Here is a 104522-nt window from a genome sequence, read left to right as displayed (position 1 = left end):
GGATCAGTGAACCCTGCAGGACACCAACTTCCTGTGCTGCTGGTGAGTTTCCCCTGATGCCCTCTGGGTGGCAGCAGAGCGTCATCTTCCCTGAGACCCTCCGGGGAGCAGGGCGGGCTCCTCCCCACCATCCCCACTGCTGTGGATTTTCTCACCGCAGGCACGGCTGACAGTGGGGTTAGCCACTTCCACATCGGGGTTCCACCTGTGAGCTGTAGGGTGTTCAGTGACGTCCCTGGTTTTACCTGCTAGGTGCCTTCCCTCCCCCAGTTGTGATAACGAAAAGAGTCTTCAGACACAGCCAGATGTGACCGGAGCACCTTCCTGAGACCCACTGGTCCACGTGAAGCACGAAACCCTCCCTCACCAGCACACCCAGTGGCCTCCCCTTCCCCTCGCTGGACGCGACTGGTTTGCAGGAAATCCGTGTCAGCAGTGCTCAGAAGGTATCAGCCACTTTTTGGTTCTATTGGAGGTGACCGTTGCTTAGCAGACACCCAAGAATGTAGGTTTATTCTTTATAGCTTTATTCCCCATTGTCAAAATGGAATCAACCAAGATAATCTGGGAGGCCCAGGTGTAAAATGACAATGTGGGTGCTTTGTTCAAAAATTAAGAATTTCAAGATGACTATGAGTCACTATACTGAGCTGGGGCCCTGGATGAAATGCTCAGGCCACAGACCCAAGCAGCTGGCCTCCATTGCAGCTGATTGGACTAGGAGCGAGCATTTGAAAGACAGCCCATCTTTAAGCTGCCTAATGACCTGTAGGCCGCCCGTTGACCAAGGTAATATATGAAGTAGGATATCCTTGTTCACAACAGCCAAAAGGTCCAGACAACCCACGTGTCTATCAACAGATGAATGGGTAAACAAAATGTAGTCTATCCACACAATGAAATATTATTCGGCCATGAAAAAAGAATGCAGGCTGGGTGCAGTGGCTCATGCCTGTAATCCCAGCACTTAGGGAGGCTGAGTTGGAGGCTCACTTGAACCCAGGAGTTTGAGACCAGCCTGTGCAACATGGTGAAACCCCATCACTACTAAAAATGCTAAAAATTAACCAGGTGTGGTGGTACATGCCTGTAGTCCCAGCCCCTTAGGAGGCTGAACCGAGATTGTACCACTGTGGTCTCCAGCTTGGGTGACAGAGTGAAACCCTGTCTCATTAAAAAAAAAAAACCAAACACAAAAAAAACGGGTGCAGTGGCTCATTCCTGTACTTCTAGCACTTCGGGAGGCCGAGGCAGGCAGGTCACCTGAGGTCAGGGGTTCAAGACCAGCCTGGCCAACATGGTGAAACCCCGTCTCTACTAAAAATACAAAAATTAGCCCAGAGTGGTAGCATGTGCCTGTAATCCCAGGTACTCAGGAGGCTGAGGCAGAATCACTTGAACTCGGGCGGCGGAGGTTACAGTGAGCCGAGATCGCACCACTGCACTCCAGCCTGGGCAACAGAGTAAGACTCCATCTCAATTTAGAAAAAAGAAAAAAAGGAATATAGTAGAGATACGTGCTACAACATGGATCAACCTCACAAGCATTGTGCTCTGTAAAGAAGCCAGACACAAAAGGCCACTCGTATGATTCCATTGATACGAAATGACCAGAAGAGGCAAATCCACAGAGACACAAGATGAGAGTTTGCCCAGGGTTGGGAGGGGAGGGGGGAATGAGTGACTCTTCCTGATAAGGGGTTTCCTTTTGGAGTGATAGAGGTACAACTATGTGAATATACTAAAGCATCATTTCATTGTACACCTGAAAATGGGTGAGTTACATGGTTTGTAAAGTATTTTTTAAAAAGCAAAAAAGGATGAACCAGTCTAGTTGCCTCCATCCAAGATCTGATTCAGAACTCCTGAGGAAATAAGGCAGTTAAAAGGCAGGAAATTGGGCTGGAAATTTATTAGACGGTGAAAGTGAAAAAGATGTGTGCAGAGTGGAGAGTGCTCAGGGCTGTACTTTTATGCCGGGGGTATTATCAGCACAGTATTCAGGGCTTGCGAAGTTTTCATTAACCTGAAAATATAGCAGAAACCTGGCCGGGCGTGGTGGCTCACGCCCATAATCTCAGCAATTTGGGAGGCCAAGGCAAGTGGATCACCTGAGGTCAGGAGTTCAAGATCAGCCTGGCCAATGTGGTGAAACCCCATCTATATCAAAAACAAAAAATCAAGCTGGGTGTGGTGGCAGACGCCTGTAATCCCAGCTGCTTGGGAGACTGAGGCACGAGTGTCACTTGAACCCGGGAGACAGAGGATGCAGTGAGCCAAGATCATCCCACTGCACTCCAGCCTGGGCAACAGAATGAGACTGTCTCAACTGGGGAGAGAGCAAACTTCAGGTTCCTGGGCCCCATGGCCAATTCTCGTATAGCGGAACCCAGGTGAAGCCTGGGAATATGCATTTTAAAAAGCTTTCCTAAGACATTCTGATGCAAGTGCTCTTCGGATCACACTCTCAAAGCCAGAACTGCAGAAAGGAAGCTCTGAGTGTACCACACGTATTGGTCAGAGAGAATAAGGGCTGGAGGGTGAGGACCCTGTTTGATGGAGACAGAAAAGAGAAGGAAATTCTGGAGGAGAGGAGCTGAGACAATCCTAAGACCGTAAATCAGGGGTTGGCAATTTTTTTCTGTAAAAGGCCAAATGGGCCAGGTATGGTGGTTCATGCCTATAATCTCAGCACTTTGGGTGGCCAAGGTGGGAGGATCACTTGAGCCCAGGAGTTCAAGACCAGCCTGGGAAATGTAGTGAGACTCTGTCTCTACAAAAAATAAACTTGAAAAAAATTAGCCAGGCGTGGTAGCATACACCTATGGTCCCAGCTACTCAGGAGGGTGAGGGGTGAAAATCACTTGACCCCAGGAGGTCAAGACTACAGTGAACCATGATCGCATCATTGCACTCCAGCCAGGGCAATAGAGTGAGATCCTGTCTCAAAACAAACAAACAGTAAATATTTTAGACTTGGGGGCCATTTAGTCTCTGTTGTAACTGCTCAACTCTGCTGATATAAGGTAAAAGCAAGCATAGAAAATACAAAGAAAATTTTGTCACTTGCAACATGGATGAACCTGGAGGATGTTACATTAATGAGCCAGACATAGTAAGATACAGATGGTCCCTGACTTGTGATGGATTTGACCTTACTTACAATGGTATGAAAGTGACATTCAGTAACAACTATACTTCGAGTACCCACAGAACCATTCTGTCTTTCAGTATGCAATCAATCACACGAAATAGTCAACACTTTATTGTAAAATGGACTGTTGGATGAGTTTACCCAACTGGAGGATAATGTAAGCATTAGGAGCAGGTGCAAGGTAGGCTAGGCTATGTTATGATCTTCTGTGGGTTAAATATATTGAATGCGTTTTCCCAGACTGGGCAACATAGTGAGATCCCATCTCTAAAAACAATTTTTTTTTTTTTAACTAGCCAGATGTGGTGGTACACACCTGTAGTCCCAGCTACTCAGGAAGCTGAGGCAGGAGGATGGTTTGAGCCCAGGAGATCGAGGTTGCAGTGAGTCATGATTGCACCACTGCACTCCAGTCAGGGCGACAAAGTGAGACACTGTCTCAAAATTTTTTAGGCCAGGTGTGGTGGCTCAAGTCTAATCCCAGCACTTTGGGAGGCCGAGCTGGGTGGATCACTTGAGGTCAGGAGTTTGAGACCAGCCTGGTCAACATGGTGAAACTCTCTATCAAAACTACAAAAATTAGCCAGGTGTGGCAGGTACCTGAAATCCCAGCTACTCAGGAGGCTGAGGCAGGAGAATTGCTTGAACTCAGGAGGCGGAGGTTGCAGTAAGCTGAGATCACACCACTGCACTCCAGCCCAGGTGACAAGAGCAAGTCTCCATCTTAATTTTTTTTCAATCTGTATTTTCAACGTATAGTGGGTTTATCAGGACGTAGCTCCATCGTAAGTTGAAGAGTACCTGTATTGTATGATCTCAGTTATGTGGAATCTAAAGTCAAACTCACAGAAGCAGAGTGCAGAATGATGGTTACCAGAGGCTGAAAGTGATGGGGAGGTGGAGCCTGGGGAGGTGTTGGTCAGAGGATATAAATTTTGATGTTATAGGAGGAATAAGTTCAGGAGACCTGTTATTGTATAACATGGTGACTACAGTTAACAGCAAAATATCATGTACTTGAAACCTGCTAAGTGAGTAGATGTTAAGTGGTTGTTTTTGTTGTTCTGTTGAGACAGGGTCTGCCCTGTGTTGCCCAGGCTGGTCTTGAACTCCTGGGCTCAAGGGATCCTACTGCCTCAGCCTCCCAAAGTGCAGGGATTACAGGCATGAGCCACCGCGCCCAGCCCTGATGTTAAATGTTCTTACCACAAAAAATAAGCATGCAAGGTAATATACAAGTTAATCAGCTCAATGTAGCCATTCCATAATGTATACATATTTCTTTTTTTTATTATTTTTTTTACGAAGTCTCTGTCACCCAGGTTGGAGTGCAGTGGCAGGATCTTGGTTCACTGCAACCTCTGCCTCCCAGGTTCAAGTGATTCTCCTGCCTCAGCCTCCTAAGTAGCTGGGATTTCAGGTGCCCACCACCACACCCAGCTAATTTTTGTATTTTTAGTTGAGATGGGGTTTCATCATGTTGGCCAGGCTGGTCTTGAACTCCTGACCTCAGGTGATCCACCTGCCTCAGCCTCCCAAAGTGCTAGGATTACAGGCGTGAGCCACCGCACCTGGCTGTAAACATATTTCAAAACAGCAGATTGCACACCATAAATATACATAATTTTGTCCATTTAAAAAATTTTTAATTAAACATTTTGAAAACACAAAAGCAAATGGGCGTGGCTGTGTTTTCATGAAATTTTATTCGCAGAAAGAGGCAGCTGGCACAGTTTGGCCTTTGGGGCATTTTGCTGACCTCTGCTGGATATGAGGATCTTGCAGACCGGCTTGTCTGTGTTCCCTGTTTGTCCTGGACTGACTGTCCTGCTGTTACCTGCGTTTTCTGTAAGGGTTATGAGCTGGGCGCCAGGGATCAGTGGTGCAATCCTGGAAGGGGGGGCCTCCTGGCAGCTTGAACGGTTGAAGGTACACAGGACTGCTCAGGTTAAGGCCCTAGCCCATCCCCTGGCCGAACCCACCACATTGGACCTGCTTGTCTGTGTGGTAGGTTTTATGTGTCAGTGTGCCTGAGCCATGGGGTTCCCAGATTAAGCATTGTCTCTGGGTGTATCTGGGAGGGTATTTCCGGTTGAGTTTAGGGTTTGAATTTGTGGACTTCGTAATGCAGATTGCCCTCCCTTCTGTGAGTGGACTCATCCGAGAGTCTGACACCTGTCTTCTGCCTGTTGGAGTGGGGATACCTGTCTTCTCCTGCCTGTTGGAGTGGGGACACCTATCTCCTGCCTGTTGGAGTGGGGACACCTGTCTTCTCCTGCCCTGGAACTAGGATTTGGCACCCCCGGCTCCCCTGGTTCTCAGGCCTTTGGACTCGGACTGGAACCACCCCACAGGCGTTCCTGGTTCTCCAGCTTGCAGACGGCAGATCGTGAGATGACTCAGCCTCCACAATCGTGGGAGCCAAATCTCGTAATAAACCCCCGTCTCTGTTCTGAGAACTGCGTCATCAGTCGTGTGCAAATATCGAGTGTATTTACACACAACTAGATAATACAGCCTACCATACACCTAGCCTATATGGAGAGCGGTGGCATAATCACAGCTCACTGCAGCCTGGAACTACGGGGCTCAAGCCATGCTCCCACCTCAGCCTCCCAAGCAGCTGGGACTACAGGCGTGTGCCACCATGCCCAGCTAATTAAAAAATAATTATTTTCTAGGCCGGGTGTGGTGGCTCATGCCTGTAATCCCAGCACTTAGGAGGCCGAGGCAGGTGGATCACCTGAGGTCCACAAGTTCGAGACCAGCCTGGCCAACATGGAGAAAACCCTGTCTCTACTATAAATACAAAAAGTAGCTGGGCGTGGTGGCACATGCCTGTAGTCCCAGCTACTTCGAAAGCTGAGGGAGGAGAATTGCTTGAACCCGGGAGGCGGAGGTTGCAGTGAGCCGAGATCACACCACTGCATTCCAGCCTGGGTGACAGAGCAAGACTCTGTCTCAAGAAATAATTCTTATTTTCTGTAGAGATGGGCTCTCACTGTGTTGCACAGGTTGGAGCCTATTTGCTCTTAGAGCCTATTGCTTTTAGGCTACAAACTTCAACAATGTGTTACTGTGCTGAATACTGTAGCAACGGTAACACAACCATAAGTATTTGTGTATTTAAACATAGAAAAGTTACAACAAAATACAGAAGAAAATATTTTAAGGTGGTACACCTATATAGGATACTTACCGTGAATGAAGTTTGCAGAACTGGAAGCTGCTCTGGGTGAGTCAGTGTGTGAGTGGTGGATGACGTGAAGGCTAGGATGTTAGTCTACACTGCTGTGGACTTGATAAACACTGCACGCTTAGACTACAATAATCTATAAAATATTTTTCTTTCTTCAAGAATAAATTAACCTTAGCTTACTGTAACATTTTTACTTTATCAACTTTCATGTATTTATTTTTTGAGACAAAGTCTCACTCTGTTGCCCAGGCTGGAGTGCAATGGTGTGATCTCGGCTCACTGAAACCTCCGCCTCCTGGGTTCAAGCCAGATTCTCCTGCCTCAGCAGGTATAGGTGGGACCCCATGCACCTGCCACCATGCCCAGCTAATCTTTGTATTTTTAGCAGAGATGGGGTTTCAACACGTTGGGCAGGCTGGTATGTGCTAGACTTTTATACAACTGGCAGCATAGTTAACCTGTTTACAGCATCACCACAAACATGTGAGTTGTGCATTGTACTATGATGTTATCAGGCCTATGACAGCACCAGGTCAAAGACAATTTTCAGCAGCATAATCTTATGCGACCATCGTGGTCCGTGCAGCTCACTGTTTGGAATGTCATGTAGCATGTGACTACACGCACACATACAGAATATTGGTTCTGCTTCTCTGAAGAACCCTGATGCATTTTTTACACTGGCAGATTGTCTGTCATCTAAGCTATAGCAGCAACCAAACATCATGAATACTTTTTGGGTTCCTAACTGTAGTTGGGAGTCACAAGTGACTTACTGTGGTTAAGCCCCTGAATAAGTTGTTCAGGCTTTGCCGATGATGAAGAAGACCCAGAGCCATCTACCAGTTACCTCTATTTGACAGTCACTTGGCTCAGTTCTTTGGCTTGGGGTGTGTGTTTCAGACAGGCTTGCTCTGTTGCCCAGGCTGGAGTGCAGTGGCACGATCTCGGCTCACTGCAACCTCCACCTCCCAGGTTCAAGCGATTCTCCTGCCTCAGCCTCCCGAGTACCTGTAATTACAGGTGCACACCACCACGCCTGGCTAACTTTTGTGTTTTTAGTAAAGACAGGGTTTTGCTGTGTTGGCCAGGCTGGTCTTGAACTCCTGACCTCAGGTGACCTGCCCACCTTGACCTCCCAAAGTGCTGGGATTACAGGCATGAGCCACCGCGCCCGGCCTTTGCTCAGTTCTTTGCGTAAGGTATCTCCTTCAATCTTCAAAGTAAATATGTGAGATAAACATCATTTACCCTCTTTAAAGGACGAAAAGCTGGAGCTCAGAAAAGCTAGTCTGTTGAACAGGATGGTAAGACTAGTACGTTGCTGACTAGGACCCTAAAGTTTTTCCGCTACCGCCACCATATACTCTTCATGAGTCATCCTTTCCCAAATAACTTAAACACACACGTAAAGAAAAGGTGCTTGCTATACAAGCAAGTCCAGCTTCAAGATAAGCCCCAGGCTCCACTCACCATCCAGAATGCTGGGCCTAAGCTCCTCCTGCGTGGATTACTGAAGCAATCACCGCCCTGGATGCAAAACGAGGCCCGTCTCAAATCAGCTCGTGGTGACTGAGGCAAAGGTGGGAATGGGGAATGACTGTCTAATGGGTACAAGGTCTCCTTTTCAGATGACAAAAATGTTTTGGAACTAGACAAGAGTGATGGTTCTATGACATTGTGAATGTACCAAATGCTACTCAATTGTGCACTTTAAAATGGGTTGATTTTGTTACGTGACTTTTACCAGATGAACAAAAGCACTGTCTATATAACACAGACCATGCCTTTACGTGGTATGTTATATAATACACTCGACCACCCTTTATCCAGGACCACGACTTTTCATTATTTCACGGACACTGCAGTTGTCAAGAATCCAGGCGGTGGCAGCAGAGAGCTGACAGAGACCAGCACTTCCCTACCAGCCCTAAGGAAGGTCCAGAATAAGAAGATTGACCCTGCCCGGTTACAGTGAGCATTTCTGTGTTGCACCAGTCACAGTGGCGAATGCAGCTAAAGAGAGGTGGGTAGATAGAGCCACAGAACCAGATGTGGTCCAGGCAGTGCTTCAGCCCACCAGGAATGACAATGCATCTGTAGCTCCCAGAGGGCTGACACCCTAGATCCAACTGTAAGCAATCATCTTTACCCCCCTCATCCAGAGGAAGGAGGCCAGCGGGATGCAGAGCCTCAGTGGCTTCAGCCCAGGCTCAGGGCTGAAGTGGAGAAGCATCCAGGCCAGTCCTGGCATTGGTGGAACCACCTGTGCTGGGGCTTGCCCCTGGGTAAAAGGAACAGGACCTGTCACTGAGACCACAGGACACAGAACACAGATTCAGGTGAGATGCACGGTTGAGGCTCACTTGGTTTCTGAGAACCAGCATGTTGGATAACATCCAGAATCATTATAATCCTTTACCCAATTTTCCCATTTTCCCTCCCAGACACATAATAGGACTGTACTTCCCAGCTCCCTGAAAGCCGGGCATGGCCATGTGCCTTGCTGTGGGGGATGAACTGTGAGCGGAAGAAGCGTGTGTCCCTTCTGACTGGGGACTTCAAGAGCAGCACACGATTTGCCAAGTCCCTCTGCCTGACCATGGCAAACGGCGAGTCCCAGAGAGTTGACAACGTGGAGCAGAGCTCCCCACAACCCACGGCAGGCACGGAACACAAACAAGACAAAAGGTTGAGTGCTGTGAGCCCCTGACATGTGGGGGCTGTTTGCTTGCAGCATAACCTGTCCTATCCTGACACGTACTTGGGGATGGGGGACGCAAACTCAGATGCCAGGCAGGTGATGTGAGAGACCGCGTGGGAGAGTGGGTGAGGGCTTGTTCAAACACAGGTGACGGGCTGGGTGTAGCAGCTCATGCCTGTGATCCCAGCCCTTTGGGAGGCTGAGGCGGGACAGACCACCTGAGGTTAGGAGTTCGAGACCAGCCTGGCCAACATGGTGAAACCCCCATCTAAAATACAAAACCCCATCTAAAATACTAAAAATACAAAAATTAGGCCAGACGCAGTGACTCACACCTATAATCCTAGCACTTTGGGAGGCCAAGGTGGGTGGATCACCTGAGCTCAGGAGTTCCAAGACCAGCCTGGCCAACATGGTGAAACCCCATCTCTATTAAAAATACAAAAAGTTACCTGGGCACGGTGGTGGGTGCCTATAATCCCAGCAACTCGGAAGGCTGAGGCAGGAGAATCGCTTGAACCCGGGAGGTGGAGGTTGCAGTGACCCGAGGTCGCACCACTGCACTGCAGCCTGGGCAAAAGAAACTCCATCTCAAAAATAAAAATTAAAATTAAATAACGCAAATACCGAGCTGTTTACCAATCCAGCTGTTCTGTACCTCACTTCCGATTTCTGTACATCTTTCCCTTTATGTCTACAAATCTTCCACCACATGGTTGCACTGGAGTCTCTGAATCAGCTGTGATTCTGGAGGCTGCGTGATTCGTGAATCATTCATTGCTCCATTAAACTTCTTTAAATTTAATTCAGCTATAGTTTTTCTTTTATCAGAGAGGAGACATGTGAGAAACCTTCTCTTTGCCTAATTTTCCTTCCCAGGAAGACATAGGGAGAAGGCCGCCATCCACACGCTGGGAAGCAGCCCTCACCAGACCTGCCAGCACCCTGATCTTGGACTTCCAGCCTCCAGAACTGTGAGAAATGAGTGTCTGTGGTTTAAGACACCCACACTACGTATTCTCTTAGAGCAGCCTGAACGGACTAAGCAGGGGTGTCCAAGGGAGAGAATACAGTCATGGGTTCTCAGTTTCTGTTTGTGGTTGGACTAGTAAAGACCCTTCCTCATCCCTCTTTTTCACTTATCACTAGAGACAGAAACTAAAATCCATGGCTTCAGGCTGCTAAAAGCCTTAAACAAACAGAACAACAACAAAATAAGGTGGGTTGGACAAGCTTGGTCTGTAGCAATATGTTTTATTTGGTTCTCGTGGAGGTATTCCACTGTTTTTCTTTCAACATGCTGTTGCTGGCTTGAATCATGGAGGTATTAAGGAATAAAGTCTAATAATTAGGATGTTACATGTTAATAAAACCATCTTACCAGCTTCTCTATTGAAAAAAAAAATCAGGCCAGGTGCAGTGGCTCACGCCTATAATCCCAGCACTTTGGGAGACTGAGGGGGGCAGATCACTTGAGGCCAAGAGTTTGAGACCAGCCTGGCCAACATGGCAAAACCCCATCTCCAAGAAAAATACAAAAAATTAGCCGGGGGTGGTGGCGCACGCATGTGGTCCCAGCTACTCAGGAGGCTGAGGCACAAGAATGACTTGAACCCGGGAGGCAGACGTTGCAGTGAGCCGAGATCACGCCACTGCACTGCAGCCTGGGTGACAGAGCGATACTCTGCCTCAAGAAATAAATAATGAAAGCTCTGGCATCATTAGGTCTGACTTATGTGACCACAATCAGAGTAAGCTGGAAACAGAGCTCCTTTCTCCTGGGCTACAGTGCTCTGATTTCCCCACTCTGCCATCTCACACTGGCTCCTCTTACCAGCCTGCTGCTCTCTCTAGCCCCGTGGGATGCACTTGTAAACCCAAATTAACCCCATGCAGAGAGCTGGATGCTTGCGGCACCACTCCCTCTTTTGGCTTTAGTTCAAACACTCGTTCCAGGCTCCTTGTTTTACAAATGAGGAAATGGGGTTTAGCAAAGAGAAATGAGTTTTCAAACCAGAGGCCGGCGGTTAGGCTGTGCAGCCACCTCTCCTCTCCTCCCTGTGTCAGCAGGGATATTCCAGAGCCTGGTTTGAAACTGCTGAGCTCGAAGGGCTTGGATCCAACAATGCTGATCATGACCACAGTGTGTCGCCTGGTCACTAGGGAACGGCTGGGCTAGGGGGGCTTGGGTCTAACAGTGCTGATGACCACGGCGATGTGGAATGGTCACTAGGGAACGGTTGGACTCAGGGGGCTTGGGTCTAACAGCGCTGATGACCGCGGCGATGTGGAATGGTCACTAGGGAATGGCTGGGCTCGAGGGGCTTGGGTCTAACAGCGCTGATGACCATGGTAGTGTGGAATAGTCACTAGGGAACGGCCGAGCTCGGGGGGCTTGGGTCTAACAGTGATGATGACCACAGCGGTGTGGAATGGTCACTAGGGAATGGCTGGGCTCGAGGGGCTTGGGTCTGACAGCGCTGATGACCATGGTGGTGTGGAATAGTCACTAGGGAACGGCCGAGCTCGGGGGGCTTGGGTCTAACAGTGATGATGACCACAGCGGTGTGGAATGGTCACTAGGGAACGGTTGGACTCAGAAGGCTTGGGTCTAACAGTGATGATGACCACAGCGGTGTGGAATGGTCACTAGGGAACGGTTGGACTCAGAAGGCTTGGGTCTAACAGTGATGATGACCACAGCGGTGTGGAATGGTCACTAGGGAACGGTTGGACTCAGAAGGCTTGGGTCTAACAGTGATGATGACCACAGCGGTGTGGAATGGTCACTAGGGAATGGCTGGCCTCGAGGGGCTTGGGTCTAACAATGCTGATGACCACAGCGGTGTGGAATGGTCACTAGGGAGAGAGGCTGGGCTCAAGGGGCTTGGGTCTAACAATGCTGGTGACCACATTGGCGTAGAATGGTTGGTTACTAGGGAACGGCCGAGCTCAGGGGGCTTGGGTCTAACAATGCTGGTGACCACAGCGGTGTAGAATGGTTGGTTACTAGGGAGCGGCTGAGCTTGGGTGGGGGGCTTGGGTCTATCAATGCTGATCATGACCACGGCTGTGACATGGTCACTAGGGGGCGCCACGTCCCGCTTTCCTACCCTAACCGCCTCCTTCCAGCTCAACTTACCTCCAGCTGCGGTGCTTTGCATTTGTGGCTGTGGTTGCATTTGAACAAGTGCTCCTTGCGCCCCGCCCCACAAGGCCTCTCCCCTGCTGGGGGCCCCGCCTGCATCACGCTTCCTGAACTGCCCTTGGAAGTTCCCCTCTTCCCTCGTGGCTCAGCTTCTCCCGCCCAGTCGCCAACCACTTACTCGCCCGTGTTTATGGGGCACGGACTTCCTGCCAGTGGCTCTGCAAGGAAAGGGGACACGGTGGGGACCTCGACGGGCACAATCTCTGCCCTCACGGGGAGTGGGAGTGGCTGGGAGGGGACACACACAGATGAGGACTCAAGGGACAAAGAGACTCTTGGGGGTGAGACATGGAGGAAGTCCTGGGCATGGGCAGGTGTGACAGGCAGCTGTGTGGGGGCGGGTCCCAGGGGAGGGAGATCCAGACAGACGTGGGCGAGAGGAAGGGGACCCTCCACCCAGCTCACTTCCTGGTCTGAAGGCCGCAGTCTGCATCCCTAAGGGCAGGGACTTGCGTGTCCGCCCTGCTGCATCCCCAGTGCCTGGGGCCCAGTGGGAGGGCGGCTCTGCCAGGTAGCGGACGGTGTCAAAGGAGCTCGGCCTGGGGTCCGACTGTCCTGAGTTTGAATCTGGTTTCTCACTTAGCGTGTGATCTAAAGCGAGTGGCTTCACTTCTCTGAGCCGGCTTGCTTCTCTGTGACTAGCGAGATCCAGCCATGTCTAAACAGTGTGGGTAAAGCCAGGCGGCTGAAACCAGCTTTGCTGTGTCTCGTTTTAAGTACTGGATAAGTCCCTTCCCTCTGAGTCTGCTTCTCCCTCTGTAGAGTGGAGAGTTACACAAGGTTGTTTTGTTTTCAGACAGAGTCTCACTCTTTTGCCCAGGCTGGAGTATGATGGCGTGATCTCGACTCACTGCAACATGTGCCTCCTGGGTTCAAGTGATTCTCCTGCCTCAGCCTCTAGAGTAGCTGGGATTACAGGTGCCTGCCCCCATGCCCAGCCCTCAGCCTCTAGAGTAGCTGGGATTACAGGTGCCTGCCCCCATGCCCAGCTAATTTTCATATTTGTAGTAGAGACAGGGTTTCGCCATGTTGGCCAGGCTGGTCTCAAACTCCTGACCTCAGGTGATCTGCCCACCTTGGCCTCCCAAAGTGCTGGGATTACAGGCATAAGCCACCATGCCTGGTCTAAAGAGGTATTAATGAAGCACCCAGCACACACTAGCGCACGTTAAATCACCACCTTGCTCCCAGGGGCTCGGCTATCAGCCATATCCAAGCCCTCACTGCGGAAAGTAAGTAGGAGACAGTCACTTCATAAATTCTTGGGGACGTGGTAAGTGACCTCTGGGGAGGGTGATACAGCCGGATCTGTTGGGATCCAAATGCACATTCCCCTTCCGCCCGCAGTTCCTGCCAGGACAAGCAGCACAGGGTGTGGGTCGGATGGGATTCTTCCTGCTGCATTGCTACAGTAGCAGAAGACTAGAAACAGACTGCACCTCAGTCAGGAATTAAACACTGTATCTGCACAAAGGAATGCTTTGAAAGTGTTTTTTAAAATAAGAAATGTAGATAGGCAGCCAGGCGCAGTGACTCAGGCCTGTGATCCCAGCACTTTGGGAGGCCAAGGCGAGTGGATCACAAGGTCAGGAGATGGAGACCATGCTGGCTAACACGGTGAAATCCCATCTCTACTAAAAATACAAAAAATTAGCTGGGTGAGGTGGCGGGCGCCTGTAGTCCCAGCTACTCGGGAGGCTGAGGCAGGAGAATGGCATGAACCTGGGTGGTGGAGGTTGCAGTAAGCCAAGATTGCGCCACCGCACTCCAGCCTGGGTGACAGAGCGAGACTCCGTCTCAAAAAAAAAAAAAAAAAAAAAAAAGTAGATATGTAGATAGGCCTCTCTCTCTGGAACAATCATAGGTAGATACATAAATAGGTATAGTTGATAGATACATAGACGATAGCTAAAGATAGATGATAGATAACAGATATAGTACACAAATAGATTATTGATAATAGGCGAAGATAGGAAGTAGATGATAAATTGTTACATATCTATGTAAGTAGATAATAGATGATACATGATATAGGTAGATAAGATTATAGATGATTGATAAACACATGGATAGATGGTACAAATATAATAGATGACTAATACATAAATGATAGCTACATATAGATGACAGATATAGATAACTGATGCATAGATAGAATGACAATAGAAGATAATGGATTGGTATATAAATGATAAATGTAGATAGATAATATAGTTGATAGATACATACATGATACATAAAACATGACGATAGAGATTGATACATATGCAAGGGGCAGAATAATATGCAATGAATGGCTTTCATCTGATAAATTTATTTTATTTATTGAGACAGTTTTGCTCTTGATGCCCAGGCTGGAGTGCAATGGTGTGATCTCAGCTCACCGCGACCTCTGCCTCCCAGGTTCAAGCAATTCTCCTGCCTCAGCCTCCTGAGAAGATGGGATTTACAGGCATGTACCATCGTACTCGGCTAATTTTATGTTTTTATTAGGGATGGGGTTTCTCCATGTTGGTCAGGCTGGTCTCGAACTCCCAGCCTCAGGTGATCTGCCCGCCTTGGCCTCCCAAAGTGCTGGGATTACAGGCGTGAGCTACCGTGCCCAGCTTGATGAATTGATTTTTAAAACCCACTTGTAGATTCACTGAGTATTTCACGGGATAATGCAGGGAGAGGAATGAGAAATCTGGGAGTTGAGATTTGGTAAGTAATCTCTTCCTCCAAGTATCCATTACTTTTTTACAAGGTTCTCTTTTTTACAAGGTTTTACTTTGTTCTCAGGTTCTTATTTGTGACCAGACATCAATCGCTGATCCAAATACCCCTGGCAGAGTCCCCACCAGCCTGAATGAGGCTGTCCATCCACAGTCTACTTACTGTCATGGCTAGTGGCCACCCCACTTCACAAGCATCCCATAAGGTACAGACAGACGGATATGAATGTTGGCATTAGATTCTATTAAGCTCTGCTACTTAGCTGTGAGAGCCTGGAGAAACATTTAACCTCCCCAAAACCTCTGTTCCCTTATATGTAAAATGGGAACAATACCCTCTTCGAAGTGGTCGGGAGGCTTTAAAAGGGAATGCGGATGGATTAAACTGGGCTCCATCATTCGAGACCCAGCTGGGGGGCGGGGGAGGGGGAAATGGGGGGATTCTCTGTCCATGGTGCTGAAAGACCGGCACCAGAAGATAGGGAATTTCTGGATAGACTTGTCCATCAAGGCAGGAGAGGAGGCAAAATCAGTGGTGCCAGAGGCAACTCCGTCCCCACCCACAGCCTCTTTGAGCGGTAGATATGAGAAGGATGGGTGGATATATACCAGACACACACATATATACCCACATGCACACATACATATGCACAAAGATACAGACACACCATCCACACGGAGACATACAGACAAGCACTCATACATGCAGAGAGAGACACACACAATTCACATGCATGCAATTCTCTAAGGATGGCCTGGAGAACACCAGCCCCAAGATGCTCTATAAATGGAAAGTTTTCTGACAGAACAAGTTCAGAAAATGCTGCATGTTATCACCTACCCCTGCCCTGGACCCCAGCCCCACCCAGTTATACAGAATCATAGTGAAAAGCTCTGGGTCGGGTGGGTGTGGGGGACTAGTTTTATAATTCATCCAGTCAACTGAATCGTGGCTCAGCACCTTCCACCTACCAAGTACTGTTATGTGTATGAGAAAACTTCAATCCGGCGGGGCGCAGTGGCTCCCAGCACTTTGGGAGGCCGAGGTGGGTGGACTACCTGAGGGCCAGGAGTTCAAGATAAGCCTGACCAACATGGTGAAACCCCATCTCTACTAAAAATACAAAAATGAGCCAGGTGTGGTGGTGGGCGCCTGTAATCCCAGCTACTTGGGAGGCTGAGACAGAATTGCTTGAACCCAGGAGGTAGACGTTGCAGTGAGTCAAGATCATACCACTGCACTCCAGCCTGGGTGACAAGAGTGAAACTCCGTCTCAAAAAAAAAAAAAAAAGAACTTGAATCCAGTCTTTTCTCAGGTTGTTTGAACACAAGATCCTGTTTTCTCCAAACATCTTGTCAATATTCCCTGGAACACTCTCCAGGCTACCCTTAGGGAAACGGGGATATACGGAGTAAACATTTCCAGATAAACTCTGCCTTCAGGCTGGGGAGTAAGCTGGGTGGAGGGTCCCTTTCCACTCACCTGTCTGGCCCCCACTCCCCTGGAATTGCCTGTCACACCTGCTCCATGCCCAGGACTCTTCCAATTCCTGCCTCCTGGGAGTCTTTGTCCCTTCAGCCCTTAGCTGTGTGTGTCCCCTCCCAGCCCCCATGACAGCAGAGATTGTGCCTGTTGAGGTCACTGCTGTGCCCCCATGCTTAGTAGAGTCCCTCGAAGGAAAGAAGTACCCGAGAAACATCTAAGATTAAGTGGAGCATCAACTCAGCAGGGGCCGGGGTGGGGGGCATGGGTGTCGGGACTTTAGATCCAGATTCAGGTTCTGCCACTTTACAAACCAGTAGCCTGGGCAGACTGCTTCCTCTCCTTACACCAGCTTCAGCAGCTGAGGAATGAGGCCGACCACACAGGGCCTTTGGGAGGACTGGACTCCGTAAGGGGCGTGAATGAGTCTGCGCGTGCCCTCCACCAAAGTGAGCAGGAGAGGAGTGGGGGCCAAAGGAACTTCTGTGGTCACTGCCACGGTGGATTCGTGACATGAAGCGGCTGCCCAGCCTCACCTTGCCGTGGGTGAGCAGCTCCAATGCAGGTGCGCTACAGGGCTGACGCAAGTGCCACGGGAACGCGCATTCCTTTAACCTGAGACCCGTGCCACGCTCACTGGGCACGGAGCTGCTACCCTGAACACATTTGTGGAATGAGTGAGTGAGGGGTGGGCGATGACTACCTGAGTGCATGAACTGGTGACGGCCGGCGTATGACACCAAAGCACAGGTCCAGTGCTGGGTCCGGTGCAGTCTGGTGTCATGGCGGTCATGTGAGCTCGCTGAGTTCTGTATTATAAAGGGATGAGTAGTGCAGAGCTGGGATTGGAGCCTGGCTCCTCGCCCCTGCATCTCTGCTCATGCCCGGGAGGGCAGCTCTAGTGAGTTAACACATAGCTTGGGGATCCCCCCTCCACAAACAGTCACTCAAGGCAGGCAAGCTCTTCTTTCCGCAGGGCAAGGAAGCCAAGGGTCAGAGAGGTTAGTCCACTTGCCCAGGGTCACACAGCCATAAGAGGCAGGGTGGAAACTGGCCCTGAATCTTTCTTGCTCTAGGTGTCAGCTCCTGCCACCATATCCTGGGGCAGGTAGAGGCGGCGGCTGGCCCAAGACTCAGTGTGCCCAACTTAACAAGGCACCGCGCTGCCAGTTCTACTAGACAGGGCATCTCCCATCCTCCCAGGCCTCGAGAAGTGCCCAAGGCCAGAACTCCACAGAAGGGACCCTAGGAGCACTGAGCAATGTTTCCTCAGTCTTTGCTAACCCAGCCCTCTCTGAACCACCAAGGTTCACCCCCTCCCTTTGAGTGACCTGAAATTTCAAAATAAACTGACATGCAATACCAATTACCTAAGCAAGGCAGTGTGGCCACTTGAGAACATGCTTTTCTCACCCACGACCCCTCCCTGGTCCTCTAACAAATCTTCCAGGATCTGTACACCATCAGCGGCCCTGGTTTCTAAGCCCCTATCCTCCAGGTGAGGCCCCAGGACCCTGCTCAAGCACATCAGGGTGTGACAGAGCTCTAACTGGAAATCCACATTTCTCCTTCGAGTCCCCCTCTGCTATGAAACCCCCAAGTCAAAGACGCCTGCAGCTTGCCGCCTCCAATCGCTCCTGAGTAATTGCAGCCTTCAGCCAGGTTGAAAATACCCCGTTGGGACCCTCCCTGTGGCCTCCCAAGCCCCCAGGAACATGGGTCCTCAGGACTGGCGCTGTGGGTCTGGGAAACCAGTCGCCATGGTAGAGCCCCCTTCTGATAATGAACAGCAGCGCTCATCTGGCAGGGCGGCTGCGGCTGCAGCGGCTCTATGCAACCAAGTCCGTCAGGCCGGCGCGCTGTCTGAATTGCCTTAAGCGCTCAGCTGGACTGTGGCATCCCTGCCCTCTCCCCCAGCCACTTTTGGGGTCAGCGGCGGGAGCCACACGATAGAAGTGGAGGAAGCCAGCTGCCCCTGTGCGAGGGCAGCTGAGGCCGCGGGGCTCCTTCCACTGTAGTGGGCAGGCCTGGTCCCGACCAGTCCGCCCTGCCCCATCTACAAGGGCTCCCAGGCCCTGTGAGCGCACGCACTGCAGTGAGGAGATCTCGGGACACGTCGCCCTGCCTAGGGCCCTCCACGGGCGCAGCTGACACACTGCTGCCCCAGCTGAAGCCTCTGCTTACCCCTCCTGCCCTTTTCCCGGACTCAAGAACCACGCAGAGAGGGCCATTTGGATAGTGCCATTTATTGTTCTAGCACCCCTTCCTCCACCACGCCCAGGCCTGGGACAAACGGGCACCCGCGTCCTGTGGGGCTCTGCTGGGCACAGGGGCCGGCTCTGCTACCCGGAATCCAGGAGGGGAAGGAACGACTCGAGCTCTAAGAAAGGACGGGACCCGGAAGGCGGAAAAAAAAATGGATTGGGGTGGGCGGGGAGAGTCAAAAGGTGGGCTGAATAAAAGAAAATTCTAAAAGAGAAAAGGGCCCCTATTTCCCTTCCCTCTCTGGGACCCTCTAAACGCAAAGGGCCTGGTTTCTCCATTCCCCCACCCAGGACAACTGAGGAAGAGGAGGGAAAATGGCCTTCCACTTAAGGCCTGGTAGCCGCTCAGCCTCTACAGTTCTCTCCATTGTCTGTCTCCGGCTCGCAGGCCGAGAACCTAGGAAGGGCGGGCCAGGCTGAGGGGGGCAGAGTCGAGGCGGAGAAGTGAACTGGCCCTAATGCCCCCCAGTGCCCCACGTGGACGGCACGGGGACAGAGGAGGGCGTGGAGGTCGGGATGCCGCGGGGTCCATCGCACCCCATCCGCTTCTCCCTGGGTCTCTTGCACATGGTCGTTCCCGCCAAGCCCGAGGGGCCCCTGCCCCCCCCCGGGCCCCTCCCCTACCGGCCCTCCCCAGCGCGGCACTCGGGGCACCGCCCGCCCGCGGCCTCGTCGTCGTCGTCGTCCTCCTCCCCCCCGGCCCGGTAGTAGCTCTGTCCGCAGCTGCTGCAGACCGAGGGCGCGCCCACGGCATGGATCTTCTTGTGTCTCCGGAGCGCGGCGCCCTGCACGAAGCCCTCCCCGCACTCCACGCAGATGTGGGCCGGCTCCTCGCCCCCCGCCGCCCCGAGCCCGTCCCCGTGCTGGGCCCGCTGGTGCGCCAGGAGCCCGGCCCCGTGCCCGAAGCCCTTCCCGCACTCCAGACACACGTACGGCTTAGGGGCCGGGGCGCGCCGCGACCGGGGCCCCGCGGCCTTGGCCCCTGCTCCCGCCATGGCTGCCGCGGCCGCCGCCCCCTCGCCCGGCGCGCCCACCACGATGATGCCCTCGCCGTCGCCCACCGGGATGGCGATCTCGCCGTCCGCCGCCACCGCTTCTTCGGGCCCCTTGGCCCGCCGGACGCTGGCCGCCAGCACCTTGGCCGCCACGCCGGGCCCCGACAGCTCCGGGTGCAGCCGCAGGTGACGCGCGAGGCTCTTAGGCTGGCTGAAGCCGCGGCCGCAGCGCGGGCACACGAAGGGCTTGAGGCCGCTGTGCGAGCGCCGGTGCTTGGCCAGGCTCTTGCTCTGCGTGAAGCTGCGGCCGCAGTCGGGGCAGGTGTAGGGCTTCTCGCCCGTGTGGATGCGCTGGTGCTGCATGAGGTTGGAGCTCCAGCTGAAGCGCTTGCCGCACTCCAGGCAGGCGTAGGGCTTCTCGCCCGTGTGGATGCGCCGGTGTTGCACCAGGTGTGAGCTCTGCGAGAAGGTCTTGCCGCAGTCGGCGCAGGCGTTGGGCCGCTCGCCGGTGTGCGTGCGCTGGTGCCGCGTCAGCTTGGACCAGTGGCTAAAGCTCTTGCCACACTCGTTGCAGATGTAGGGGGCGGGCGGCCGCGGCCGGGGAGGGGGGCCGGCTGGGGGCGCAGACTGGGGCGGGGACAGCTTGGTGGGAGGCCAGCTGGGGACGTCGTCGTCATCCATGATAAGGATGTCCACTGGAAGGCAAAAGGGTAGGGGGACGTGAGTCAGAGAGGTAAGGTCTCCGCTCCTGCCTCCGCTGCTACGCTGGCCTCCAGTGCTTCGCTCACCAGGGAGCCTTTCCAGGCTCCCCCTGGCGCGGGACCTGCCCTGGTGTCCTTAGAGCGCGCATCATTCCCTGCATGTTACTAAGTATTTAGTACCGTCTCCCCAGCTGAGACCTCAGCTCTGTGAGAGTTAAGACCCTCGGTTTACCCCCAACCTCCAGAACAATGACCGCAGACACAGAAAGTCTGATCTGTAAACAACCAGTCAACATAAGAGGCATGGGGGAGAGGCGGGATCCACGGAAGGCTCCCAGCAAAGGACCCCTGAAGCCCAAAACACCAGCCCGGACGCCGAGGACAGAGCATGAGGAAGGCCCACAGGCAAAGGCTCCACTGGGCAGAGAGGCCGCAGGGCTGGGATGCAGCCCTGGACACCTGGACCTGAGCCAGGGAGTGGGTTTGGCACCCTGAAGACATGCCTGCCAGGGAGTGATGTGCCACATTCGGGCTCCAGGAGGACAATGCTGGCTGCAGACGGGGGAGCAGACAGGTAATGGGATTGCAGAGGAGCATGAAGCCCCGCCTCCCAACCTGGAAGCAAAACCTGGCTCAACCTGGCCTCCATTACAGAGGCTCTCGCCAGCCTCTGGGTGTGGGGGCTCCTATCTGCTCAGTGAGGACAATTCGGGCACACAGGGCTTTGCCTGCTCATCTTTACACTGAGGACACCCTTCCAGCAGCCAACGAGGCCGTTCACACATCTGCACCAGGCCTGCCCTGGGGGATCTCCCAGGAGGGATGGGCTTGCCGCCTCCCCAGCTCATGCACTCCTGAGAAGGGTCCGTGTGCAGCTTCTACCTTTGCTCTCCCTTGGGGCCTGGTCCAGAGCAACAGAATCAGGTGGGAAGGCCTCAGCAGGTGCATCTCTGACCCCCGTGAGCACCCCAGGTGCACCCCACAGGGTTTTTTCAAAGCGTGAATCACAATTACAACTTTCTCACTCCTGACCTTACTAGACTGTAAGCTCCTAAGTCTCTATCCCAACACCTGGCATGGTGCCCAGCACAGAGCCCAAACGCCATCCCAGATGCCATGCTGGCACACACGCAAGGAAGGGCCATGATGCCCCCCTGCGCTACACACTTCACCGTCAGGTCCTCATAAGGTGGGAACACGAAACTGAGCCTTTACAAGGGAGAAACTGAGGCACTAGGGAGTCGAGTCACGGCCCACAGCTACACAATTGCAAAGTGGCAATGCCCAGAAGCACATTAGTAGTCTGGGTCCAACAAACAGCCATCTACTGATAACTGCAGCTGCCCACCTCTAAATCTCCCACCCCACATGCAGCACATCCTACATGCTAAGGGAGTGCTCCACAAAGGGGGATCCTGCGACCAGTAGCATCGGCACCACAGAGAACATATTAAAAACATTTATGCACAGCCGGGAGCAGTGGCTCACGCCTGTAATCCCAGCACTTTGGGAGGCCAACGCGGGCAGATCACTTTAGGTCAGGAGTTCAAGACTAAACTGGCCAACATGGCGAAACCCCGTCTCTATTAAAAATACAAAAATTAGCCGGGCATGGTGGCGCATGCCTTTAGTTCCAGCTACTTGGAAGGCTGAGGCAGGAGAATGGCTTGAACCTGAGAGGCAGAGGTTGCAGTGAGCCGAGATCACGCCACTGCACTCCAGCCTGGGCAACAGAGAGAGACTCCATCTAAAAACAAAGCAAAACAAAAATGCTATGCTCAGGCCTCCCTCCAGACCCACTATATGAGAAAGTCCTGGGCCTGGGCCTGTGCTTCAGCAAGCCCTCCAGGTGATTCTCATGCCAGCTCCAGTGTGAGAACCACTATTCCAAGGCAGAGTATTTGAATATGGCTCTTGAATCACCTGCGGCAGAAGAAAAAACTCCAGGTGAAGTCAGGAAGGGGGGAACCTTTTGGAGAGATGGCATGGAGCCCACTGCATTGTCAACATAAATTTTAAAATGTTGTAAGTTATAAGCTGATTACTTAAAGATATAGAGAGAATTTAAAACAAATGTCAAAGCTATTTGCCTCGAGGCGGTGTGACTGAAGGGGACAGAAAGGGACGGATAGGAAAGAGATTTTATTGTCACCATAAACTGAGCCGTACTATCTGAACCTTACAAGTGCTTCTCCCCCTTTAATTCAAATAACTTTGTTTCCGAGGTTGTGAAGAAATAAAGTATAGCAATGCTCCCTGTGACTCAGCTATGAACAGCATTTACAGTCATGACGACATGAATTCTGAACACAAAACTTGTGACACAGTGGCAGCTAAGATGCAGCACTGGGGCGGGCATGCAGTGCGCAAAGAGTGGGGACAGGATGTGGGAGCCATGTCCTCAACTCCCATTAGATTTGCAACTAGCAAAGCAATTGCGTGAGCTCTTTACCTAGAACCAGGGAGATCCCCAAAGAGTGCATGGAGGCGCTCCTTCCTCTAGAGGCAAACTAGGAGTGGGGGAGGGCAGGAGGTGGGAGCTGTTTTCCCCCGTAGGCGATTTGGCTTTTCTACAGGCATCTCTGCACTACTTTTTCTAAGTATGAGTTAAGCACTGTTAAATGGACAGGGTTTAATTACTTAAAAAGCAGGGCTCTTTTACATCTTGCAGATTCCTGGGCTCTGTGCAAACATTCCCGTGCTGCATCTCAGTAAGGCCCAGGAAACTGCGCTTCACAGGCACACACTGGTTCTCACAAGACTTTCTGTCTGCACCACGCATGGGCCAAGATGGGCCCCTCCGCTTGCTGCAGCCGCAGCCGGAGCCGGAGCCGAAGCGGAAGCCGAAGCCAAAGCTGAAGCCGAAGCCAAAGCCGAAACTGACGCCAAAGCCGAAGCCTCACCCTCGCAGGAGCGATGAGGCTAACAGTTTTCTCCACCTCACAGCACCATCTTTAAAGGGATTCAGCGAATTCCCAGAAAGAGAAGAGCACAGTGAGCAGCACAAGGGTTCTCATCCAATTAAGAAAGTAAGAAACAATGAGGGCCGAGGCCACTCTGATGGTGGCAGCAGTTACCCTTGGGGGAGGGCAGTGTCCCCAGACGCCTGGCCCTGGGCTAAATGTGTTCTGTGGATTACCACATTTAATCCACGGCCAACACTATCACTGTCCTTCTCTAACTGAAGAACTCGGCCGAGGCCCCCAGGGCATGGGGGCGGCGGCAACCAACCCCTACGCCCCAGGCTCTAACCCTACGCCTCCTGCCCCATCTGCAGCACCACTACTCCAGGGAGTCCAGGTTTCTCTCCACCGGAGATAATGTTTCTAGAGCAAAATCTGGAAATGCTCTTTTTTTTTTTTTAAGATAAAATTCCTGAGTTCACGCTGATACTTCCCATAAAAATTCAGGACTACGGTGTTTAAAAGCATTTAGCCTTTTCTTTGTGACATGTGCCCCCCCCTTCTGCCCCACGGAGAATCCTGGTTCTCAAGGACATAGGGGATGACAGAACTGGAATATCCCACAGACACAGGGGATGGCGGAACTGGGATACCCCACAGACCTAGGGGATGACGGAAGTGGAATACTCCATAGACCCAGGGGATGGCAGAAGTGGGATATTCCATAGACACGGGATGACAGAGCTGGAATATCCTATAGACACGGGATGACGCAACTGGGATACCCCATAGACACGGGGTGGCGGAAGTGGGATCCCCATAGGCACGGGATGGCGGAACTGGGATACCCCATAGACACGGGGTAGCGGAAGTGGGATACTCCATAGACACGGGGTGGTGGAAGTGGGATACTCCACACAGCAGGTGGTGGAAGTGGGATATTCCACAGACACCGGGGACAGCAGAAGTGGGATATTCCATAGACACAGGGGACACCGGAAGTGGGATACCCCATAGACACGGGATGGCAGAACTGGGATACCCCATAGACACGGGGTGGCGGAAGTGGGTTATTCCACAGACACAGGTGGCGGCGGAAGTGGGATATTCCATAGACACAGGAGATGGCGGCAGTGAGATATTCCACAGACACAGGGGATGGCGGAAGTGGGATAGTCCATAGACACAGGGGATGCCGGAAGTGGGATAGTCCATAGACACAGGGGATGCCGGAAGTGGGATAGTCCATAGACACAGGGGATGGCGGAAGTGGGATAGTCCATAGACACAGGGGCTGGCGGAAGTGGGATAGTCTATAGACACAGGGGATGGCGGAAGTGGGATAGTCCATAGACACAGGGGATGGCGGAAGTGGAATATTCCATAGGCGCAGGAGATGGTGGAACTGGAATACCCTACATTGTGACCCTCTTGCTGGCTGCACACGCGATCTCAGGGTAACAATGCTACTGCTACCACTGCCAGGCACGGCTCCTGGACTGTGCTGCACGAACCGTCCTCCCCGTTTTCTCGGCTGCATCCCCTCCGTCAGGTGCAGATCTTGGCCGACTGAGACATGTTCCGTGCTCAGTGAGACTGACCTGCTCACACCCTCCTCCCAGCCCTCCTCTCTCTGGTCAGTTGTCTGAGGCTCATTCGCTTTTAGGTTCCTCAGGAAGGGCACAGAGGAATGGGGTTCACCAGGCTCTTGCTGGGTAGCCTGTCTGTGCCCTTCCCATCTGAAGGTCCCTTTTCCGTGAGTCATAATGCCATTTTCTCCTGGCATAAAGTGCTAAGTCTGAGTATAGTCATGTTGACTTTCCAAGTCATCCACGCTTTCTGCCAGGAAGGATCGGTGACTTCCTTTGGGGTCCAGCGATTCTAACGCAACCAACTGTGATTTGCTCTTTCAGTGCGCAGCTTCCATGCGTTAAGGGGTGTTTCCTTGGCCAGGCGCGGTGGCTCAAGCCTGTATTCCCAGCACTTTGGGAGGCGGAGACGGGCGGATCACGAGGTCAGGAGATCGAGACCATCCTGGCTAACATGGTGAAACCCCGTCTCTACTAAAAAAATACAAAAAATTAGCTGGGCATGGTGGCGGGCGTCTGTGGTCCCAGCTACTCGGGAGGCTGAGGCAGGAGAATGGCGTAGACCCGGGAGGCGGAGCTTGCAGTGAGCTGAGATCCGGCCACTGCACTCCAGCCTGGGCGACAGAGCGAGACTCCGTCTCAAAAAAAAAAAAGCGGGGGGCGCGGGGGAAGAGTTCCTTGAATGAGTTTTTACTATCCACTCTGTTCTTTTGCTTTGGGTCTCTTCTTCAGGGACTCTGCCTATCCATATGTTGGATCTCCTTTTCCCAACTTGTTTCCTTTACTCTGTTTTAATCTTTTTTCATTTTATTTATTTTGAGGTGGAGTCTCACTTTGTCACCCAGGCTGGAGTGCAGTGACGTGATCTCGGCTCACTGCAACCTCCGACTCCCAGGTTCAAGTGATTCTCATGCCTCAGCCTCCTGAGTAGCTGGGATTCCAGATGTGAGCCATCATGCCCGTTTTTGTTTTGTTTTTTGCATTTTCAGTAGAGGCAAGGTTTCTTCATGTTGACAAGGCTGGTCTTGAACTCCTGCCCTCAAGTGATCCACCTGCCTTGGCTTCCCAAAGTGCTGGGATTACAGGAATGAGCCGCAATACCTGGCTAATTTTGTGTGTGTGTGTGCTTTTAGTAGAGACAAGGTTTCTCCATGTTAGCCAGGCTGGTCTCAAACTCCTGGCCTCAAGTGATCCACCAGCCCTGGCCTCCCAAAGTGCTGGGATTACAAGCGTGAGCCACCATGCCCAGCTTTTTTTTTTTTTTTTTTTTCTCATTTTAAAATGATCCTCCTTTTTGCCTTCAATTTTTTTAAGGAACGATGTTTTTATTCTTGAGTTCCTTCTACATTAGTCTTCATTTTGAAAGGTTTTTGTTCTTATTTCCAAATCTTTGCCAAGGCTGCCCCCTCGTTTCTGAGTTTGTGATTATGTTGTTCTTTCACATGTTGCACTGTCTCAGCTCGTTCAAAATCAGCGGCCCCCAACCTTTTTGGCACCAGGGACCGGTTTTGTGGAAGACAATTTTTCCACGGACAGGGTGGGGAGGTAGTGGGAGATGGTTCAGGGATGAAACTGTTCCACTTCAGATCACCAGGCATTAGATTCTCATAAGGGACCAGGCTTGGTGGCTCACACCTATAATCCCAGCACTTTGGGAGGCCAAGGCAGGCAGATGACCTGAGGTCAGAAGTTCAAGACCAGCCTGGCCAATGTGGTGAAACCCCATCTTAACTTAAAAAAAAATACAAAAATTAGCTGAATGTGGTGGTGTGTGCCTGTAATCCCAACTAATTGGGAGGTTAAGGAAGGAGAATCACTTGAACCCGGGAGGTGGTGGTTGCAGAGAGCCAAGATCACACCATCGCACTCCAGCCTGGGTGACAGAGCGAGACTCCGTCTCAAAAAATAAGATTCTCGTAAGAAGCACACAAGCTAGACCCCTCACATGTGCAGTTCCCGCTCCTGTGAGAATCTCACGCCGCCGCTGACCTGGCAGGAGGTGGAGTTCAGGCAGTAATGCTCGCTCGTGCTCCACTCACCTCCCCAAGTGTGGTCTGGTTCCTAACTGGCCACGGAGCAGTACCGGTACCAGGGACTGGCACCTGTACTAAACGATCTTGATCCTGTTGGGATGCACTTCTGGCCTGCCTGTCTGTAGAAATGCTATCCTGCTCCTTTTCTTTGTTATTATAATCACTTTTGGGAAGGCTGAACTCAGTATTTTTTTCTGTTGCTCATTTTTAATGTGTAAGTTTCCTTGAATTTCCAGGAGGAGGCTCGGTTCAGGGTAGCTGTTCTAACTTCTCAGAGGTTCTCACACAGCAGGTAAAAAAACGCAGCAACCAGCCTGCACAGAGGCACATGCTACAGCCGCTGTCCCCGCTGTCATCAGCACCTTCTCCTGCCTTCCTCTGTTGCCAAGGAAGGGGGCCCTGCTCGATTCTGATTCCTCACATGAGGTTCTACCCTGCACAGCACTTCACCTGGTTGCTTCAAGAGCTGCAGGACCTGTGCTGCCCCAGCCCCTTTTGGGCCTTCCCACCAGCCTCTCTCCCCACTATCCTGGTTTGGACAAAACAGTTCCTACTTCAGCTGCTGGTCCTAAAGTGACCCCGACTCCCCTGCCCGGCTTTGCAGTGAAGACCTGGAGGCTGTTTGTGGCTCTCCCGTACTTCCCTCCTCCCAGTCAGATGCTAACACCACAGAGGCCTCGATGGTTTATCGTCATCCTGCTGTATTTTGGAACTCATGGGGGTACCTTAGGACCTAGTAACTTTGCAACTGTGGTCCAGGGGACCTGAGTTTTGCTACCTGGTTGCTGTGTTTTTATGCAGGGATACAGGAGACTCAAGGGCCATGCTGCAGCTGCTCTGCCGTCACCCAAGACTCAGAACTGTCATCTGGCCGGGCATGGTGGCTCACACCTGTAGTCCCAACTACTTAGGGGGCCAAAGCAGGAGGTTAACTTGAGCCTAGGAAATTGAGACCAGCCTGGGCAACATAGTGAGACCCTGTCTCTTAAAAAAAAAAACTAGCTGGGTGGGGTGGTGTGTGCCTGGAGTCCCCAGCTACTCAGGAGGCTGAGGTGGGAGGACAGCTTGAGCCCAGAGCGTCAAGGCTGCAGTGAGCAGAGATGGCACCACTGCACTCCAGCCTCGGCGACAGAGTGAGAACCTGTCTCCAAAAAATAAAAAGAGATAGGCTGGGCGCGATGGCTCATGCCTGTAATCCCAACACTTTGGGAGGCCAAGGTGGGTGGATCACGAGGTCAAGAGTTTAAGATCAGCCTGACCAACATGGTGAAACCCCGTTTCTACTAAAAATACAAAAATTAGCCGGACATGTTGGCAGGTGCCTGTAATCCCAGCTACTCAGGAGGCTGAGGCAGGAGAATCACTTGAACACGGGAGGCAGAGGTTGCAGTGAGCCGAGATCGTGCCACTGCACTCCAGCCTGGGTGACAGAGTGAGACTCTGTCTCAAAAAATTAATTAATTAATTAATTAATTTTAAAAAATGAAATGAAAAGAGAAGGGGGCGTGCTGAAACATGGAGCCCGTGCTCACCCGAGGACAGCCGGAACGCCAGCTCCCAGACACCGGCTGAGGCTTTCCTGCTGGCACTGCTCCCACCTCAGAAGCAGAATGTCTACTTTGTTATCTGAACAGCTCTGAGGCTGCCTGAGCTGTCACTGCCCGGTCCCACACCCCTCACCCACTCAACATCAGGAACTCAATCAAGGGTCATCAGGAGAAAAGGCCCCAGGAGGCAGGTTGGAAAGTGCCGCTCAGCCTAGAGCCATGGGTCTCACCCTCCTGAGATCTTCAGGAGACCCCAGCCTCAGCCTGCAGGAGGCTGCACGCCAACCACCAGCCCCCAGCTCCACGGCCCAGGCAGGTGTCTCGGCCCCCCTTTCCCCAGCACCCAGACCTCATGGGGTTTTGTGCAAATTCAACAAGATAACCACCTAAGGGGGCTGGGCTGACTGTGGGCACCCAGGACGCGATTACGATTACGAAGCACTGGCTGACTGCGGGCACCCAGGACGCGATTACGATTACGAAGCACTGGCTGACTGCGGGCACCCAGGACATGATTACGAATACGAAGCACTGGCTGACTGCGGGCACCCAGGACGTGATTACGATTACGAAGCACTGGCTGACTGTGGGCACCCAGGACATGATTACGAATACGAAGCACTGGCTGACTGCGGGCACCCAGGACATGATTACGAAGCACTGGCTGACTGCGGCACCCAGGACATGATTACGAATACGAAGCACTGGCTGACTGCGGGCACCCAGGACATGATTACGAATACGAAGCACTGGCTGACTGCGGGCACCCAGGACATGATTACGAATACGAAGCACTGGCTGACTGCGGGCACCCAGGACATGATTACGAATACGAAGCACTGGCTGACTGCGGGCACCCAGGACATGATTACGAATACGAAGCACTGGCTGACTGTGGGCACCCAGGACATGATTACGAATACGAAGCACTGGCTGACTGCGGGCACCCAGGACATGATTACGAATACGAAGCACTGGCTGACTGTGGACACCCAGGACGCGATTACGAAGCACTGGTCATTATTCCTAACAGTATTAGCTCAGAGGATCTGAACACACACCCAGAAATATCCAAATGCACAAAAAAATCACAAAATTTCTAAGGTTTCAAAAATGCCCCCGGTCAATCTATCTAACCAGAAAGAACACTGGCTTTGTGGCTCTTTCCAATCTCACATGCAGTTCTTCACCACGCCGCACGTGGGAAACGCCGTGCCATGGACTTCGCACCCAACCACAGGCCACGTCTCACATCTCCACTGCAGGCCTCAGCCCAGCAGGCAGTCGGATGGACTGCGTGGACGGCGGCCAGCATGTAAATGAAACAGAATGGAGGCAGGAGGAGGAAACACCGCACGTGCTGCTGGCACAGGAAGAACTGTCCTGTGGAACTTTCATTTTGGTCCCCCATAAATTCGTATGTTTCTTTTTATCTGGCTGTGTTCCTGCGTGCAGGCACGGAGCGAGGGGTAAACTACTCCCGGTCTCGACTGCAAAGGCACTGCAGAGCCAGTTTACTAAAACGGAGGAAGCCGAGTCCCCGGGGACAAAGCCACCTGTCCCAGGGGACACACAGCACCCTGCTGTGCCATGCCTCTCGGGCCTTCGGTCATCAGCAGGGGCAACCCTACTGGAGTGACCTCCAGTAAGAGATGGGGTAGGGAGGTTCAAACCTTTGGAATTTCGGGAGGTTTGGGGGAGAAGCGGCGTGGAGACTTCTGTTCAGACAACCTCATGCTGAAGCCCAGCGCGCTGAGCCCAGCAAGGGCACCCCCGTCAGCACCCGAGGCCCTACCCCCTGACCCAGGTCTCCAGGGACACTGAGGCAAAGCCATGGGCCTGGGGGAAGGAGCCCGGGGCCCAAACAGCTCCATGGAAGGAACACGTGCCAGGGGTTCCAGGCACGCTGCTCTCCCCACAACAGCCACAGAAAGCTTTCCAACCACCCAAGCCTCCACAGGGACACCTCTGAACAGGGGACTCGGCCGGGGGCTACCCAGAGTCCAATTCCTTTCCCTCTCACAAGAAGGTCGCAAGTGTGGGCTGCCTGGGATTCCTGTGGGTCGTGGGGACTCACCTGCCCTGGCCAGTGAGGCCTGCCTGGGAGCTTCAAAACCCACCCTCCTCTCACACTCCTCAGAAGGAGAGGCCCAAGGACAGGCAACCCCATGCCACAGGGTGATGGAGCCTGGGTGATACGGCCGCAGGGTGATGGAGCCTGGGTAACATGGGGATGCCAGAGAGAAGAGGCACAGCAGGACACTGCCGGAGCTTCCTGGGGACCCACCGCCTGGGGTTGAGGCACTGCCTTGCTGTGGCCAGGATATCACAGGGAGGGGCCTGGGGCCCTGAGCCCAGAGACAAGCGGCTCTCAGGAGACAGGCCGCCCTGGATCTGTCCGGCCTGCAGGCCAGCTGCCTGAGAACATATCGAGTCCTTCTGGGCTAGGGCCAGTGCTGTCTGGGTTCCCTGTTAACAGCAGCTGAGAGTGTCCCCGCTGCCCCGTGGCTTCCCAGGGCCCTCGAGCCACACTACCACATCCCCTGCAATGCAGCCCAAAGCCCCTTCCTCCGTGAACGAAGCCTCGCCTGGCCCCCGAGACAGGACCCTCTGGTTAAACAGTCTGCACCCTGAGCGGCCTGCGCACCCCAGGGAGTTATCTCCAGAAAGCTGAAGGACAGGCACACAGGGGAGGGGACATGGGGACACTTCTGCTGGGACGGCATCTCATGGAGCAGAGAGCTGGCGGAAGGGGACAGAAAAGGGGAGTCATGCCAGGCGCGGTGGCTCACGTCTGTAATCCCAGCACTGGGAGGCCGAGGCAGGCAGATCACCTAAGGTCAGGAGTTCGAGACCAGCCTGGGCAACACGGTAAAACCCGTCTCTACTAAAAATACAAAAATTAGGCAGGCATGGTGGCGGGTGCCTATAATCCCAGCTACTCGGGAGGCTGAGGCAGGCGAATCACTTGAACCAAGGAGGTGGAGGTTGCAGTGAGCCGAGATCACGCCACTGCACTCCAGCCTGGGTGACAGAGCGAGTATTCTGTCTCAAGAACAGAGAGAAAGTGCGAGTCACGCAGGGCCACGTGGGCTGGGGGCCGTGTCGGGGGCCGCGTCAGGGGCCCGAGACCAGCTGGGAGGCAGACGGGGCGATGGCATGCAGAACTGAGCAGGCGGCACGTTCTCAGTCCCATCGAGCCACGACACCTTCACAGGGTTCTGAGCATGGCACTGGGATCTCGCCTCCTCCCCAAGAGGCTCAGGAGGGGACAAGGGTAGGGACAGAGGTCGTGGGAAAGCCAGCGCTGTGACTGTGTGTGAGGCCACAGGGCTGGGGTCACAGTGGGGAGAAGCGATGTATTCCCAGAGCAGGTGCCGGGACACACCCAAGTCAGGAGCTGAGGAAGGGTCCACACGGCGTCTACCCGAAGGCCTGCAGCCCGGCTCGGGTGGCAACCCCCTCTCTGGCACTCCAACCAGCATCTCCTGTCTCCAGCACAGGACACGGATGCCCTGCCCCACACGCCAGCACTGCAGGGTTGGGGTCGGCGTGGGGCAACCACGCTGGACGCCTCCTGCCGCTGGTTCTCTCTGCCTCCTTCTCAACCTTCCCTAGGCCACTCCTCACATGCAAGACAGTCAAAGTTGCGCCGGTTGCCTCCGCCCTGTCCGAGGACCCCCACAAGGTAGGCTGAGGGCCTGGACACTGATTCCGCAGAAGAGGCTGGGGCCAGGTGGGCTGGAAGCCCTGCTGGTTCTTCTCTCTGCCTGCCGGGCACGCTCCCCTGCCTCTCCAGGGCGCATTCCTCTCCAGATGCCAGCCCATGGGCCTCCATATCCCTCAGCAAGAGGCCAGAGGAAAAGGGCCCACATACACTGTGGCCAGGCCAATCCCCGCCATTCCCCCCCCCCGCAATGTCTGTCACTGTCACATCGTAGCAGGGACACGTGTAGGCGGGACCCCACACGGGAGTTACCCGGACGCCAGAACCGCTTGGGAGCGTGCGCAGCCCATCCTCGATGAGCGAGGGCGTCACACGGGGGTGATGCTCCAGAGACGGCACCAAGCACAGGCCCTCCCCGGAGGCAGCTGCCCAGTGGGGAACAGCCCTCCCACAAACACAGGGCCAGCGGGGAGCGGGGCAGCGGGCTGGACAAGGGGACCTCAGACCTACTTTCTACAAAGAGAGGGAGTTTACGAGTGACTTGTAAAATTAAAGATGAACTTACTCAAAGACGAGCATTCTGGAGACCACAGGCTATTTTAACAAGGACTGGGGGCTAGATTAGACGATGTTCCTAAAAAATGACATGTTGTTAGGTGAGATCAGCTTCCTATAGGGTTTGTTTTTTTTTAAGGAGTCCTTACATGTTGGAGAATTTACAGACACAATGACGTGATGGATACATTCTCTATGACACTGTGGAAAAAGAATCACAGTGGGTAGAAAGGGACTGGCAGTGCCCTTCGCTGGCACAGGAAGAGGGACTCATCACACTACGTCCACACACTCGAGATTTCCACAGAATTTTCAAAAAGGTTCAAAGGCCCAGGGCGTATGCGAGGGAGAAGGCAGGGGCAGGCCTCGAGGGCTGTGGCGGTGCGGGACAGCGCCCACCCACTGAGGTGCAGGACGGTGCTCACCCACTGAGGCGCGGGGCAGCCTGGGGCTGGGGTGTGTGCCCCCTGGGCATTCGGTCCTGCCAACACACTCAAAACCCCCATCCCAGTTTCTCCCCCGGAACCAGGGCTGCCACAGCCCCACGCAGAGGGAGCTTCTGCTCATACTCCATCCACGGATCTCAGAAATCACTGAAAAAAGGGCTGAGGTGCTTTACCAAATCGATCCCACACTTCACCCCGGTCTTTCTCTGGGACGACTCGGCTACGCTGGCCTGGGCTGGCGAGCTCTGCCACATTTCTGCATCGAGCCTCACCGGTGCGCCCATGCATTCCCGTGTGGACTGTGGCTCTGTGGTAACTGTGAGGCCTGCAGCCTGCAAGATGCACAGCATTTCCTCTCTGGCCCTCTGCAGAAAAGGTCTGCTGAGCCCGGGCCAGCGTGGGGCCAGCGGGGGGCCTGGGACCTGGGGCCTGGCATACAGACACAACAATGAGAGAAGCCGCCGCCCCTTATTCCTCAGGTCTGAAGCAGGCACGCAGCCTCCAGGAGGGGAGGGAGGCTGTGAGGTGTCAGGGGCCACTGTGGGGTCACCATGGGGCCTCGGCAACCAAACCCAGGCCCCACGTAGCCCACAAATGAGTTTTGCTCGACCCCAATAATGCTTTATATTAAACAAACGAAATACGTTGTCAAAGTCCAAAGAGTGAAGGATTTCACATAAAAACCCAAACTGACAGCTTTCCCTGAAAAGTCAGCGTCAGCCTGTGGGCTCCCCGCGCTCCTGTGCCACCCTGTCTAAGGAGTTTCCACCAGGGAGGGTCACAGGGCCGCCTGGAATCACAGCAGAGGATCCAGGATGTGGAGGCGGGACTGTGGGGAGAGCAATGGGGCACCCTCAACAGATGGGGGTGCTGCCCAGGCTGCAAGGGCAAGGACAGAGGAAGTCAGGCAGAGAAGGTAACCCCCGGGGGTCCCCAAGATCATCCAGCAGAAAGGAAACTTGGAGCCACAACCCCAGCCCCTCCCTCTACAGCCAGGAGTGCAGAGCCCAGGGTGGGAGGGGAGGCCAGGGTCGGGCATCCCAGGGCCCCAGGAAGGGAAAACAGGAAAGCGGGGTTTCCTCCCACCCAAAAGCAAAAGCAGCCAGCATCAGGTGGGAGGCGGTGGGGCCGGAAGCCAGGGTCAGGTGGGAGGCGGTGGGGCCGGAAGCCAGGGTCAGGTGGGAGGCGGTGGGGCCGGCTGGGACGGACTCGGGCCGCTCACCTGGGTTCTCGTGACTCGCCATCTGCTGGTCTTCAGAATCCAGCGGCCCCGGAGACCAGGCTTCTTCCCGCAGCTCCATGTCTGGGTCCCTGTTAGAAGGGACAAGACAGAAGGACCGAGTTTATGGGGTGCCAGGCTGCACCGAGGGCCCTGCAGGGAGGTGGCCTGCAGACCCGGGCATGGCAGGTACAGCGCCCGGCAGACAAGGCACACGGCGCCTACCCCAGGACACCAAGAACTGGCCTAGGGGTAGCCTGGCTGCTCCCCACTGCAGGGGCCGGCCAAGGCCTCACACAGCTGCAGGAAGGACTCCAGGACCCACACGGGCTACAACCACCACCGGCTCCCATCGCAGCCCCACCACTCCCCAGCTGGACCCAGGGTGAACAACCCCACCTCCACACCTCAGCTTCCTCACTGGCAAGACGGAGAACATGTTACTGTCAAGTGTGCACAAGACAGTGTATGTGTGATGCTCGTGCCAAACGGGGACTGGAGTCCCACACCCCTGGCAGACACCCATCACATCAGAAACAGGGCAGCAGGTGCCTGAGGGTCTCCACACGTGACACTCCCAACCCGTGCCACACGCACCGTCAGGGTCTCTACACACACCACCAACCCGTGCCACACGCACTGTCAGGGTCTCTACGCACGACACCAACCCATGCCACGCACTGTGAGGGTCTCTACACACATCACCAACCCATGCCACACACACTGTCAGGGTCTCTACGCACGACACCACCAACCTGTGCCACACACCAGGAGGGTCTCTACACACACCACCGACCCGTGCCATGCACCAGGAGGGTCTCTACACACACCACGAACCCATACCACACACTGTGAGGGTCTCTATGCATGACACCAACCCGTGCCACGTACCAGGAGGGTATCTACACACACCACTGACCTGTGCTATGCACACACGCAGCTAAAGCGGACAGCAGAGCCTTTGCCACGCGCCCAAGTTGTTGAAGGTTCATACCCTGATCTCTCTTTTAAAACAGGCTCCCTGGCTGGTTGCGGTGGCTCCCACCTGTAATCCCAGCACTGAGAGACCAAAGCAGGTGGATCACTGGAGGTCGGGAGTTCGAGACCAGCTTGGCCAACATGGTGAAGCCCCATTTCTACTAAAATACAAAAATTAGCCGGGCGTGGTGGCAGGGGTCTGTAATCCCAGCTACTCAGGAGGCTAAGGCAGGAGAATTGCTTAAACCCGGGAGGCAGAGGTTGCAGTGACCACTGATCACACTCCAGCCTGGGCGACAGAGCAAGACTTTGTCTCAAAAATTAAATTTAAAATAAAATAAAATAAAAAAATAAAATGAAACAGGCTGAGGCAGCCCTCCCAGCCCCTCCCCCACCCTCCTGCAGGCGCGGCGGGCACCTGAACCCTCACACAGATCAGGGAAGGGCAGGGCCGCCAGGTGGAGCTGTGGCAAACGTGCCCTCCCTGCTTTCCACGCGCTGGGGTTTCATAAACCAGGAGCGGCTCAGCTAAACTCCATGGGGCAGACACAGGGCTGCCAACTTCCACAGCCAAATAAGGGCAATTTAAAAAAAGTCCTGCCGGCCGAGTGCAGCGGTGTTTACAACCAACCGCCAGTTACGGATCTCTTTGTTCCTTCTCCACGCCAACGGCTTCACTCGACGAGCCTTAAAACAAAAAAACCTCCTACCTTCCACAGTAGAGATTTGGGGCTGGGCTCCCTGAATCCCCCGCACCTGCAGGAGGCACGGGCTGTAGCCACCTGGCTTCTCGGGGGAAGCCTCCAGCAGAAGCCACAAGAAACCTGCCCGAGGAGGCACAGCCTCCCACCGCCGGACCAGCGCTCACACCCCAGGGCCCACACTTATTAAAACAGCTTCACTGAGATGCGATTCCCCTACCACAACATTCCCCCATGTAAAGTGTACGATGCAATGATATTTAGTATATTCAGTTTCACAACCATCGCCACAATCAACTTTACAACCACCTCAAAAAGCCCACGAGCCCACGACAGTCACCATGCATTCCCCCGGCCGGGCCCTGCAGCCTCTCAACTCCTTTCTGTCCCTCGGGACTCGCTGCTGTGTGCTCTGCCAGGAGAGGGGCCACATCTGTCCTGCGTTTGGCTCTTCCACACAGCATGGTGCTGCGGCGCGCCGCTCCTCTCTCGGGCTGAACCCACTCCACTGTACGGCGGCCACGGTGGTCCACACACCCACCCATCGCTGGCGGATAACTGTGGGCTGCTTCCACGTCAGGCCTTGTGGACACTCCAGCTTCAATGCCAGCGTCCGTCCATTTATTCCTGTGGATGTTCGTGTTCCTCTCTCTCAGAAGGAGAGGCCCGCCGCGGGCCCCAGCCCCTCCTCCAGTCTTCAATTCTGTGTCTCATCAGAGCTGCATACTGAGGTGGAGGCGGGCACAACGCTCGACCAACCATTAGCAAGCCCATTCTCCGGCCATCTGGCCCCAGTCCCTGGTGTGACCTCACTCCCAGGTGGGGAGGACTCCTGGTGTGGCACAGCAGCCACCTGCCCCGTCTCCCAACAACCTCAACACCAGAAGAGAAACCCAGGCCAGGCCCCCTTGGGCTGAATGCGCTCGGCTCTGAGGAAACCTCCTCCGGCATCCAGCACCTCATTCCAGGCCGGGGTCTGCAGACCAGCAGGTGAGAACGGCGGCATCCAGCACCTCATTCCAGGCCGGAGTCTGCAGACCAGCAGGTGAGAACGGCAGCATCCAGCACCTCATTCCAGGCTGGGGTCTGCAGACCAGCAGGTGAGAACGGCAGCATCCAGCACCTCATTCCAGGCCGGGGTCTGCAGACCAGCAGGTGAGAACGGCAGCATCCAGCACCTCATTCCAGGCCGGCGTCTGCAGACCAGCAGGTGGGAACGGCGGCATCCAGCACCTCATTCCAGGCCGGGGTCTGCAGACCAGCAGGTGGGAACGGCGGCATCCAGCACCTCATTCCAGGCCGGGGTCTGCAGACCAGCAGGCGGGAACGGCGGCGTCCAGCACCTCATTCTCATTCCAGGCCGGGGTCTGTAGACCAGCAGGTGGGAACGGCGGCGTCCAGCACCTCATTCTCATTCCAGTCTGGGGCCTGCAGACCAGCAGGCGGGAACGAAGTACCTCCCTGGCACAACCCACCTGAACCAATTTTCAGGTGGAGGGACTTCAAGTCCCTCCAGTGACAAGAAGTTCACCACTATCCAGGCACAGAAGGGAGCCAGCCCCATGGCAGGGTGCCGTCAACCCGCCCTCAGGAAGGGCATGAGAGTGAGGAGAACTCAGGATGTGCCTGTTTAAATAAACTCACGTGCACAGATATGCCGTGAGGGTCACTTGGTGGCCCCTGGCCACCCCACCCCACAGTTCCAGGCGCTGCTCTAAACGGCTGACAAACTGTGAGTGGATTGGGGTCCATGACAGCCCTCGGGGTAGGTCTGACTGCTGTCCCTATTATGCAGATGAGGAAACAGAGACCCAAGGTCTCTCTGCGGGGAAGGAGAGAAGGGAAAGGCTGGAGGGGGGTACAGAGACACAGTTTACATACAGACCATCAGGCCCCACGTCTATGCCCAGAACCACCTACCACTACGCTCGCCTCGGACACTGTGTATTCAAATCCCACACAGGAACACACAGGCCGCGCTCTCCAGGGTCCTCATTACTGAGCACCTGTGAGGACCAGCAGACACGGGGTCACCGGGAGACACAAGGGTCACTGGGAGACATGGGGTCACCTGAAGACACGAGGGTCACCAGGAGACACAGGGTCACTGGGAGACAATGGAGTCACTGGGAGAAACAAGAGTCACCAGGAGACATGGGGTCACCGGGAGGGACGAGGGTCACCAGGAGACAATGGGGTCACTGGGAGAAACAAGAGTCACCAGGAGACACGGGGTCACCGGGAGGGACGAGGGTCACCAGGAGACACAGGGTCACCGGGAGACAATGGGGTCACTGGGAGACACAAGGGTCACTGGGAGACATGGGGTCACCGGGAGACAATGGGGTCACCAGGAGACATGAGGTCACCGGGAGACATGGGGTCACCAGGAGGGACGAGGGTCACCGGGAGACCCAAGGGTCACTGGGAGACATGGGGTCACCGGGAGGGACGAGGGTCACCAGGAGACATGGGGTCACCGGGAGGGACGAGGGTCACCGGGAGACACAAGGGTCACTGGGAGACATGGGGTCACCGGGAGACAATGGGGTCACCAGGAGACATGAGGTCACCGGGAGGGACGAGGGTCACCAGGAGACAATGGGGTCACTGGGAGAAACAAGAGTCACCAGGAGACATGGGGTCACCGGGAGGGACGAGGGTCACCGGGAGACACAGGGTCACCGGGAGACAATGGGGTCACTGGGAGAAACAAGAGTCACCAGGAGACACGGGGTCACCAGGAGAAATAAGGGTCACCGGGAGGGCCGAGGTCTGGCCCCCAAAGTTCACAGACAGCAGGAAGGAAGCGCACGGGGAGGGGGTTCTGGGGGGGAGAAAGGGACAGGCAGTTCTGCTGGGGGAGGCTGGGGTGGGCCCTCAGAAAGAAGGCACCCCAAGAGCAGGCCCTGGATGGGCAGCGTGGAGGGGAGGGGGCAGGCAGCTGCTCGAAGGCCGGGCATGCTGGGGGCTGCGGGAGAGGCTGCAGGTGTGTGGGGCGGTTCCTGCCGGGAGGACTGCGGGTCATCTGAAGCACAGGGGTCCCTTAGAGGTGGACACTGTTCTGAAGCTTGTCTTATGGATGCGGAACACGAGGCTGGCAGGGCCAGACCCTCCGGTCCGCTACAACACGTGAAGGGCAGCACCGGCGGCAGCAGCCAGCAGTGTCTGTGCCAGGCATGGAGCCACGGGGACTCCCGGGAGACTCAGCTCCAGAAGCGGGAGGCACTGAAGGCAGCCCTGCCAGGAGCCGCCGCTCCCCGCTCTCTCCACCCCACCGCTGCCCAGTGCTCCCTCCACCCGGCCCCTGCCCAGCGCTCCCCGGCTCCCTCCACCCCGCCCCTGCCCAGCGCTCCCCGGCTCCCTCCACCCCGCCCCTGCCCAGCGCTCCCCGGCTCCCTCCACCCCACCTTTGCCCAGCGCTCCCCGGCTCCCTCTACCTAGCCCCTGCCCAGAGCTCCCCGGCTCCCTCCACCCCGCCCCTGCCCAGCGCTCCCCGGCTCCCTCCACCCCGCCCCTGCCCAGCGCTCCCCGGCTCCCTCCACCCCACCCCTACCCAGCGCTCTCCTCTGGTCCTCCCAGCTGCCTCCTCTGGACTCCAAGTGAGGGCCACCTCCTCAGGGTCTCCACCTGCTCCACCCACCTGCCTTTCTCTTCCTAATGCCTGTGACTCTGCCACTCTCTATCTCTGCTTAGCTGGCCTGTCCTCCCAACAACCATGTCCCTAGCACCCAGGGCAGCACCAGGCACAAGTGGGTGCACACGCAAACAGATGAGTCCGGGCAAAGCACAGGCTTGAGACCAGACAGCAAATCCCAACACTCAGACCCTCCCTGGACCCGTCTCAGGAAGAGGTGAGACCCACGTGGAAGGACAGGCAGACCTCCCCTTGGACAGACCCCCTCAGGCTTTGGGTCCCTCGGATGGAAGAGTTCAGGCTAAACTGCCGTGAACGCGCTTGCAGCCCGACCAGGCTAGCTCGACCTCTCCGCAGGCTACCGACAGGAAAGCCCAAATCTCAGGAAACGCTTCTTGCAGAGACAGCCTCCATCACAGCCAGGTTCCGAATGGTGAGGAACCTATGAGAACCATGCCGGGCACCCTCCTCCACGGCGCCGGCCAGGGAATGAAAGCTGACACCCCCCCACACCCAGCATCAAGAGTGAGAGTGAGCTCAATGTTTTCCTTATATTCATTTTCCTAATATTTTAATGACAGGTAATTATGTCTGTATTAAGGGAAAAGCCTAAAGGGGTGTTTTGGACAGTGGCTGGGGCGACGCATCAGAACTGGTAGATGGCTGGGTGCTGGGGGGCCGGCGGTGAAGGCCACGGCACAGTACAGGCCACCCCAGTGCAGCCCCAAAGGCACGGGGGCAGCAGCAGACACAAGAAGGGTGCTCTGGCCTCCCCTTTTCCTCCTGAAAGCAGATGAAACCCCACGTGAAACACGCCCTCCCCGTAGACCAAGAGGACGTCCTTGTCACCAGCACCAGGAGCTGAGGCCGAGAGACAGCTGCACAGACCAACCCTTATCTCTCTCAGCCTCCCCAAGGGTTTTAGTGACTTTTTCACAGTCGCTATTCTTTGGCGTAGAAGCCCTCAGGCCTAACCACTTGGAGAGGTCTTCCCTTTCTGAAGTCTCCCGTGTACCTGTAAAAATAACATTCCCAGCCGGGCGCGGTGGCTCACGCCTGTAATCCCAACACTTTGGGAGGCCGAGGCGGGCGGATCACGAGGTCAGGAGATCCGGACCATCGTGGCTAACAGGGTGAAACCCCGTCTCTACTAAAAATACAAAAAATTAGCCGGGCGTGGTGGCGGGTGCCTGTAGTCCCAGCTACCCGGGAGGCGGAGCTTGCAGTGAGCCGAGATTTCGCCACTGCACTCCAGCCTGGGTGACAGAGCGAGACTCAAAAAAATAAATAAAATAACATCCGTAAGCTTTTCTCTTGTTATTCTGTTTTATGTCAACCTAATTCTCAGACTCTGCCAGAGACCCAAGGAGGGGAGCCACTGCGCCCAGCCTAATGTTCAGGAATTACATAGTGGTGATGATTTAATATATTCACAACTTTGTGAATATATTAAAAAACAGTGAATTGTACACTGTAAAAAAGCAAATTTTGGCCGGGCACGGTGGCTCATGCCTGTAATCCTAACACTTTGGGAGGCCAAGGCAGGCAGATCACGAGGTCAGAAGTTCGAGACCAGCCTGGCCAATATGATGAAATCCTGTCTCTACTAATAATACAAAACTTAGCCAGGTGTGGTGGCTGGTGCCTGTAGTCCCAGCTACTCGGGGGGGCTGAGGCAGGAGAATCGCTTGAACCCTGGAGGCAGAGGATGAGGTGAGCTGAGATCACGCCACTGCACTCCGGCCTGGGTGACAGAGCGAGACTCCGTGCCTGGGTGACAGAGCGAGACTCCGTCTCAAAAATAAAAAAGAAAAAGAAAAATGAAATGTTGTAATACATTAATTGTACCTCTATTAGAAAGTAAACAAACTTTTAAAAATTGTACAGGCTTTCTAATTACAACACCCTAAACATTAAAAATGCGTAAGAATCAGCACTGTAGGAAAAGTTAAAAAAAAACAAAAAGTACAAGAAAAAAAGGGAAGAGAGCAGTTTGCAACCAGGGGCTGAGGAGGTGGCGGAGGCTGCTCGTCACCTCCTCTTCTCGGCTGAAACCTGTTTGCCAAGTGGTGACAACGTCCTTCCAGTGAAACTCTATCGCATAACTCAATAAAAGCAGGGACTTCCCAGCTCAGCGCCTTCCCCTGGCCTCCACCTCGGGCCAGCTTCCTGCAGGGCCAAGGCCTTGACCAGGCTGTGCATGGGGGAGGTGGGAGAGTCCGCCCGCCACACCCCTCCTCTCCACCGCGCAGTGGCCCGCCCAGAGGCCAGCAGAGATCACCTCTCACTCAGCAGGGATCTGCTGCCAGCCAGGCCTGCGCTGCCCAGAACAGGCACTGCAGCCCTAGGCACACGGCACGAGTCCTGCCATGGTGATAGCCGGACGGGGGGCGGAATGAGGCAGCCTACAGACGTGGAGGGGCTGACCCTGCGTGGGGAGCGCTGGCCCTCAAACTGCCCTCCAGATACTAATGCCTTTCACATGTTCCAATGGTCACACTTCAGACAGCCATATACCTACGTGAAGAGTAGCCTTCCTTTCCCCTCTTGGTTCACAAAGCCTACAATATTTACTATCTGGCCCGCTGCAGAGAAAGTCTGCTGACCCCGACGTAAAGGAATGAGGGTGCCAGGGTTTGGGGTACACTTTCCAGGCCACGGCCGGGCCAGGGAGGCGCAGCAGAGGGGCTGAGCACCCGGAATGGCGCCAGGAGGGAGGGGCAGGCAGGGACCTGGGGCACGGCCTGGGCAGCTGGGACAGAGGCCCAGCCCGGGGCTCTGGGCTCAGCAGCTGCTGCCCTGGAATTCCTGGTCACTTCACCTTTGACCTGTATTTTGTAAGTGGGGTCCAAGAGCACAAGGACTCAGTGCTGGGGGCTCACATCCTGGGCTTGGGGGGCTCTGCACTCACCTGCGGGTGAAATGCCAAATACAAAACACTCTGGCCGACCCAGAGACCTGCAGGAAAGGAAGACGCTTTCTTCCTGCCTTTTTGTATAAGGGGCCACAAATTCCATAGTCAGAGGGGCTGGGGGCAGCAGAGAAGGGGTAAGGGGCGAGGGGCCAGAGCTCAGGGTCCGGAGGCTCTTCTAAGAGGGAGGCAGGAAGGAAGGCCGCACCGTGGCGACCTGGGACCGTGGCGACCTGGGACGGGGCCCACACTGCTCTGCATCCCAACTCCGCTCCGAGGAGAGGGAGCGGCCCACACCTTCCAGGGAGATGTGAAACAGTCTGGGTGACAGCGCTGTGCCCCTGTGAGCAACGGGCAGCCGCGGTGCCAGTCCCTGGCGTCATCACCGGCTCTGCCACCCTCAGAAATGGCTGAGCCTCAGCTGCTTCCTCTGCAAAGCAGGGACGGGAAGGGCAGGTGCCTGTGTGGGGACTGAGTGGAGGCTTCTGAGGACTCATCAGGGTTAAGATGGGTGTTCACTCAATGCTTCCCAGTTCTCTTCCTCTCCCGTCCCTCCAGGCGTGCTCTCAGCCCCTGCTATCAGGCCCTACCCCCAGGACCTCATGGCGCAAGCATGGGACCCTCATCCTCAGAGGGGAACGATGGGAGAGGCGGGGGCACCAGGAGCTGCAGGGGCCTGAGGCAGCTCCTGACCCAGCTCTCAGGGTCCAGGCCAGCTCCCTAGGAGAAGGCCCCCCACTTGCTCTCAAGAAAACCCTGGGCTATTCAAGGGACCTACCAGAAGGCTGGGAATTTCACATCTTCTGAAACGAGGGTCCCAGCTTCCCTGCCCGCCTCTGTTTCTCAGCCGGGGTCTCAGCTCTCCCAGCCTCTGCTGGTGCTCACTCACCTGGCTCTGACCTCCACTCCAGAGAGGAAGCACCTGCAGCACGGGCAGGGGTGCCTTCCCCTCGCCCCCGGCCCTCGAGAGATCCAATTAGCACAAATGATTGTTATTATTGTTATGAAGTCCCGCCCACCCCTCTGGAGGCCTGCCTGCCAATTATCCCCTTTCTTCTGCTGCCAATCTCACCTCTTCCTCCCCCGCGCTCTCGGAAGCAGCAACTCCTGGCCCTCCACGGCCCGCCCTGCCCAGAAACTTCTCCGGCACCCACCTGCTTTCTCCCTCACCTCAGTCTCTTACTCCTTCCCGTCTACTTGTGGCCTGGAGCAGCCACCTGCTTCCCTTCCCCGACGGTCATCCTCTAACCACTCGGCTAACAAACACCCTCCCTGACGTTTCACCAAATCCCGTGACCCCTTCTCAGCCTGACTCCACAGCCTCTTCAGAGCCACCGTGCACCCCATGTGGCCCTGCCTTTGCGGGGCAGGGGAGGAGCCCGGGGGTGCCCAGACCAGCCATCCCCCCCGACCCCACCCCCTCCAGCATGGAGGGCTGCGGCCCTTTCCTCCCTCCCACCCGTCCACCCTCACTCTCTTATCCCCAGTCCCCCGCTTAGGGCTTTCGCTCCCTCCCACCATGATCCTGGCTCCCACCCTGCCTCTTGGAAGTGCTCTCCCCACACCACACACCAACTCATCTTCCTAAAGTCACTCAGTTCAAACAACACAATTAGAACCTGGGCAAAGCATCTGAGCAGGCATTCCTCCAACGAAGACAGACAAATATCTGACAGGCACGAGCAAGGATGTCCTCATGAGCCGTCTGGGAGAGGCGGACCAAACCCACAGGGAGCCAACACCTCACGCCCACTGTGCTGGCCTCAGAAAACAAGTGCTGGTGAGGACCAGAAGAAGCAGGGAGCCCCCCACTGCTGGCGCCAGGGCACCAGAGGTGGGGCCGCCGTGGGAAACATCTGGCAGTTCCTCAAAAGGTTAAGCCAAGAACTCCTGTAAGAACCAGCAAGTCCACCCCTAAGCATAAACCCAAGAGAAAACATACGTCTGTCCATGCAAACAGCGGCACCCAAATTTCACAGAAGCATCAGGTATAACCGCCAAAATGTAGAGACGACCCAGATGTCCATACGGATGAACTAACTGTGGTCCATCCATGACCGTAACGGAACACGACTCAGCCATAACCAGGCGTGAAGTTCATCCGTGACAGGGATGACCCTCAAACCCGGCACGCGTGGTGAAACACGCCCGACACAGAACAGCGCGTGATTCTTTTTTTTTTTTTCTGTCGCCCAGGCTGGAGTGCAGTGGCTGGATCTCAGCTCACTGCAAGCTCCGCCTCCCGGGTTTACGCCATTCTCCTGCCTCAGCCTCCGAGTAGCTGGGACTACAGGCGCCCGCCACCTCGCCCAGCTAGTTTTTTTTTGTATGTTTTTAGGAGAGACGGGGTTTCACCGGGTTAGCCAGGATGGTCTCGATCTCCTGACTTCGTGATCCGCCCGTCTCAGCCTCCCAAAGTGCTGGGATGACAGGCTTGAGCCACCGCGCCCGGCCGCGTGATTCTATTTATACACCTGCCCAAAAGAGGCACACCCCGGGAAAGAAAGCAGATCAGGGCTTCCCAGGGACCCGAACGCAGAGAGGGAATGAGGGAGGCAGGGAGGGAGGGACTGCTGAAGACGCACTGCATTTCTTTAGGGATGAAGAACAGGTTCTAAAATCGACTGTGGTGATGGCTGCATAAATCAGTGAATACACTAAAAACCGCTGAACTGTATACTTCATTTTTTATTTATTTATTGAAACAGAGTCTCACTCTCTCGCCCAGGCTGGAGTGCAACTGTACGATCTCGGCTCACTGCAACCTTCGCCTCTTGGGTTCAAGGGATTCTCCTGCCTCTGCCTCCCAAGTAGCTGGGATTACAGGCGCTGAACTGTGCACTTTAAAAGGGAGAATTGTACTCTATGGGAATCATAATAAAACTCTTCTCATCAACAAAAAGCAACTCAGTTCATCACCTCCTTGTCCAAACAGCCACCACTGCATGTGCCTGCTGCCCCTCAATCCAAAATCCAGGTTCCTCCCCAGGCACCACAGGGCCCAATCTGGCTCCAGCACCTCTGCAAGCCCCCTCCTTCCAGCTGGCCTGGATCTTCGCTGTGCACTGCGCTGCTCCTGACGCACCGACAGGCTCAGGCCCGGCCAGGCCTGGTCTTTCTCCCTGAGGGACCGGCCCCACTCCTCCACGTGCCCCGGCCAGGCCTGGTCTTTCTCCCTGAGGGATCGGCCCCACTCCTCCACCTGCCCCGGCCAGGCCTGGTCTTTCTGTCTGAGGGGCCAGGCTCACTCCTCCCCCTGCCCCAGCCAGGCCTGGTCTCTCTCTCTGAGGGACCGGGCTCACTCCTCCACCTGCCTGGCTTGGTCTCACCTTTCAATGGTCTGCTCAAATGTCGGCTTCTCCCTGAGGCCCATACCCCACCTTTCCCACGGCAGGGCTGACTTCCCAGCCGGTCAGCACCTTCTGTCACCACGTGACGAGCACGGTGATATCACTTCTACTGGTATTTCTTCCCTGGGGCTCTGCATCTGCTCCCGGGCACAACGCTCCCTGAGAACAGGTGCCAGGGGTACCCAGCACCTGCTGCCCTGGTGCCCATGGCTGCTTCCGGAACCAACACCGCCACCCGGCCCCACTGCAGAGCCCTCTCCTGCTCGCCTTCCTGCTCTGCTCCCGGCTTGAGACGCCCACAGCGCCAACCCCTCCACTCCTCCACCAGCTCCTTCACTGCCCTTTTCTGTGGCCGCTTCACCCCTCACTCTTGGCCTGAAAACCTCATTCTTGTTCCCTCCGGCACCTCCGCCTGGACCTCCAGGCTAGGTGGGGTGATGTCTACGAGGGATTCCACATCGGGCCCTCATTTCCTCAGGCCCAGGACATCTCTGTGACATCACTGAGATCCCAGGCCTGCCCTCCCTGAAGGTGGTGGGGAAAGCTCCACAGACCCTTTCCTGTTCATTCTACAGTGACTGGTCTGCGGATACCTTCCCTCTCATCTCAGCCGGTTTTGGCAGGTCACATTCTCCTAAACCTAAAACTGCTCTAAAAAAAAAAATAAAGCCCCTGGCCAAGCGCGGTGGCTCACGCCTGTAATCCCTGCACTTTGGTAGGCCGAGGAGGGTGGATCAGGACGTCAGGAGATCAGACCATCCTGGCTAACACGGTGAAACCCCGTCTCTACTAAAACATACAAAAAATTAGCTGGGCGAGGTGGCGGGTGCCTGTAGTCCCAGCTACTTGGGAGGCTGAGGCGGGAGAATGATGAGAATCCAGGAGGCGGAGCTTGGAGTGAGCCGAGATCGCGCCCCTGCACTCCAGCCTGGGCCATGGAGCAAGACTCCATCTCAAAAAAATAAATAAATAAATAAAGCCCCTGGTCACTACTTAAGTGGCTGAGGAGGCAGGATCAATTAAGCCCAGGAGTTTGAGACCAGCCTGGGCAACACGGCAAGACCCTATCTCTTAAAATTTATATATATAAAACATTAAAAACAAAGCCTTTATATGGAAAAAAATTAAAAAAGACACACACACAAAACCACACCCACGGACCACCTTACATTCTGTGACTCCTCTGCTGGGCCAACAGGGCAGGCTGGCCATTTTCCAGACGGTGTGGATCCTGCCCCCGGGCCTTTGCACCAGACGGTGTGGATTCTCCGCCCCCCCCACCAGGCCTTTGCACCAGACAGTGTGGATCCTTCCTCTGCGCACCCCCCCCACCAGGCCTTTGCACCAGACGGTGCGGATTCTCGGCACCCCCTCGCCGGTCCTTTGCACCAGACGGTGTGGATCCTTCCTCTGCGCACCCCCTCGCCGGTCCTTTGCACCAGACGGTGTGGATCCTTCCTCTGCGCACCCCCTCGCCGGTCCTTTGCACCAGACGGTGTGGATCCTTCCTCTGCGCACCGCCCCCGCCAGGCCTTTGCACCAGGCGGTGTGGATCCTCCCTCTGCGCACCCCCCGCCGGGCCTTTGCAGGAGACAGTGCGGATTCTGCTCCCCACCCTGCCAGGCGTTTGCACCAGACGGTGTGGATTCTCCCCCGGGGCCTTTGCACAGCCCCTTCTTCCCACCTCACCTGCCCTCTCTGTGTACATCTGCTTGGCCCATCTGCCAAGGCTCAGCATCAACCGCACCTCCCCCAGGAAGCTTTCCCAGACTGCTTCCTTCCCTCAGCTCTGTCCTCTCTTACCCAATGAGAAAAGATCACACCCATCAAGCACGGATTAAATCCCAGGTCCTGGGTGCAGGGTGCCCTAAGCACATAAGCTCTGATCCTGCGCCCCGCCATCAGGGAGAGACAGTTCGAGGCCATGAGGCCAGCGCAGCGGCAAGAGGACAACCGCCCTGGGCAGGCCCGGGTGTGATCTGGCCCCACCAGGAACGAGCCACATGACTTGGGCCAGGTGCTTGGGCTAACCGTCCCTCCTGATAAAATGAGATGTGTGCGCCAAGTGCTCACCCAAAAGCCACGGGGCGCCCAGTAAACGTGGCCTATCACTGGGGTCCTTGTTGTACAGACAAGGAAACTGAGGCTTCCACAAGGGGAGTGGCTGGAGCAATGTCACACAGCCACGGCGAGGCTTCGACAAGCGGAGTGGCTACAACAATGGCACACAGCCACGGCGAGGCTTTGAAAAACGGAGTGGCTAGGACAATGTCACACAGCCACGGCGAGGCTTCGACAAGCGGAGTGGCTGGGAGCAACGTCACAGAGCCACAGCGTAGGAGGCTGGAGTCACACCTGAGTCGGCAGGCTGCCAAATGCAGCTTGTTTCCTTCTAACTCTTGGACACTGGCATTTGTTCCCTTTAACGTCCACCCCTGAGGATGGTCCTGTGTCCCCCAAGGGGATCCGTGTCTTACTCACCTCTGCGACACCTACCACAGGTCCCCGTCAGCCCCACAGTGCATCCAGCAGACTGTGCACTTGAGGGCGGGGCTATTTCCAGCAAGGACCCCATGCACAGCAGCCTCAGGAATCCATGGCTCTGACCGGCCAGACCCTGGGCTGAAGCCAGGACAACTTCTGATGCCAGCATTATCCACTGCAAGGCCTGGCACCACGGAGGCCTCGAAATAGGGGGACCAGATGGGACCCCCATTTAGCACGAGAGAGACGTCCATACTCTATGAGCCCAAAGGGAGAAGGCTCAGGCCAAGGCAGAGACAGAACCAGGAAAACTTCACCAAGGACAGCCCCAGGTTGCCAGGTCCCCTGCAGGAACAGATGGGCCCTGGGCCGTCCCACCTGGGCTCAGAGCTTCGGCTGGTTTCTCCGCAGCTGTAAGGTGACAGCTCTGGGCTCCTGGGACAGGGCCACTGACACTGGTGGTGTGACTGCTCGAACTCCACACCTCCCTTGCTCTCCCTGATGCTGGGTGAGTGAGGCCTCCCTGGGGGTTGCATGGATCTCAGCACTCAACTTCCGAGCCACTTCTGCTTCTCCTACTATGCTGGGGTTCCCCTGAACCAGCCAGCAGCCCTGCATGTAGGAGTCCTCATGGACAGTACACCCCACTGGGCAGGGAGTCCAGCGTCTCCAAGCCAACAACTAACACCTAGAGGACTTCGGAACAGCCTTTGTCCCCCCAGACCCCAACCTGGGGGCGGAAGGGGGCGGTCATGATGGTCAAGGGTCTGGGCTCTGGAATCACACATAGACTTGGGTTCTGAAGCCGCTGGGGGCCTTGGGCCAAGTGCCAACCAGAGTCTCCAACCCGAGCCTCCATCCCATCCCCCTAAAATGGGGGTGACCACCTCCATCCCAGAGCCTTGAGAATTTAGGACTGTGAGGACCAGGCACGAGGCCAGGTTCCTGCAAAGTGTGCACCAGCAAGTGTTGTCGAATCTGCAGTTTCTCACACCACAGAGGCCCCAGCGCCCGGCACAGTCCTCACTAGGCTGAGGGCCTCAGGATGCACCAGAGGATGCATGAACGAGGTTCAGAAAGGCCTGTGAGATATGTCTGAGGATGGGTGTCCTGAGAGCTGTGTAGACCTAGTAACAAAAGACCTCCCAGGCAGCCAGGCAGTTGCGGGTGGCCTTGAGCTGTGACCCCTGCCATTCCCTGCCCAGAGCCCATTGTCATCCTCCCTTAAGTAACAGGCTTCTGATAGCCAATCCCTCGTCTTTACCTTTCAAGACACACAACCTCCCCTGCACCACACACTCCTCCCTCAAGGTCGGAGCTCCCAGGACCACTCTGACAAATCTCCCCACCCCTCTCCCCAGTGCAAATGGGTCTCAGCTGCTCTGGCACAGGGACTGTACGATTCCTGCCAGGCTGCCCAGCACAGAGCACCACTCTACCTTACGCCTGCACAGAGGGGGACGTCAGATCCCTCTCTTCACCCAGGCTGGGCCAGGCACCTCGTCTGGGCCCTCACAGAACAGTGCTGTGCCCAGACCATGCATGACCTCATGCCCAGCATAGGGCCTGGCCTGTGCAGTCGCCTGGATGGATTACGTTTACTCAGGGAATTATGAACTTGCTCTCCTTTTTAGGCAACTGAAGGGAAATTGAACCTGGGAAAAGGGAAGTGACATGTCCAAGGTCACAGAAGTGGAAAAGACAGTGCCAAGGCCAGGGCCCAGGAACGCCTGGCTCCAGAGCCCTTTCCATCTACTTTACACCCATCTGTTGAGGTCTGCGCTGGCTCTAAAACGCAAGCATTAAGAGCCTTCCCGCTGAGGTCAATACTATTATTACCACTTCCACTCTGTCCCGGTGGAAAGTAAGGCACTGAAGTTACTCGTCTAAGGCCACAAAGTTAGGTGGTGGGGCTGGGACTTGAACCCAGGCCTGCCTGGTCCCAGAACTCTTGAGGGATACAACCCAGTGCCTGCATGCACTCTGGCAGGGCACCAGCGAGGGGCCAGGCTGGGTGACGAGCCCTTCCCATCCCTCAGCTTTGCTGAAGCCTGGATGGATGGATAAGACGTGAGATAAGCAAGCAGGAATCTGATCTGAATGTCCTCTGGGGCCGTGGCCGGAGGACCACAGGGACTGCGCAGAGGCAGGCAGGTGAATGTCAGCAGCGTTTAGCCAAAGAGGCTTACAGTCTTACAGAGGAGCTAAGCCAGGATCAAAGCAACTGTGCTTCCCGGCGCTGGGGCCAATCGGATCCCCAGATGGTTCCTAAGCACTGCCCAACATGGGGCCTGGGACCAGGTAACCGCAAAAAGCAGACCAAGTCATTCCTTCCCTAAAGCCCTGACCATCCCCCGGGCTGGGCTAGGTCAAGATGCCTTCCCTGGCTCCCAGAGTCCCCAGACCTCTGGATCAGGGGTCTGGTCACCTTGGGTGGCGACTCTGTCGCCGGGGTCTCAGTCTCTACCTTCCACTCAGGCTCCAGGTCCTTGTTCATCTCCGTGCTCCCTGCCTAGCGCACGGCGCAGGGCCTAGCACTGAAAAAGCTTCTGCCTCAACTCACTCGTGCCTTCTGTCTGTGGGTCACTTTTCTGTCCGACTCTGCAGGTCCCAGGGGCACTCATCCACATGAATTGGGGTCAGCTCCCTGGACTGGAGATCGGGGTGGGGTGTCGGGGGGCGGGGCTCCACTCTGAACCACTCAGCATGGGGGAGGGAGGCCTCAGGAATCGCCACCGGGTCCAGACCCCGCCTTCGCCCTGCCCCGTGGGCCACGCGGTGGCTGACCTTGGCCCAGTCACTTCCCCCCTGGGGACGCGCTTCCTCCCCGCCTGCCGCGCAAGGGCGAATGAATGGGCCTCCTGCCGGCCACAATCCCCATAATTACCCGCCTGATCAAAGGCCACGCACAGCCCGCCCGGGGCAGCAACGGGACCCAGCCTGACTCGAAAAGGGGAAGGAAGGGCTGGGGGGCCGAGGGCTGAGACCGTGCCCTCGGGGCCGCAGTATCCGGCCAGGCCAGCCCGGCCCGCGCGGCCCCTTCCCCCACCTGGGCCTCAACTTCCCCCCGGAGTCGCCACCACTTCCGGCCACGACCGGCGGAGTTGGAACTTCGAGGGGGACGGGACAGCGGCCTCACCCCCGAGGGCCCGCAGGAGAGGGACCCCCACCAAAGCCCCCGCTCCCGCCCCCGCCACGCGCACGCACGCGCCCCGGCCCCGTGCACGCGCGCCCCCCTCTAGCCCCGCTCGCTGCCCGCGGGCCGCCCGGGCGCGCGTCCCCTCCCACCGCCCTTCGGCGCGCACGCGCACTCCCCCCGCCCGCGTCACCCCGGCCGCGCGCCCACTCACGCCCCCCCAGCAGCGCGCACGCGCGCCCGCCGCCCAGTCGCGCTAGCCCTCCCGTCTCCCCACCCACCCCCAGCCCAAGCCCAGCTTCCCGAAGCGCGAGCCCCCCTGGCCCCCAGCGCACGGCACCCGCCCCCGCCCCTCACCTCCTTGGTCCCGGGGCCGCCGCACCGCACTCCTCCTCCTCTCTCCTGCCTCGCGGATGGTGGCAGCGGCGGCAGCGGCGACTCAGACCCTGGGGTCAGGGGGACGGGCGCCCAGGCCGGAAGTGACCTTCGTGGCCGCTTCCGCCCGCGCCTCTCCCCCCTTCTCCCTGTTCCCTCCCCCCGGGTCGCCACCCTGTCCTCGCCGCTCTAGGAAGGCGAGCCCGCTACCTCGGCCGCCGCCCCCAGCTCTATGGTGCCGGGCGGGCGCCTGAGGGAGCCACTTCCGGAAGTGTCTAGGACGCAGGTCCTCCGTCCATGCTCTATGGCGCCCCGCGCCGAGGGGCTTCGGCCCCGCCCCCTTCCCGGACAGGAGGTGCAGGCTGGGCCCGTTAGGCGGAGACTTCCGGGTGTCTAGGGCGGCGCCCCCCGACCCAACCCGGCCTCCTCGCGCCTGCGCGGCCGGCTCCCCGCGCCCGCCGTGGGGAGAGTGAAGTGGCGTAGAGGGACGCTCGTGCCACCCCGGGTCCTCCTGCCATCTCTATCATGGTAACCCCTTCTTTGCCGCGGCTTCTCCCGGTGGCCCGAGTCCTGATGCTCAAAGGGCTCCGCCCCCTGCGACACCGGGTTCCTTAGTTACTGGACAGAGAGTGCCGCGCTTCAGGTGCCATAGCCTCAGTTTCCTCCTTTCTGGAGTAATAAAAATACACTGTGCGCCTCCAAGTGCTTCACACGCTCTAGGTCCTAGTCCTAACTAGGGCCTCATGATAGGTCCTATCCCCATGTTGCAGGTGAGGGATCAAATCACCTACCAAACGTCACAAACCCGGAATGCCAGAACCTGGGCCCGAACCCGTGGAATTTGGCTCCAAATTCGTGTATTTAACCCTTGACTGTACACACTGCCTCCTGTTATAGCCCTGAGAATATGCTACTTCCCCTGCGCTAAGTAGGCCCCTAGTAAGCACGCACTGGGTGTTAGCTGTTTCTGTTAGTATTCTTGCAAAAAACACATATTTAAAATAATTGTCCAAACCGTAGTGTCCTTGCAGGCTGGTCTTTCTGGTCCCTCCTCTGTTCTGTACTTGGCTGACTCTCACCTAAGTGGCAGAAGACTTATCGTTTTTAATTGTTTTATTATCATCCTTACTGGGAGTCAGAAAGATAGGAAGCTATAATTCACTTGTGGAATAACACCTTTCTCAGCCTCAATGTATCATCTGTGGAATGGGAAAAAATAAGATAACCTGCGAGGTAATAAATACGTGTAAGAGCTGCTTAGTTCAATACCTGGATCATGGTAAGCTCACAAAAATGACGTTGGTTATTATTGCTTATTAGCAGTGTTACATATAAGTCTATTGCTGTGGCCACTGTATACCCTCAAATCTCAGTCAGCATCAATCATAAGAAGTGCATTATTGATTTAATAACATCTTTCCATGGGGTAGGGGGAACAGTGCTGTGTTAAGTGTGTGTGTCAATAGGAGGATGTCTGTGTTCCTCCTTCAGAAATATCACAAAGGTAAATTTTTAAATATATCTTAGAACAGAAGGCAGTGTGGCCGGGCATGGTGGCTGATACCTGTAATCTCAACACTTTGGGAGGCAGAGGCGGACGTCAGAAGGTCAGGAGTTCAAGACCAACCTGGCCAACATGGTGAAACCCCATCTCTACTAAAAGTACAAAAATTAGCCGGGCGTGGTGGCGGACGCCTGTAAACCCAGCTACTCAGGAGGCTGGGGCAGGAGAATGGCTTGAACCTGGGAGGCAGAGGTTGCAGTGAGCTGAGATCATACCACTGCACTCCTGCCTGGGCGACAGAATGGGACTCCGTCTCAAAAAAAAAAAAAAAAAGAAGAGAGGGAAGTGCTATTATAATAGCAATAGAAACAAATTATTAAGGGTACGAACTCTACACGAGGAAACCTGTTTATAAGAAAAGTCACGTGCTTGTGCTCCTCTGAATCAGATCATTAAGTGGGTGTCCTGCAGGGACCCGGTTGTTGGTAGGGACAGCCTCCTCCCTCTCCAGCCCATTCCCCTTCTTCGCTGGCCAAATTAACAACTTAACGGGGAGATCTGGAACAGCTACATTGGCACACCAGATGTAAGCCAACACTGAGGACGGAGGAGAAACAAGACCCAAGGAGCCAGCTAGACACTGGATGGCTTCGTGAAAGAGGCTCCGTGCCAGCTGAGATTTTACATGAGAGAAATCACCTTCGAACTCACTGAAACCACTGGTAATTCTGAGTCTCTCCCTTAAGACAACCCAACCAATACCGGGATGTTTCCCAAACACAGGATGGGTTGCAGCAGACATGGCTCATGCACAATCAACATCTGTTCTTCCCTTCTGCAGTACAAAGTCACTCCTAGGATGCTGCTTCCCGTCCCTGGATTCTGTTCTCCACTCCTCTTGGCATCTCAGTGTGGCCTTGTGATTGGTTCTCACCAATGGGATGGGATGGAAGCCATACAGGCCTCTTCCGGGCCAATGCTCTTAAGAAACATGTATGTTGGGCGGGCGTGGTGGCTCACGCCTGTAATCCCAGCACTTTGGGGGCCGAGACGGGCAGATCAGCTGAGGCCAGGAGTTCGAGACCAGCCTGGTCAACATGGCGAAACCCCATCTCTACTAAAAGTACAGAAATTAGCCTGGCATGGTGGGTGCCTGTAATCCCAGCTACTCCGGAGGCTGAGGCAAGAGAATTGCTTGAACCCAGGAGGCAGAGGTTGCAGTGAGCCGAGATCGCACCCCTGCACTCTAGCCCGGGTGAAAGAGTGAGACTCCGTCTCAAAAAAAAAAAAAAAAAGAAACATGTATGCCTGCTTCCTGCTCTTTCAAGGTCCTAAAGAAAGAGGGGAGCCCCCAAGAAACCTGGGTCCCTGAATGACCACCTTGTGGAACCATATCCTATCACCTAACACCTATCCCAGATTGCTACATGATCAAGAAATACACATCTAACTTGTACACCCAGTGCTCACAGCAGCATTATTCACAATAGCCGAGAGGCGGAAGCAACTGAGTGTCCGTTGTCAGACGGGCAGATAAACAAAATGTGGCACATAAATGCAATGGAATAGACCAGGTGCGGTGGCTCAGGCCCATAAGCCCAGCACTTCGGGAGGGCAAGGCGGTCGAATCACCTGAGGTCAAGAGTTTAAGACCAGCCTGGCCAACACGGTGAAATCCTGTCTCTGCTAAAAATACAAAAATTAGCCAGGCATGGTGGTGGGCGCCTATAATCCTAGCTACTCGGGGAGACTGAGGCAGGAGAATCACTTGAACCTGGAGGCACAGGCTGCATTGAGCCAAGATCGTGCCACTGCACTCCAGCCTGGGCAACAGAGCCAGACTCCGTCTCAAAAAATAAAAATAGCCGGGCGCGGTGGCTCACGCCTGTAATCCCAGCACTTTGGGAGGCCGAGGCGGGCGGATCACAAGGTCAGGAGATCGAGACCATGGTGAAACCCCGTCTCTACTAAAAGTACAAAAAATTAGCCGGGCGCAGTGGCGGGCGCCTGTAGTCCCAGCTACTCGGGAGGCTGAGGCAGGAGAATGGCGTGAACCCGGGAGGCGGAGCTTGCAGTGAGCTGAGATCCGGCCACTGCACTCCAGCCTGGGCGACAGAGCGAGACTCCGTCTCAAAAAAAAAAAAAATAAAATAAAATAAAATAAAATAAAAATAAATAAATACAATGGAATATTTTGTAGCCTTAAAAAGAAAGAAAGTTCTGACACACGCTACAACATGGATGAACCTTGAGGACATTATGCTAAGAGAAACAAGCCAGTCACACAAGAACACATACTTTATGATTCCACTTATATGAGGGACCTAGAGAAGTCAAATTCTTAGAGACAGGAAGTAGAATGGGGGTTGCAGGGGCCAGGGGGAGGGTAATGGGATGTGAGTGTTTATTGGAGACAGAGTTTCGATTTTGCAAGATGAAAAGAGTTCTGGAAATGGATGGGGTGATGGGTGCACAAGATGTCAATAGGTTTAACACTACTGAACTGCACAGTTAAAAATAGTTAAGACGTAGCCAGGCGCAGTGGCTCATGCCTGTAATCCCTGCACTTTGGGAGGCCGAGTCCTCCTGGCTGAAGTCAGGAGGTCAAGACCAGTCTGGCCAACATGGTAAAACCCTGTTTCCACTAAAAATACAAAAATTAGCCTCCTGGCTGAGGTCAGGAGGTCAAGACCAGTCTGGCCAACATGGTAAAACCCTGTTTCTACTAAAAAATACAAAAAGTAGCCTCCTTTCTGAGGTCAGGAGGTCGAGACCAGTCTGGCCAACATGGTGAAACCCTGTGCTACTAAAAATAGAAAAGTTAGCCGGGTGTGGTGGTGCACACCTGTAATCCCAGCTACTGGGGAGGCTGAGGCAGGAGAATCACTTGCACCCAGAAGGTGGAGGTTGCAGTGAGCAGGGATCAGGTCACTGCACTCCAGCCTGGGCAACAAGAGTGAAACTCCATCCCCCCAACACACACACAGAAATAGTTAAGATGTTTAATTTTATGTTATAGGTAGCTACAATTTAAAATGTGTTTAGAGAAAAAAGAAGCACCCTTCTAATGTGATGTGCCATTACAACGTGTGGGTTTATTACAGCAGCTTCACCCTTCCCTAATACAGAGTTTTCAGATGCTAGGCAGTAAAAATGGTAAAGCCCCCTTTCAGGGATGTATCAGCATCTAGATGGAATTTAAAGCCTCAAGACTGAATAAAATTGGGGGGGGAGCGGCGAGTACGGAGAGAATCACAAATGGCTCTAACAGCATCATCTCACCCGAGTTGACCCATCAGTGGCTTTCTCTGGATCCTTGTCTTTGGAGAGTCTGCCTCTCTGGCATAGATGCCGGGATGTGAGAGGCTGGAACGCTCAAGGCACTCTTGTTTCCCACCGTGTGGAGGAAGCCAGTCTGCAGGAGGAGAAAATGAAGCCTCACAGAGAGGTGAGAGTTGGAGGGAGACAATGTCCCAGCTGAGCTCAGTTCCCAGGCCCTGGGCTCAGGTGCTTTCACTCTGCCTAACCTTCCTGAGGGCTGGACGTTCCACTCTTCCTTCCTTTGAGTGAGTGGGTCTATACTTCTTCCAGGAAAGCCCCGTTTTGGGTTCCTGCCACTTGTAACCAAAAGAGCCCCGAGTCTCCCCCCACCAGCACCCTGGGCATCACAGGCCTCCGTCTATGTTGAATGAGTGGTGGAAGACAGGAATAGGCACACATCTCTGCAGTGATATGGAAGGTCAGAGGTCCCTGGTGCAGGGGCACAGGCAGCAGCTCCTGCTGGGGAGCCCTTTATTTTTCCTCATGGTTTCCTCCTGAGGGTGTGGCCCTAGGCCGAGTGACAGGCACAGCTGCAGCTGGCAGATTGGAGAGGAAGAGTTTGCAGCTGTTACAGTTGCTTCTAAGTCCCCGATACACAGAGAAACACACAGGATCTCACGATCTCACTTTTCAAATGATCCTCCTTGCCATGATAACGAACAAACACTTCTTGAGTTTTCGTCATGTACCGACACACTGCTGGGTGCTTTGCTTAGATGACTGTGCTCGATCTTCGTCTCTACTCCCAGACATAGTTGGGCCCCGGCAGGCAGCACTGACAGCACCCACGGACCCGTGAGAAATGCAGAATCCCAGGCCCTACTTCAAACCTACAGAGTCAGAATCTGCATTTTAACCCAATGATCAAGGGATTCTTAGCCGTGGGAAAGTCTGAGAAATATTGATGCCAGGCAGACGCCAGGAAGCCCAGTTAAATGTGAACTCCAGATCAAAGATGAGTAATTTTTTAGTGTAAAAATGTCCCAATACGGCCGGGCGCGGTGGCTCAAGCCTGTAATCCCAGCACTTTGGGAGGCCGAGACGGGCGGATCATGAGGTCAGGAGATCGAGACCATCCTGGCTAACACAGTGAAACCCCGTCTCTACTAAAAAATACAAAAAACTAGCCGGGCGAGGTGGCGGGCGCCTGTAGTCCCAGCTACTCAGGAGGCTGAGGCAGGAGAATGGCGGGAACCCGGGAGGCGGAGCTTGCAGTGAGCTGAGATCCGGCCACAGCACTCCAGCCTGGGTGACAGAGCAAGACTCCGTCTCAAAAAAAAAAAAAAAATGTCCCAATACTGGCTTGGCACAGTGGCTCACTCCTGTAATCCCAGCACTTTGGGAGTTCAAGGCTGGCAGATCACATGAGGTCGGGAGTTCGAAACTAGCCTGCCCAACACAGCAAAATCCTGTCTCTACTAAAAATACAGAAATTAGCCACGTGTGATGGCCCAGGCCTGTAATCCCAGCTACTCGGCAGGCTGAGGCAGGAGAATTGCTTAAACCTGGGAGGGGGAGGTTGCAATGAGCCAAGATCTGTACTCCAGCCTGAGCTACAGAGCAAGTCTCTGTCTCAAAAAAATAATAATAATAAAAAAGTCCCAGTACTTATCCAATCTATATATATAGGATGCATATATACATCTGTTGTTTATTTGAAATAAATGCAACTGAACGTTGCATGTTAAATGCATCCTGTATTTTAATTTGCTAAATATGGCAAGCCTATGTGGAGAACCTTGTGGTCGCCTCCTATGACGTTCTTCACCCATCTTCCCAGATTCGCACACCTCCGTGTGCCAGCTGCTGTGACTGGGGCGCAGAGGGCGGGGCTTTGAGGAAACAGCGACCCTGCCTCAGACCAACCATTCCGGCCTGTGCCCCATGCACACTGATGGGACAGAGACGTGCTGCGTGGGGCTCTGGGAAATCTCCTGGATGGCAGGATGTGGGACGTGATGACTGCAGCGGTGGCACATTTCAGGTTGCATAAGACAAATGCAGCTTAAATGGACTGGAGGTTTAAAAAGGAGAAAGAAAACTTTATTGGCTCGGGTAACTAAAAACAAACAGCAGCAACAAACACCAGAAGCTGAAGCTGGACACCTTGGGGCGTGGTTGCTTGGATCCAGGAGCGCAGGGCCCCAGGCCTGGCCCGCTGTCTGGGCTCCACGGACCTGTTCGGTTTCTAGCCCTCCAGCGTGGAGGATAAAGGCCCCTGCAGGGCCGAGGCTGCCCTCACTGCCCCACCCTTCTATTGTTTCCCTGAATCTGATTGGCTCACCTGAACCAATCACAGGGGCCGGGCAGGGGTGGAGGTTCTGATTGGCCAGTCCCAAGTCACATGTCCACTCCTGGAGCAGGGCGGAACCAGCTCTCGTAAACCACGTGGAAGGAGAGCACGGAAGGGGTGGCCTATTCTCTTTCCAGGACAGCCTGGGTGCAGTGACTACAGACAAGGGTGGGTGCCCACAGCCAAAATAGGAGGTCTGGAGGAAGGGTCCAGGTAGCCACAGGCATTCCCTCATGCTGTGTTTACCACTGTCCAGAGAATTAATAAGATAACCCAAATTTCTCCAGCTTCACTTACCACATGGCATTTAACCCTAACGTCAATCTCATAGAGTAGGTGCTGGAAATGGAAGAAAGACACATATGTAAATGTGTGTACATGCTTCTAAGAGGATACACGAATGCATAAATATGCATTTCTTCTCTAAGAATAAAATGTTGGCTGGGCGTGGTGGCTCACATCTGTAATCCCAGCACTTTGGGAGGCCAGGGCAGGAGGATCACTTGAGGCCATGAGTTGGATACCAGCCTAGGCAACATAGAAAGACTCCGTCTCTACAAAAAAAAAAAAAAAACAACTAGGTGTGGTGGCGCAAGCCTGTGGTCCCAGCTATTCAGGAAGCTGAGACAGGAGGATTACTTTAGCCCAGGAGGTTGAGGGTGCAGTGAGCCATGATGGTGCCAGTGCACTCCAGCCTTGGTGACAGAGCAAGACCCTGTTTCAAAAATCATCATCATCATCATCAAATGTTTATCTCATTGAAATGCATTTCTAAATACATTTGTTAAAGAATAAATCCTCGCCGGGCGCGGTGGCTCAAGCCTGTAATCCCAGCACTTTGGGACGCCGAGACGGGCGGATCACGAGGTCAGGAGATCGAGACCATCCTGGCTAACACGGTGAAACCCCGTCTTTACTAAAAAATACAAAAAACTAGCCAGGCGAGGTGGCGGGCGCCTGTAGTCCCAGCTACTCGGGAGGCTGAGGCAGGAGAATGGCGTGAACCCAGGAGGCGGAGCTTGCAGTGAGCTGAGATCCGGCCACTGCACTCCAGCCTGGGCGACAGAGCGAGACTCCGTCTCAAAAAAAAAAAAAAAAAAAAAAAAAAAAAAAAAAGAATAAATCCTCAATTTAAATGGAATTGTCCATCCATTGCACTTTGTCCTTTAAAACTTTTTTTTTTTTGAGACTGAGTTTCGCTCTTTCCCCCAGGCTGGAGTGCAGTGGTGTGATCTCGGCTCACCGCAACGTCCCCCTCCCAGTTTCAGGCCATTCTCCTGCCTCAGCCTCCCAAGTAGCTGGGATTACAGGCGCCTGCCACCTCACCCAGCTAATTTTTGTATTTTTAGTAGAGACGGGATTTCAACATGATGGCCAGGCTGGTCTCGAACTCCTGAGCTCATGATCCACCTGCCTTGGCCTCCCAAAGTGCTGGGTTTATAGGCGTGAGCCACCGCACTCGGCCTGTCCTCTAAAACGTGTGATGCCAAGGAGAAAAAAATTGACCAAACCAAACACCCAAAGACCTCCTTAACTATAAAGCTTATTTTCATGTAATAAGAAAAATATAGTATGACCCTTTAGGCTTCAGTTCATTTCAAGCGAATCCTTCTGTGGTAATCACAACATGAAAAAATTAGCGAGAGCTCTTAAATAAATCGTAAAACCTGTTAAACTTTCTCTCCAGGTGGTGGATTATTCCCAGTGCTATAAAAGTTCAGTGTAAATTCCAAGCGGTTTTGAGGAACGCTTCCACCTGTTTTCTTCTTGTTGCTGCAGGAGTTTATTTATCCGGAGCAGTTTTTCCTGACATTATTGCACACAGTAAAATGTCTGAGGTTGCTGGTTATGTATTTTATTTTATTTTATTTTATTTTATTTCATTTCATTTCATTTCATTTTTTGAGATGGAGTCTCACTCTGTCCCCCAGGCTAGAGTGCAGTGGCATGATCTCGGCTCACTGCAACCTCCGCCTCCAGGGTTCACACCATTCTCCTGCCTCAGCCTCCCAAGTAGCTGGGACTACAGGCGCCTGCCACCACACCCGGCTAACTTTTTGTATTTTTTAGTAGAGACAGGGTTTCACTGTGTTAGCCAGGATGGTCTCGATCTCCTGACCTCGTGATCCACTCGCCTCAGCCTCCCAAAGTGTTGGGATTACAGGCATGAGCCACCACACCCGGCCGAGGTTGCTGGTTAGATCTTACAGACCCCTGACTACCCAAAGGGGCTGCTTGGAGAAGTGGCACCAGTCTGTGAAGGTCAGACAGCCTGGGCCATAATTCTCAGCCCTGTCTCCTGAAGGTTGTGCAGTGTGGTGAGGAGAGAGAGAGAGGCTTTGGGCCCCTCCAAACCTCTGTGGAATGGCCAGAAATAGCACAAGAGATCCTCAATGTCCGAGAGTAACTGGCACTGGGAAAAGACCACTTAATACAGCAGTCCATATTTTATATTTATGCAAGACAGTTATTTTCATGTTTGTTTGGGATTCTCGACAAATGAAACAACAAAAAAACCATTTTAAGAAAATACGGGCCGAGCCAGGTGTGGTGGCTCATGCCTGTAATCCCAGCACTTTGGGAGGCCGAGGTGGGTGGATCACAAGGTCAGCTGTTCAAGACCAGCCTGGCCAAGATGGTGAAGCCCCCATCTCTACTAAAAATACAAAAAAATTAGCTGGGCATGGTGGCGAGCGCCTGTCATCCCAGCTACTCAGGAGGTTGGCGCAGAGAATTGCTTGAACCTAGGAGGTGGAGGTTGCGGTGAGCCGAGATTATGCCACTGCACTCCAGCCTGGGCGACAAAACGAGACTTGGTCTCAAAAAAAAAAAAAAATTGTATTCTGTACAAAGAGTCACACCACAACAGCAAAAATTCAACACCTTCCTTCCTCTGACAACATCCCATTCTTTGCTGCCGCTTCCTTACCCTTGAAAACGCAACCCTGCGCTATCTTCCTGCCTTCAGGGCAAAAATTAAAGAGAAGAGCTGGGCATGGTGGCTCAAACCTGTAATCCCAGACACGTGGGAGGCTGAAGCGGGAGTATCCCTTGAGGCAAGGAGTTCAAGATCAGCCTGGGCAACATAACAAGACCCTATCTCTGTACTTAGAAAAAAAAATTGAAGCCAGGTGCAGTGACTCACGCCTATAATCCCAGCCCTTATGGGAGGCCGAGGCGGGTGGATCACATGGGGCCAGGAGTTCGAGACCAGCTTGGCCAATGTTGCGAAACCCTGTCTCTACTAAACATACAAAAATTAGCTGGGCATGGTGGCCTGCGTCTATAATTCCAGCTACTCGGGAGGCTGAGGCATGAGAATCCCTTGAACCTGGGAGGCGGAGGTTGCAGTGAGCCAAGATCGTGTCACTGCACTCCAGCCTGGGTGACAGAGCGAGACTGTCTCCAAAAAAAAGGAAAAAAAAAAATTATGGAGGAATCCAATCAGTGCATTGCCCTGCTTCTTAAGCCTTCATTAGAACTGCTCCCCACTTCCCCCAACCCCCGGCAGAGCCGTCTAGCGCAAGCCCTAACGCTCTGAAAGGCCTCTTCTGACTCCTTGTACAGTGATCCCCTGGAAAGCATCCTCCCTTGCTGAACTAAGATAAATAAACCTCACTGACTGCCAGTGGTTCTTTTGGCCCTTGATCGGCTTTCCGTGTCTTACTCGATGCACTTAATTAGCAAAGCCCAATTCAGCCCGGAACTCTAGCTCTCCGGAGGTTTGGGAGATGCACCTTCAATCTCCAACCGGAGAGATTTCTCTCCAGAGAGTAAAGGGGTGGAAGTGGGGGCGAGACGGAAGCCGCAGTATCAACCTCAGAGAAGCCGCCTTCACTCTGGCCAGACACTGCGAGATACAGTTGGAAAGAATTTCCAAGGAATTCTTCTCTGCCTTGGCAGTAAGGGTAAGGTCGGCTTGACTCCCTCCTCCTGGAGGCCCTGCTCACTCTCTGAACGTCTAAGGAAGAGGATGTATCTGGCCAGTGGAAAACCTGCTGCCTCAGCTGGGCGGGGACCTCAGAATGCCCTTTTTTTTTCTTTTTCTTTTCTTTTCTTTCCTTTTTTTTTTTTTTTTGAGATAGAGTCTGGCACTGTTGCCCAGGCTGGAGTCCAGTGGTGTGATCTTGGCTCACTGCAACCTCCGCCTCCCAGGTTCAAGCGATTCTCCTGCCTCAGCCTCCCAAGTAGCCGGGATTACAGGTGCACGCCACCACGCCTGGCTAATTTTTGTATTTTTAGTGGAAATGCGGTCTCACCATGTTGGCCAGACTGGTCTCGAACTCCTGACCTCGGGTGATCCACCCACCTCAGCCTCCCAAAGTGCTGGGATTACAGGCGTGAGCCACCACGCCCGGCCAGAATGCCCTTCTTGAGCCTCAGTTTCCTCATCTGTGAGAGAGGCTCAGGATACCTGCCGCTGGTCTTAAAACCCAGGTCTCTTGCTGTGTCACCTGCTCCACTGAGCCTCAATTATCCCAACTGTAAAATGGGGTGATCCTCTGATGAGATCTGCTGCCTTGGCAGCTGAGCATGAGGGGGAAATCAGATAATGGGCAGTGTGATCCATCATTAAGCAATTCGTTCATTAATTTCATTATCTTTTCTCAAACGTTTCCTGGGGCCTGGGGAGTCAAAGATGACTCAGGTTCAGATCCAGCCCCTTGGGAGCCCACACTGCCAGACACAGACTGACATCTGTATGCGATCCCCCCTCCCCTTCTGCAGGTTCTCCCCCTCACATGCTCACTCAGGCATCCATCATCCACTCACCCATAAACACAACCTGAGCCTCCAGAGATGAACCAAACCCCATCCCTGCCCTGGGGGATCTTACTGCTTCAAAGCACCACACAAAGAGAAAAACCTTAATTATTATTTGGGGCAATAATTATAGCAGAGCTACAAAGGAGCCGAGAAGCTGGAAGGTATGAGCTAAATTTGCTGTCAGAGGAATTCTCGCCCTCAGGCCTGGGAAGCAGGGTAAGAACCACTTGCCTTCACTCTTATTTACTCATTCACAGGCAGGCCCCAAGCCAGCAGCTGGGTACAGCAGGCAACCAGGGTTGGTCTCTGTTGCTGAGTCGCTCAGTGTGAGGTGGGTGAAATGGAGAAAGAGGGGGCTCTGCGGAAGCGCCAATGAGGCACTTGGTCCAGGCTTACAGGTGTGGGTGTGGTCTGGGAAGGCTTCCTGGAGGAGGGGACATCTGATCACAGAGGATTATACAATGTTACCAGATGAAGAAGTGGAGGAAGGACATTTCCAGGAAGTCGTTCCTTCATTTCATTCCTCACCAATATTTATGGCCCACTTACCACGCATTAGGCCCTGTCCTAAATGATGGTGTGCCAACATTGCACAGATTATCAAGGTGATATTTATGTAAACAGGACCCAGGGCAAAATTAAAATGCAGAGCCCTGTATTTAAAAAAAAAAAAAAAAATAGATGAAGAATTTCAAGCTGGGTGTGGTAGCTGTAATCCCAGCTACTCAGGAGGCTAAGGCAGGAGGATCTCGTGAGGCCAGGAGTTGGTGAGACCTTCTTTCTTTTTTTTTTCTTTTATTTTTGTGATGGAGTCTTGCTCCGTCTCCCAGGCTGGAATGCAATGGCCGGATCTCGGCTCACTGCAAGCTCCACCTCCTGGATTCACACCATTCTCCTGCCTCAGCCTCAGCCTCCCGAGTAACTGGGACTACAGGGGCCCACCACCACACCCGGCTAATTTTTTGTATTTTTAGTAGAGATGGGGTTTCACTGTGTTAGCCAGGATGCTCTCAATCTCCTGACCTTGTGATCCTCCCGCCTCGGCCTCCCAAAGTGCTGAGATTACAGGTGTGAGCCACCGCGCCCGGTAAGACCTTATTTCTTAAAAAAAAAAAAAAAAAAGGCCGGGCGCGGTGGCTCACGCCTGTAATCCCAGCACTTTGGGAGGCCGAGGCAGGCGGATCACAAGGTCAGGAGATCGAGACCATGGTGAAACCCCGTCTCTACTAAAAAATAGAAAAAAATTAGCCGGGCGCAGTGGCGGGCGCCTGTAGTCCCAGCTACTCGGGAGGCTGAGGTAGGAGAATGGCGTGAACCCGGGAGGCAGAGCTTGCAGTGAGCCGAGATTGCGCCACTGCACTCCAGCCTGGGCGACAGAGCGAGACTCCGTTTCAAAAAAAAAAAAAAAAAATTAAAAATTAAAAAAAAAAAAAAAAAAAAAGAGTCAGGCCAGGCACGGTGGCTCACGCTTGTAATCCCAGCACTTTGGGAGGCTGAGGCAGGAGGATCACAAGGCCAGAAGATCTAGACCATCCTGGGTAACACAGTGAAACCCCGTCTCTACTAAAAATAAAAAAAGTCAGCTGGGCATGGTGGCGGTGCCTGTAGTCCCAGCTATTCGGGCTGAGGCAGAAGAATGGCGTGAACCCGGGAGGCGGAGCTTGCAGTGAGCCGAGATCGCGCCACTGCACTCCTGCCTGGGTGACAGAGTGATATTCTGTCTCAAAAAAAAAGAAAAAAATGTGAAGATGGCCACAGCTGGGCATTCAACCAAGTGCAGGGCACCCTGCAACCCACACAGGTTGCATCCCATGAAGCTGGCCCTGGATATATGTGACTTGCTGTCACTTTTGGCTTCAACAGATTTGACTCAGAATGGCTTGAGGGGACTTTTTACTTCATGCCAAGAGAAGCCTGGAGGTAGGGCAGGTCCAGCCAGGGTTGGTTAAAATTCAGCTGCCAAACCGTGCCATGAAGGACCCAGGTTCCTCCGTCTCCCCTCCCTTCCATCCTAAGTGAAGAGCTCCCACTACCAGCCCTCATGGTACCCAGGTGGCTGCCCCAGCTTGAAGTGTCACCTGCAGACAGGGCAGGGCTCCAGGAAAACTGTTTCTTCCAATTTATCTGTTGCTTAAGAGTTGGGAAAAACCTTTCCCAGCAGTGCCCCAGCAAATCTGCCTTCAGGTTTCATTGGCCAGAATAGTGTCACATACCTGAGTGTCAACCAATGGCTGGCAAAGAGACGGAGCACAGCATGATTGTCTCATATCAATAAGGACCTGCCCCTTGTCGGGCGCGGTGGCTCACGCTGGTAATCCCAGCACTTTGGGAGGCTGAGGTGGGCAGATCACTTGAGATCAGGAATTCGAGGCCAGCCTGGCCAACATGGTGAAATCCCATCTCTGCTAAAAATAAAAAAATAAAAAAAAATTAGCCAGGCGTGGTGGCGCATACCTGTAATCCCAGCTACTTGGGAGGCTGAGGCAGGAGAATTGCTTGAACCCAGGAGGCAGAGGTTGCAGTGAGCCAAGATCGCACCACTGCACTCCAGCCTGGGTGACAGAGCGAGATTCTGCCTCAAAAAAAAAAAAAAAAAAAAAGCTAAAAAAGGGACCCTCTCCTTATTGGGCCCTTGGGCCCTTATTCACCACCCCCACCCCCAATCCCAACTCTCTGAGTGAGTTATGACCTCCATTCAAGTGAAGACGCTGATGAGCTGAGATCCCCAGGGTCTCTCGGCTGGGGCATGTTGGGTGGGTTTGGAGCCTTGCCCTCACCCACTGTGCTAGGCCCAAAACTTTGGCTGGACACTGATTCTGTGTACTCTGTCCACCCTCGTATCCTTTGTGCCCATACAACATCTCATCTGTCTCATCATAGGTGTCCAGTTTGTCTGAAGCGAACAGATGCTGAGCAGACAACAGCCTGTGGTGAAACAAGCTGTTTTTGTTACATGGATGTGGGGAGGGAGGGAAGAGTCAACTTTGCATTTGAGTTGGGCTTGCTTTTATTAGTGACTCCACTGGAGGTTAAGTAAGAATAGCGAATGTTTACTGAATTCTTACTCCCTGCCAGGTAGCCTTCTGAGTGCTTTGCATGTATTAACTCATGAATCCTCCCAAGCACCTTGGGACTATTCTAGAGTGCAGGAAGCCGCGACTGTTCTAGAGTGCAGGCAGGAGGTATCCCCTGGAGGCCTTGTGCAAGTAAATCGCTGGGCCCCCTGCTAGAGTTTCTGATCCAGTCTGAGGCAGAGACCGAGACTCTGCATTTCTTTTTTTAGATGGAGTTTCACTCTTGTTGCCCAGGCTGGAGTGCAATGGCGCCATCTCAGCTCACCACAACCTCTGGCTCCCAGGTTCAAGTGATTCTCCCGCCTCAGCCTCCTGAGTAGCTAGGATTATTATAGGCGTGTGCCACCACGTCCGGCTAATATTTTTATATTTTTAGTAGAGATGGAGTTTCTCCATGTTGGTCAGGCTGGTCTCAAGCTCCCAACCTCAGGTGATCCGCCCGCCTCGGCCTCCCAAAGTGCTGGGATTACAGGTGTGAGCCACTATGCCCGGCCAAGAGTCTCCCTTTCTAACAAGCTCCCAGGTGATGTGCAGCCGGTCTGGAGACTACACTTTGAGAAGTGCTGCTTTAGAGGAACTTAAAAGAGTGACGGGTGAGGCCTGGCATGGTAGCTCACGCCTGTCGTCCCAGCACTTTGGGAGGCCAAGGCGGGAGGATTACCTGAGGTCAGGAGCTCGAGACCAGCCTGGCCAACATGGCAAAACCCCTTCTCTATTAAAAATACAAAAATGAACTGGGTGTGGTGGTGGGCGCCTGTTGTCCCTACTATTCAGGAGGCTGAGGCAGGAGAATCACTTGAGCCCTGGAGGAGGAGGTTGCAGTGAGCCAATATCAAGCCACTGCACTCCAGCCTGGGCAACAGACTCAGTCTCAAAAAAAAAAAAAAAAAAGAAAAAACAGAAAAAAAAAGTGGCCAACGAGTTGAAGCATAGTGATGAAGAGGGGAGGGGAACGGTGTTGGATTGAGAGCCTGTGTGAACGCTGTATGTGACATGCAGGCACCTGGCCAACCAGGAAGAGGTGGCTGGAATAGTCCTCCGGATCTTCCTGCCAAGCTGTGTGCCCCCACTCAGTTCTGCAGTGCTTCTGAGGACCATGCTTTTCTCACACACACACAAAGGCACTCTATAAGCTAAAGAAACTCTGGGTCTGAAAGCAGATCATGTGGGACTGTGCAGGCCAGCGACGAGGGTTTGCAATGGAGGGTTTTAAGTAAAAGTGACATGACCCTTTTTAAGTTTAAGTAAGATCCCTCTGGGGCCAGGTTCGGTGACTCATGCCTGTAATTCCAGCACTTTGGGAGGCCGAGGCGGGTGGATCACCTGAGGTCAGGAGTTCGAGACCAGCCTGGCCAACATGGTGAAACCCCATCTCTACTAAAAATACAAAAAAATTAGCTGGACATGGCGGGCGCCTGTAATCCCAGCTACTCAGGAGGCTGAGGCAGGAGAATCGCTTGAATCCATGAGGTGGAGGTTGTAGTGAGCCGAGATGGAACCATTGCACTCCAGCCTGGGTGACGACAGGGAAAACTCCATCTCAAAAAAAAAAAAAATCCCTCTGATGAACGGGTCAACAAAATATGGTCCGTGTATGCAACAGAATATTAGGCAATCTTTAAAAGGAAGGAGATTTTGACACATGCTACAACATGGATGAACCTTGAGGACATTTTGCCAAGTTAAACAAGCCAGTCACAAGAGAAAAATACTGTATGATTCCACTTACATGAAGTATTAATGTAGTCAAAATCACAGAACCTGGGCCGGGTATGGTGGGTCACATCTGTAATCCCAACACTTTGGGAGGCCGAGGCAGGTGGATCACTGGAGCCCGGGAGTTTAAGCCCAGCCTGGGTAACATGGTGAAACCCCATCTCTACAAAAAAAAAAAAAAAACAGAAAAAAAAGTAGCTGGGTGTGGTTGTGTGCACCTGCAGAGAATACCTTGAGCCTGGGAGGGGAAGTCACAGTGAGCCGAGACTGAGCCACTGTACTCCACCCTGGGCGACAGACAGAGTTTGACTCTGCTGCCCAGAGTGGAGTGCAGTGGTACAGTCTTAGCTCCCTATACCCCAACCTCTGCCTCCCAGGTTCAAGTGATTCTCTGGCTTCACCCTCCCGAGTAGCTGGGATTACACGCGCCCGCCACCACGCCCAGCTAATTTTTATATTTTTAGTAGAGACAGGGTTTCACCTTGTTGACCAGGCTGGTCTTGAACTCCTGACTTTGTGATCTGCCCGCCTCAGCCTCCCAAAGTGCTGTGATTACAGGCGTGAGGCACCGCGCCTGGCCTCGCTTGAACGTACTTAATGCTACTGAACTGTACCTTAAAAATGATTAAGATGGTGATTTTTATCTTATATATATTTTATCACAATAAAAAGAAAGATCCCTCTGACTGCTATGTGGAGTAGGAACTAGGGGCGCATGAAGCAGAAGAGGCCAGAGTGGAAGCATGACAATGTCTAAAGAAGCCATGGGGACTTAGACCAGGTGGTCACCATAGACGGGAGAGCTGTGGACAGCTTTTGACTCTATTCTGAAGACAGAACCAATAGGACCCGATGACAGATTGCATGCGGCGGGTGATGAAAAAGTGGAATTGGCTGGGCATGGTGGTTCATGCTTGCAATCACAGCACTTTGGGAGGCCGAGGAGGCAGATCACTTGAGGCCAGGAGTTCGAGACCAGCCTGGCCAACACGGCTGGTCATCTCTAATAAAAATACAAAAATTAGCTGGGCATGGTGGTGCACGCCCGTAGTCCCGGCTACTCAGGAGGACGCGGCACGAGAATCGCTTGAGACTGGGAGTCGGAGGTTGCAGTGAGCTGTGATCTCACCACTGCACTCCAGCCTGTGGGACAGAGCCAGACCACGTATCAAAAAACAAAACAAAACAAACAAAAAAAGAATCAAGGGCTGCTTTTCTATTTTTGGCCTGAACATTTGGGTGAATGATGGACTTGCTTTCTAAGATGATGGAGTAATGGGAAGGAACAAGTTTCTTCACAAGGTAGGGGAGGGAGTGAAAAATTCTCTACTGTCCACCTTAGGTTTGAAATGCCTATTAAGAAATCCAAGTGGAGATGTCAAGTAGGCCATCGGATGTGAGTGGGAAGAAGATCACCATGTTCCAGGAGCAGAAAGGAGGCATGACTGGAACTCATTAAACACGAGGAGAAGACAGGGGGTAGATAGGTGGGCCAGGGCATGTTAGGCCACCATAGGCAAACTGGTCACAAGGTTCTGAGTCAACCACTCATCGCGTGTGAAACCTGGGGCAAGTTGTTCATTTATGAATATGGTAAGAGGAACAACCTCCATGTAATGAATGCTTGTTATGGGTAAGCCACTGTCTTCCTTTTTATGGAGCAGTCTTCGGATCAGCCGGGGAGGTGGGGGAGGGGAGGGGGAGTCTCTTATTCTTCTTGTACAGAGGAGGAAATACGCCGCGGGCTGAGGTAGGGCTTGTATGAGCCATAATCAGGTCTGGAACTGTCTGGATAAAGGGCGTCAGCTGATCTCTTAGGATGTCTGTCTTCTTCACAGTCCTGAGATGCAGAAACTGAGGCCTCAGGACGGGGAAGTAGTCTGTCCAATGGGGCAGAGCGAGGACGCGCGGCAGGTAGCGCTGTCCCCCAGTTCACACCAGGAAAAACTGAGGCTAAAGAGAGGGCGGTGTCCTGTCCAGCTTCACACAGGAAGAGCCAAACCGAGGCCCCCGCGCTGGCCCCCTCCTGAACCACCGCCCACCCCGGAACAGGAGGGCAGCACGCTCACGTCCTGATTCCTGGCACCGACATCGGCTCTTAAATTCTGCCCGGGTGGAGAGTGAGGACACACACACAAAAAAAGCGATCCGTAGTCAAGGAGACGTAGCCTGCACTCCTGATTGGCGCAGAACTCTAGCTTGGTCTCCTCCTCCTCTTCGCTTGCCAGCTTCTAGAGCTCTGGAGGCCCCACCTCCCAAATGCCCGGCGGTGCCCGACCTCCCCTAATCTCCACAACAGCGCCGCCATGGCTCCTCCTACTCCTCCCTCTTTTTTTCCTCGGCACGTCTGCGCATGCCCAGGGCCCGCGCGCAGACTACTGGGAAGCCTCCTCGTGCATTCTGGGAAATGTATTCCAAAGCCTGACGCGTTCAGAGAGCCCGCGACACTTGCGCCGTCAAGGCCCAATAGGCCGCAGACGACGCTTTCGTGCATCTTGGGAAATGTAGTTCCAGTGTTGGGGAAGACGCCATGCGGTGACAAACAAGGGTGAGCGGGTCCCCACGGCGAGGGCCAATGGGCAGCTGCCTTTGCCGCGATGCTTCCTGGGAGTTGTAGTTCGGCTTGAGGCCGGGGCCGCATGGGGAGTTGTTGGGCAGAACGAGCGACTCGGAGTATGGGATTGGGGGAGGGGGACGGGGGGGGGGGGGGGTTGGTGTTTGGCGCAAAGCCTGCTGGGGCATGGAGTCCCAGTGAGCTTTGTGCGCATGTGCGGGGAGGTGAGGGGCTTGGGGGGCATCGCCTGAGAGAGTGAGGTGAGCTAGGGGGGAAGGAGGGAGGGATCGGAGGGGGGCGGTTGGACGAGGGAGGGACCAGCGGTTGGACGGGAAGAGGGGCGCCGGGGCCCTCAGGAGGGAGAGATGGGAGAGATGGGAGACTTGCGGGGAGGGGAGGAGAAGGGGGCTGAGTGATGGGGGAGGGGCTGGGAGAGAGAACTAGAGGGGGAGGGACTTGGAGAGGGGGAGGGGTGGATAGTGGGAGGGGGTCGTAGATCCTCGTGGATCCTTGTGGATCCTGAACGCGGGAGAGAGAAACTGAGGGAGAGGACGGGGGAGGGGCGGGACAGGGGAGGGACAGATGGGGGAGGGAAGGGGGAGGGACAGGTGGGGGAAGGGAAGGGGACCCAAGCAGGGGTGGGCTGTGAGATGAAAGCGGAGTGGGAAGCTGGACCCTACAAAGGAGTCTGGGGGCGCCGGGACCGGACCCCTTCGGAAAGGTTTGCGGGCAGGGGCTTCCGGGGACGATGGTTATTGTTGTAACGTAGATACAGTGCAGGTGGCTCTTTTTGTGCGCTGCTTCTACAAGTGCAACTTTTACAGAGTTGTGAGATTCCTGAAGATAACTCGTTGAGGAGCATCTGCCTTTTTAGCTTGTTGCAAGGCATTATTACCTTCGGTAATATGTGTAAAGTGCTTAGAAACTGTTTATTGTCATCTGAAGTTGACCCCCGCCACCTCTACCCCAGTCAGGATGAGTCACCCTCGTCTATATCCATCTTAATGCCTATTCCAATGTATACTTAGTATTTTAATCTGTGTGCGTGTTCACAGCAGTGTCCCCTGGGCACCTTGCAGGAAACCTTCGACAAAGTAACCCTAAGTCTGACTGGACACTTACCAGCCAGGTGTGGTTCTCAGCACTTTTGTTTTCCATCACTTTACAGTCAGCGAAATGGAGATACAGTGTATTACAAAAGGTACCTTGTACCTTGTCCAAGGACACAGAACTGGTAGGAGGCAGAGCTGGAATTTGCCCCAGAGCCTTTGTGCTGTAGGTAAATATTTGTCCAGTGGGCTAGCGGCTCTCAACCAGGAGTGGTTTTGTCCCGCAGGGGACATGTGGCAATGTCTGGAGACTTTTATTTGTTTTTCCAACCTTGGAAGTGCTGCTGGCATCTCATGAAAAGAGGCAGAGATGCTGGTAGACATTGTGTGTTGCACAGGATAGCCTCCCACAACACAAGTGCCATTAATGTCGAGGTTGGGAAACTCCGGAGTAGACAAACCGGTCTTTGTTGAGCACCTACTCTTTGCAGGCTGCTTCTAACTCCTGCTCCCAGCAGCCTCTTGAGAGGAGGGAGCTATTGTTAGCCCTGTGTCACAGGTGGAGAAATGAAGCACAGAGAGGGCAAGTCACACGTCCACAGTCACACTGCTGATGAGTGGCAGAGCTGGAAGTTGAAGCCAGGCAGCCAAGCTCCACAGCCTCTCAGCCATGATATTAGCCCAGCATGCGTGGGTGCTGGCGCCGGGGTACTGGGTGGAACTGGTGTGGACTCTGGAGTCACATCTGGGTCCCATTTGTGGCTTCCTCACTCTCTGAGCATCTCCCTATGGTATAAGGGGACCCCTCTCCCCAGCTCACAGGTCTGTTGGGAAGGTTGGGTGGGGCAGGATAAGACACTAGCCACTCAGTGGCTGTCTTCGAGGCATCCAGGGTGCCTGGCTCAGGGCTGGACTGTGCTTTGCGGACACAGACAGCTAGGCAGCAGGGTTACAGCTGTTGAATGCACATAGCACAGGGCACTTATTGGACGGTAGGGTGGATTTACATGGTGGGATGCCCTTACTTAACAGCACGTGCTTTCCTGGGTGCAGGCCCTCTGCTGGGTGGCCCCAGGGACCCTGAGAAGAGTTGGACTTGGTCACTGCCCCAAAGAGCTCATTTTCTGGACAGCCCCGGGCATAGTGACCTGTGATCACCTCTGAGGTTGCAAACAGGGTCAGCCTGATGGCCTGTGGCCTTGCTCTCTGGCAGAAATTCCTCCTTAGTCCCAGAGAGATCTTTTTTTATAGCAGAGCAGGCCTCTGTGTGGCTTTTGAGACTTGCATCTGGCCTGGGTCTTCCGATAAGCCTTTCTGCCTGCTCTCGGGTTCATCAGTCCTTAAACTGATGGATGGGTGGGGTGGGAGGTGATGCCGTGGCCTGTCTGTGGAGCCAGACAGATGTGGATGTGTGAGTCCAGGCCCTGCCACATGTTAGCTGAGTGACTTTGGATAAAACATCTCCCCTTGCTCCATCTGCAACTTGGGGGTAGTAACACCAACGTCATGGGATTGATCAGCCTGTAAAGTTTGTTGAGTGCTAGCCAGAATGCTGGGGTTGGAATGCGTAGTCTCTTGCCCGCAGGGAGCTTGAATTGTAGTGAAGAAAGTCAGCAGACAGGTATCGTAACACTAGATCTTGTTAAATGCTAAAAGAAAACTAATAAAGGTGACATGTTAGCAATTGGGGGAAGGGCATGTGGGTGCAGCATTGGGGGGCAGTGATCTGGGGAGGCTCTCCAAGGGGGGAATAATTGCATTGAGGCCTCCGTCATGAGAAGGAGTCAGGTAAGCAAAGATCAGGGGGAAAAGAGTGCCAGGGGGAGGCAGTAGCAGGTGCAGAGGCCCTGAGGTGGGCACTGGCCTTCAGTCCGAGAAGATAGAAAGTGAGCCAGACCGGGCACAGTGGCTCACTCCTGTAATCCCAGCACTTTGAGAGGCTGAGGTGGGAGGATCACTTGAATCCAGGAGCTTGAGACCAGCCTGCGCAATATAGTGAGACCCTGTCTCTACCAAAAATATAAAAATTAGCTGGGTGTGTTGGTGCCTGCCTGTGGTTCCAGCTACTCGGGAGGCTGAGCCAGGAGGATGGCTTGAGCACGGGAGGTTGGGGCTGCAATGAGCTGAGAAGTCACACCACTGCACTCCAGTCTGAGCGACAGAGAGAGACCCTGTCTTTAAAAAAAAAAGGAAAAAGAAAAGGGGAGCCATTGTGACTGGAGGACAGAGAATCCGGGAGCGGGCAGAGATGAGAAAGTAGGGCCGGGCTGCATGGTCTCATGGCCATAGTAAGGAATTTGGGTTTTGAGCATCACAGGAAGCAGTTGGAGGGTGTTGAGCAAGGAAGTGACAGGGATTTACAGTGAAAAAGTTTTTGTGATCACTGTGGAGTGATTTGACTCTAGGTGGCGAGAGCAGGCAGACACTGGGTTCTTGTGGCAGGCGTCCCAGCAATGACATGACGTTTGTGGTTAGTGACATGGCGGTCAGGAGCCCAGGCTTTGGTTGTATCAGGAGGAAAATGGTCTGAACCCAGACTTCCTCTCAGACCCCGCTGGCTAGAAGCAGATGACGTGCCCACCCGCTTCCTTGTGGTCAAGGGGACTTTGCCGTAGTTCCTCATGATACAGGTCAAGCTGCCGTAATGAAGAGAACCCAAGTACAGGGCCCCATATAGGACAGAACTGATTCTTTTCTCCCGTAATACTCCAGAGGTGTTCTGGGGCGGGCTGGCGCCTGAGCCCCATGGGGTCATCAGGGTCCCTTCTGTCCTGATCTTCCAGTGTCCTTGAGGCCAGGGACCCGCAATCTTTTCCTGTAAAGAGCCAGCAAATAACTGTCTTGGACTCTGTGGACAGCCTTGCAGGCTCCCCAGGCCCTGTCACAGCCACTCAGTAGCTCCAAGGTGGCTGTGGTCAGTGCATGAGTAAGTGAGCACGGATGTGTGCCACTGAGACCTAAGTGAAACAGGCTGCAGGCCAGATTTGGCCCACCAGCTCGGAGACCACTGTTTTCCAAATGTTTTGAAGTCAGGACTCCTTTCTGCCTTCAAAATTACTGAAGACCCTAACATGCTTTTATTGATGGGAGTCATATCTATTGTTACATATCACAGTAGAAACTGAAATAGAACATTTTAAAGTATTTATTAATGCATTTAAAAATGGCAATCATGGCTGGGCGCGGTGGCTCACGCCTGTAATCCCAGCACTTTTGGAGGCCGAGGCAGGTGGATCACTTGAGGTCAGGAGTTTGAGACTAGCCTGGCCAACCTGGCGAAACCCCGTTTCTACTAAAAATACAAAAATTATCCGGGCGTGGTAACGTGCATCTATAATCCCAGCTACTCGGGAGGCTGAGGCAGGAGAATCACTTGACCCCGGGAGGCGGAGATTGCAGTGAGCCGAGATCGCACCACTGTACTCCAGCCTGGGCAACAGAGTGAGACTCCGTCTCAAAACAAAAATTAAAAAAAAAATAGAGACAGGAGAGCTCACTGCCTTTCTCTGCTCTCCGCCACGGGAGGACACCAAAGGAGACCATCCACAGCCTGGAAGAAATACTCACCAGAACCCGTCAGTACTGACACCCAGATCGCAAATTCGCAGCAGAAGGGACTGGGACAGGCTGTCATAGAGGAGCTCCATGGACTGAACTGCTTAAACATGAGCTTATTTCTCAGTTCTGGGGGCGGGAAGCTCAGAATGCTATCATGGTCAGTTCCTGGTGAGGGCCTCTGCCAGGCTGCAGGCGGCCTCCTTGCTGTGTGCTCCTGTTGGCAGAGATGGACAGAGTCCCAGTGTTCCTTCCTCTTACAAGGCCACAGTCCTATTAGGCCCAGCCCTTGTGACCTCAGTTAACCTTCATTACCAGCTAAAAGCTCCCATCTCCAAATACAGTCACACTGGAGTGAGAGCTTCCAAGGGACCCTGACAACCCCATGGGGCTCAGGCGCCAGCCCGCCCCAGAACACCTCTGGAGTATTACGGGATAAAAGAATTTTCGGGAACAAATTCCGGCCACAGCAGTTAGTTGGGGTGGCTTCTGAGTAGGCTGCCAAGCGTCTGCTGCCAGGGTATGGGGGGCACTGTCCCACAAGTCCAGTGAGGGTGGTGCTGATGGTGACCCGCTACTGCCAGGCCTGCTGCAAGCTCTTCCCGTGTTTTCTGGTTGAATTCTCAGGACAGGCTGTGGGAGAACTGCAGGACTGAGGCACAGAGGCCCAGGATCCACCACGGGGCCCAGCCTTGACTTGGCTCCCTGGGATCCCAGGAAGGGCACGCCCTTTCCGCACCACCTGAGTGAGCGCGGCCCCCTCACAGAGACCTCTTTGCCTCCTGGGCCAGGCGGGGCAGGTAAGTGCTTTATCTTACAGGGGAAACCGAGGCACAGAGGCCGGGCCTATCCTGGGTACGTGGGCGGCTCAGAAGCGCGGGTCCCAGGCTGGGTGCCATGGCTCACGCCTGTTGTAATCTCAGCACTTTGAGAGGCCGAGGCGGGCGGATCACCTGAGGTCAGGAGATGGAGACCAGCCTGGCCAACATGGCGAAACCCCGTCTCTACTAAAAATACAAAAATTAGCCAGGCGTGGTGGCGGGTGCCTGTAATTCCAGCTACTTGGGAGGCTGAGGCAGGAGAATCGCGTGAACCCGGGAGCCAAGATTGCAGTGAGCCGAGATCCGCCACTGCACTTCTGCCTGGGGGAAAGAGCGAAACTCCGTTTCAAAATAATAAAAAGTGAAAAAAAGGAGCGTGGGTCCCAGTGTGAGTCTGGGCACCGTGGGCAGGGGTCTCGGTGGTCGGGGGTCTCACTGGCCTGTTCCCTGCAGGCGCTGCGGTCCGGGAGGCCCCATGGAGGTGGCGGTGCCCGTGAAGCAGGAGGCCGAGGGCCTGGCGCTGGACTCCCCGTGGCACCGCTTCCGCCGCTTCCACCTGGGCGACGCGCCGGGCCCGCGCGAGGCCCTGGGGCTGCTCCGCGCCCTGTGCCGGGACTGGCTGCGGCCCGAGGTGCACACCAAGGAGCAGATGCTGGAGCTGCTGGTGCTGGAGCAGTTCCTGAGCGCGCTGCCCGCCGACACGCAGGCCTGGGTGTGCAGCCGGCAGCCGCAGAGCGGTGAGGAGGCGGTGGCCCTGCTGGAGGAGCTCTGGGTGAGCCTGGCGGGGCTGCAAGCGGGGAAGGGAGCGGGGAGGGCAGCCGGGAAGCCACCAGGAAGCCCACGGAGGAGCACCGCTGAACCCCTGACAACCAGTGTGCCTCACGGTGGGTAGGCTGCGGCACAGCGTGGAGGGCCAGTCCACATGGGGCGCCTCCGTCCCAACACCAGCTGCAAGTCAGGAGGGCCCCAGGACCCTGGCATACTTGCGAGTTCTCTAGAAGGACTCACAGATGTGTTCACGGTCACGGCTTATCACGGAGAAGGACGCGCTGGAAGCAGCTGGGAAGAGGGCCAGGAAGGTTCCAGGGAGAGCAGTTACCGGCTGTCCTCTCCCGGCACTCCGCCCGCACGCAGGGAGCGTTGCCAGCCAGGGACGCTCCTCAAACCCTGGTGTCCCGGGTTCTCACTGGGGACTTCTCCCCGCTCTGTGTGGCTGACCTCAGCCTCCAGCCCCCCGAAAGTCAAGGATACTCCGGCCCAAACTCCACCTCAAATCCATCTTGCTGTTGGGCTGGCCTGAGGCCCCGGGGCAGGCAGACCTTCCTCATGCGGGATGCTCCAAGGGCTCAGAGATGACTTCCCAGGGTGGAGGGCAAAGCCAGGCCTCTCTCTGGGCAGGTTTGGTTGCTTGACCGCACGGCAGGCAAGGGCCGACTTACGTTCTGGGTGAAGGCTTGGTGCACAGCCACACCCATCCACTCACGTCACCTGGGGCTGATGCTGGCCACCGTGAGGTGCACAGCCACACCCATCCACTGAGGTCACCTGTGGCTGACTCTTGCCACCGTGAGGTACACAGCCACACCAATCCACTCATGTCACCTGTGGCTGACGCTGGCCACCGGGAGGTGCACAGCCACACCCATCCGCTCACGTCACCTGGGGCTGACTCTTGCCACCGTGAGGTGCACAGCCACACCCATCCACTCACGTCACCTGGGGCTGACGCTGGCCACTGTGAGGTGCACAGCCACACCCATCCACTGGCGTCATCTGGGGCTGATGCTGGCCACCATGAGGACCACAGAGGGCCCAAGGAGCTGGAAACGTTGACTGCCTGGCCCCGTTGGGGAAGCTGCCAGCCTGGCTTAGAGTCCTGTCCCCGGGGGGATGTGTTATGTGAGCCGCAGACGCCATCTTAAGTGTTCTAGTCACCACATTAAAAAAAGGTGAATTTACTTCATGGACCCCAATGTATTCAAAATACCGTCCTTTCAGTAGTGGCACTCTCCCTTGGCTGGTGGCTGCTGTGTGGGGCCTTGGTGATAGCGGCAGGCAGCCACGCAGAGACCTCTGATAAGAGTGGTCCAGGCCGCGGGAGCAGCCAGTGCAACGGCCCTGAGTGAGGGGGTGTTTGCGCGAGGCCTGAGTCCCCAGTGGCAGGAGGGTGAAGAGTCAGAGCGGCCGGGTGTTCCTCGTAAGTGCGTACCGAGTGCCTGCTGGGTGCTGGGATGTAGCAGCAGAGAGGTGGCATCTCAGTGAGGCAAAGCAAGCAAAACCTTCAGTCCACGGCAGCCGGGCGTCCTTCCTTTCTTCCAGAGGGAGCAGCTCCTGTCAAGGCTGCCAGTGGCCTCGTCCATCTCCCTTCTCAAGCAGCCTGACCAGCCCCCAAACACTCCCCCCTCTTATTGTCTGGGATGCAGCTCACCCCTCCTCTGCTCCCACCTCCTGGCACCTCTGTGCCGGCTCTGGCTTCTCCATCCTCACCCTCCTTCTGGGTCATTGTTCCCGAAAGTAGGTTGTAACAAATCGCAGACCCAGCAGCTTACAAATCACACAAGTCTGTTACGGTTCTGGAGGTCAGAAGCCCAAAATGGTTTGGACTCATGGCCCAAAATCGAGATGTCTGCAGAACCACGTCCCTTCTCAAGGCTCCAAAATCAAGGTGTTGTCTGCAGAGCCACGTCTCTTCTCAAGGCTCTAGGAGAGAATCCGTTTTGGGCCTTTTCCAGCACCTGGAGGCTGCCCGCATTCCTTGGCTCATGGCCCTTCCTCCATCCTCAGAGTGCTGCACTCCGACCTCTGCTTCCAGCCCCCTTCACTCCTCTGACCTTGACCCCCTTAGGTCCCATGGTCACTTCTTTTATTTATTTATTTATTTTACTTTAAGTTCTGGGATACATGTGCTGAACATGCAGGTTTGTTACATGTGCCATGAAGGTTTGCTGCACGTACCAACCAGTCATCTAGGTTTTTTTTTTTTTTTTTTTTTTTTTTGAGACGGAGTCTTGCTCTGTAGCCCGGACTGGAGTGCAGTGGCCGGATCTCAGCTCACTGCAAGCTCCGCCTCCCGGGTTCCCGCCATTCTCCTGCCTCAGCCTCCCGAGTAGCTGGGACTACAGGCGCCCGCCACCTCGCCCGGCTATTTTTTTTTTTGTATTTTTAGTAGAGACGGGGTTTCACCGTGTTGGCCAGGATGGTCTCGATCTCCTGACCTCGTGATCCGCCCGTCTCGGCCTCCCAAAGTGCTGGGATTACAGGCTTGAGCCACCGCGCCCGGCCGTCATCTAGGTTTTAAGTCCCACATGCCTCAGGTGTTTGTCTTAATACTGTCTCTCCCCTTCCCCCATCCCCCAACATCCCCCAACAGGAACTGTGTGATGTTCCCCTCCCTGTGGCCATGTGTTCTCATTGTTCAGCTCCCACTTCTGAATGAGAGCATGCGGTGTTTGGTTTTCTGTTCCTGTGTTAGTTTGCTGAGGATGACAGCTTCTAGTTCATCCATGTCCCTGCAAAGGACATGAACTCATTCCTTTTCATGGCTGCATAGTATTCCATGGTGTACTGTGGTCATATCTTAGGATGCCTGTGATGACATTGGGCCCATCAGGATAGTTCAGGAGAGTTTCCCCATGTCAGTGCTTAACTCCCTCCCGTCTGCAGAGTCCCTGTTGCCCTGAGACATCAGGTGACAGGTTCTGGGGATCAGACCATGTACGTCTCTGGGGCCATTATTCTGTCTGCCATAGAGGTGAGGTCAATGCAAGGTGAAGTGGGAGTGGAATAGAACTAACATGGAATCCGTTAGCCTCGGGGTTGCGCCCTATCCAGTTTCCATGACTCCTCAGAACAGGACGTGGCACATGGGTGCTGTCTAGGTAGATTTCAGCCACTGTTATTACTCTGAGCTCATGCCATCTGTTTCATTGGCATTAAAATGTTCTTTCAGGAAAAGATGGTAAAAGTAGGTGGTGGTTATTGTTGCTTTTAATGTATATATCTTGCAAAATAAAAAAAAAAATCTTCCATTCAGGGATGTAGTGAGAGTTCTATTGGTTCAGTGAATCTAAAAGTTCGGAAATCGCTGGGCTCCAGGGCCATCAGGACTCTCCTGCGCTCTCTCTGCTTGCTCCGAGGCAAACCTCTCACTGTGGCTCTGGGATGTCTTTAGCATCTCTCTTGTATTTGTTACTCTCGTTTTAATGAGAGCAGATCTCAGGCTCAGAGCCTTCTTCTATCAGTGTCCACGTGGACTGGAATAACACTGCTGTGAGTGATTGAATTGCCCGCGGCCTCTCTCTCTGGCACAGGATACTGGCTTTCCACTTCCGGCAATGATACAACATGGTCTTAAGTCAGTGTTATTTTAGTTTTAGGTAAAAGTAAAGAAGAGCAGTAAGAGCCCAGGCAATAGCCATTGCAACTGACGGTGGTGTAGAGACAGCTGACATCTGGGGGCGCTACTGTGCATTGGGGTTTCTCGGCATCTGGTCTGTGGGTCCCTGCCTGTCCTCAGAGTTTTCACTGAGGCGTTGCACGATGAGAAAGAGAGGACAGCCGAGGAGAGGCTCCTGTGCTGGTAGAATGTGGTAGAACTCACCTGGTAGCTTTTAAAAAATACTGTCGGCCGGCGGCCACAGTGGCTCATGCCTGTCATCCCAGCACTTTGGGAGGCCAAGGTGGGCGGATCACCTGAGGTCAGGAGTTCAAGACTAGTGTGGCCAACATGGCGAAACTGTGTCTCTACTAAAAATATGAAAATTATCTGGGCGTGGTGGCACATGCCTGTAATCCCAGATACTCACGAAGCTGAGGCCGGAGAATCGCTCGAACCCAGGAGCTGGAGATTGCAGTGAGCCAAGGTTGCACCATTGCACTCCAGTCTAGGAGACAGAGTGAGACTCTGTCTCAAAAAAATATGTTGCCAGGATTTTACTTTCAGATTTGAAGATGTGGTTATGAGGTGAGTGGGGCCTCAGATTCAGTAATTTTTTAACTGAATGTCTCCATTCTCCTGTTGAAGGACATTTGGGTTGATTCCAGTTTGTTTGTTTGTTTGGATAGAACTGGTTTACGTCTCTGAATACATTTCTGTGTGAACAGACATTTTCATTTATCTAGGGTAAGCGCCCAGGAGTGCAGTTGCTGGGTCATGTGACATCTTACTGTTTGGGCTGCTGAAACAAGGTACCGTAGGCTGCTGGCTGAAAACAAAGGGAATGTATTTCTCACAGTTCTGTAGGCTGGAGAGTTTGAGATCAAGGCCGACTCAGTGTTTGGTGAGGGCCTCTTGCTGGTTCACAGACAGTGCCTTCCTGCTGTGTCCTCACATGGCAGAAGGGGTGAGGGGATTTCTTTGGGGTCTTAGAAGGGCACTAATCCCATTCATGAGGGCTCCCCCTTCATGACCTAATCGCCTCCCAAAGACCCCATGTAATCTCATTATCTTCAGGGTTAGGGTTTCAACATAAGAATTTGAGAGGCATACAAACATTTGGTCTGCAGCAAAGTCTTCCGGCCATTTTCAGAGTGGGTTGTTTTCTTGCCCTTGAGATTCGTTCACGTTATTCTGAATGCATCCTTTGCCAACTATTAGACTTTCACATTTTTTTAAAAAGTGCCTCATGACCTGTGTGAGCCACCGGGGTTGGGAACCACCAATGAGAGAGAGCCCATCGGCCGGGCGCAGTGGCTCAAGCCTGTAATCCCAGCACTTTGGGAGGCCGAGACGGGCGGATCACGAGGTCAGGAGATCGAGACCATCCTGACTAATGCGGTGAAACCCCGTCTCTACTAAAAAAAAAAAAAAACACAAAAAACTAGCCGGGCGAGGTGGCGGGCGCCTGTAGTCCCAGCTACTCGGGAGGCTGAGGCAGGAGAATGGCGTAAACCCGGGAGGCGGAGCTTGCAGTGAGCTGAGATCCGGCCACTGCACTCCAGCCTGGGCGACAGAGAGAGACTCCGTCTCCAAAAAAAAAAAAAAAAAAAAAAGTGAGCCCATCATCCAGGAGGGGGCAGACTCTTCCATTCGGGGGAGAACAGGGGACATTTGGGAATCACGGGCTGCATGGTTCTAAGGACTGTTCCATCTCCTCAGAGTCTAGCGGACTTAGAGAAACCCCCTCCTGGCTATGTTGGCTTGTGGAGTTCGCTTATGATTTTTTTTATGGTCCAGCCCCAGCTGGAGTGTAGTCTCATGTAGCATCATGTGGGTTGGGGCCTTGTCTTGTTCAGCGATGTGTCCCTGGAGCTCAGGATGGTGCTGGGCACATAGTAGGTGCTACAAAAATACTCGTTGAGGGAGTGGCTACCCCTTCCCAGCCTCCTCTTCTCCTGCTCTGGAGGGAATGGCTAACCCTTCCCAGCCTCCTCTTCTCCTGCTTTGAAATACAGGGTTTGACAGGAAGACCAGGATATGGTCGCCTTCCTCACTTCTGTGGAGAGAGAATCTGATCTGCCCAGAAAGATGGAATGACCTGGCTGTAGTCACTCAGCATCTGGCCTCAGGCACACAATAGGGAAAGGGGATAGTTTGAGACAGATGGGGGCAGGGCGTCTGCCAAGCGGGGAAATGCAGAGAAAAGCCAGTGGGGTAGGCCTGGGAGGCGGGGAGAGGCAGCTGTAGCCAGTACCCGGTTAGCTTGACAGGAAATGCCCCAGTCAGCCTGCGTCTCAGGTCAGAGTTGTAGGGGAGGCCGTGGGGCTCCAGAGGCAGCCAGGAGCACAGGAAAATAGCACAGGGTAGCTGTTCAATGTTAAAGCCAAACTTAGCAGATTTGCAGAGGACAGGTTGATAATCAAACCCCAAGCTCAATATTTGAAAAGAATGGCAGAATAGCGCAAACCTTCAGCAAGTTGACTAGGGGGAAAACAAGAAACAGCACAAACACTGATGGTGGAAGCAAAGCCGGGGATGGAGCGGATTTGACAGCTCTTGAGAACACCGTGTTCAGCGTGCACAATGCATTCGAAGTCCTAGATGAAATGGACAGTTTTCTAGGAAAACATAAATCACCAACATATGCTCATGACGTAGTGGCAGATGTGAGTCTGGAAACCAGAGAGGGGGAGAGCAAAAGGTTATGAAAGACCTTCGCGTACAGAAGGCACTGGGTTCCAGCACTTTATGTGTAAGTTCTGCCAGGCCTCCAAGGAACTGATCATTCTCATCTGTTCTTTTTTTGGGGGTGGAGCCTCACTCTTGTCACCCAGGCTGGAGTGCAGTGGCGTGGTCTCCGCTCACTGCAACCTCCACCTCCCAGGCTCAAGCACTTCTCCTGCTTCAGCCTCCTGCGTAGCTGGGATTACAGGCGTGTGTCACCACGTCCGGCTAATTTTTTTTGTATTTTTAGGAGAGACGGTGTTTCTCCATGTTGGCCAGGCTGGTCTTGAACTCCTGCCCTTATGATCCGCCTACCTCGGCCTCCCAAAGTGCTGGGATTACAGGCGTGAGCCACCATGCCAGCTTCATCTTCTCATCTTTCACACAAACTTCCAGAACACAGGGAAGGTGTTCCCCAGCTCATTGGCAAGGCTGCCACCCCCACCCCACCCCCAACCACCTAACAGGACAAGGACAGCACAGGAAAAGAAGGTTGCAGCCAGTCTCATGGGATCCTCAACAGAACATGGGCAGCTTGATCCTGCAGTGGGTGGACAGGCTGATGTGCTGGGGCAGGTGGAGCTTAGCCCAGATACACGAGGATGCTCCATCCTTAGGAAGTCTCTCAGTTAAAGCACACAGACTTCAAAGCCGACCAGAGTCTCTCAGTTATAAGTACACAGACTTCAAAGCTGGATATGAGTCCTGCCTCCACCTCTTCCAAGCTGGGTGACCTTGGACACGTGTCTGGGTCTCTCAGAACCTTGGCTTCCTCAGCTGCAATTTTGGAATCTGGATTCCTGAGCCCTCCAGGGATGGATGTAAGGAGGGCTCCATCAGGCAGTGTGTTCCTAGCCGTGCCATATTGGCTCCATCAGTCACACACAGGGTCACAGCTTATTACAGAGAAAGGACACAGATGACAACCAGCCAAGGAAAGAGATGCGTGGAACGGGTGGAGGAAGGCTCTGTGCTCGGAGTTTCCAGCTGTCCTCTCGCTGTGGAGTGTGGACGGCGCTAACTCCTCTCGGCAACAACGTGTGACAGCATGCAGGGGAGCTGCTGGCCAGGGACGCTCCCCCGAGCCCAGCGTCCTGGGTGTCGATTGGGGTTGCGTGTGTGGATATGCTGACCTTCTCCTGAGCTGCTGGCCAGGGACGCTCCCCCGAGCCCAGCGTCCTGGGTGTCAATTGGGGTTGCGTGTGTGGATATGCTGACCTTCTCCTCCAGCCCCGGCAGAGGCAGAGCTGATGCACATGGCACAGATCCCCAACCCTGAGTCACACTGTTGGCTCAGCCCACCCAGGTGGTCCAGTGCCCCAGGTGAGCAGACTCTGCCATCAGGCAGTGTGTTCTGGGGGCGTAGACATGACCCTCCCTGGAGCTGAGGGCAGAGGCCAGACCTCTCTGGACAGGGCTGATCCTCACTGCACAGCAGCGGCGTCTTGTCCAGTCTCCACACAGCCCCGCAGGGTCCGTCCCGGGTCCTGGAGTCATCTCAGGGAAGGGAAGCAGCTTGCCCGAGGTGACACAGCTGGTTCAGGGGCAGGGGGATCTGTGGAAAAAACACACTCGAAGTATCTTTTTCTATTCTCAGCATCAGTGACCACAGAAGACGTCTGGGACCAAATGTTGGAGGGGGCGTCCCCTCACATACTGTACAAGCAATCAGCTCTGCAGCAGACGCAAGCTCTAATGCATTTCCAACATGGTCTCCCTGGAGACAGCGCCAGATCCCACAGGTTGAGGGCTCACACCCCAAGACTGGCCCCCCATTTCTGATGCCAGTCACAAGCCCCAGGTTATTTCATCTGTGCTTCCAACTGGCGGGCTGAAAGTCGGGCTCCCGCAGCCGCTCCTCCGGTTCGGTTAATGTGCTAGCGTACCCACAGAACCAGGGAGACGTGTTTACCGATTTATCACCAAGGAGATTTTAACGGATACCGGCGAACAGCCAGATGGAGCGCCACGTGCGTGAGGTCTGGAAGGGTTCCGAGCGCAGGAGCCTCTGTCCCTGTGGACTTGGGGTGCACCATCCTCCCAGCATGAGGGTGAGGTCTGGTTTACTTTGCTGTCCGCCTCCGCGTGTTCAGCTCTCTGGAAGCTCCCTGAACCCTGTCCTTTGGGCCTTTTATGGACACTTGGTTAGAGGCATAATTGAAGCATGGACAGCCATGTAGAAATGCGATTAGATAAAACGGGTGTGATCTAATCCGAGTAGACCGAGCAGGGAAACCTCACAAGGCCTGTGTGTTCAGACCCTTCTTGGCCTCCCTGTTCAGCCTTCTTTCCTCCAGGGTAGGGGCAGGACCCCTTCTGAAGGGGGGTGTTATGGCCACAGTCAGATAAATTAGGTCAGAAAATTTTTTTATGGCCAGAGGTGGGGGAAGATTGAAGTATATTTTTAGTTTTTAAGGCCCGCCTTGCGGAGAAAGAAGAGCAGGTGAAAGTGGGGCAGAAGGTCAGGGAGAGACTTTCTGAGGCCTAAAACTTCCCAGCATTAGAACAAGACTGTAACAAGGGCTGTGGGAGTCATGAGCCAGGAGCCATAGACAGAACCCAATGTAGACATATCACAAAATCACAGGGAGGACTAGGAGCCTGGGGCTGCTCCGTGCTCCCCCCCTTCTGTGTGCCTGGCCCCGCAAGGGGCACCTGTCCCCGCGTGGGTGTGCCCTGGATGTCTCTTCCTGTGGATGATGCCTGGCCAGCATCCCCTGTCTCTGGGACCTCAAACCGGGAAGTTCCCAGAGGAATGGGTAGATCTCAGGCTTTTCTGTGCCCAAGATCTCTGGGAGAACCCCCGGCTGGCACGGCTTCCCGGGCTCCACTCTCAGGTGTGTCGACCCCGGTGCCCTTGAGCTGAGGCCAGGACAGCACCCCTGCCCGGCCTCTGCCTGTGGCCGACAACACACAAGGGTCATGGGAGCCCCGCCAAGGGCCAAGGAGCTGGAGGGTGGTCCAGGGTGGTGCTCTGGGCCTGGGTGAGACTGTGCTGTTCTGACTCTCTGATGGGGCCCCGAGCCCATCACGGTGCCATAGCCAGGTTGGGAGGCACCCAGGATCTAGTCAGCCTTGTGCCAAGCCCCCGTCCCATGCCTCAGCCGCCTGAGTCGCTGGGATTACAGTCATGAGCCGCCACGCCCATGCTCCTGTATCTTGACCCCTTCCTTAGGAAACGTTTTCTTGTCTGTCAGAGTGAGGGCAGATGGTTTGCCCCTGCTGGTTTTTTTTTTTTTTTTTTTTTTTTTTTTTTGAGACAGAGTCTCACTCTGTTGCCCAGGCTGGAGTGGAGTAGCGTGATCTCGGCTCACTGCAACCTCTGCCTCCTGGGTTCAAGTGATTCTCCTGCCTCAGCGTCCCGAGTAGTTGTGATTACAGGTGCGTGGCACCACGCCCAGCTAATTTTTTGTATTTTTAGTAGAGACAGGATTTTACCATGTTGGCCAGGCTGGTCTCGAACTCCTCACCTCGTGATCTGCCCGCCTCAGCCTCCCAAAGTGCTGGGATTACAGGTTTGAGCCACCGCTCCCGGCCTAGGCACTGCTAATTTTCACACCAAGGATTGCTTTATGATCCAGGTACTCCTGTGGCCAAAAAGATTTGAAACAGGGAAAAGGTGTGATGCGTGGCTTAGCTGTCACCGGCACCAGAAGAATTGCCATAAGAATTGCCATCCCCTTCCCTTGGGGATGTGGTTTTGAGGAATGATGTAGTAGGGCAAAGAAACCACAACCAGAGTTGGACTGAAACTTTGGTCTTCCTGGCTGGCGCCATCCTGCTTGGCAGCTGTTCTGCCGTTTCACGCTGAGAAAAGTCGTTTCTGAACTTAGTTTATGTTTTTCCCAAGTTAAAAGCTTATGTATTCTGCATTTTGCTAAGGAGCTAGCACTTTATCCAAAGGGCAGGAAGAAGCTGGTCTGAGACAGGTATATTAGTTATTTCTTGCTTCCTGACAAGTCACCCCAAACTTGGGTGTAAAACAGTAACATCTGTCAGCTCAGAAAGCCTCTGTGGGTCAGGAGTCTGCGAGTGGCTTGGACACGCAGACCTGGCCCAGGGTCTCCTGTGAGGTCACAGTGCAGTGTTGGCCGGGCTGTCATTTGAAGGTTGGCCTCCTGCCAGGGGGTTAGCAGGAGGCCTTGGTTCCTCACCTGTGGGCCTCTCCATGGGGCAGCTTCAGTGTCCCCCAGCATGACTGTGGCTTCCCCCCAGCAGGGATGGGATTCCACAGCTGGTTGACGGTGGTGGGGAGAGGGAGAAATAGAGGCCGACACTCAGGTGTCTGAGTTTAAAACGTGTGCTCTCATTTCAGGGGCCAGCAACCTCCCCTGATGGGTCGTCAGCAACAAGGGCGCCTCAGGACGTGACGCAGGGCCCTGGGGCCACAGCTGGAAAGGAGGACAGTGGGATGGTTCCCTTAGGTGAGCCACTGGCTTCCCTGGTTCTCCCTGCCAGCCCCCAGCACTGGGGATGGGGGTGTTCAGTGAACGATCCTGGCACCAGGATAAGGGCAGACCTGGACCCCAGCCCTTGAGGAGCCCCAGGGTTCGGACCCAGGGGGCGGGCATTGTGGGTGCGGTGGGCCTTGGGGTTGGAGGTCCACCCATCCATCCATCATGCACCCATCTAGCCATCATCCACCCTCCACCTATCCATTTCTTTATCATATACCCACCCATTCACCCATCCATCCCTCTGTCATTCAACCAGGCATCCATCCATCCTTCACCTGTTCCCCCTCACACCAATCCCACCATCCATCTGTCATCCATCCATCATCACCCATCTATCCATCACCCACCCATCCATCCATCTACTCATCTACCCATGCACCCACCGATCCATCATCTGGACGTTCATCCACCCACACATTCATCATCTACCCATCCATCACCCATCCATCCATCTACTTAACCACGCACCCACCCATCCATCGTCTGGACATTCATCCACCCACGCATTCTTCATCTACCCATCCATCGTCTGTACATCCATCATCCGTCTATTCATCCACCCATCATCCACCCACACATTCTTCATCTACCCATCCATCATCCAGCCAGCCAGCCATCAACTATTAAGTATGGGGCATTGACTGTATGCCAGGCACTACTAGGTACGGGGGACACAGGCATGAAGAAGAAGCCCACATCCCAGCCCACATCCCAGCCCTCTTCCCACCCCAATGGTTTCTGCTTTAAGCGTTCCCTCCCTGCCTCCACCCCAGCCTGTGCTGTGCCTGCCCCGCCCTGGTGCAGACCCAGAGCCTGACTCTGTTTCTTTTCCCAGCAGGCACCACCCCTGGGGCTGAGGGGCCGGCGCCTGGGGACTCCCAGGCTGTGCGCCCCTACAAGCAGGAGCCCAGCAGCCCCCCGCTGGCGCCTGGCCTGCCCGCCTTCCTGGCGGCCCCGGGCACCACGTCCTGCCCCGAGTGCGGCAAGACGTCCCTGAAACCAGCTCACCTGCTGCGCCACCGGCAGAGCCACTCGGGCGAGAAGCCGCACGCCTGCCCGGAGTGCGGGAAGGCCTTTCGGCGCAAGGAGCACCTGCGGCGCCACCGCGACACGCACCCCGGCAGCCCCGGGCCCGCGCTGCGCCCTCTGCCCGCCCGTGAGAAGCCCCACGCGTGCTGCGAGTGTGGCAAGACCTTCTACTGGCGCGAGCACCTGGTGCGCCACCGCAAGACGCACTCGGGAGCGCGGCCCTTTGCCTGCTGGGAGTGCGGCAAGGGCTTCGGGCGCCGCGAGCACGTGCTGCGCCACCAGCGCATCCACGGCAGGGCAGCCGCCAGCACGCAGGGGACGGTCGCCCCGGGCCCCGATGGTGGGGGCCCCTTCCCGCCCTGGCCCTTGGGTTAGCCGCCGCCTGGCCCGCGGCGCCTCCCGCCCTTGGTGCTGCCCCCTGGGCCGTCCCTCCTCTCTCCCAGTGCCACTTGTCCTCTTCCCCTCCTCCTCCTTCCCTCCCGCCCACCCTCCTCCACCGCCGCCTCCCTTGTCTGAACTTCCCAACGCCTTCCTCTCTATTCCTTTCCAACTCCTTTTCCCCCAGATTTCACTTTCCTGCTCAGGTCTCACCTCAGCCCCTCTTCTCCCTGATTTCTCGGCCTCTCTCGCTGTGTGAAGGGGCCTCTTCCTAATGTCTCCGCCTTCCCCCACCTTCTCTCTCCTTCGGCCCAGCCTCCCTCACCTTCCTCCATTCCTCTCTCCCTGCCCTTTTCCTGCCTGAAAAGCAGAGGTGAGGACCTGGGACAGGCGAGGAAGAGCTCAGGAGCAGCCACAGGCCAGGCCCCCTTGATGAAGCGGAGGCTGAAGGAAAGGGGTCTGGGTCTTGTCCCTAGGAATTCTCTTCCCGCAGGACAGATTGGGGGGGCAGCGGGAGGCAGCGGCTGATGGCTCTGACAAGTTGAACCCAGGGCGTCCCTGTGGGCTCCTTGATCTCGCTGCTCCCGTGACCCAAAGGCATGGGATGGACAGAGATGCCTGCTCCCATGAAGCTGGTTGGGGATGGCAGTTCACCAGCATCCAGAGAGTAATAAAGTCACTGTGTGTAGACCCGGAGTCTGTGCTCTGTCTGGACTCTGTCTGGAGCAGCTTCCTGGGCTCTGCTGTCTTGGTTCCCACAGCAGACTCTCGGCATGAGAGAAGCTCTGGGAATCTGGGCATAGCCGTGGGAAGCAGTGCAGGAAATGTATCCTCAGGAGGGCTGTCTCCACCTCCATCCTATGGAGGCAGGGATGAGGCTCCTGGAAGGGACCTGCCGAACACCACACTGAGTTGGGTTCGCGTCTGAGCCCTTCAGCTTCCTGGCTGGTGACCTACCTGTTGGTCATACCCTCTGAGCATGAGTTCCACATCCACGAGTGATGATAATGGCACCTACCTCCCTTGCTAAGGCCACTGTTTCGCTGGGGTCCCGGGTGTCAGTGTCGGTAGGTCTTGGGTGGCCTGTTCTGCCACCTGAGGAATCCTCTCATCTTTAGTTGGAGCCGTTGACCAAGGAGGATGTTCCTTATGGAGGACAGGCTTTGGCCAGCTCCATCTTTCCAGGGTGCCTCCTCTTGTCAGCTCAGCGAGCAACCCCAGTTCCTTCTCTCCAGGGAGGAAATCTCCAGCCTCTGCAGGTGGATGAAAGGCAGTTGTCAGACTTTGGAAAGGAGGATGAGAGCGCTGGTCTGACCACTCCCCTGCCACCCAGTCTTGGGGCTGGCTTCACCCTGGTCCTTTTGGTTTCTGCGTGCCCAGCGCCTGAGCCTGGCAGGGGTTCTGTGTCAAACCCACCACGGTCACTGCCTTGTGTCCGAGCCCCACCACGGTCACTGCCTTGTGCTCTGCTTCAGCTTCTGGCTCCGAGTCAAGCGCTGGGGCATGTACAGCCCAAGCTGGGCTGCAAGGGCATCTGGGAACACAAGTCACCTGGACAGTCCAGGGCACATCACTGGAGCCTAGGTCTGCCTTCCAGACTCAGTGCAGGGAAGGGTTTAGGTGCCAGGCTGTCCAGGAAGGGCAAGTGACCACAGGCCTCAGCACCTACCTCCTAAAACAGGACTCGTAGTAATGCCCCTCCTGGAAAGGGCCTGATTTTGAAAAGGCTGGGTGCAGTGGCTCACACTGTAATCCCAGCACTTTGGGAGGGTAAGGCGGACGGATCACTTGAGCTCAGGAGTTCAAGACCAGCCGGGCCAACACGGTGAAACCCTGACTCTACTAAAAATACAAAAATTAGCCAGACATGATGGTGGACACCTGGAATCCCAGCTACTTGGGAGGGTGAGGTGGGAGGATCACTTGAACCCAGGAGGCGGAGGTTGCAGTGAGCTGAGATCGCACCACTGCCCTACTCCAGCCTGGGCAACACAGCGAGACTTCATCTCAAAAGGAAAATAAAGTAACGAATGCAGAACACTTACAGGAACTTGGTGTGTGACCTCAACGGGTTGGTTTCACACTGAGAGGTGCGTGTTAAGGATGTTACCGTGCCCATTGTGTGGGGGAGAAGACAGGCTGGGAGTGTAGCAGGACGAGCCGAAGACAAAACTCCTCAGACACCGGATTAAAGAAGAAAGAGGTTCTTTATTCCACCAGGAGCGTCGGCAGACTCGTATCTTAAGAGCTGAGCTCCCCAGAAAAGAAATTCTTGGCCTTTTTAAAGGCTTACAACTTTAAGGGGTCCACATGAAAGGGTCATGATAAATTGAACAAGCTTGGGAAACGTGACTGGGGGCTACGTGCATCAGCTAACAGAAGTTTTACAGTGCTTTTTTCATACAGGGTCTGGGATTTACAGATAACACAAGTAGGTTAAGCCAGGGGTTGATATTATTATTGTTTTTTTTTTTTTAAACTCCTGGGGCCGGGTGGTGGTGCCAAGGTTGTCTGGCTATTTATCTTACTTTTGTTCCTTTCTCTCTTTCATGCTGTCTTGTGAACTAGGCAAGGTCAGGGGAGGAGGGCAGCAGGAGTAGTAGTGGTCTCTTTCCTTAGGAGAAGCTGCAGACCTTCAGGAAGCAACTGGGAGGCATGAGAGGGAGTGAGAGGTGGTGTCAGGCCGGGGTCTGAGGACAGGATTCTGATAACAGCAAACACAGAGTGAGTGTGCTGGGCCAGACCTTTTTAAAGTCCAGTTTGTTTATCATCATAACCAACCGAAGAGGTATGCTCTGTTGTTACCCCATGGTACAGATGGGGAAACTGAGGCACCAAAAGAGTAAAGGACTGGACCACGTCTGTGGATCTCATCCCAGGGGTCTGGGCTCACAGGATTCACTCCAGCTCCTAACAGCACAGCTGCTGCTTCTGCCCATTCAGGCTCCATCTCTTCTCTTCTGAACCCCCCCCCCCCCCACCCCGGGACTTCTGTGTCCCTTTGGGGACCCCTCCAACCAACACACCAACACACCGTGTCTAGTCTCGAGGGGGAAGTCAGCCAGGCTGTCCTGCCCCGCTCTTTGCCTTTGTGTCACTCATGATGGACAGTCCTGGATGGATTGGAGGGAGCTGGAAGAGCACCCCTGAAAAGGACTAGGAACAAGGCGAGACCAGACAGATGGAGATCTGACTCCCACACACTGCCGTGCCCACACCCGCTAAGCCTGGGGGAGCTTTGATTTGACATCCGATGATGGGTGGTGCCTTCCTCCAAGACTGAATAACAGGGTGGAGGATGATTCCCCCAGGCAGGAGGGAAATTCTGGAAGGCTGAAACAAAACTTGAATATTCTCTGCATGAGCAACAGGAAACTTTCCAGAGAGACAACCTGGCAGTCCTTCCTCAGAGTGCGCGGTACTTCTTCAGACTGCGCGGTACTTCCTCAGACTGAGCAGTCCTTCCTCAGAGTGGCGGTCCTTCCTCAGAGTGATGGTCCTTCCTCAGAGTGGCGGTCCTTCCTCAGACTACGCGGTCCTTCCTCAGAGTGATGGTCCTTCCTCAGAGTGATGGTCCTTCCTCAGACTACGCGGTCCTTCCTTAGAGTGGGTGGTCCTTCCTCAGAGTGGCAGTCCTTCCTCAGAGGCGCGGTCCTTTTACAAGAGTACGTAGTCCTTCCACAAGAGTGTGCGGTCCTTAGGCTGCGCGGTCCTTCCTCAGAGGCGCGGTCCTTCTATAAGAGTGCGCGGTCCTTCCTCAGAGTGTGTGATCCTTCCACGAGAGTGCACGGTGCTTCCTCAGACGCGCAGTCCTTCCACAAGAGTGCGCGGTCCTTCTTCAGGAGTGCGCGGTCCTTCGTCAGAGAGCGCAGCCCTGCCTCAGACTGGGCGGTCCTTCTACAAGAGTGCGCGGTCCTTCCTCAGAGTGCGCGATCCTTCCACAAGAGTGCGCGGTCCTTCTATAGGAGTGCGCGGCCCTTCCTCAGAGTGCGCGGCCCTTCCACTAGAGTGCGCGGCCCTTCCTCAGACTGCGCAGTCCTTCTACAAGAGTGCGCGGTCCTTCCTCAGAGTACGCGGTCTTTCCACAAGAGCGTGCGGCCCTTCCACAGAGTGCGCGGCCCTTCCTCAGACTGCGCAGTCCTTCTACAAGAGTGCACGGTCCTTCCTCAGAGTACGCGGTCTTTCCACAAGAGTGTGCGGTCCTTCTACAAGAGTGCGTGGTCCTTGCTCAGAGTGCACGGTACTTTCACAAGAGTGCGCCTTTCTTCCTCAGACTGCGCGGTACTTCCTCAGGGTGTGCAGTACTTCCACAAGTGTGTGGTCCTTCCTCAGAGTGCAGGGTCCTTCCTCAGACTGACCAGTATTTCGAAAGAGTGCACAGCCCTGGCCGGGCGCAATGGCTCCTACCTGTAATCCTAGCACTTTGGGAGGCTGAGACAGGTGGATCACGAGGTCAGGAGTTCCAGACCAGCCTGGCCAAGGTGGTGAAACTCCGTCTATACTAAAAATACAAAAATTAGCTGGGTGCAGCGGCAGGGGCGCCGTAATCCCAGCTACTCGGGAGGCTGAGGCAGGAGAATCGCTTGAACCCGGGAGGCTGAGGTTGCAGTGAGCCAAGATTGAGCCACTGCAGTCCAGCCTGGGCAACAGATCAAGACTGTCTCAAAATAAATAAATAAATAATAAAATAAATAAAATAGGAGCATGAATTCCATTCACAAGGATGAAGCCCTCATGACTTGACCATGTCCCAAAAGTCTTACCTATTTATTATCTATCTATCTATCTATCTATCTATCTATCTTTATGTCTCCGTCTGTCCATCCATCCATCCATCCATCCGTCCGTCCATCCATCCATCCATCCATCCCTAGACTGCTCAACAGACACTCTACTTCTTAATATTCTCACTTTGGGTATTAGTTTTCATCATATGAATCTTGAGGGGATACTAACATTCATCCATAACCTGGAGGTTCAGTGAGGGCTAAAAGAGTCCACAAGTCATGCTCACGCCTGTAATCCCAGTGCTTAGGAGGCCACTGTGGGCAGATCACTTGAGGTCAGGAGTTCGAGACCAGTCAGGCCAACATGGTAAAACCTTGTCTCTACTAAAAATACACAAATTAGCTGGTGTGGTGGTGCGTACCTGTAGTCTCAGCTACTAAGAAGGCTGAGGCAGGAGAATCGCTTGAACTGGGGAGGCAGAGGTTGCAGTGAGCCAAGATGGCACCACTGCACTCCAGGCTTGGGTGACACACAGCAAGACTCCATCTCAAAAAAGAAAAAAAGAAAAGTTTCAGGTGCAGTGGCTCACGCCTGTAATCCCAGCACTTTGGGAGGCCAAGGCAGGCAGATCACTTGAGATCAAGAGTTCTAGACCAGCCTAACAAACATGATGAAACCCTGTCTCTACTAGAAATACAAAAGTTAGCTAAGCGTGGTGGCAGGCGCCTGTAATCCCAGCTACTCAGGAGGCTGAGGCAGGAGAATCGAATCGGGAGGCTGAGGTTACAGTGAGCTGAGATCACGCCACTGCACTTCAGCCTGGGCAACACAGTCAGACTCTGTCTCAAAAAAACAATTTAAAAAAAAAAAGCACAACAAAAACCAATCACTAAATATTCAGGAGTTTTTTGGGGGGCGGGCAGTGGTAAGACAGTTGTTAAACTGTTGGTATGTTGAAATTGGCCCTGATGGAATATTTACACTATGGGAATTGGCTAACAGTACAAATGCAGGCTTTTTTTTTTTTTTTTTTTTAATTAAAAAAAAAAAAACTGACTTTGGCTGGGTCAGGTGTAATCCCAGCACTTTGGGAGGCCGAGGTGGACGGATCATCTGAGGTTGGGAGGTCGGGAGTTCGAGACCAGCGTGACCAATGTGGAGAAACCCCATCTCCACTAAAAATACAAAATTAGTTAGGCGTGGTGGCACATGCCTGCAATCCCAGCTACTCGGGAGGCTGAGGTGGGAGAATCGCTTGAACCCAGGAGGCGGAGGTTTCAGCGAGCCGAGATTGCACCACTGCACTCCAGTTACTTGAATGACAGTGACTGTGTCTCAAAAAACAAACAAAAAAAACACAGAAATCTAGATCTTTATGTAAAAGTTTTGAAACCCTATATGTTCGTGATTCGATTTGCGATTTTCAAAACACTGTGTGAGAATTTAGCCTGGTGTGGCAGCACATGCCTATAGTCCCAGCTATGTGGGAGGCTGAGGTGGGAGGATTGTTTGAGCCTGGGCTGCAGTGAACCAAGATGGTGCCACTGCACTCCAGCCTGAGCAACAGAGCGAGACCCCATCTCAATATAAATACATACATACCTACATACATACATACATACATACAGCAAGCAAGCACTGTGTGAGCTACAATATGAAGGCACCAAAACAAACAAAAATCATAATGCAAACAAACAGGCAAACCCAAAGCACGTCTGAGGGTCTGGTTTTGGCTGCCCATTTGCAAGTTCTGAGCTGGTTCCTCCATGTACCAAAGAGGAGATGGAGGCCCAGATGTCTGCAGTGAATTTCCTGCAACCCCATAGCGGGCCAGTGAAATGTGAGGCTGTTTCCTCATTGCTGTGTCTGAGAGTTGGCATTGAGTGAAGATGAGCCCCCAGTCCCTCCTCTCTAGGGGATGAAGTGGTAGAAATGGCGGGCAAGGAGGTTGAGGTTGGAGCGACACTGACCTTTGGATTATGGGCAGGAAATATGTGGGGCTTTTATTATTATTTTTTTTTGACAGAGTCTCACTCTTGTTGTCCAGGCTGGAATTCAAGGTGCAATCTCAACTCACTGCAACCTCTGCCTTCCAGGTTCAAGAAATTTTCCTGCCTCAGTCTCCTGAGCAGCTGGAATTACAGGTACTCATCACCATGCCCAGTTAATTTTTATATTTTTAGTAGAGATGGGGTTTCACCATGTTGGCCAGGCTGGTCTCGAACTCCTGACCTCAAGTGATCCTCCCGCCTTGGCCTCTGAAAGTGCTGAGATTACAGACGTGAACCACCGCGCCTGGCCCGGGGCCTTAATCCTAACTAAATACCCAACCCTAAGCAACAGTATGCCTTTGTCCTTCAGAGGGTTAACTGTAACCCCTTAACTTGGGTTCATGATAAGGAAGAACTGATCCAGTGAGACGATGGAATATTCAGCACAATGGACAGAGACATTTCCTCCAAACTGAGTTATGGGAAATGCAGACTTCCCCGCCCCCAGTGCTGACCTCCCATCTCAGGTGGGGAAGAGAAATAATAAAGCTTTTGTATAAACTGTTTTCTTTTTTGTCGTTGTTGTTTTGTTTGAGATGGAGTCTTTCTCTGTCACCCAGGCTGGAGTGCAGTGGCGCGATCTCGGCTCACTGCAACCTCTGCCTCCCTGGTTCAAGCGATTCTCCTGCCTCAGCCTCCTGAGTAGCTGGGATTACAAGTGTGTGCCACCATGCCAGGCTAATTTTTGTATTTTCAGTAGAGATGGGGTTTCACCATGTTGGCCAGGCTGATCTCAAACTCCTGACCTCTTGATCTGCCCGCCTCGGCCTCCCAAAGCGCTGGGATTACAGGCGTGAGCCACCACGGCCGGCCCTGTACAAATGGTTTTTAACCTGTACAAGGACTATCCCCTCCCACCTTTCATTGTTTCATTTTGTGTATATGTGGGGAATTCTTTGGTGAGATGCAAAGACAAATATAGGTTTACATTTTGAAATCTTAGGAGTTTTTTGTTTTTATTTTTCTGAGACAGGATCTCCCTCTGTCTCCCAGACTGGAGTGCAGTGGTGGCATCAAGGCTCACCACAGCCTCAACCTCCTAGGCTCAAGCAATCCTCCTACCTCAGCCTCTGGAGTAGCTGGGACTACGGGTGCATGTCACTACATACAGCTAATTTTTGTATTTTTTGTAGATGGGGTCTCACTAGGTTGCCAAGGCTGATCTCAAACTCCTGAGCTCAAGCAATTTGCCTGCCTTGAACTCCCAAAGTGCTGGGACTACAGGCATGGACCACTGCACCCGGTTGTTTTTTATGAATGCCAAACTGCTGGATGACACAGAATGTGGGCATGGATTTTTAGAGCCTGCCTAGCGCACAAGGGGTAAAATGTGTCTATTTAGGAAGATAGGCCCATTGACATCTGAACATTGAACAACACCTCCATGCTATAGCTCTTCCTCAAGTCATTATGACACCCAGAGTTATTAACAAGAAAGATGCAGCCTACCACACTCACATCAACATCCTACTCCAACTTTCCATGGAGCTCTTTTGGCTCATTTTATTCTACTTTTTCATTTTTTTCCAAGTCTACTGTGTTGCAGGTTCTTTTATTTTTCTTCTTCTTCTTGTTTTTTTTTTTTTTTTGAGATGGAGTCTCGCTCTGTTGCCCAGGCTGGAGTGCCGTGGCATGGTCTCGGCTCACTGCAACCTCTGCCTCCTGGGTCCAAGCTATTCTCCTGCCTCAGCCTCCCAAGTAGCTGGAATTACAGGTGTGCCACCATGCCCAGTTAATTTTTTTTATTTTTAGTAGAGATGAGGTTTCACCATGTTGAGCAGGCTGGTCCCGAACGTCTGACCTCAAGTGATCCCACTCCTCGGCCTCCCAAAGTACTGGGATTACAGGTGTGAACCTCCAGGCCCCACAAGAGTAGATTTTAAATAGTCTCAATACAAAAAAAAAGGATGATGTCTACGAGCTGGTGGATGTGTTAATTAGCCCAATTTAATAATTTTACAGCATATACATAGATCAAAACATTATGCTGTATGCCATAAATAGATTCAATTTGTATGTGTAAATTAAAAAATTTAAGACAAAAATAAGCAAATACATAAATAAGTAAATAGAATTTTTAAAAAATGGTGGCCACAATAAATGCCCCTGAGAAGAGGATAGGAAATCATCCACACGTAGCTGGCAAGGACATTCCAGCAGAGCCAATGGCAAAATGCACTCTCTCTTCCCATTCTTGTCAACATTCCACCTGCTTTTCGATTTAACTAATGTTATCTGAAGGAGTGGCCTGCCCCTCCACACCTGTGGGTGTTTCTCGTAAGGTGGAACGAGAGACTTGAGAAAAGAAATAAGACACAGAGACAAAGTATAAAGAAAGAAAAGCGGGGACCCAGGGGACCGGCGCTCAGCTTACAGAGGACCCACGCCGGCCCCGGTCTCTGAGTTCCCTTAGTATTTATTGATAATTATCTTTACCATCTTAAAGACAAGGGAGTGGCAGGACAATAGGATCAAAGAAAAAGAGGAAATCGACAGTAAGACATATGAACAAAAACCTCTGTGACATGAATAAGTTTAAAGGAAAATGCTGTGCCTTGAGATGTATATGCAAACATTTCCATAAACCTTTTAGCAGCATGTTTTCAGTCTCTCACATGGGGAGAAACCTTGGACAATACCTGGCTTTCTTAGGCAGAGGTCCCTGCGACCTTTGGCCATGTATGTGTCCCTGGGTAGTTGAAATTAAGAGAATGGTGATGACTTTTAACCAGCAAGCTGCCTTCAGACATTTGTTTAACAAAGACACATCCTGCACAGCCCAAAATCCATTAAACCTTGAGTTACCGCAGCACAAGTCTCTTGCAAGGACAAGGTTGGGGGTAGGGTCACAGATTAACAGCATCTCAAATACAGAACAAAATGGAGTCTCTTATGTCTACTTCTTTCTATATAGACACAGTAACAGGCTGATCTCTCTTTCTTTTCCCCACAGTTATCTGTGCACCTGCAGAAAAAACAAAAGCCAGCTGGGCGCAATGGCTCACACCTGTCATCCCAGCACTTTGGGAGGCTGAGGCGGGTGGATCACCTGAGGTCAGGAGTTCGAGACCAGCCTGGTCAACATGGTGAAACTCCATCTCTACTAAAAATACAAAAATTAACCAGGCGTGGTGGCACACATCTATAATCCCAGCTACTTGGGAGGCTGAGACGTGGGAATTGCTTGAACCCGGGAGGTGGAGGTTGCAGTAAGCCGAGATCACACCATTGCACTCCCAGCCTGGGTGACAGTGTGAAACTGTGTCTCAAAAAACAAGAAAAACCAAAAGCCATAAAGATACAACTCAGGCTGGGCGTGGTGGCTCATGCCTGTAATCCCAGTATATTGGGAGGCCGAGGCAGACAGATCATGAGGTCAGGAGATCAAGACCATCCTGGCTAACACAGTGAAAAACCCTGTCTCTACTAAAAATACAAAAAAAAAAAAAAAAGATTAGCCGGGCGTGGTGGCAGGTGCCTGTAGTCCCAGATACTCAGGAGGCTGAGGCAGGAGAATCACTTGAACCTGGGAAGCAGAGGTTGCATTGAACTGAGATTGAGCCACTGCACTCCAGCCTGGGCAACAGAGTGGAACTGTGTCTTAAGAAAAAAAAAGGAGGAGGAGGAGGGGGAGGAGGAGGAGGGGGAGGAGGAGGAGGGGGAGGGGGAGGAGGTGAAGAAGAAGAAGGAGAACGACAAAAGCCAGAAAGACACAACTCAGCCCACCAGTGTGGGAGAGCCCGTCATTTCCCACCTGGCCGCCTCCAGTGTACACCGTTTCCTGCTTTCCTTCTGATTCAAGGTCATGGGAGGCTGCTGGCTGCTTCTGCACTCCTGTTTTTGTAACTGGATGTCCACTGCCTTTGGAAGGCAAAAGCATCTGCTTATTTCATCTCCTCCCCACCATTGTCATGGGCCAAACTCCAGGATGTCCTTCCGCCCTGTTTGGCTCCCGCCGTGAGTCAGCCCTCTCCTCTCCTCTCCATGTGCCCCCACTTGAACCACTCGTGCGAATGCAGCGTCAGCATCGATGATGTATTTCACATGCAGTTCTCAGCTGTGGACATTGTGCTGGCTCTGCTTCACTCTGACTCACCTTAACTCTGCACAGAAATGCTCCTGGGAGAGAACACTGACACTTTCTTCCTGACGGCAGATTCCCATCCTGTGACCGCTTCCACATCTGAATCTTTCCAACAGCGGGATTTTCAGCCTCAACCACCCACCCCTTTTTGAAAAGCTAAGAATTCAACCCCTCTTGTTCAATAATTCAATCAGGTGTTTCTCCCACATCACCAGTACTTAGGTCTTGTCCAGCCCCTACCACGAACTTTCCCTAAAAACTGTAACTTTCTCAAGTAAAATGGGAATCTTTCTGTGGTGCTGGTGGAACGGAAAACTGGGATGTGATTGTCGAAAAGCAACCTGGATGTGTATACTAATAATCCTAGAGGCTGGGCGTAGTGGCTCACACCTGTAATCCCAGCACTTTGGGAGGCCGAGGCAGGTGGATCACCTGAGGTCAGGAAAAATTAGCTGAGCATGGTGGCGGGCACCTGCAGTTACTTGGGAGGCTGACGCTGGAGAATCGCTTGAACCTGGGAAGCAGAGGTTGCAGTGAGCTGAGATTGCACCATTGCACTCCAGCCTGGGGGCAGAGCAAGACTCCGTCTTTAAAAAAAAAAAAAAAAAAAAGAAAAGAATCCAAGAATGTTTATACCTTTTGATTGAGTTGTTTTTCTTCTAGGACTTAAACCTAAAGAATTTGTCAGAAATTTGTAGGAATGGCATTAAAAAGAGTGAACTGGGCTGGGCACGGTGGCTCATGCCTGTAATCTGAGCACTTTGGGAGGGCGAGGCGGGTGGATCACAAAGTCAGGAGATTGAGACCATCTTGGCTAACATGGTGAAACCCCATCTCTACTAAAAATACAAAAAATTAGCCGGGCGTGGTGGTGGGCGCCTGTAGTCCCAGCTACTCGGGAGGCTAAGGCAGGAGAATGGCGTGCACCTGGGAGGTGGAGCTTGCAATGAGAGTGAGCCGAGATCCAGATCGCGCCTCTGCACTCCAGCCTGGGTGACAGAGTGAGACTGTCTCAAACAAAAAACAAAAAACCACACATGTACACACACACACACACACAAGAGTAAACTGTTGACACAGGCTGCAGGGTGGATGAATCTCATGCGTTAAGAAGTCACACTGAAAAGTCTGCACACTGTAGGATCCAGTTTGTATAACATTCTGGTAAAAGCAAAACTTTATTTTTATTTTATTTTTACTTTTGAGATGGAGTCTCACTCTGTCGCCCAGGCTGGAATGCAGTGGCACGATCTCGGCTCACTGCGATCTCCTGGGTTCAAGCGATTCTCCTGCCTTAGCCTCCCTAGTAGCTGGGATTACAGGTGCGTGCCACCACGCCCAGCTAATTTTTGTATTTTTAGTAGAGAAGGGATTTCACCGTGTTGGCCAAGCTAGTCTCGAACTCCTGACCTCAGGTGATCCACTCACATTGGCCTCCCAAAGTGCTGGGGTTACAGGCGTGAGCCACCGCGTCTGACCTGTCACAAACATTTTTTAAATAACAAATTAGAAAAAAAAAACAAAACGAGGGAATTGTGGGATGTGGTGATGGTGTCAGGGGCGTTTGTGTCCACGGTCATCAAGTGGTAACATTAACTATGTGAGTTCTTGGTACACCGATTATACCTCAATAATGTGGTTTTCAAAATAAATCTAACTCAAATGGCTTAAGCAACAGAAGTGTGGCAGGGAGCAGGAAGCGCAGATATGGGAGCTGCCAAGCTCCCAGGCCCAGCTCCCTGTGTCTCCCAATGCCTGGGGCTCAGCAGCGGCCTGGGCTTTACGCCCCCTCCTGGCGACAGGAGGCATAGCGGCTCCCCGACTTCCGGCTTCTCCCGCAACGTCCAGGAAGGGAGGGAGAAAGAGGAGGGGGAGTAGGAACAGGGGCAGAGGGAGAGGGGAAGCGGGAGACAGATCAGAGAAATGAAATGTGAAATGTAAGCATTTGGAAAATCAGAGTATCTGGGAATTTTTTTTTGGCAACTTTCCTGTAAGTCTGAAATTCCTTCAAAATAAGAAAAAAATTAAAGGCCGGGCACGGTGGCTCACACCTGTCATCCCAGCACTTTGGGAGACCAAAGCTGGCGAATCACCTGAGGTCAGGAGTTCAAGACCAGCCTGACCAACATGCTGAAACCCCGTCTCTACTAAAATATAAAAGTTAGCGAGCCATGATGGCGGGTGCCTGTAATCCCAGCTATTTGTGAGGCTGAGACGGGAAAATCGTTTCAACCCGGGAGGTGGAGGTTGCAGTGAGCCGAGATCACACCACTGCACTCCAGCCTGGGCAGCTGAGCGAGACTCCGTCTCAAAAAAAAAAAAAAAATTAAGGGCCAGGTGCGGTGGCTCATGCCTGTAATCCCAGTACTTTGGGAGGTCTCGACAGGAAGATGACTTGAGACCAGGAGTTCTAGACCAGCCTGGGAAACATAGGAAGACCCGATCTCTACAAACAAACAGAAAAATAAAAATTAGCCGGTTGTGGTGGCACAGGCCTGCAGTACCAGCTACTCAGGAGGCCAAGGTGGGAGGATCGCTTGAGCCCAGGAGGTCGAGGCTGCAGTGAGCTGTGATTGCGCCACTGCACTCCAGACTGGGCGACAGGGCGGGACCTTGTCTCAAAAAAATAAATAAATACATAAATAAATTTTAAAAATAAATAAAAACAAAAAGTAAAAAAGAAAATTGAAAGGAAACTCCGAGGGGGAAAAATAAGTTTAAAAAAAGCAAGGAGGCTGGGCACAGTGGCTCATGCCTGTAATACCAGAACTTTGGGAGGCCAAGGTGGGCGGATTGCTCGAGGTCGGGAGTTTGAGACCAGTCTGGCTAACATGGTGAAACTCCGTCTCTACTAAAACTACAAAAATTAGCTGGGTGTGGCGGCGCATGCCTGTAGTCCCAGCTACTTGGGAGGCTGAGGCAGGAGAATCGCGTGAACCCGGGAAGCAGAGGTTGCAGTGACACTCCGTCTCAAAAATAAACAAATAAATAAAAGAGCAAGGAAGCTTTGTTTTTAGTTTATTTTCATAAGCCCCCCAGCAAATGTCTTTTCTACTCTCCCTGGCTGGAATAATTGTGACACGGGCCCACAGGCCCATGTGGATTTGTCCACAGGGACCTGGTACATGTGGGTGCCAAGATACCTACCCATCCTGAAGGAAAGAGGGAGGGAAGGATCTGTTCAGATGCCAGTCTCCTTCTCACCCCTGGGGCCAGGCATAGAGTCCACACTCTCATGGCATGTGGGGCGCCTAGAGGAGCTGCAAGCATTCAACTAAAAGGCAGCTGGAGTCATCTCCAGCCGAAGCCAAGTGGATGCTGGGCCGAAAACTGCAGCATCCTCCTAAGGAAACGGTGCTCACGTCCACAGCTCGCATTTACTGAGCGGGGGCACAGACTCAGTTACAGAAATGAGAAGAAAGATGGCCGGGCGAGGGGGCTCATACCTGTAATCCCAGCACTTTGGGAGGCCCAGGCAGGCAAATCAGCTGAGGGCAGGAGTTCAAGACCAGTCTGAACAACGTGGTGAAACCCCATCTCTACTAAAAATACAAAATTAGCCAGGCTTGATGGCACATGCCTGTAGTCCTAGCAAGTAGGGAGGCTGAGGCAGAAGTATTCCTTGAACCCGGGAGGCTGAGGCTGCAGTGACACGAGATTGTGCCATTGTACTCCAGCCTGGGCGACAGAGCAAGACTCCGTCTGAAAAAAAAAAAAAAAAAAAGAAAGAAATAAGAAATGAGAAGAAAGTGACATTGTGACATTTTTGCAGCACATTTGAGTTTTTGTGTGTGTGTGTGTGAGAGAGAGAGAGAGATAGAGAGAGAGAGAGCAACAGAGAGAGAGAGAGAAAGCTTTGGACCTCCCTCATTTACTTTTCACAAACTAGCTAATGGGCAGTGAGGCAAGGACTTCCCACTGTTTCTCTGACCCTCCACGGGGCTCCACGTAACTCAGCTCCAAGCTCTCTCCCATGCAGTGGGCGTCACTCCCTCCTCCTCCTCTCTCCTTCCCAGCAAAGTCATTCACACCTTCTTGTCAGTTCGTCTTCTTTAAAAGCTTCCCCCTCCCTCTCCTCCCCTGCC

At 53.8% G+C, this 104522-nt stretch overlaps 2 protein-coding genes and 1 long non-coding RNA gene across 14 annotated transcripts; 2 read left to right on the top strand and 1 right to left on the bottom strand.

The window, feature by feature from the left end:
• Positions 1-18689: 18689 nt before the first annotated feature.
• Positions 18690-52323, bottom strand: ZNF787 (zinc finger protein 787). Of its 5 annotated transcripts, XM_073015900.1 has the most exons (5): positions 51937-51954; positions 34386-34474; positions 33337-33495; positions 32728-32796; positions 18690-20417 (listed from the first exon to the last, which is right to left on the bottom strand). In XM_073015900.1, coding segments are annotated over exons 4-5 (1071 nt in total). In that variant the 5' UTR covers positions 32729-32796; positions 33337-33495; positions 34386-34474; positions 51937-51954; the 3' UTR covers positions 18690-19347. The 5 variants fall into 5 exon arrangements, with proteins under 5 accessions (XP_072872001.1, XP_007996406.1, XP_007996404.1 ...); XM_007998215.3 differs by lacking the exon at positions 33337-33495 and having other exon boundaries at positions 51937-51949; XM_007998213.3 differs by lacking the exons at positions 32728-32796; positions 33337-33495 and having other exon boundaries at positions 51937-52323.
• An 18740-nt stretch (positions 52324-71063) lies between these two features.
• Positions 71064-90270, top strand: ZNF444 (zinc finger protein 444). Of its 8 annotated transcripts, none has more exons than XM_007998222.3 (5): positions 71064-71177; positions 76415-76587; positions 77062-77380; positions 88026-88134; positions 89003-90270. In XM_007998222.3, the coding sequence occupies exons 3-5, from the start codon at positions 77084-77086 to the stop codon at positions 89569-89571; spliced, it is 975 nt and encodes a 324-aa protein (XP_007996413.1). In that variant the 5' UTR covers positions 71064-71177; positions 76415-76587; positions 77062-77083; the 3' UTR covers positions 89572-90270. The 8 variants fall into 8 exon arrangements, with proteins under 8 accessions (XP_007996413.1, XP_007996418.1, XP_007996409.1 ...); XM_007998227.3 differs by lacking the exon at positions 71064-71177 and adding an exon at positions 71353-71443 and having other exon boundaries at positions 89006-90270; XM_007998218.3 differs by lacking the exon at positions 71064-71177 and adding an exon at positions 71353-71443.
• LOC140711796 (uncharacterized) lies at positions 77387-83672 on the top strand. Its single transcript, XR_012093078.1, has 2 exons — positions 77387-79578; positions 79900-83672. It is a non-coding gene; the product is annotated as an uncharacterized lncRNA (long non-coding RNA).
• Positions 90271-104522: the final 14252 nt, after the last annotated feature.

This window comes from Chlorocebus sabaeus, chromosome 6 (genome assembly GCF_047675955.1).
Source record: "Chlorocebus sabaeus isolate Y175 chromosome 6, mChlSab1.0.hap1, whole genome shotgun sequence".
NCBI lineage: Eukaryota > Metazoa > Chordata > Mammalia > Primates > Cercopithecidae > Chlorocebus > Chlorocebus sabaeus.
The sequence above is the reverse complement of the archived record's forward strand: the minus strand, read 5'-3'. Positions and strand labels throughout refer to the sequence as shown.

What these genes read in the sequence shown, in the direction of transcription:
- ZNF444 (XM_007998222.3), top strand. Translation starts at nt 77,084, where the DNA reads ATGGAGGTGGCGGTGCCCGTGAAGCAGGAGGCCGAGGGCCTGGCGCTG. An exon ending in CCCTGCTGGAGGAGCTCTGG is followed by an intron (nt 77,381 to 88,025) that starts GTGAGCCTGGCG and finishes CTCTCATTTCAG; the next exon opens with GGGCCAGCAACCTCCCCTGA. An exon ending in CAGTGGGATGGTTCCCTTAG is followed by an intron (nt 88,135 to 89,002) that starts GTGAGCCACTGG and finishes TTCTTTTCCCAG; the next exon opens with CAGGCACCACCCCTGGGGCT.
- ZNF787 (XM_007998213.3), bottom strand. Translation starts at nt 34,464, where the DNA reads ATGGAGCTGCGGGAAGAAGCCTGGTCTCCGGGGCCGCTGGATTCTGAA. An exon ending in GGCGAGTCACGAGAACCCAG is followed by an intron (nt 20,418 to 34,385) that starts GTGAGCGGCCCG and finishes TTTGCCTTCCAG; the next exon opens with TGGACATCCTTATCATGGAT.